General features: G+C 41.7%; 2 protein-coding genes and 1 non-coding gene across 6 annotated transcripts; all 3 read right to left on the reverse strand.

Annotated features, from left to right (window-relative positions):
* Positions 1-9,304: 9,304 nt before the first annotated feature.
* On the reverse strand, positions 9,305-9,413 carry LOC121160135. Its single transcript, XR_005884496.1, has one exon. It is a non-coding gene; the product is annotated as a U6 spliceosomal RNA (small nuclear RNA).
* A 10,410-nt stretch (positions 9,414-19,823) lies between these two features.
* Positions 19,824-52,846, reverse strand: SLC30A10 (solute carrier family 30 member 10). Of its 2 annotated transcripts, none has more exons than XM_040985318.1 (4): positions 52,396-52,846; positions 31,713-31,790; positions 24,460-24,699; positions 19,824-21,394 (listed from the first exon to the last, which is right to left on the reverse strand). In XM_040985318.1, exons 1-4 carry the CDS (start codon positions 52,844-52,846, stop codon positions 20,907-20,909), a joined length of 1,257 nt encoding a protein of 418 aa, XP_040841252.1. In that variant the 3' UTR covers positions 19,824-20,906. The 2 variants fall into 2 exon arrangements, with proteins under 2 accessions (XP_040841252.1, XP_040841251.1); XM_040985317.1 differs by lacking the exon at positions 52,396-52,846 and adding an exon at positions 32,472-33,117.
* Positions 52,847-59,271: 6,425 nt separating this feature from the next.
* EPRS1 (glutamyl-prolyl-tRNA synthetase 1) lies at positions 59,272-119,971 on the reverse strand. 3 transcript variants are annotated; one of them, XM_040985698.1, is made up of 33 exons: positions 119,827-119,964; positions 116,844-116,928; positions 111,189-111,288; positions 109,867-110,023; positions 107,834-107,973; positions 106,802-106,896; positions 102,587-102,713; positions 101,866-102,058; positions 100,408-100,579; positions 99,574-99,807; positions 98,282-98,366; positions 97,815-97,874; positions 97,519-97,539; positions 92,240-92,350; positions 88,702-88,838; positions 87,340-87,547; positions 86,593-86,705; positions 85,071-85,188; positions 82,204-82,557; positions 78,834-79,067; positions 77,893-78,155; positions 76,877-76,928; positions 75,431-75,640; positions 74,783-74,855; positions 73,516-73,595; positions 73,209-73,310; positions 72,580-72,735; positions 72,027-72,224; positions 71,447-71,620; positions 66,300-66,460; positions 63,395-63,473; positions 59,715-59,779; positions 59,272-59,626 (listed from the first exon to the last, which is right to left on the reverse strand). In XM_040985698.1, exons 1-33 carry the CDS (start codon positions 119,870-119,872, stop codon positions 59,476-59,478), a joined length of 4,554 nt encoding a protein of 1,517 aa, XP_040841632.1. In that variant the 5' UTR covers positions 119,873-119,964; the 3' UTR covers positions 59,272-59,475. The 3 variants fall into 3 exon arrangements, with proteins under 3 accessions (XP_040841632.1, XP_040841630.1, XP_040841631.1); XM_040985696.1 differs by lacking the exon at positions 97,519-97,539 and having other exon boundaries at positions 107,831-107,973; positions 119,827-119,971; XM_040985697.1 differs by lacking the exon at positions 97,519-97,539.
* Between the last annotated feature and the right edge of the window lie 1,925 nt (positions 119,972-121,896).

The following is a 121,896-nucleotide window of genomic DNA, read 5'->3' on the forward strand; positions in this document are numbered from 1 at the left end:
CCCCAGGAAACAAGCTACTGCCTTGGAATCTGACGAAAGACACACCCAACACCTGATGCTGACTACTGGATCCTGGCTTGGGCCTGGTCCAGCTGCATCCATAGCAGCCATTTGGAGAGTGGACCAAGTGATGGAAGATCGATCTCTCTCTCTCTCTCTCTCTCTCTCTCTCTAACTCTGCCTTTGAAATCAATAAAAAATAAATATTAACAAAAATATCTCACTACAATAAAAAATAGTGAGTCAAATGCTGAGTTACCATTTTAAACTACTGGGTCTTTTTTTCCTGTAATTTTTACTAGCTTTCTCCCAAATTTTAATGAGATTTCATTTTGCATCTGCAGAACAAAAACAAAAACAAGGAGCCATCAGGGCTTCTATTGGACAGCAGAATCTTCCAGACTCTGAATCTCATACCATTTTGAAATTGTTTCAGGGAGAAGGTAAGGAAATCCGCAAAAATTGTAAAAGGTGTAAGATTCCAAGATGGTCAAACCAGGGACAGAACATGCTGATTCTGTTCACATTAAGATACCAGAACAGCAGTGGTGAATCTTCATTCCTAGGAGACCCTGGAGAGAAGTGGTTAGTGAGATGTCTACAGAAAGAAGAAAGACATCATGGGTCAGGAATGTTGGTACGACAGCTCACAGGAGATCACCAGTGACTCCTGTAGCCAGTGGCTCGTAGGGAGAAGAGCTGGATTTTTCTTTTTTAAAAATACAGGCCCGGCGCTGTGGCCTAGCAGCTAAAGTCCTCACCTTGAATGCTCCAGGATCCCATATGGTCACCGGTTCTAATCCCGGCGGCCCTGCTTCCCTTCCAGCTCCCTGCTTGTGGCCTGGGAAAGCAGTCAAGGATGGCCCAAAGCCTTGGGACCTGGAGGAAGCTCCTGGCTCTCGGCTTCGGATCAGTGCAGCACTGGCCGTTGCGGTCACTTGGGGAGTGAATCATCGGATGGAAGATCTTCCTCTCTGTCTCTCCTCTCTCTGTATCCAACTTGCAATAAAAATAAATAAATCTTTAAAAAAATAAATAAACAAAATATATAAGCAATCTGTCTAACTTGCTGAGATAAAAGAGAGAAAACACAAAATAATAAAATCAAAGAGGAAAAAGCAGATGTTACAACTGATACCACTGAGATAAAAATCCTCAAGAATTATTACAGCTACCTGCAATAAGTAGACAAACCTAGAAGAAATGGATGTATTTCTAGACACATGCAATTTACCACAAAAAGGGCACGAAGACATAAAACACCTTAATAAGCCAACAATCAAAACAAATTGAATCAGTAATAAAGATCCTTTCAACAACAACAACAAAAACCCCATGATCAATTGTTTCACTGATGAATCCCCCAGATTTTTAAAGAACTAATCCCAGCTCTTGAATTATCCAAAATGACTGGAAAAAAATTCTCCGAAACTTTTATGAGGCATGCGCCACCTTAATTCCAAATCCAGAAAAAGAAACAGCAAAAAAGAGAACTTCAAGCATCTCTGGTGAACATTAAAGCAAAAATCTTCAACAAAATACCAGTTAATCAAAAACCTCATTCTCCTGGACCAAATGGGACATATCACAGGGAAGCAGAGATGATATTTCATAATAAATAGGGAATATAGAATTGACAGGGAAGCAGAGATCATATTTAATCAATAAATGTGGTATAGCATTCTGATGAACAAAAGCTCATGGCTATCTCAGTGAATGTATAGAAAGCATTTGTTAAAACATACAATCCCTAAGCAAATTTGGTATAGAGAGAACATAGCTCAACACAGTCAAGATAAATCCACAATGAGCAACATTTTCAATGGGGAAGTGCAGGTAGTATTTCTACTAAGATCTAGAACCAAGCAAACAAATTAACAAGGATATTCTTCTCAGAAAAAAAAATTATCTTAAATATGTACATAGAAACACAAGGGACCCCAGGTAGCTGAAGCAATCTTAAACAAGAACAAATCTGAAAGCTTAACAATAACTGACTTCAAGACATACTACAAGGCAGTTATAATTTTGAAAAAATAGCCTGGTTTTGACACAAAAACAAACATATAGACCATTGGAACAGAATAGAAATCACAAACATGAATCCTCACATTATAACCAATTAATATTTGATAAACGAGCTAAAATACAAACTGGAAGAAAGCACAGTCTCCTCAAGATATAATATTAGGAAAACTGGATCTATGTGTGCAGAAGTATGAAACAAAATACCTACCTTACATCTTAGAAACACACACACAAAAATCAACTCACAGTGGATCAAGGGTCTAAGTCTATGACCTAATAACATCAAATTACTAGCAGGAAAACATTGAGGAAACTCAGCAAGATGTTAGCATAGGCAGACTTCTTGGAAAGATCCCAAAACTACAGACAAATAAAGCAAAAAAAAAAAAAACAAAAAAAAAACAGTGGGATTATATCAAACTAAGAAGCTTTTGCACAGCAAAGGAAATACTCAACCAAGAGACAGGAGATTGGGAGAAAATATTTGCAAGGTATGAAGCCAATAAGAGAATAACATGCAGAATATAAAACGAGCTTAAGAAACTCAACAACAGCAAAATAAACAATCCAGTTAAGAAATGGTAAAGGACACGAGCAGGTGTTTTCCAAATGATGAAAAACAAATGGTCAACAGCCATAGAAAAATGACTCAGGCTGCCTGGCCACCAGGGAAATGCAAACACAATCATTCAAAAATTTAAAAAAAAAATGTTGGGGATAGTGTGGTGAAAAACATAACCTAATATACTCCTAACGGAGTGTGGAGTGTAAACTAGTGCAATACCATGGACCATAAGGAGATTCCCCAGAAACCTCAAAAGAAATCTACCATTTGACCCAGCCTTCCCACTCCTTGGAATTTACACACAAGAAATAAAATCAGCATATGAAAGAGTTATTCTTACCCCCTTGTCTGTACTACAAAGTCACAATAACTGATATGGAATCCCCATAGGTCCATCAACAGATGACTGGATTTTAAATTATTTATTTTTATTGGAAAGTCAGATATATAGAGAGGATGAGAGATTTTTCATCTGCTGATTCATTCCCCAAGTGGCCACATTGGCCAGAGCTGAGCTAATCTGAAGCCAAGAGCCAGGAGTTTCTTTTGGGTCTCCCATGTGTGTGCAGAGTCCCAAGGCATTGGGCCATCCTCTACTGATTCCCAGGTCACAAGCAGGGAACTGTATGGGAAGTGGAGCAGCTGGGACATGAACCAGTGCCCACATGGGATCCTGGGGCATGGGAGGTAAGGATTTTAGTTAACTGAGCCATCATGCTGGGCCCAATGCTTTCTTTGATATATGGAAGTTAATATAGAATACAACAACTACAATGTATAGGAATGAAAGTGACATCTTATGATTTGATTATTGCATATAGCGCTTTTCCATATTTCTGTAAAGCAGTAGTCTATTTTTTACTTTTGAATACTATGGTTAGTGGTGCACTAAGCCTGCCATTATTAAGTAAACTGAATGTATATTTTTTAAAAAAAATTAAAGAAGAAAAGGAAGGAAGAAGGGGGTTGAGGGAGGGAAAGAGAGAGACAAAGAAGGAGGGAGAGAAGTATACGGATGTCTTTTTGGGACAGTATCTATGAAATATGTGAAAACTGTTCCCTTTAAGTTTAAAAAAAAAATGTAAGAGAATGCCATTTATTTCGGAGACATATGACTATAAAATACCTTGCCTTTTATAGCCCCTCAACATTGAAAGCACTTTCACATACATTATTCTACGTCACAGCATGTAACACAGGCAGGGCAGCTCTCATTGCTCCATTTTATTGATAAGAAGCTCAAATCCAGCATGGTTTCACAAGTACCCAGTCATGCAGCAGTCTTAGGTGGAAAGGCACGGATTTGGATATAGAGCTTTGGATCTAAATTGTTCTCCCTATATCACAAAAGCAATGAAAGGCAATACACATTATTTTCGAAACAAATGCAAACTGGAGCACACGTTCGTGAAAGGGGAAAGGAGGTTTATTAAAAGCTCATTCAAATGCATGCGATTTCATTTTCGGTTATTGTTTCACAATATCTGTTTGAAAAAATACCTTGGTGAACTTTCCTGCTTCAAAATTCCAATTGCCCTTGCGTTAGTCACAGAGGTTTAATCATTTGTGAAGAGCAAAACAGCCTTGTCTTTGCCCAGCGCCATTGTAATAACTAGAGTAAATAGTCTGCAATAATTTGTATTATCTTTCATGGGATAATGGGTTCAAAGTTGTAAAGTCTAGAAATATTTTACCACTAGAATACTGGAGGAATTTCCCACTTTGAATCTCAGCTGGCCCCACCCGGAATCACATCTAAAAACTGAGTATCTTTATCTTATGATAGCCTGCTACCTGTAGACTCATAGAATAGACCCTGAAATCCGTCTGTGTGTGTGTGTATGTTTCTCTCTCTCTCTATCTCTATCTCTCTCTCCACCCCCCCTTCCTCCCTTGCTGATAATGAAAATAGAATCCTTTTCCATCAGCCCAGCTTGGCTCACTAAATATGCTCTCTTTTTTGGCTTTGGCTACTCTGTACTTTGGACCCAGTGTGGGGTCTGGAATCAGCAAAATTTACCAGACCCTGTGTTGGTCACTATTGTAGAGCTGGAAAGAGAAAGAAAGAGAGAAAAAAGAGGGAGGAAGCTTTTCTTGTAGCAATTGGAGATCTTAAACTCCAAAGCACTGATCATAAGAGGCCAGCAAAATGGAAGATATTAATATATATTTTATATAGACACCTGCTATGTATTCACAACTTCTGTTGTTTTCTGATCCTCTGAACTTGCTTTGAGTTTGATGGTTTACAGATGACAATTTTCAAATTCACAGAAAAGGGAGGGAATTAATTTATTAAACTGACAACAGGATGAGCTCTTTACAATTTCTCTATCATTTTAATAGAAGTTACGTGATGTGTCCAGAAACACATAATTGATCACTGATGAACTTAGCATGTGTGATTTCTCTGACTCTAAATGCTTCCTACTTCCCATTCTGTCAATCGCTCAAACACCTCTTTCATGATTTGTCCAAAAATCTTGTTTCATGTACACCACTATTATTTTTCCTACTGGGAGTACGACTGAGCAGCTAGTACCTTGTTCTGAAGTCAAACTCTCTAAATTCCAGTTCTACTCCTGCCTCTCACTAGCTTACATCCTTGGGCAGCTCATTTTCTGGGGGAACTAATATTTAAAATGGAAGCAGATAATAGTACCTCCTTTGTGATGTTGTTTTGAGGATTAAATGAGTTAATATATGTAAAGTGCAATGGTGAGTACTCAGTGCTCATTAGCATGATTTTGGCCTTTTCCTTATATCAGGCTTACTGCAATGTGAGTGAATATATTAAAAGGAGGGTGGAGATCTTATTATACAGCAATGAAACTACAAGTTTGATGTAGCAGCTAATATTTCAATAACCATTAAAATTAGTACATAAGATGCAAATAAAATGTCCTCATCCCTGGAGCATCTAAAATGACTTCCAAGTTTTCAATCTTGCTTCAAGAATATGGCCCCAGTTCAGGTTTTTTCCTACAAATAGAGAGAATACAGAATGTTGAGTATTTGAAATTTAAACATAAACATGGAGGAAGTCGTTATTACAAATAAAAAGGAGAGAATGCAAAGGGAGAAACAGATCATACTTCTGAAAACCTGGCTGTATTATAAAGGAGGGAGAGAGACCCTAAGACAACATAAGCTGCTTTTGAAATAGATGTTGTCCCTGGCTCCTGACCCTCAGGTACAGAGATGCCTTCAGTTAGAAACTGCAGCAAAGACAGCATGCAGAAAAGCAGTCGGGGAGCGACCACAGGGTAAAGGATATATAAGGCAGGAAGACCTGCAGGCAAGCAAATCAAACAGGGAAAACTAAAAGGAAAGAAAATTAGCCAACAATAGAACCGAAGTGTTTGTCATGTACCACAGCTGCACAACAGAGAAAGACACCACAGCAAAGAGCAAGAACTGCTCAAGACGAGCAGGAATCACACCAAAAAGCTCAGAACTTGAACCAGAGAATCCCACAGTAGAGTTGCTGAAGGGATACTGGAGAGAATTCACCCCAATTCCCTCACTTGACAAAGTCTAAAAAGGGTGATAGCTGGAGCAGGGCCAGGCTGAGGGCAGTAGCCAGGAACTCCACCTGGGTCTTCTATGTGGGTGGCAGGTGTCCAAGCATTTGCACCACCTGGGGATGTTTTCCCACACACACTAGCAGGGAGCTGGACTGGAAGTGAGACAGCCTGGGCTGGAATCAGCACTCAAACAGCAGCTTAACGAGCTGTATCACAAACAGCAGCTTAACGAGCTGTACCACAATGCTAGCATAAAAATCACTCCTCAATTTAAGGATAAAGGAAGCATACTTCAAACAGGAGGAGAAACTGAAGATGTGACTCTTGAAGAAATGTTATTTAAAGTTTTGCCTTTAACTTTCTTGCCTGTTCAGGACAGCTACTCCCACTGGGGAGTATGAGCTGGGATGGGAGTAGACCAGACCAAGCAGGGCTATAACACCTGTGTGCCTCATGTGGACTAGATCAGGGAAAAGCCAGGCTGGGCTGATTATTCCTACTGGTACAAACAAAATTAGAGTAGGTGAGGGTTGTTTGGGTTTAGCTGCAGCATCAGCTGGCAGAGCTGGCAAGGGGCCTAGTTCTGTCAAGTCAAACCACAGAACTACCTGGAAAATGCATAATCCGGGAGTGGGAGAGGCCTGGGAGGGAAATAGTGGGCTCATCCCTCTTGGGTGACCACTTCTACGGAAGGGCATGAAAACCAGGACAGGGGCTGGGGTGGAATGGGGTGTGGGACAGACTGGACTACTGCTACACATACTGGCAAACCAGGGTAGGGGCGGGCCTGGTGGGGGTTATTGTGGGTCACTCCAACTAGGTTGCAGCTCCCACTTGTTTATGTGAGGGCCGAGAATGTGCTGCGCAGAACCAGGCTGGACTGCAACACCCATTGGTTGCAGTGGAAGTCGGGGCTGAAAACAGAATCAACCCAGCAACCCAGAAGCAACCACCAGCTGATCAGGGCCATGAACTGAGCCGGGCCCTATACCTGCTAGTACATACAAGAATCTGGTCCGAGTACACCGCACTCAAAGTTTCTTTGGAGATTTCTCCAATCGAAATGCTGGACTCAGAACCCTAACCAAGAAAAGAGAGAAGACAGAACAGGTCAATCAACCATGTCAGCTATATGTTGGCAGCAAAATACTGGGCAAATGGAAACTCTATGATGGACAATGTCAATCAGTGGATTCTTCAAAGACCTCATAGTGCTTGCAGTGGCAAGATTGGCAATGATTTATAACTGATGAACTATCAAAACCACTTGAGCAAGAACCTCAGAGCACACCCTACATGTGGGACCTGGGGAGGGTGGGAAATTGGGTGGGGCATCTCCCTTAATACCCCCCTTTAAACATGAAGGAAACAATATGGAAATAATAGTCTTACCCACTTTCCTGTAGCCCTTTAACCTTTTTACCCCAATTAACTATGTAAAGATTGTCAAAAATATAATTTTTAAAAGTCCAGAAAAAAAAACTTTCTTGCCTGTTCAAAATGGAATTTAGAATAAATTAAACTGAAAACAGCATCGCAAGGGTCAGAATAATGAAGTTAAGAGAAGGGGAGGAAGGAAGAAAGAAAGGAACTCTGAGAATAAACCAGCAAATGGAAACTTTCTCTCTGCCAAGAAAGACAAAGACAGATGAAGAAAGGAGAGAGAGAAAGAGAGAGAGAGAGAGAGAGAGAGAGAGAGAGAGAAAGGCAAAAAGAAAGAGAGAAAAATACAAGTCCCAGAAAGGTAGGATTAAAAGACAACTTTATTTAGGGGAGAAAAAGATGAAATCATGCACAATTTATTCGTACTACACATTTCCATCATCTTTTCAAAGTCCTCCAAAATGCATAATATTCTGAAATTAGTTTGAACCAAAATAAATTTACCTTTTAATTTTGTTTTCCATGAGCTTTTTGAAATATAGTTATCTCCTTCCTTCTTGTAAGAAAAAACAAAAATCTTCTCATAACTCTCCCTCCCTGCCATTAAAGAAGGTTGCATACCAGTGATCAGCAAAGCTGCCATATGGGCATCCTAGCTCCAAGGGAGGCACAGGAAGCAAGCAGTCAGCGCTTCCAGACTCTGGCTTAGAGGTGAACGAGAGAAAAGGAAGTGAGGCATGAGAAATGGGGCAGGCTATTTGAGTGAGGGCTGCCATGTCCAAAATGGTTTTTTAAAGTGAAATTGACATGACATGTTGTATTTGTGTTCATTGTTTTGTATCCAAGCCTTCTCTTTGGTGGTTTCTAATTATTTTGATGCTGTTGCTTACCATTCACAGAACATTCTCCACAAATATTGCCATTGTGTTTCTAAAAGTACTCAGTTGGGAGAACATTCCAGTGGGGACAAAAACTTGAACCTTAGCATGTCAAAGCTGAATTGAAGGGAAAGGTAGGAAGGTGACATCTAGTAAGCACTGTGCTTCTACTAAAACAGGCCTGCAAAGAAAATACAGTGGATAGACACCAGTAAGAACTGTTACATATAGTAAACAAGTAGTAAAGATGCTTTACTACTATTATTCCCTATTATCATTTGCCTGGTAGAAAATGTTTAGGATCTCCCCAGTTTGGAAAAGCTTGTTTGTTCTGTTGGAGGTCTTCAGTCAAAATCAGCCACTCTGGTTTAGGCACAGGCACCCCAACTGGTGTTTCAACTGCTAAGTCAATGACCACTCCTATGCAAGAATGTAGCAAAGCAAGAACTTACAGTCAATAGCAGATTTACTGTTTTTGAAAATACTTGGCAAGTCTAATAAACTGGGCACCCCAGAGAAAGAGGAAAGGCCATATCCAACATGCCTCTGAATGCATGACGTGCTTTCCAGAGAGGCCCAGGTGAGGTCACATTGAGGTGTGGTTGTTTCCTTAAGGAATAGCCTGATCAAGAACATTAAGAAGTTTTCCTGCCGGCAGTTCAGAGGGTGGGTCCACATTTATGAAAAGGCAATTATGAATTCTAATGAACAACTCAGATAAGGGAGTAATGAATAGGTACCCCATGTTCCAATATCACTTCATTATAGGCATCATTCCTTCTGGCCTCCTGAGTTTCATCCTCTCTCATCAATGTAATTTTGTTCCATGAAACCACCTTACCTTTCCTCTTCCCATGCTGTAAGGGTCTCTTATAGCATATTAGGTCAATATGCCTGAAGAAATTCGATTTCTTTTTTATTTTTTAGTTATGGAATGCTTCATGAATTTGCATGTCATTCTTGAGCAGGGGCCATGCTACTCCTCTCTACATCATTTCAGTTTTTTAGTATAAGTGCTGCTGAAACGAGCACGAAAATTCAATTTGCAATACTAGGAAGACAAGAAGTGCTCATGTAAGCAGAATGCTCAGGGCGTGTCTTACAGGCTTGGTCTTTGAGGACTCTGGTGTGTAGGTTACTGACAGAAATATGAATCCAGAGGGAGAATTGTCCTCCCCCACATTTGTTTCAACAAGTTTTCACTGAATGTGTTTTATTGTATGCACATCCCTGGGCCACATACTTCTGTGGACTCTGAAGTAAGAGACATCAGAGAACAGTGAAAAGGGCACAGGCATTGGTATCTAGAAGACCTCAGTTCTAGCTTCAGCTCTATCACAACGAAGTTGAGCACATTATGTAAGCTCTGTACACTTTACTTTCATCATTAGTGAAAGAGGGAACTGATACACAGGATGTTTTGTGGGAATCAAGTGAGATTACATACCTGGAGTACTGAGGTGCTAAGTCAGTGTTATTATTGATGTGCAAATGTAGCCTATTCTCAGGGTCCTGCGCGATGGCTCAATTGGCTAATCTTTCATTTACAAACGCTGGGATCCTATATGGATAGTTGATTTAGTTCATGCCCTGGCTTCTCCACTTCCTATCCAGATCCCTGCTTGTGGCCTGGGAAAGCAATGGAGGATGGCCCAAAGCATTGGGACCCTGCACCACATGGGAGAACCAGAAGAAGCTTCTGGCTCCTGGCATCAGATTAAATTAGTTCTGGCCATTGTGGCCACTTGGGGAGTAAATCAATGGATGAAAGATCTTTCCCTCTGACTCTTCCTTCCCTCTGTAAATCTGCCTTTGCAATAAGGATCAATGCATCTTTAAGATAAATAATTGTAGCCTGTTCTCAAGAAACACTATGTATTTGAAGAGATGAAACATTATCAAATATTAAATCATTTAGTAGGAGCAATATATGTTGTTGGAATTCAGACATAAACATGTGTGAGATGAGTACTATTTTAATAACTTGGTTAATAAGCACTGTAGCACAGCAGGTTGAGCTGCTGCATGTGATGCTGGCATTCCATGTCAGAGTTCAGTTATTTGAGTCCCAGTTACTCCTCTTTCAATCCAGCTTCCTGCCAATGTACCTGAAAAGACAGCAAAGGACAGCCCAAGCACTTGGACTCCTGTCCTCCATGTTGGACACCAGGAAGGGGTTTGATATTTAAAATCCACATAGTTTTCTAAAGGTACTTACTGACAGAGGAAAACATTTAAAGTGGGATAGCCACAGAGTGGAATACTGTATAACTTTTTAAATAAAAATTGGATAGATTTTTATGTACTTCTTTGGAAAGATAGAAGATATTGCTAATTTTTGAAAAGTGAGATGAGGATCCAAGTATGTATGGTTATTTTATTAAGCATACTTTCCTCTAAGGTTTGGAATTCTCTAAGAAAACTTTGCACCTGTCTCCAATAATCTGTTTTATTTCCATTTAGTAAAAAATGTTCTGTGAAAGATAAAAAGAATTTCTAATAGCAGAAAACATGAGGAACCCAAATGTGTAACAAAGGGCTCTTTCTTATCAAATGAGCAAGCGGACTCTATACATCTGTTTCAAGTGTGATGGGTTGAAATCATGTAGGTGTGGTTGCCTAAGTCCAGGGCAGCAAAAAGAGATAAGCAGTTTGCTTCCCCATACACCTTTGACTCTGGTGAACCAGGGCTATCTCACTCTACGCATTCTTTCCATTGGAGAACTGAGCATGATTCAGCAACCTATTCGGTCCTTCCCCATGTGAACGTTGGTGTCAAAGGGCTAAGAAAAATCTGCTCAGTGCACTAAGAAGTGAGAGGAGCATTTGGCCATTTACATTCATTCTTTCCTTTGTTGAGCATTTACTGATGACTGTCTAGTTGAATGACAGTTGACACTCATGAGCTCTGTGAGCTCCCACACTGTAATGCTAGAAGTAGTTGGACTTTGCCTATCTCTTCTTTTTCAACACCATTATGGTAGCAGTAGACATGGATGTCTACAGTGATATGAGAATATTACCTAAGGAATAAATAGCCTTAAGTTGCTGGCAGATCTTTTGATTATATTTAAAGTTCTTTTATATAGAAGAATGGAAATCATGAGCAAAATGAAAGAATACATTTGACACATAACCAATGTCCTAAAATCAGACAGCTATACAGGAAAAAAGAATACAAAGGAACTCAGCAAAAATAATTTTAAAATCATGGATGATTTTTCTGGGAACATGTGTCATTTCATTACTTTCTACAACATCCTGGAAAGTAAATATTATACCTCATATACAAAGTGTAAAGATACTGACATTCCAAAGGGTAAAACAACTAACCCAGAGCCACACAGCTGGTAAGTGGCTTTTGAACCAAGATTGAAATGATCAGAACCTGCTGCATTACAATGTAACAACAAATACATTAACCACTGGCAGTATAATAAAAGGAAAAACAGGTATTTGAAAGTGAGAAGTATGTAAGCTGTCGGTATTGGCCAGCACTGCTAAACCCACAGCAATCTCCCAGAACACCAGCACCCTACAGGGGCCCATGTAACTGTGATGAAGTGAGGTAAGAAACCAGACCGCTGTTATCTTGTCCTAGCACAGACAAAAGAAGAGCCCTATGTGAACCACAAAAACACCAGACTCTACTTGAATAAAATGAGTGACTGCTGTTTCATTAAAACTTGAGCCCCATTTCACTCCTCTCACTTGTTGGATGGAATTTAAGATACTCAGTCGCAGGCCAGTGGACTGGCATATCAGACTAATGCTCCACCTGTGGCATCAAGGATGCCAGTTCTAATCCCAGCTGCTCCATTTATGCTCTAGCTCCCAGTTAAAGGGCAGGAAAAGCCATGGAGGATGGCCCAAGGCTGTAGGCTCCTGCACCTATGTGGGAGGAAGCTCTTGGCTCCCAACTTTGGACCAGTCCTGCTCTGGCCATTGTGGCTGTTTGAGAAGTGAACCAGAAGATAGAAGACCATTCTCTCTATTTCTCCCTCTCTCTCCGTAACTCTTTCAAGTTAAATAAACAAACAAACGAATAAATAAGAAAAATAGACAGTCATAGGATTATACCCACACACTAACAGCATCCAAACCAAACTAAATCTCCACTTCCTTAATCTCCTGCAAAAATCATCTAATGTGAACCCTAAGCTTATAACCCATCAATATAAACAGCCTACTGCTGAGGTCCCTCAGTGTTCCCCATGGGGTCCACTTTGCATCAAGCATTAAGTTCTACTTGCTCAATCACAGTTGCAACCCAGCTGGCATTTAGCTTGAAGGACATAGACAGAAAGGACAATAACCCAGATTCATCAGAGACCCTGGATGCCTCATCCTTGGTCTAGGTCTCAGATCTCTGGCTTCAGTAACACTCAAGATGCAAGATTCCCATTTTATTAGCCACCTATGTGCCAGCAGGGAGGTACGGTCCCCTTGAACTGAGCACTGACATTTCCTTGAAGCATTTCAGGACTGTATTTAGTTTATCTTCTTGTAATAAGGTCCCTTGGGATTTCTCTAATACATGCTAATATCTGTTCTGTTCTTTGTGAACTTGTGTAAAATCTCTTGTACTCTGAAGGAACTGAAAGCCTAATTGGAAGTCGAGAATTCTGGTGCAACATGTTGAGCTCCTACTTGGAATACCTATATCTTGGAGAGCCTGGTTCAAGTCTTGGCAATTCCATTTCTACTGTAGCATCCTGCCTAAGTGTGCCCAAGGCGAGGACTTTTAGCCGCTAGGCTACTGTGCCAGGTCCAATCGTTGGCATTTTTTAAAGCTCTAGTGTTCAGGGTGAGTGCTTGGACTGACAGTTAAGATGCCTCCTTGGGATGCTCACATCACATGACAGAGTGTCGTCATGCATATCTGGTTTCACTGCAGATCCCAGCTTCCTACGAATGTCTAACTGGGAAGGAAACTGGTGACAGCCCAAGTGGTTGAGTGTCTCTACTCAAATACACAACTGGGGCTGAGCTCTTGGCCTTGGCTGCTGCAGGCATTTGAAGACTGAGGCAACAGATGGGAGCCTCTTTCTACCCCTCAAAGAAATGCAATATATATTTATGTTAAAAACAAAAATGAGGGCCTAGTAGTGGCTAAAGTTCTCACCTTATATGCACTGATATCCTTTATGGATGCTGGTTCTAATCCCAGCAGCTCCACCTCCCATCCAGCTCCCAGCTTGTGGCCTGGGAAAGCAGTTGAGGATGGCCCAAAGCCTTGCAATCCTGCACACATGTGGGAGACCTAAAAGAAGCTCCTGGCTCCTGCCTTCGGATTGGTTCAACTGCAGCCATTGAAGCCACTTAAGGTGTGAACCAGTGGACAGAGGATCTTCCTCTCTGTGTCTCCATTACTATGTAAATCTGCCTTTCAATAAAAATAAATAAATCTTTAAAAAAGAAAAAGAAATGGTAGAGCATTCATAGAGCATTTACAAAAGCAGGCCTTGTGCTGAGCACTCTGCAAGAGTTACCGCCTTCATTCTTCACAACAATCTCATTAGGTAGGCACTGTGATTTTCTCTATTTTAAGTGTGGCATATATGAGGCCTGAGAACATCTTTTTTATTTTCAAACAAAGCATTGCCAAAGGTCAAAGCCCTAACCTGTTGTACTGCTGAGGTTTGAAAGCAGTCGGGGTAGCTGCTGTGGTGTGGAAGGCTATGCTTTCATCTACAGTGCCAACATCCCATATGGGCACCAATTTGAGTCCTGGATGTTCCACTTCTGACCTTGATCCTACTTATGGCCTGAGAAAGCAGCAGAGAATGGCTCAAGTCCTTGGCCCCAGCACCCATGTGAGATACCTGACTCCTGGCTTTGGATCAGCTCAGCTCCAGCCCAACCAATGGATAGATCTCTTTTCTCTTTCTCTCCATCTTTCTGTAATGCTGCCTTTCAAATAAAAATAAATCTCTTAAAAAGAGATGAAAGCATACAGTCCTCACAGCCAAGATGTTTAAACTTATACTTTTCACAGTATGTGCTTCATGGGAAAGCAGCAGAGATGACCCAAGCACTTGGGCCCTGCCATGCATGTGAGAGATCCAAAAGAAACTCCTGGCTTTGACCTGACTGAGCTCTGGCTGTTGCAGCCATTTGAGGAGTGAACCAGAACAAAGATCTCTCTGTGTCTCCCTCTGTCACACTATAACCCTACCTTTCAAATATTTGAATAGTGGGTTTTTAAGTTTTTTTTAAAAGCTATAGAGCAAGCACTAAGTTACATACCCTCCAAAACAGTGTGCTAGTGCTTCAAGTTGCAAATTGCAGCTGCAAATTCTGTCTTCCAGCATGATTTTCAACCTAGTCGAATTTTCTTAGCCAGATAAGGACCTGGCTTGTTATCATCACCACTACAAGCCTGTATCAACAGTGGCCACTCGGCAGAGTGTACTCACCCCGCCTTGAACCTCTTGTCCCCCCAAAACACACAGGCAAAATGCCATCCAGTCTTGTGGTTATAAATCCTATGTATGTTTCCTGCTGCATCTTTGTGCCTCAAAGGATCAGTGTGAGGTGCCAGATATTTTGATTCTATTACAGAGTTTAAGTATGGTCCAGGCACATTTGTGACCAGGCAGTGAGAACAGATGATGAAGGAAAGTCTATCTTCTTAATTCACATGGCGTAGCAGAAGTCATGGCAGTACAAGTGAGTGCACCTGATACAGGACATTAGATGTGAAAGGATCAGTCCGTCATCCTAGACAACCACATTGGGGGAAAAGTTATGTACCCAAAGAAAGTGAAGAAATCAGCAAAAAACAGAAAACAGAAAGGACATAATGGCAAATGTAATTAAGAAATGGCAAGGGCCCCAGTGTTGTGGCACATGAGGTTAAGCTGCAGCTTGGGACACTGTTATCTCATATGGAAGAAGTAGTTCAGGTTCTGGTTACTCTGCCTTCCATCCAGCTTCCTGATAACGTACGAGAAAAGACAGCAGAAGATAACTTAAGTGCTTGGACCCTACCCCTGCCACAAATGTTCTCCAAATCCTACAACTAGTAACATCAAAAGTTAATGTATTAACTCAGTTCATTCAATTTTCTGTATGTTACTTTGGCCTTTTATTCCTTCAATGTAAATTGACTAAGCTACCTTTTTTTTTACAGGTGCTATTCCAGATACTGTGATAAGAATTGAAGAACAGCGTGGACTACGCAAAGCCTTATTCCAGTAAGAGAGAGACAGGTAATAATAAAATTAACTACTGTTGCTATGTGACAGTGCTATGAGAAAATATTCAACAGAGAGGGAGACAGAATGAAGTAGGACCCTCTTTTAGATACAGTAACCAGAGCTTCTCTTCCCTTAGTCCCAGGCTCAGTCCTCTGTGCTATAACATAGTTGCCTACTGCTGAAACAAGCTAAAGGTCATGAAAAGGAAGGTAGCCCCAGAACACCTCTAAAACCCGGCTATGTATAGTGTCCCTTTAACTCCCACAAAGTTGGACTGCCTCACTGAGCTTTGCATATAGATTACAATAAAATCCTTACAGGTCAGCTGCACAGGTTTTTTTTTAGTGAGTATATGATTACTAATTGATTGATAAAATAAGAACTAAGCCAACTGGACACCATTCTCCTAACTCAATATCCAGAGAGTTCAGTAAATTCATTGAAGATTCCCAAATCTTTGAGTCTTCAAAACAATCCTTCCACTGTTCCCTACATTAAAGGAGCTCCCCTCCTGCACTCATACAGGGCCAAACAGGTCCCACCAGAAAAGCAGACCCATCTGAAAAGTGTGTAACATGGTAGCTGTGCTGCACTGATTTGTGGCATTCTTACCAAGATGAGCCTGTGACATTGCAGGTGGATGGACATAGAGGAAGGTGTGTGAAAAGGAGACAAGCAACATAAAGACAGAGAAGTGCACCCAAATCTTAAAAAATAAATAAATAACTAGAGTTACCAAGCATTAGATTTACCAGAGTAAGTGACAAACAAAACATGAATCCAGGTCCTTTGAGTGATCTATTTAATTTCTACCAGCATATCTTGGTCATGTTTTTATTTGTTAGAAAATTTATATTTACAGCACCATTGAACATTTTTTACTTTTTTAAAGTATGCAAATGTATATGCATTATTGGGTAATTCACAAGCAATCAGTAATAAGCCAGCTTCACTTTATAAAATTTAACAATTCCCCTAAAGTGTGAGAAATACACTTTGGCAAAACCACCTTGAAAGGCAGAAGGATTTGAAGCAACATAACTCCACAATATTGTAACATAACCTCTGACCTCCAGAAGGGGGTCCCTTGCCCTTAAAAATCATCCTTTATGGATTTTTTTTTTCATTAGCATTCAGAGCAGGTTCAGGTTCTCTGGCTTGGCTTTCCACAGAGAGGTGACTAGCCAATTATCTAACAAGCATTCAACAAAGTTCCTTGTAAACATCAAATGTCTGGAACAAAGCACCAGAAATGAGAATCCCTAGTAAGAGACCCCTTTGTATCAGCTCAACTCCAAATTACATTTAGATTACATTGAGGATCACAATTTGATTCAAATTCCACTGGAGACAGTTTTGCAAGTTCAATAACATCATTGCAACACCTGACCTCGCAGATACAAACACACTTCAGAACGCAAGGTGACAACCTGTCAGGTGGAATGCAGAGTTGTAAAACAGGCATGCAGTCAAAGATCTTTAATCTAAATTCAAAATCCAAATTAGGGTCATGAATCCTCACATTTTTAAAATAGTCTCTTTTTTGCAGTCTTTAATTGCTAGACTGCAAAAATGCTTCAAAAGATACTTCAAAACAGGGAATGCATTTTTCCATCTTGGATCTAATTTGGCAAAGGATTAAGTTATCCATAGACAATTTTTTTGATGTCTGAATATGTCGTTAACACTAGCATGAGCTATTTACCAGGAATTAATAACAAGAAACTTCATTATGTTATTAATTGATCATTTAAATAGGGAACTAAACACCCTAATCCCCAAAATAATTTTTTCTGTTATTATCCAGGCTAAGAAAGTAATGGACTCACCAAATGTGGTCACTTGTGACTGGAGAGACCATCATTTTACAGGAAAGTGACAGCAAATCTTTTTCTTTCGTTTCCTTCTCTAAAATAATGACTTATCTATATAACAGAATTTGGAAGAGCTATTTTTCTAAATTATATTTTTTTCTCTAGATATCCAAAGTTCCTATGCAGAGACCAATGTAATTTTTATGCATAGCTTTGTTTGGTCTTTAAAAATAATGTTGCAAATGTGGCTTACACAGAAAGAATAGCATTACATGGACTGCTGGGTGTGGAAAGGCTGTCATCAACAATGCCCCTAAAAATAAACAAACAAAATAAATCAAGACCGAAAAAAAGCAAAAAGCAAAAGAATAAAACAATGCCCCTAAATTACCCTGAAATATATTCAGGGGTTCCAAACTGGGAATATCTGTTGCTCTAGAGAATGTGGCGCAATGCTTGGAGATATTTATGATTGTGAAGTGGATAGAGCAAGGATGCTGCTAAACTTCCTGTGATATTCAAGCAGGCCTCCTGGACCCAAACATCCAGTTCAAAGTATAGGTGGTGAGAAATCCTGAGAGGGATGCCTCAAGACTTGAGAAAGTGTGGTTTAAGCAGAACAAAAGTACTCACTACCTACACAGGGAAGCTGCCAAAATGCACCACATTGATTGCCGTGACAGTTAAAGCACATATTCCTGTTGGATTTAGGAGTTTCTGATCTACTACCACTGAAGTATGCCCAGTTCAGTGACAAAAACAAAAACAAACAAAGTAAAATAAAATTCACTGTAGATGGGAAATGCTTTCAATTCTTGCTAAAGTAATGGTTGTATTTATTGACAGCTCATCAAAAAGAGAGATGAAGACTGGTAGCCTTATGGAGATTCATAATGGCCCAATATGAAAACAAAACAAAACAAAGAACCAAAAATCTTGGCTGCAGCGTGGTAGCCTAGTGGCTTCCATGCTCCAGGATCCAACATGGGTACTAGTTCATGTTCCTGCTTCCCATCCAGCTCCCTGCTTGTGACCTGAGAAAGCAGTCAGGGATGGCCCAAAATCTTTGGGCCCTACACCCACATGGGAGACCCAGAAGAAGCTCCAGGTTCCTGGTTTCGGATCAGCTCAGCTCTTGCCATTGCAGCCACTTGGGGAATGAATCAATGGATGGAAGATCTTCCTCTCTATTTCTCTCCTCTCTGTAAAGCCGACATTCCAATAAAAATAAAGAAATAGCTTTTAAAAAAGAAACTTTCCATTTCAAAAACAAAATTGGAAGTTGGACAATCAGATACAGTACTTGTATCAGTTATTGGTTAGGTACTATTCCTACTCGGCAGGGCTGATTCCAAAGAAAAAAGAAGATTCTCACTTTTCCTTGGGAATTTAAAAGGTAAGTAGATTAGAGTAAAACCCAAGTAAAAACACCTTTTTGTGCAAATACACAAAAACATTCATTCATTCAGCTTTTGGGACACTGTTCAATGTCCTCAGACAAGCTGCCTTCAGGCATCATTCCACACGGCCTGCATGCAGCCCAACAGTCCCTATGCTCTTAAGTGTTAATCAAAATTCCTGAACCAAAGTAGGATTTAATTATATTAGGATTAAACACTTTTCCAGAGAAAAATACTTTAGAGATTAATTAAAGAACAGTGTGTCAAAAATACAAGCTAAATGCATTCCTTTAACCAATTGCATAAGAATTGTAAACTTCAGATTTCCCCTCTCAAGAAACGGTGAATGATGTGAATTCAAATTAGACCTTCAAATTTGGAAGAAGAGACAAATTTCTTACTTGGGGCAGAATAAGGCATTTCAAATAATATTTATAGAGGAAAACCTGCCCCACAGATTACTGGGGTGTTTCTTAGAGAATCCACTGGTCTATGTGAGTATATGCCAAACTTAACACTGAAAATTCGTCCTTACTTTTTACCTTTCTAAAGTGCATATAACCTAACTCAGTAAACCTGTAGGCATATGAACATTTTAGGCAACTTTTATTGCCTAATCCTTGGTCAGTCTGACCTCAGATAATGGATTTTCAAAGAATAAAAATTTTCCTATCCCAGTAATCATGACTGCTTATATATTTCATCCTTCACAGTTAGGACGTTAGGACTAAGATAAATGTTTCAGATGATGGTTATACTGAACAATGAGGATGCTCTTTCTGTAATCATTGTAGCACTCCTGATGGATCCTGGGCAGATTCTATTCAAGTCTCAAAGTTCATAGCTCAAGACGTGATTATTTTCAGTCATTTTCACAAAGTATCCAAAAAGATACCACTTCCCCAGTGGTATTTCCATGTTCTTAAACCTATATGACTGCTTTGATCTAAAAACAAATGCCTAAGTAACAGGTTAAACACATGATAAACACTTGCGCTATGAATGTAGTTCAGTTATAGGTCAGAATCAGATGAGAATAAATTTATTTGTATCAGGAACATAAAAGAAAATTCTAAGCTCCACACACCATATTTAAATGCAGCAGTTAAAACTGGCATTTTTTTCCTCAGACACCAACTTTGCCTCAAAACTAATATGTGCTGACTGTAATAATTATTTAAAAATACACCTAATTAAAGAAAAGTCCATCTAGCTCAAAGTTTTGGGAGAAATGAGCAGTCAATATCATACATTCTCCTCTCCCAAGAGCACATTTCCCCCTTGTAGATGTGATCTACCGCTATGCGATCATATAAAAGACGACTCACAGGAAATTTGGACAAATGAGTACATCATCATCAATAAAACGGTCCCAAGCAGGTGGGACTGTCAAAGATAGTACGCATTGTGTTCTACTTAAGAAAGTAAAAATATTCCAACATTTCTAAGGGCAAAAGATGTATCACATACTTAAACATCTGAACCTGAAAAACACCACAAGCCATAGTTCAGTTCACAGAATAAAGTAATCCCATAGCTTTCAGCTCACAAAACAAAGAGATGGTACAATATCATTTTTCTCCCCTCCTCCACTAAGTGCTGCCTCCTCTAATGTTCTAAGGATATTCTCTCCTAAACAGGTATTCATGTTACATTTATTCTTTAATAAAGAGGAATGGGAAAAAAATACAGCTATCATGGCACTTCAATTTGTTTGTTTGTTTGTTTTCCAGTGTACTTCACCTCTTCTGACAAGTAAAAAAAAAAAAAAAACAACTTATTGTGAATCCTGTGTCCACAGTCATTGAGTTCTAGCCTTTGCTGTCCGTGACAGACACACTCATGCAGTTTGGTTTAGCAAAGCCATATTCAACTTAAAACTGGTGAAGAGCAGCATGAGACACTCAGAGTAAATAGAAAATAGTTATCAGTCACATAAAAATTAACAGATACTTGTAACTCCTACCCCAAACAGCCAACCCCTACTGGACATGGAGAGCACACATTGCGAGTTCGGTCAGAGCCCACACCCACAAAGCTCTTTCCACAGCCAAGCTGGTAAGATCCCAGAGTGCTTTGTCTATAGAGTCTGATTATGTGGCTATCCCATTAAAAATGTGTACTGTTTTCATAAATGTGGTTCTCCCGCATCATGTTGGGAGTGTGCCCATAGTTGCTCTGATAGCCATCCAAAGCCATATCTACCGCCACTTCTGCGCCATCTCTTCTGCTTCTGTATATCTCTGGAAAGTGTCCACCGTTCTGCTCAGCACAGCCATTGACGTGGGCCAGAGGCAATGCCCCGGGCGGACAGCACAGCTTCTTAGCACAGCTCTTGGAGATGCATGGTGAGTTGCAGAGCAGCAACAAGTCCTTCTGCTCCAAGGATTCTTTCAAATCCATAGCTTCAAACTGGATGGTCACACTGTGGATGCCGGCACCGTGAAAGATTTCTCGAATTTTCCTGCTGGCGTCCTGATAGTCACGGTCTTTCTGATATTTGATGTGCAGCGTGGCAATGATCTTTCCACTTGCAAGTTCCCAGATGTGCAATTCATGCACGCTACCGATTCCCGGCACAGCAGAGAGTTTAGTCACTGCAACAGAGAAGACCAAATAACAGCCTAGGTGAGCGCTATGATCAAACACAGAACTGCAGGAAAGTGGTTCCTTCCTGCACTCTCACCAAAATGACCACATGCTCACTAACAGAAAGCAAAACCAGCCATATTCATAAGAGCAGATTCCCCTGGCCGGTGGCCCAGTGACTAATGTTCTTGCCTTGAACACGCTGGGATCCCATATGGGCACCAATTCTAATCCTGGCGGCCCTGCTTCCCATCCAGCTCCCTGCTTGGGGCATGGGGGAAGCAGGTGAGGATGGCCCAAAGCCTTGGGACCTTGCACCCGTGGGGGAGACCTGGAAGAGCTCCTGGCTCCCGGCTTTGGATCAGCAAAGCTTCAGCTGTTGCAATCATTTGGGGAGTGAATCATCAGATGGAAGATCTTCTTCTCTGTCTCTCCTCCTCTCTTTATATCTGCCTTTCAATAAAAATAAATAAATCTTTAAAAAAAAAAAAAAGAGTAGATTCCCCATCATCTCCTTTCACCTGTCTGAAATTTCTCGCTATACACTGTTGCTCATTAAATGTACTTCAAGAAAATAAGTTTAACAACAGGGGAAAATGTTCAGGATTGTTGCATATATAAAGAATAGATATTCTGATGGGATTCTGACAGGAGTATGAACTGGAATGTCTTCTTTTTAAGATTTATTTATTTTTATCTAAAAGGCAGATTTGCAGAGAGAAGGAGAGACACAGATCTTCTACTCGCTGGTTCAGTCCCCAAATGGCTATAATAGTCTCTCTGAAGCCAGGAGCCAGAAGCTTCCTCCAGGTCTCCCACATAAGTTCAGGGGCCCAAGGACTTGAACACTCTTCCATTGCTTTCTCAGTCCATAGTCAAGGAGCTGTACTGAAAGTCAAGTTGCCAGGATTCAAAACAGTGCCCACACAGGATGCTGGTGCTACAGGCAGAAGATTAGACTGCTACAACACTATGCTGGAATTTCTTACATAAATGGTGTAGCATTTGCATATCACCTACACATGGCTTTAAATCTCTTATGGACTATTTCCAATATCCAATACAATATAACTACTATGTAAACATGTTATACTGTATTGTTTTGGAAATAATTTCAAGACATTGGCATTCATGCTTTACAAATACAATGTTCTAAAATATTTTTGACCCACAGTTGCTTGATTCCACAAATGTGCATTGTTCAGTTCTAGAGGGTCATTGGTGTGTCTATAATTTTTATTTATATCATAATTGTAACTATTAAAAAAGATATAAATCACAATTACTTTGGTGTATGCTTAACTTGTTTTTTCACCTGGAAAACAACCAAGCTCTTGGGAAGACAAAGGCAATGCTAACTACCTATGCCTACGTCTCCCTCTCTTTCCCTTCTTTCTTTGCAGTACTGAACAAACAGACACTCCGTTGAGAAGTTTAAGTTGGTTTCTTTAAAGAAGCCAGAAAGTGGCCACATTCCACTGACTTTGAGAGAGTAAAATGGCCCAGGTTGTCAAAGGAGGAACCCCAAAAGACCATCAGAGCATCTAGGAACAGCAGCTGTGATCAGTGACTCTACATTGGCAGCAATGTGGTTACTGAGCACACTTTTGGCAGAGCTAGATCCTGCATAAAAATGTATAACTCAGGTATAGGGAATGAGATAAGGCCTTCTGATTATCATTTCCCCATTTCTTGGCTGTTTCTTATTGACTGACCCTAAGGCGAAGCAATGATAGCCAGCACAATAGTAAGTAAGTATGAATTTGTTTTTTCTCCATTTAGAAACACTAGAAATAAAGCTACACATTCAATTTTTCACAAATATAAATAGTTCCCATCTATGAATTTTAGAAAATCTCAAATATGTGTACCCTCAGACGTGCCTAGCCCAAGTGAAGGCGTGATCTTCCGTTTGAGCAAAGCACACAAACAGACTTCATTACTAAATGTGGTAGTGAAGGATCTGAATTTAAAATCCTGCTCTTTTGTCAGGGCTGTGAGACATAGGAATTAGCACATCCCTAAACACTGGTTAATGAGAAAGCAAGGTATAGAATATGAAGGATTCTGGACCTGGTGCAGTGGCTTAATTGGTTAATCCTCCCCCTTCAGATGCTGGATGCCATATGGGCACCAACTCATGTCCCGGTGGCTCCACTTCCCATCCAGCTCCCTGCTTGTGGCTTGGGAAAGAAGTAAAGTATAAGTATAAGTATAAGAAGTAAAGTAAAGCTTCCCTGGTGAAGACCTGGAAGAAGCTCCTGCCTTCAGATTGGCTCAGCTCCAGTCATTTTGGCCACTTGGGGAGTGAATCAGCAGATGGAATACCTTTCTATGTCTCTCCTTCTCTCTGTAAAATCTGCCTTTCCAATATAAACATATAAATATTAGAAAGGAAAAGAATATAGAGTACCCATGTCTTCAGGAAATAAGAATAAAATTCAAGTTCCCAACAGAAGTGGTCTCCTTTGAGTTAAAATCAGTCTTTGACATGAAAAGAAACAGCCCAGGAGCAGCACTATCCAGCACTAAATTCTTTAACATTTGCAGATAGATCAGGCGGGCATTTAGTCAAGCAGTTAAGACACTGCATCCCATACTGGAATATCTGGATTTAATTCCATGCTTCAGTGCCTAGCGCCAGCTTCCTGCTAATGAAGGCCTCAAAAGGATGAACACTCAAATAGCTGAATGCCTGCCACCCACATGGAGCACCTGGATAGAGTAGCTGACTCCCAGGTTAAATTCAGCCCCTTGTGCTTGACTGCTGCAGGCATTTAGAAAGTGAATCAGCACACAGGAGATCACTTGCTCTCTTTCTTCCAAACAAACGTAAGTATTTTTTAAATTGCAATGAATCAGAGAAACATGAGCAGCAAAAAGCCTTTGGTTCTTGGAGCTATGAGTCATTTTACTAGGTGACAAAACGTATGGTGAGTATCTTGAAAAATCAGTAGTTTTTAAAGTATTTTAGAACACCTATATCAAAAAGTACTCAGAAATAATGTTGGCCTTTTGGCCTGGATAACATCAACTGGACAGTGATTCTGCTCAATAGTGCCAATTTACTTACTCAGTTCCTCCATGTTGATTCCTTTGGGAACCATCTGCAGCAGAATAACAGAGGTCTCCTTGATGAGTGGGAAGGCAGATGACAAAATGATGATGACCATGATGACAGTTAGGCTGGGGTCAATGTAGCACTGCCAGTTACATGGGGCATCGGAGGCTAGAGGACGGACATAGAAAATGATGGCCGTGATGACCACAATCACGGACCCTAGGGCATCTCCCATCACATGCAAAAGAACACCTGTCAAGAAGAAAGGAAAATCACTAAGGCACACATCCAGATTTGAGAGTCCCTAAATTCAGGGACTCAGCTGTCCAAATAGATGAATACTTGTTGTTATTTCTTTTCTTTTTAGAGAACACAATGGATCCAAATGCAAAAAATATCAGCGACTTAGAAAACAAAGCCCCAGGCACTCTCCTAGGACTCAGGGAATCAAATGATTCCTTTACTTTCATAGAAGTGTCTATGCTTTAAACTAGTTTTTTAAAAGTTCACTTTATGACCCAGCATGATAACCTGGTGGCTAAAATCCTTGCCCTGCATGCACCAGGATCCCATACAGATGCCAGTTTGTGTCCAGGCTGCTCCACTTTCCGTCCAGCTTCCTGCTTGTCTCCTGGGAGAGCAAAAGACAGGCCAAAACCTTAGGACACTGCACCTGTGTGGGAGACCTGGAAGAAACTCTGGGCTCTTGGCTTCAGATCTGCTCAGCTCCAACTGTTGTAGTCACCAACAGGTAGGAACCAACAGATGGAAATTTCTTCTGTCTCTCTTTCTGTAAATCTGATTTTCCAATAAAAATAAATAAATCTTTATTTTAAAAACACTTTATTTTATTTTATTTTTATTTTTAAAGCAGAGTTACAGGGACAACGGGTGGAAAGATCCTCCACCCTCCACTATACTATCCAAATGGCTGCAAAGGCTACAGCTGTGCTGGTCTCTCACATGAGTGCAAGGGCCCAAGGGCCTTGGTCTTCCTCCACTGCCCTTCCAGGCAATTAGTAGGGAACTGGATAGGAAATGGAGCTGCCAGAACCAAACTGGCACCCACATGGGATGCTGATACTGCAGCCAGGGGCTTTGCTCACAACACCACAGCACCGACCCCCAAAGAAGAAAAAGAACTAGGAAAAATCAAGAGCAGCTTCCTTTAGTTTTAGTCCACTCTCTACCCTGATCTATTTATCTATTTTTTGCTTCCCTATAGGCATTTGCCTACTTTTCACTAAGTCTGTGGTTGTTTCAATGGTACTTGGTTTATAATAGCCTGAAGAATAGGATCTCTGCACATTGTTTACTGTGTGAGAGGATCTGTCACAACAAAATAAGATGAAAATCTGTAGATAACCGGAATTATGGATGCCTTCAATTAAGGGAACGGCTTCTGATTGTATCAATTAAGAGACAGCAAGCATCAGTAAGGAAGACCTGGCTCTCTACATAATTGATAGATAAGAACTAAACAGGAATTTGATAAATTAGGTGGTCAAAAGGACTTTAAAATATAAGTACGAAGTGTCTCTTTTTTTTCCACACCCCAAAGTATCTGTCTTACAGAAGGCAATTTAGAATCTTGATGCTGAGACTAGCGCATCAGCAACAAGGCAGTGCTGGCTTTCAGGCCCCACCTGGGATCTACTGAATTTGACTCTGCACTTCTAAGATCCCCAGGTGATTGGCACATGTGGAGCAACAACAAAATATACATATTAAGCAAACTTTCCTTTGTCTCTGTATGCATTCCACATGTTCACCCCATAGAATACAAGTCACTCACAGCCAGTCCTAAATAGTATTCCTTTCTAGGTGTTTTGGGTTAATTCCTGCTCTTAGCACATCCTGGATTCTGAGTACCTAGGCAAAATGGCATTCTATACATATATTAAATATACTCATGGCACTTTTTCCCAAAATACACAAGAATCAAAAGAATTAACTGAGTCTAACACCGTCCTAATTCTATGCCCCATTCTTCCCACCCAACTCCCAAGGTTTTCTTATTCCCCACATCCCATCCTGAGTCACAAGGAGGAAACAAAACTTTCCCCAAGGTGGTCCTACACATCTTCTTCCTCTAGCAGCAACTGAGGATCAAAGCTCTCAACTTCTTCAGAACATCACAAAATACTACCATAAAGACAGAAAAATCTCATATTGACTACAACCCTTTGATATCATCTTCACAAACTGACAGTCTGTTATTCCATTTCATGCATGTTAGCCTCATTTCCTCCAACTGTACATAAATAACATGAGGCCAGAATCAGACTCTGTACTTCTTTATTTCATCACACTGGAGCCATACAGTGTAAGCTTTCAATAAGATAGCATTTTCTGGTTAAGTCATAACTTACATGATAAAGAGTAACTCCTGCTTTTGAAATAATAATAATGTTATAATACCAGGGACTGTCTTGAGTTACTATGCATTCATTCTTCTTAAGGACTTTCTGAAGTAATTCATCCATTTCACAAATGAGAAAACAGAGGCACCGAATGCCTAGCGTGTCCAAGATCACACAGTTGTAATGTGTTAAGAGTGGCACTGAAAGTCTGCAAAGTCTTCCTGGAGAAGCACTAAGTATCCTGCCCACATAGAAACCCTAAATTCCAATTTCAGGTTTTCTTTATGAAAAATACTCCTATTTACCTAAAAGCAGTACCTTTCAAGCTTGCTTTCCCCACAGTTCATACTAAGAATTTAGCTTTGCATCCCAGAATACAGTTGAAAAAAAAAAGCGTCACAAGAAAGCAAAATCTACCCTTCTATATGAATTATTACTATTTACTATTCTATCTCATTCAACTAAATTTTATAACTACTGATCAAACTATATTAAATTGATTTTAATGAAACTGTCATGACATTGAGTTTGAAACATCACTGAAAGCATCAGTCCACCAAGTTCCTTTAAAATAGAGAGAAACAGAAAGGGAGAGAAAGAGGAAAAGGAGAGGAAGAGAGTATAGACAGCCGGCCAGAGACAGAGTTCTTAGGTACTGGGTCTAACACCCAAAGGTTCGCAATGATCGGGGCTGAATCCAGAAGCTAAAAGCTCAACCCAGGTCTCTCATTTGGGTGTCAGAAATGTTTCATGAGCTATCACAGTTGCTTCCCAAGGTCTGGATGAGCAGGAAACTGGAATCAGGAACTGGAATTGGGTATCAAAGCAAGGCTCTCTACTAAGGGATGGACATATATTATCCTGCATCCTAATCACACAAACTAGCCCTTAAATTCTTGAGATGTAGTAATGCAATGTGTTTTCTTGTCTCCTTTGCAAAGATGAAGAAGGCAAGATCATTACCCCTATGGAGCTTGGGTCATGGGCAGGATTCCAAAATGAATGTATCAAGAACCTTCTGGAGGAGAAAGGAGGTCATCTGAGATGAGTAATCTCAGGGAAGGCTTTCTGAGAGATGGGCAATTTGGGAAGGGCTCTGGAGAGGAGACTGATTTCAACCAGCAGTGACTGGTGGAAGAGCTCCAACAGAGAGGATGCCAGATGGAGGTCCCACTTGTCAAGCACAGGGGACTGGTACACTGCAGTTAGAATCTCAGAACTTGGCACTGTCTCGATAAGCCATGAACCTTTGGAAATGAACTTCTCTGAGCAGTGAGATGGACATCTGTGAAATCAGATTTATAGCACGATCTGCCTCATCTTCCTCAGCAGCTAATTCCTAAGAATATGTAGAACAAAGTCTGGAAAATCCTCTAAAGACTGACCGACTGACCCAGGGGTGATGTGACACTAATGGGTACCTACAGGTAGTGTGGGTCTTCCATGCCGCTCCAAGCACCTTTTTAATCCTCACTACAACACAGTGATGTTGACATTAATATCTCCATGACATGTAAGTGAGGAAACTGCAACTCAAGGGGGTGAAGTTATTTGCCCAAGATCAACATCTAGTTAGTAAAAGGCAGAGGTATAATTCTCACCAGATCTGCCTGATTGTGGAATCTTTATCACCACAGGTGTTTGGCATAGCAGTTTAGATACCACTTGATATGCCCACATCTCATATCAGAGTGTTTGGCTTTCAGTCCTGGTGCTGCTCCTGATTCTAGCTTCCCACTCATGCACACACTGGGAAGCAACAGGGGATAGCTCTAGTTGGATTCCTGTTGCCCACATGGGAAACCTGGATTGAGTTTCCACCTCCTGGCTTCCACTTGGCCTAATCCCATCCCTTGTAGACATCTGGAGAGTAAACCAGCAGACTGGAGCTCTCCGTGTGTTTCTGCCAGTCTTTCTGTTTCTCTGCCTCTCAACTAACTAGATAAACATTTAAATAAGTGCTTCCAAACCCAACCCCACTCTTCCTGTGCACTAATAGGGTGGGTTAGGAAATGGTAAGCAGCTGGTGGGGAAGGTAAAGCGGGTGAGGAGAAGGGCAGAAATGTCTAGAAAGAAATGTTGGTAGCAGAGTATCAGGCCCTTGAATGCCAGCAGTGTTGAAACCTGATTCCAGATGTCGTCAAGGTTTCTGAAGACTCTTAGGTGACCACATCTGTGACTCAGAAAGATAAATCAGCACATAATTTGCGAAACAAAGATCACCACTCAGTAGATAACCTAGTCGCCTGATTAGTCACTGCTCACAAGGCGGCTATGCAAAGACACGAAGCCTCTGCACTTGGCTCTCACTGAGTCTAGACAAAAATGAGGCCATAAAGCCAAACAAAGAAAATTGAACTATAAGATGATTTGGTCATTTGACATGAGTTGAAATTTGATATAAATATCTCAGAACTTAAAAAAGTCATCAACGCTACTGAATTTTTTGAATAGATAACGTGGCATACATATGTGGTTATTTAAAATAACAAGATATTTCTAAATTTAAAAAAATTATTAAAAAATTTCATCAAAGGGAACTTATTCTCCAGTTAGGTCAGCATTATTATTTGTCTATTTATGTCTATACTAAAATTAAAGGGACTCACTGTCTTCCTAACATTCTCTAAACTTTTTAATATGTTCATGGTTGAGTCCATTAAATCAAAGTGACCACAACAAAACACACTGATGGGCATTTTTAAAGCATTGTGTTTTCACTGTACTTTACATTAGACTGCAGAGTGTGTTTCTTACAACTTTTTTATTCCCATTAAAATAAAAGAAACAGTAATGAAAATCAAGAAGTGATTTTTGTTCACAAGAATTCCCATGAACTCTTTCCCCTGAAGACTAAGGCTACTGCTTCCTACAGCAGTTGCTTACACTGTGTTAGAAATGTAACCATTCAGGGTTCAGCGTATACACAGGAGGCAAGCCATGCCGGTTCCCAGCCTGGGGTGACTGACAGCAGCCACTGAGTTCACTGGAGCCTGTTTTATCTTCTGCAAAAGCAAAGCATTGGAGCTCAGGCGTCTTTGGGTGTGTCCAGCTCTACCTTTCTGTGGCCTTTCCCAGAGCCTTGGCTCCATGATGGGAACGCAGCACCTAAAGTGAAACCGGACTTAGAGGACTGAACCTGAAACCCAGAGGGTCCTCCTAGTCACAGGCACAGCACCAACCAACTGAGCTAACTCTTACTGAAGCAGCATGGGTTACGCTCAACAACTCCAGCACTACCTGAATGGCAACAGTGTCCACCTGGTATCACAGTTTTACAGCTACTAGCTGACACTCATTCATAAATTGTGTCTGGCACAAACAAGGCACTCAATAAAAAAACATCATCTACATTTCCTACGAGAAGCCTGGGTAAGCACTTTATAAGTTTTACCTCGCAGCAATGTCATGAAGCATGTACTTTTACTGTCCTAATTTTTAAAAATAAAGAAATTGGAGGTTGAGAGGGTGTCAACAATTTGCCCAAAGCCACATAGTTCTTATGTGGTAGAGCCAGGACCCAAACCCAGACAGCTCCAAACCAAATTCTGGAGAGCTCAAGCTTCCAGCCACTGCACTTGTAGGGAAAAAGATGGAATTAAAAGTTTACTTTAGCTCAAAAAAAAAAAAAAACACCTTGAAATGATATGTACTCATAGTATGTATTTTTTATGAACTTTCCAAAAACTCTTAGTATGTGTGGATTTCAAAATTTTGGTACAAAGATAATTTATCTTTTAATTCCAGTTTCTACAAACTTTTCAAGTATTCATGTAAACGTTTTAAACTGAACCTTAAAAAAGGAAAAATGGAAGATGATGGTTTTCCATTCTAGAGTCCCTTTACAAGAAGATACAGCCAGTAAGTCTTCTAGAAGAATACATTCTACTAGCTTCACCACCCCTCCCACCACTGAATCATTTTAAAATCTGTGCTGTTGCTACTGTTATTTTCTCAGCTGTCCAGAGAGGTCTGTTCTAGAAATCACTCCATAAGACAGATGTGAGACTCTGAAAAATACAAGTGTTTTCTAGATTATTATGTCTTTTTTTATTATTTTCATCTATGCCCTATTATCAGCTTCCCCCAGAACATATGAAGATAAAGGCTATTTAGGGACAAGTGCTGTGTGTATCAAGCTAATTTTCCTCCTGCAGTCCAGGCATCCCATATAGATTCTAGTATGAGCTACTCTACTTCCTATCCAGTTCCCTGCTAGTGTGGGAAAGCAGCAGAGAATGGCTCAAAATGTTGAGTCCCTGTGCCCACATGGGAAACCAGCAAGAAGTCCCAGGTTCCTGACTTTCTTTAAATCTGCCTTTCAAATAAAAAATAAGTACATCTTGGGGAGCGGAGGAAAGAGTTATTTAATCATTATTGCAACACCTCTGAAGCACAGTCTATATATACCCAAGAAATGGGAAAAGAGATGGTAGATTCTGGGCTGATGTTAGCCCAGCAGTGCTAACCCTGAGTACATGAGAAAAAGCGCAGGAGGTACCTTCCCCATGTTTCAGCTGTGGCCTGGAAGGAGGGGTCCCAGCTCAACAGCCCTGCACCCAGGCAGTCCACCTACTCTTTATGAACTATAACAGGCTGCACTGAACACTTACAAAACTGCGTGGACCAAATCAAGTAAAGTAGTAATCTGGCACTGCTGCGTGATGCTGTGGCACTAGCCAGCAGCTTCAGTCTATGTGGAGCAAAGATAAATCATTACCAATTAGTTTCTCCTGAATCGATGTGGCGATTGGGCAAGAGACTAAGGTCATAGTCTGTGCGGGTAACTGGCCTGCCTTCAACCCCACCACCGCCTTCTGTGGTGTCAAACAGAAAGAAGGACAACAGCAGGGCACAGGTGCCACCAGACAGCAATTCTAGCTGGCCGGAAGCGAATCCTACCTCTGATATTCAGGGCTTCGGACTTCTTTTCCTTTTCCTCAACCTCTTCAGGTTCATTCTGGGTGTTCAGGGAATCACCTGCATTCAAAGAAGAAACCTTGTGTTGTGTATAAGTTCTACAAACAAAAAAGAATCAATGGACTCATTATGAATTTCGGTTATTTTAAGTTCCTCCCAGTTCATGGATGACCTTACCCCTGTGAGTGTGACACTCCCCAAACAGCACAACCTGGCCTTGGAACAGCCTTGGGACCCACCTTTGAACTTCATTCACACTTACTTTTGAATGAGAACAGCAAAAGGGCACACAGGATCCACCCCCGCCCTCAGAATCCACAACACCCCAGGGCACGGGATGGGAAAGCGGCAAGGGAGAGAAACAAAGTCCAGACAGCAACTAATAAGTGGGGGGCGGGGAGGCTGGGGGAGTTCTCTGTTGCCCAATAGTGAGGCTTCGCTCCAAGAAAATCAATGCCACAGAGAAAGGGAGAAAGGGTCAAGAGGCCAGGAAAGCTGCAGCCCCAAAAGAACAAATAAGTAAATAAAAGGGAAATCGTAAAGAATATATGTTCAGTTGGCCAGAGAAAATGGGAGCAGATTGCAAAAGGAATAGATTTTAAAAAAAAGTCAGCATGGAGGGGGGGGGGGGGAGAGGGAGGGGAGGAGGGGAAGGGTGTGCAATGAGGAAGAAAGGACCAGACTGTGAGAAGAGGGAAGCGGGAAGGGGACAGAGGCCCAAAGGATGCAACCGAAAGGCACCTGCTACGTTTGAGAACACGGTCGCGCCCTTCTCCTGCTTCCTGTCGACCGAGGCCCCCCGGAGAGTCAGGGTCGAGTCCAAGCTGGGAGCTGTCGGGGTCGCCGGGTGTGGCAGGCGCTCAGCGCCCCCGGGACCCTCTAAAGCATCACGAGCGACCCCCTCGGGCAGCGGCGGCCGCGGCTCAGAGCGGCGGCGGCGGCGGCGGCCCCGGACGCAGCAGGCGAACCAGGAGGCGCAGTCCTGGAAGATGAGCAGCCCCACCACGTTGACCGCTAGTCCCAGGGCGCCGACAATGAGGACCAGCTCCGGGTCATCGATGCGCTCGGGCCGGGCCAGACGCAACACGGCCTCCACGAAGATGGTGAAGCAGAGCGCCGTGAGAAAGACGGCGTTGCTCAGCGCGCCCACCACCTCGGCGCGCGCGTATCCGTACGTGGCGCCGAGGCCGCGGCGCGGGCGCCGGGCGATGTAGCCGGAGCCCAGGCCCACGCACAGCGAGATGAGGTCAGAGAGCATGTTGAAGGAGTCTGACAGCAGCGCGATGGAGTTACCCAGGTAGCCCGACACCAGCTCAGCCACGAAGAAGCCCGCGGTGAACACGAGCATGAAGATGAGCCGACACGTCTTGCCGGAGTAGCGGCCCATGGTGACGGCGACCCGCGGCTAGCGGGACCCGCGGGTGCCGGGGCCGCGGTGCAGCCGGGGCCGCAGCAACAGGTGGGGGCGCGGTGTGGCACGGACTGCGAGAAAAGCCTGGCACCGCCTTCCCGGCTGCCGCGCCCGCGCTGCCCTGCGCTCTTTATGAGGCGAAGGCATAGCGCCCCCAGGCTCGCCGAGCCCAGAGTCTAAGGGAGTGGCCGACGGCGCGGCAGTATCTGAGGCGCCCTCGCACCACCTCCACGGCCCGGGCCCGACTTGGCAGGTGGCCAAGGGCCAATGTCCTTAGGTCGGGGACCGAACCTGCGAGGCCACAGAGCAAATCAGGATGTCAGTGCTCGCGGGCCCGCCTGCGCCCAGCCCTGAGCACGGGAACATTTCCTTGGTGACTCTCGCTCAGTGACCAGCATTTTGTGGGTGTGTTCACCGTGGCGGACGTGGACAGCTTCACGCTGGTTGTAGTTCACACCTCGTGTTAACCTGGTGCACCACGTCAAAGGATCAACCTACCCTGCCCCCGTGGGTGCGCCCTACTTCACATCTTGTTAAACATGAGCTCATCCCACACTATGTGCTCACCTTCCACTGCCACTCGTGGCAATGGCGTTTTCATAGTTCCCGCTTCCTCCCAGGCCTCAGGATGGGCTGCTTCCGTTGCCCGCTCTAGGCCACGTGTCATTCCTGCTCCCCTTCCAGTCTGTACCTCCCTGAGCTGGTAAACCTGGCAGGCCAACTTCAGGAATCCGGGGGCCATACTCTGGGGAGTGTGGGCCGCTGCTCCACACTCAAAGGCTGAGCTGTTCTGCAGTAGACACAAGTTCTTTGGCTACCATAGCAGCCAGGCTGGCCCCTTGTGTGTACGTGTCTGGCGTCAGCATTTTCTGCTGTTAACCGCTGTGCCCCTGACAGCATGCCCTTCCACTCATGGTCCAATCGCCTGACCTCTCTGTAAAGATCTATTCTGAGTAAAGACTCGTCTGTTGACTCAGGCTTTGTTCCAAGGAAAAGTTATCCAGAAGGGAACTGGCTCCAGGATAATGGGAGACGCTAATGAGCAGACCCGGAGGATTGTTGGCTGGAGATCAGTTCAGGATGCTGTTGGGGCAGCCTTGTGGGTTTTGTCTACCTCTGTACTCATTTTACAAAGGGTTTAAATTGATAAATCTGGTCATCTCTAGTGTCCCTCCTCCATCCCTAATACCTGAAGTTTCAAAGCCATTGCTAACACACACACACACACACACACACACACACACACACACACACACATACATCTGTTCTTGGCTTGAAAATGAATAAAACATCTTACTCAAAGTAAGCCACAGAACCCATTAGCAGAATATTCTGGTTTCTAGCCCTAACCACTGTCTGATACCTATCAAACATAACCCACCTTTTAACAGCCCTTGGGGACCCATAGCAGTTGTGCTAAAGCCCTTGTGACCTAAGGGTCCTGCCTTCCACCAGATGAGCCTCCACACTAGGGAAGCCTATGAAAAGTCCCTTTTTCATCCCCGAGGAAAATACCCCTACCCTGAGGACTTGCAGAAGTTGATCATTCCGAGTAGTCTCTCAAAGTTAACATAAAAATGGCCACTCTTGTAGAAGAAGGAAGAAGAGATAGACTGTGGAGTTGGACAACCTGGTTAATCACCTGAATCTGAAATGGGAATAGCAATAACAATAATGGCAATATAGTGAGGAGTAAATGAGTTTAGATGTGAAAGCACTTACAACAGTGCCTGGCACAATCAAGTTCCCAATAAGCATTGGCTGCTGTTGCCACCATCAGTATCACTGTTAGCACTACAACACTTGTGAGTAGGATCACTGTTGAAGGGTGCAGAACACACGCTAAGGAGAGGCACATAGACACTGTGGCCTTCCCACTGTCTGGCTTGTGCAGTCTTCAAATGTGGGACCCCTGAAACGTTCCACATGTGACAAGCAAAGCAATCAACGTAAGAGAGGGAGGCCTCTTATAATTCACCCAGTAGGGTTATTCAGTTTCTTCCTAATTGTGTGTTTTTCATTCACAACTGAAAAAATAAGCGTGAAATTGGCAGACGTGTATCACAGGTGTCTAACGTCCTTGTCCTAACCAACGGCAGGTAGTAAGAACTGTGCCAAAGTCTCAGGAGTATGCTCCACAAAACTAGAAAGCCAGAGGCTGAGGAAGCACAGCATGAAGCTACAAGTTTGAGGTCCCTTGAGTTTAAGAAAAGATAAATGTTGCCTGATGGTGGCAGCAAAATGCTGCCAATAATCAACTAACATAGATACAGGTATACTCCAAGTTGGTTGACAGACTTACAAAAATGACGTTTCCCTAGCTTTGGTTGATTGAGGTCTTGCTTATCCCAACCTTATGTTGAGTGCTTTACAGGCATTACCTCATTTCAGCCTTTCAATAAACCCATAAAAAGAAGTATAATTTTATGGGTGGAGAACCTGAAATTCAGATGTTTAGTCACTTGCCCAAGGTTGCGCAGTGAGTGACAGATATGCCATCTGATCTAGGCATCCAACCCTTCACCTTATATTCTTTGTCCCCACATTAGAGTAGGTTGATCTTTTTTTAAATGAATGTGCTTTTTGTTGTTGTTGTTTTTAAGATTTAATCTTTGAAAAGCAGAGCAATAGTGTGAGACAATGATGTTTCGTGTGTTGATTCTTTCCCCAAATGACTACACCAGCTAGGTCTAAACCAGGTGGGAGCCAGGACCCAGGAACTCTGTCCAGGCTCCCATATTAGTGGCAGGACCCCAAGCACTTGGGCCATCCTCTGCTGCTTCCTCAGGCACATCAGCAGGGAGCTAATTGATCAGATTAAACTCTTTTATTCTAACCAAGGGATTTTTAAAATTCATATTTATTGGTGTCAGACTTGATATACTACAATTCATAGATTCTGAGATATGATACTAAAAGAAAGTTTTTGTGCATCCAGAAATTAACAGAAGATTGTGTTTTCTAGTCATTGAGAGAGCACTGGCTTGTTTCCACTTTAGGTTCTAATGACATCTTGCCCACAGCATCAGTTTCATAGGCAGGAGAAGGAGACTTTTATTCCCAACAGCAAGTTTTCAGATGTTACATTCATCATCAGAAACTGGAGGATTCTCCCTAGTTACCAGCTCTGAGCATGCAGCCCCAAAGCAATGAGATGACTCCAAGACAGGAAGTCCCTTCGTCAGGTAGCTGAGGAAACTTGTGAATAAAGTTAGTTCTTCCCTGGTGAATTTATGCAGTGCTGTGTGTATATTTCTCACAGTTTGGGTGTTCAGAGGTACTTTTTCTACCCTAAATGTATTTGTCCTTAACATTTTTCAGAATGTGAGGAAATTTCAAAAAGTTAATTGAAGAATGGGATTAAATGGTGCAAAAAAAAAAAAAACTATAAATCCCTGCATAGTTTGTTCACAATACATATTTTTCATGAACTTTTCTCCTTGCACATGTCACATTGAATGTAAGACATTCTTGACTTTACATTCTTTTTTTGTAATGCTAGAATTATGAGATAAAAAAGAAGCTATAAGGTAGCTTTTGGAACCAACGTAATGGTGTAATCCTCCCACCTGCAGAGTTGACATTCCATATGAGCACCAGTTCTAGTCCCAGCTGCTCCACTTCTAATCCAGCTCTGTGCTAATAGGAAAGCAGTTGACAATGGCCCAAGGCCTTGGGCCGCAGCACCCACTTAGGAGACTCCTGACTCCCAGCTTCAGACAGGTCCAGCTATGGCCATTGCCATTGGGGGAGTGAACCAGTGGATAGAATATTTTCTCTCTCTCACTCTCTCTTTCTCCTTCCCTCCCTCCTCCACCCCTCTTCTTCTATCTGTAACTCTGACTTTCAAGAGAAGTCAAATCTTTAATAAAATAAAGTGATCAGCACCATCTGAAACAGGTTGTGGACAACAGAAATTGTAGCACTGATATTGAAAAAAAAGTAGCACTAACATGAATATAGGGCTGTACCCATCAGTTTCCAAGTGTCCCTCCCTAAAGTCTGTTCTTGTGACCAAAATATGTCTGCTGCTAGTGCTCCTAGTGATGAGAACACAAGCCCTCCAGTAACATCATATGGCCACAACCTGCTTGTTGAGAAAATCCCAGCCTCTAGGGGATTTTAAATTGTACATTCATTTTGGGAAACTGTGGAAGGCAGACAAGCAGAGCAGTTAATAATTTGAGCTCTGGAGTCAGCTAGCAGAGCTAAACTCAAGCCCTGCTCTTCACTTGCAGGTACCCTATGACCTCGGACAAGTTCTTACAACAGTCTACATAAGACCTAGAAAGCAAGCGCTGTGTTTGTAACCAACAGTGGCTGAAATATATCAGCTAGGGTTTGAGATGGCCTGGAACCCACTCTAGGCTTGCTCCCGGGAAGACATTTTGTCTATAGGGATAGGCATGTGGCCTGTGTGAACCTGTCATAGTTACTCATCTTCTAGACACAATGAGGATTTCAGTTTTAGTTCAAGAAACAGGCACTTGGTCCAACTTGAGCCAAAATTCTTCCCCTGAAATTGTCAAGATCTGGTACAGAAAGAGGTTCGGTTTCTTGTCTGGTCACTAAGCTATGAATATGTGACTGTCTGACCTTCTGACCAATTTTCTGTAATCTGTTTCTAAGACGGGAACAGACAGAAACAAGCACCAATGAAAGGAAATCTCTAGTAGAATTCAAGTCTCTGGTTCATCTCAATAGTGTGGGCTGATAAAATTTCCCCTTTTGCCTAAGCAAGTACAAGTTGGGTTTGTGTCACAACTAGACATTTCCAATCAAAAGAAGGTTAAAAAACAAATCTTACGGAAATGCAAAGAATGGCTTTCCCCTCTATATTCAAGACTCAGAAAAAATATAAATTTAATCTTTAAAATATTGCAAATTAAGACTGACCATTATTTACTTTCATTCCTTATCAGTGATAGAAGAATTATTTTTGTTATATTTCTTTATTCTCCATGTGGAGAAAAAATAAACTCTTTATAAAGCCATTTCATTATTTCCCCACTGTCCGCACTCCCTTCTGCTTCATTACACCATTGAAAAAATTCTGTCAATAATGACCATGGCTTTCCCACATCCAAAGACGTTGGTTTTCTGTGCTTATCTCACTGGAATTCTCAACAAGATATTTTACTGAAGACCTTGTGTTCCTTCTTGAAACACTGTCTGTCAAACACTGTGTCCTCCTGCTCTTCCTTGTGTCTCACTGGTAGTTCCTTTTCCTCTTCTAGATCTTTAAATGTCACTCTCTGTCTGCGTCTTGCTTTTGGTGATCTTGCCTAGTCTTGTTGCTCTAAAACTATATCTCAGATGGACTTCCAAGCATACTAGCGAACTTCAAAACTTCAGGGTCAAGTAGAATTAAATGATGAGTTTATGTTAGTGCAAAACTAAATGTAAAATCCATGTATATTTTTCTGTGATGTGCATTCCTATGTGCTTTTGGAAGTGCAGCCATGTATATCTGCAGTGGACTTTGTTAAACAGCACCGTCAGGCCTACTCTCCTTCTCCCCCTGGAGAGTTAACAAGCATTACAAACACTTCCCCTCATCTTTCAGAGTTACGGACACCAGCATCAACCCAGTTGATCAGGCCCAAAGCCAAAGATCACCCTTAATTCCTGCCTGTCCCTCATTCCTCAACTCAAATTACCGACAAATACAGTTCACTCTACTTCTGAAATGTATCCCTGTTCAGCATTTGCCTTCATTTATCTCCCTGCCTCAACAGTATCTACCCTCTCCCTTGTTGGAGTTATAGACTCTCCCCCCAGACTTTCACCCACTGCATTCTTCCCCAAGCAACCAAAACAATCAATTAGCCTTTTTAATTTTTTTTAGAGTGATCACATAAAAAGAAAAAGCTTTAAAAACAATTGATTTGTTGAGCTCAGCACAATGACTCATTAGTTAATTCTCCCCTTGCAAGCACCAGCATCTCATATGGTTGCTGGTTTGTGTCCCAGCCACTCCACTTACTGTCCAGCACCCTGCTTGAGGCCTGGGAAAGCAGAAGAGGACAGACCAAAGCCTCGAGTTCCTGAACTCATGTGGAAAGCCCAGAGGAAGCTCCTGGCTCTTGGCTTTGGATCAGCTCAGCTCTGGCTGTTGCAGTCATTTGGGGAGTGAACCAGTAAATGGAAGATTTTTTTGTCTCTCCTTCTCTCTGTAAATCTGCCTTTGCAATAAAAATAAAACAAATCTTAAAAAACAAAGATTGACTTACTGATTTGAAAGAGTTACAGAGAGAGAACAGGTAAAAAGATCTTCTATTGGATGATTCACTCCCAAAGTGGCCACAATGATTAGGGCCGGTTCAGGCCAAAACCAGGAGTGAGGAGTTGGGAGCTGTTTCCAGCTCTTCCATGTTGATGCCAGGCATATAAGGACTTGGGCCACCTTCCGCTGCTTTTCCAGACTCATTAGCAGGGAGCTAGATCAGAAGTGGGGTACTTGGGGGCCTGGTGCAGTAGTCTAGTGGTTAAAGTCCTTGCTTTGAACACACCAGGATTTCATATTGGGCGCTGGTTCTCATCCCAGCAGCCCAGCTTCCCATCCAGCTGCCTGCTTGTGTCTTGGGGGAGGCAGGTGAGGATGGCCCAAATCTTGGGACCCTGCACCTACATGGGAGACCTGTAAGAGGCTCCTGGCTCCTTGCTGTGGATTGGCTCAGCTCCAGCCATTGCAGCCACTTAGGGATTGATTCATTGGATGGAAGATCTTCCTCTCTGTCTCCCCTCCTCTCTGTATATCCAGCTTTCCAGTAAAAAAAATAAATAAATAAATAAATAAATAATAATAAAATAAATCCTTTTAAAAAGTGGGGTACCTGGGACTCAAACTAACATATCCATATGGGATGCCAGTGCTGCAGCCAGCAGCTTAACTTACTACATCACAGAGCTGGCCCCAGAGTGATCACTTTTTAGAGGCATATCTGGGGCCGGCACCATGGTTGAGTGAATGAAACCTCTGCAGTGTCAACATCTCATGTGAACACTGGTTCAAGTCTCATCTACACCAGTTCTGATCAAGTTCCTTGCTGATATGCCTGGAAAAGCAGTGAAACGTGGTTCAGGTCCTTGGACACCTGCACCCATGTGAAGCCTGAGAGGAAGCTCCAGGCTTCGGGCTTCAGACCCACCCAGACCCCTGGGGAGTGAACCAGTGAATGGATGGAGGATCTCTCTCCTATGTCTCTCCTCGCTCTGCTTCAGTGTGTCTTTCAATAAATAAATATTTAAACATGCATATCTGAGCTCAGATGGCTGTACAAAGGGTTAAGCCATCATTTGGGATGGCCTCATTCCATCTGTGAAAGCTGATTAGAGTCCTGACTTCTCTGCTTCCAATCCAGCTTCCTGCCAATATACCTGGGAGGGTAGAGGATGACAGCCATGTACTTGTGAAAGATCTACATGGATATCCTGACCTGTGACCTCAACCCGACCTGACCCCAGCTGTTAGGGCCATGTGGGGAGTGAGACAGTGGATGAGAGAACACACTCTCTCTTTCTCTCTCTTCCAAACCTCTACCATCTGCTTCAAAGAAATACATCTTAAAAGATTAAAGTAAAATGTGTGTCTGATTATGAAACTCCCCTGTTTAAAACCCTTCACTATTGCTTCCACGAAATCCAAAACTCAACTCTGTACCCTATTGTGACCTGTCCCATATCTATTTTCCCTTTTCTTTTAGCCACTGAACATTGGCTTTTAGTTTAGTATATTACTGAGCACTCCCTTCATTATTTTGTTGCTCAACTAAATACTACAATTTGCTTCTTCTCTTGCACTTGTTGCAGCCATGTGACTTAGAGTGGACCATGAAGCTGTAAATAGCAAAACCATGGGATTTTTTTTTTTTCTATTTACTTTTAGGATTCTTTCCTTATGCTTCAGACAGAAACTTCTACAGAATACCTATATTAATTATTTGATGTCAGTTTTCCCTTCTGCTGTGTGGACTTTTACATTTATTTTGTTCATAAAAGTTCTTCTATGAAATCTTTAATTATTTTTGCTGGCACACTGCCTTGCCTGCCTTCTACCCTAGTAAACAGCTAGAATGGATTTGTTCCAAGTCCACTGTTTGCTGTTCTTTCTTCCTTTTTGCTTTAAGTGTCTTGGATGATTTCACTAGCCTCCCTTCCATATCATTGATTGTTTTCTTTTTCTTTTTTTTTTTTGGTAAGATTTATTTATTTATTATTGGAAGGGCGGATATACAGAGAGGACTCCCCAAGCAGCCACAATGGCTGGAGCTGCACCAATCCGAAGCCAGGGGCCAGGAGCTCTTTCAGGTCTCCCACACTGGTGCAGGGTCCCAGGGTTTTGGGCCATCCTCGACTGCCTCCCCCATGCCCCAAGCAGGGAGCTGGATGGGAAGCTGGCTGCCGGGATTAGAACCAGCGCCCAATATGAGATCCTGGTTGCGTTCAAGGTAAGGACTTTAACCACTATGCTATCGTGCCAGGTCCCACTGATTGTTTTCAGTACTACATATTCTGTCTCTCACTACTACCCAATGTGAGTTTCATTTCTGTTATGTTTTATTATCTTTGGTCTCTTTCCCCATCTGAACTGTTTGTGTTAATTGTTTAATCTGAAAATGTATTGCGTCTCCTGGGATAATTTTGATTCTCCCATGTAATTTTTTCAGCTGCCTTTTTGCTGATTCCATTTTTAAAACACTTTCTTTACAGTAGCTCTGTGTGGTTCCCTGCTGGACCTTTGTTGTTTATTATGCCTCTTTGGGTGGGACACATGTATTCAAGTACGCTATGCCCATGGGAAGGGATGGGGCGTGACCTAAGACACAGTATCTGGGGACTGCAGATTAGCTCTTGCTGCCTTTGAACTTCTTCACCAAATATACTCCTCCCCGCTGAGATAAATAGGTCACCCTGACAGGTAACTTACATGGCTCTCATCAGAACTGATCAGTTCACAGTTTTATTCATCATGAGCACCCTGTCCTACCCAAGGTTTATCTTGCATGAGGCCACCTCCTTACGTACATCACCTTGACATTCTCCCGACTTCCCTGCAACAAGATCACTTTGGAGTAAACTTGGAAGTAAAAGAGGAACATGCTTTGCTAACCTTTCCTGGGATTTCTTTGTCAGATCTGCCATCCCACAGAGATGTGTGGGCTCTGTCCTATCTGGGACTGGGTGGGTGACTCATTTGGAAGCTGTTTGCCACCACACATCTAAGCCATATCCTTTGATATCTGTAATTAAGTTGAAATTTCACACTCAACTCTCATCTATAGTTTGTCTTTCCACTGCTTCCAAACATAGGAGCAGGATGAAGAATGCTGAGTTATCAGGAACTTTCAGAAGGATAAGGATGAATATCTAGGGGTCAGAGTTAACACTTGGATATTGAGCTTCCATGGCTAGAGCTGTCATGTGTAAATGCTCTTGCAGGGGTGAGCCAGGCGCTGTTTGGACCTCAGCAAGTTATGTAGCAGCCGACTACCTAGACACACACACACACACACACACACACACACACACACACACACAACAAGATAAAGAGAATACCTTTTCATTGGTTCCCTCTCCAAATACCTACAATTGCTATAACTGGACCTGGCTAGAGCCTGGAGTTGGAAATTCAATCCAATTCTGTCCTACATGGATGGCAGGGAACTAATTATTCGACCAGTACCTGCTGTTTCCCACAATCTGTGAGCAGGAAGCTGGAATCAGAAAATAGAGCCAACAATTGAATGCAGGTACTTCCATGTGAGATGGGAGAATTTTAACTAGCAGCTCAGCCACTAGGCCAAATGTACAGCTGTGTAATTTAATTGTTAGTGCTGGGTTTGGTTATATGCTTCAATCCTACGGTGCAAAGAAAATTAGAGGGAAACTAATTTGTTTTCAGAAAATATTGGCAGATTGAGCTATAGGAACAGCAAGTTTTCCTAAAGCTACAAAGATGCAAAAAAGAAAAGGAAACGTACACAAATCAAAATATTCTTAAAAGGGGGAATTAAATTAGATCAAATTAGGGACTGGGAATCAAAGAAAGCTCTTTGAGGTGAGGTTTCAAATGGCCAAAGGGATTTGAACACACTTCCTTTCCCCTCCTTCCCCTCAGAGAAAACCAAAGGCAGACAGTGGGTAAAGTCACATCTTCAAGCACCCCTGGGACATGCCTGTTCTGTCACTGTATATCGGGTGGGTGGAGGGAAGTTCATTTGTTTCTTTAGTTCAGAGACCTTCACATCAATGGGAAGGGACTCAAGAAACTGTCCTGTAGTAACTGTCCCAGAGGACCTGGTTAAAATGAACTTGGAGCTGATGCCATATGGATAGGGTGTTAGGGGCGTGGGAAGAGGTTGAGTGTATTTTGCATATGGAAGGGAAGTAGTGTATGACCAGAGGACAAACTGTGCAGGTGCAAACTATACGCCCTTGATGTTCCCTCCATCCAAAGGGAAAGGTCTCTGGCCTTGAAATTTCTTCCATCTTGTCACTTACTTGTAATCCACAGACTGAGTCAGGAAAGGTGACGAAGCTTATATTTTGCTTACTTTTAGACTCATCATGTGTGAAACCCTGAGCCATCACATTCGATGGCCAGAAGCTACACTAGTGTGAGGGAGCCAAAGACACACAGAGAGGTCATGTATGTGATGGGGTCAGCAGTCCTAGATGGGGAGACCTTCCAGCCCAGGTGCCAGATACGTGAGTAAATGAGCCCTCAAGTGGCTGCAGCCTCTGTCCACCTAATCAGAACCAGCACCAAGCCACCTGATCCATCAAGTCACCACATCTGCCAAGTCACCCCCAGTCATCAAACAACCCCAATCTCTGAGTCTTCCTGGAAGAGACCTCAGAAATCGTGCAAGGAAACCAGCTCTTCCCACTGTGTTCTTTTTAAATTCTAACCCACACGATCCCTGAGAATAAATGATCATTGCTTTATGCAATACATTTCAGGTGGCTGATACACAGTATCAGGAAAACAGAATAACCACATGAAGCATCTGTACTATTTGAGAATACTTGCAAGGACAAGCTGAGGAAGTCTAGCATGGAATAGGTAAGGTATCATCAGATAAGATGCAAAACAAAACAGTTGCTACTGCACAGGGGTTTTCTATTTCCTGAATAAGCAGGTTAAGAAACAGAATCAGGAATTTAAAGACAGGCACAAGGAGGCGATAGCACCCTGAGGGAGGTTGAGAAAAGGCAGTGAGTCCAGGCCTGGGGTTTGGTTTGGTTGGAAAATGCCTGTTGAGTGAGATTATCCAGCTGAGAGAGGTGAGAGTTGACAAGCTTTGTCTGGACCACAGTTGCTTTTTTGGCAGAGCCATAAAGCACTGACATCATCTCTCTCTGTGTGAGGGGAAAAAAAAAAAAAAGCCTGTTTGAAAACAATGACAAAATCAAAAGAAGAAAGTCCAAATAAAATGTCAGCCATACATGTAAAGAAAAAGAATAAATTTAAGAGGACTTGATGAAACTATTAATGAGCCAACAGCCTTCCTGAGAAGAGTTGGAGAGACACAGATGGGAATTGAACTCCAGAACTGGCACCCATATGGGATTCCAGTGCGTTCAAGGTGAGGACTTAAGCGAGTAGGCTATCACGCCGGGCCCAAATATATTTATTATTAATTTCTTCCTCATTAAATAGTATTAGGAGAAGATTTATATGTGGAAAATTTTTATCTTGCTGATATTAAATTGTTAGGAAATCTTGAGGGGCAGCATTGTCGCGCAGGAGGTTAAACAATGATTGCAACACTCACATCCCATATCATAGTGCCAATTAAAACCCCACTGCTCTACTTCCAATCCAGCTCCCTAATAACGAGCTTGGAAGGCAGTGGGAAACGGTCTGAGAGCTTGTGATCCTCCACTCACATGGGAGAGCCACAAGTTTTTGGATTCGTCTTCAGCCTGACTCAGCTTTGACTGTCAAGGCCATTTGGGGAGTAAATCAACAGATGGAAGAGCCCTCCATTTGTTTCTCCCCCTCGTTTTGTTTCTCTATCAAAGAAGTATTTCTTAAGGTTATAGGTCATGATAAAATATTTTTAAACTATGTTGGTGCTGGCATTTATGCCACTGTAGAATCTGTAGTGAACAATCCTGAAAGTCTGTGAGGCTCCAAGTTCATTTAACTAATAAAGTTACTGTTCTAGTCCACGTGTGTCAGTGGTCAGTGTCTGCATTGCCAAACACGGATCCGAAGAGTGAGCACCCAGAGGTGCCAAGTCTATGGGAATGTAGCACGACTGTCCAAATGCATTGTTCACCTAGTCCTTCTAGGGGAGCTGCAGGCAAAGAACAGAAAGCTGCAGCGATCAGGAGAGGCCCCGGTCCTCTGGTCTCGGGTTTCCATGAGGCTTCCACTAGCAGAGTAGCCCCTATGAAATATCTTTCATTTCCTCCCGAAAACTCAGCATGCAAGGTCTCTGTTGGGGCAGTAGAGTCAGCTTCTGGAGGGAAGTTCTATCCCAGGCCAGCTCCATCGAACTGCCTGCCCGTAGGGAACTCACCTCTCTCCTGTTTCCAGGCCTTTCTCTGCTTCTCCAGTTATTGATTCTGCCTATAAAAGGATGGATATGCTTACTCCTCAGACAAGCGATAGGAAGCCTACTGTGAGGGCCGAAACACATTCTCCAATTCAGCTTTTATTGAAAACTGAGCTACTATTTTTATCCCTTATTTCTCAACTTGCTCTAGACTCATGAGTGAAAATTATTCACTCGCACCCGGGAGTCTCAGCTGTGCTGTCAGGGAGGTCCTGGCTATCCACATGGTCTCCATGAAGAGCTGCCTGCTCACAGGCTTGCAAGATTCATGCCTCTCGCCGTGGACTGGAGTTCTCTGCTGAAAACCTACTCCTCTACCCAAGCCTCACTGCCCCCAACCCCTGCTTCTTTGTATTTATTGGGGCAGGAGATGTTGGAACAGAACTGTATGTTATGCATAAATTTTAAATATCTATCTATTCATTTAAAAGGCAGTTATAGAGCGGGAGAGAGAAGAGAGATTGTCTATGTACTGGTTCACTCTCCAAATGGCTATAACAGCCAGAGTTGTGCCAGGCTGATGCCAGGAGCTTCCTCAGGGTCTCCCATGTGGGTAGAGGGGCCAAAGCATTTCAACTATTTCCCATCACTTTTCCAGACCATTAGAAGGGACCTTTTCGGGCCTGATGCAATAGCATAGTGGTTCAAGTCCTTGCCTTGCACACACTGGGATCCCATATGGTCACTGGTTCTAATCCCAGAAGCCCAGCTTCCCATCCAGCTTCCTGCTTGTGGCCTGAGAAAGCAGTTGAGGATGGCCGAAAGCCTTGGGACCCTGCACCTGCATGGGAGACCAGGAAGAGCTCCTGGCTCCTGGCTTCGGATTGGCTCAGCTCCAGCTGTTGCGGCCGCTTGGGGAGTGAACCATCGGACGGAAAATCTTCCTCGCTGTCTCTCCTCCTCTCTGTATATCTGCCTTTCCAATAAAAATAAACAAATATTTTTTTTTAAAAAAAGGGATCTTTTCATAAGTGAAGGAGTTGGGACATAAACCTAGCACAAATATGGGATGCCAGAATCACAGATAGTGGCTTAACCCACAGTCTCACAGCAGGGGGCCCTGTCATGCATCTTTGCATTGTTCAACCTAGATATCAGTTGAGTCAGAAAAAATAACCTAGAGCGTGGGGAAAAAAACTGGGTCCTAATGATCACTACAAGTTCTCATCAGTAAATGCTGATTCCTGCAGACTGGAGAAAGTCCAGACTTCTGCGTGAGATGGCTCACTATAAAAGCTGCTTAGAGTGGAGATCCACCAGCTCCCTGCTTGTGGCCTGGGAAAGCAGTTGAGGATGGCTCAAGGCTTTGGGACCCTGCACCCGCATGGGAGACCCAGAGGAGGATTCTGGCTTCTGGCTTCGGGTTGGCTCAGTTCCAGCCGTTGCAGCTGCTTGGGGAGTGAACCATTGGACAGAGGATCTTCCTCTCTCTCTCTCCTCCTCTCTGTATATCTGCCTTTCTAATACAAATAAATAAATGTTTAAGAAGAAAAAAAAAAAAAGAACCAGTTGTGGGGCCAATGTGGGAATAGTAGAATAAACTGCCTGTAATGCCAGCATCCCATGTAGGTGCCGGTTCAGGTCCCAGCTGCTCCACTTCTGGTCCAGCTCCCTGTTAGTGGCATGGGAAAGCAGCAGAGAAAGGCCCCAGGCCTTGGACCCAGAGGAAGCTCCTGGCTCCTGGCTTCAGATCAGCTCAGCTCTGTCTGCTGTGGCCATTTAGGGAGTGGACCAACAGATGGAAGATCTCTACCTCCCTCCCTCCTTCTCTCTGTAATTCTTGCTTTCAAACTGAAAAACAAATAAAGAGCTGCTGCTTCTCATCAACCGGATCACGAATAATCACTTTTCTCTTTGTCACACTTTTAAAGCTATCATGACAAACAATGAGATCACAGTTTTACTTCATTAGAAAATTACTTCTTTGGACTTCTCTTAAGATATCTTTCCAATGCAGACAATAAATACCAAGGCATGGACTTTGGAAGAAATTGTCAGGAAAATGAGGCTCCTGATACTATTGCCTCATAAAAAAAAGATGGCAAAAGTGGCATATGTCACAGTCATCAGGCAGCTATATACAATGTTTTTCAAACTGCACCATGACTACCATTTCTACCAAAAGAGCAAGCAAAAAATAACAAATAAAAATGTATGTATTTTATAAACATATGCCAAATTACAAATACAGAATAATAAGCTTACTTTCATTCACCTCCCTACACAAAGTTAAATTTATCAGTAAGAAACATAGGGATATCATTATTCACTAGGCAGCACAATAGAGAAATGTTTAAAAGACCAAGTGTTGGGATTGATGTTGTGGCACAGCAGCTTAAGCTACTGCTTACGATGTCAACATACCATGTCGGAACACCAGTGCAAGTTCTGGATGCTCAACTTCCTAGCCAACTCCCTGCTGATGTGCCTGGGAAAGCAACAGAGGACCACTGAAGTGCTTGGGCCCTTGTCAGCCATGACCTAGCCCAGCCCCAGCTACTGGGCCACTTGAAGAGTGGATGAAAAATTCTCTCTTTGTGTGTGTGTCTGTGTCTTTATACCCCTCTGCCTTTCAAACGAGTAAAATAAATCTTTAAAAAGAAAAAAGTGTCATGGAGAAGAGAAGTATGGAACTGCAAAGTTCTGGTTCTCGTGTCAACTTGGTGGGTTTAACCATAAAAGACTGGATGTTTTAGTTTATTTGTCCCTTGGAAATAGGAGCAAACATATTGGCTATGTTTGCTTTATTTTAATGAGTGGCACATTGACATTGTATTGTCATGCAAGAAGTTTAAATATGTCATTTTAGCGGTTTTAAGATATAATTAATGCCCTTCTAAAATGGTACCTTGAGTACTGAATACAAAAGAAGGTAGAATTCATGAGAGTCCTTTGAAAAACACAGCCTCGTGGAGAAATTGTCAGTGAAAGGAAAGTACAATGTGTCTTTGAAGCAGCTGTGATGATAGCTGAGCTGAGGTTAAAATGGTTAAATATCTTTTCCAGGATCAGACACAGTGAATGAGGGAAGGTCCAAAACATGTATTTTCCAATTAGAAGTCTCCTTTGGGTTCACTCTCTTAGGAATGCTGCTAACCGATGACCAATGCAACTCAAGTTCTGTGTGGCTTTTAGGAATAGTGATGCAGGAGCGTTGGGCTAACAGCAAACAATTACAGGGATGCTGGCAAAGGATATGGCTGTTGCCAATCTGTGGTTGTGAATGGGACAAGGGACTTGTCCATACAAGGATCTACTAATGTCTATTGCTTGTCTCTTCAGTACCTAGGCAGTCAGTACTAACCCCTACCAGTGTTGCTCCCTTGAGTGTATGCCAAGCTCGGTGCTGAGCACTCTACACAGAACATATAGATTCTTCCTAATAATATCCCGCTGAGACAGAGCTTCCTCTCTGTACAGCTGAAGAAGCTGAAATGTGCAAGGTCACTCTAAGAAATCAGCATTCAATTTATGGCAGAGCATACAGATTCACACTTTTTTATGTTCTTCCACAATTTTTACTATACAGTTTCTACTATGATATTACTTTCTGTCGGTCAGACAGAGCAGAGTATTTAATTAAAAGGCGGACTCAGTGCTGTCATGTTTTTTATTTCCTAACATTGATTACCTGTATGATTGTGAATTTAACTCCAAAACTATCTTCTAGAAAACAGAAATACAGAGCATTCTTTCTGGCTAATTATCTACCACAGAGTTTGTCAGATGTAGGTGGGCTGCGGTGGAAATTTTCCTCTCTCTGCTTACAGTGCCTAACAACTCACCAATGTCCACCAACACTTGTTTTTCCACAAAATCTCACTGAGATATCAATCTACACAGCCTTAGCATGTGAGAAGAAAACTGCGGAGAACCAGGTTCTGATCCATATCTTTATCCTTTAGCAGAGTCTGATTTCACAAGTGTGAACTTGCATGTACTCTTTCTGTTGACTCTGTAACGGATTCACAACTCCTTGCAGGGCAACCAGAGGAATGCATGGAAAGAGGTAGAAGACAATGAGGTGGCTATCATGGGATAGGGACCGTGAGCTGTGTGTACCTTCTTAGCATGCAATCGATATGTGAAGACTAATCTTTGAAATCTGTGCCGGTGCTTGGGAAACAATGGTAGTCTCAAATGTATATGAAGTGAAAAGTAATAACTGGTGAGAATTAAGCATTATGCTTTTAAAATGATAAGTATTGCAAATTGCCCATCATTTCAATCCCGTCTCTCCATGAGGAAGAGGACTCAAGTAATCTACGGCTGGAAAACCTTTCCATTCCAGAGTGAAAAGTTGATTCGGTCTTGCATTTCTAGCATTGTATCCATGCCAGAGTAATTGCTAACTCCGGGAGAAGCAGCAAATTTCCCCTTGTATCTCCTACAACTCTCAGAGCCTCCCCTACTTTGCGGAATTCTAGATAACATTTCCTTTAAAGAGAACTTTAACTTGCTTTTGGCAGGCAAGTTCCCTATCCTTCTGTAGCACTGAATTTCACTAGAAGCTTGTGGAAGCTATTAATCAGAAGTCTGTTTCCATCTCCCATAGCAAGGAGCAGACCCTGATGGCTGCGCTTTTACAACCTCTTACTAGGTGGTTGGAGAAATATGTCAAAAGGAGAATTGAGAGGGCAGAGATGGAGAGCAAGCGAGTAAGCACACAATTTGGAACCAAAGTAATCTGAACTTAAATCCTCAGGAATAGGCACACTGTCAAAAAATTTAAAGTTACAAGAAAATATTTCATATACAAATTTATCATGCATAAATTATATAAATGCAACCTTGATTTACCCTAGGTAGAAGATGCAAAATAGAGCAAAAGTCAAGTGGCCTGCACAGCATTAATTTTTTTAAAAAGATTTATTTAATTTTTTTGGAAAATCAAATCTGCAGAGAGGAGAGACAGAAAGGTCTTCCATCTGCTGGTTCACTTCCCAAGTGGCTGTTATGGCTCTAAAGCCAGGAGCCAGGAGCCACCTCTAGGTCTCCCATGTGGACACAGGCCTCCAAGGCCTTGGACCATTGTCTACTGCCTTCCCAAACCACATGCAGGGAGCTGGAAGGGAAGTGGAACAGCCGGGACATACACTGGTGCCTACATGGAATCCTGGTGGTTGCAAGGTGAGGATTTGGCCACTAAGCTACCACGCCAGGTAGCATTACTTTTAGCATAAAATAAGATCAACGTGCAGCCAGGTATCTGTCCTTGTACAACATAACCAACAGTTCTAATACTTCAGTTTTGCAGAAAATTTAGGCTCAAAATAATTTTAATGAACCTGTGTACTTATAAAACAATATCATGGAAAGTAATAATAATTTTTTTAAAAACAGAAGTCAAGTGAGAGGTAACCTAGCATTTAAGCCCCCTGCTAGAAACATCCATGTCTCATAGCAGAATGCCAGAGGTTCACGTCCCAGCTCTGCTTTTAATCCAGCTTCCTGCCAGGCTTCTGGATGGCAGTAAAGACTCCAGGACTTGGATCCCCACCACCACGTCGTGTCCCTATTATCCTCTTGTGGTAATAAATTAGAAGAACACAGTTCCGTGAATAAAGAAGCATATTTTACAGGTTTTGTTGCTTTCCAAGACTGAATCTGATCTGGTGATAGATGATTCAGTAAATTTGACACCAATCTTCACTGTCTTCTACAGATTCACAGATAAATCACTTTCAATCTTTTCCAATGAAACAGATACGAACAAAAAGTTTAAGTGCAAATACTTTGACTCTACAAAGAGCTCTGTTGATGAGGTGATCTTCCTTAACTTTTCTCTCTGCATTTTGTATCCCATTCTTTGCATATAAGCCTGAAAATATTCAATCTGACCATTATCTGATACTTTGCCCTTTATAAGTTGATTACGTACTCCAATACTATTTGAATATTTGTTATGGAGACACTAAAATATTATTTTTAAACTGGTTTCATTGTTAGAGTAACTGGTCAATAGAGACTGGGGATGGGGTGAAAAGAGGTTAGAAAAGAAGCACCAACAAATAGAAGACTCCATTGTGCTGTTTTTCAGCTAGTAAGGTCATTCTAGCCTGTAACAATCTGTGATCTACTTCCAAATAACTAGAAAGGAAGAACCCAAAGCTTCACAGCTCACAGAAATCATCAATGGGTGTGAAGATGGAAATGCTTGTTACTCTGATTTGATCATTACCCTGTGTACCCGCGCCAAATAATCACACTGTATACCACAAATCCGAAGCATCTTCACAAAGCTTGTGGAGTATGAATTAGGAAAACACTATGCATGGATCTCAAACTTTTTTTTGCACCAAAATAATCTTTGAATTCCATTTTCCACAAACTATTTGTACCAATATTATAAGCAGAGGAGACTTTTCAATGCTACATTCACTTCTCCTCAAATTGCTTCCGCTGGGCCCAGCCACAGCCTTTATGTCCTGTTTGTCTGAAAACACTTTTTCATTCTCTGTGAGCCTGAAACAATAAGCCCTGCGCCCCAACACGCCTCTCCTCTCAGAAGGAACTTGAGACTGACAGCCACGCTTCTGACAAAGCAATTGTAAAGTCCCAGAGACAAGGGCAAGGGGCTCACCCACAAACAGGGCTCTCCAAAGTGGGCCAACAGGGGCCCCCTAAGATAGCACCTGCCAGGCCTCTCATCAGATTTACTGCCACCGTTTGAGGAGCTATTTACCTGTTTCAATCTCTTCCTGGGACCCGCGCTTTTTGCAGTAACAGCAGTCCAAGAAGAGGATATAATTTAAAATATTGAATGCCAGGCCGATAACTCCAGCATAAAGAACCAGCAGTGCATTCTCTGTCTTCTGGGGCGTGATGTACCTTTTGATGGCTTCTATCAGGATGCTGAACATCAGAGCCATAGCAAAAACGGTGTTGCCAAATGCCCCCACCACATCCGCCCGAAGGAGGCCATAGGTGCTCTTCTTGTGGTGTTTTACGCTGGTGGCCCTCACCCCCAACAGACCTATGCTTGTCGATAAAAGTTGGGAGAAGACGGCAAAAGCATCAGAAGACAAGGAGAGAGAGTTGCCGATGGTGCCGATCGCCAGCTCCATCACGAAAAGGAAGACGCTGAGGACACACAGGATGATCAAACGGAAGGTTCGCCCCGTGTATCGCCCCATGCTGGCTCCTCGCTCTGCCACTCTGCTGCCTGTCTTGAGGAGGCTGAGCTCTCAGAGGAGCAAGTACCGATTTAGAGATTACCACTCCTGGGCAACTCTCCTCTTCAGCCTTCCAGTGCCTGTCATATTTGGAAATCATCTTTTATAGGCTGCTATCAAGCCATAAAACAGTTTAAAGGGCAATTAAACAAGAAAGGTCACGTGAGCCGGGCTTTACCGACATGCAAGACACTGGCTTCACCCGTGCCTTTGGAGGTTTTTGTTTGCCTGTGCTTAATGACACAAGTTCACAGCTTCTGTGTCTTTGAACCCTGGAGAAGCGCAGTAGTAGCTGCAGCCTTTCTGCCTTCCCAGATCCACGTGCGCCACAATGGCTGCGGTGAAATGAGTCAGTCAACATTTAAACAAACAAACAAACAAAAAAAAATTCAGGTCTTCCTAATGGCCCAGTAGTTGCAATGAGATCATTTTAAAATTGATTTAAGAGGCAGAGGCAGGGGAAGAAAAGGTGCACTCTGGCTCCCGGTTGCCAGTTTCATTCCTCAAACGCTGACAACAGCTGAGGCGAAAGCACGGCGAAGCTGGGAGCTGGATGTGCAGGTCTGTGTCTCCTGCGTGTGAGGCAGGGATCCAATCAACTCCTCCCCCGCCTGCGTCCCAGCTGTGCTTCAGGAGGAAGCTGGAGTCAGGGCTCACAATCAGGACTGGATCCCTGTTGCTACGATATGGGACGTGGGTGCCTTAAATTCCAGATCACACACTCACCCCTGTAAATAATTTTGAATGCCATTCACTGCAAGAAACAGATAATATCAAACTCCAGGGGTCACTAACCCAAAGATTAGAGCCAGAGATGAAGTTACAGGGATTTTTCTGCTGCTCTAACCACTGTCCTGTAACAAACAAGTGACCTAATTCCAGACATTCCATAAAAAGGATGAACATCCCTCTGGTTCACCTTTAAGTTGGAGGAATTTAGGAGTTTCAGGAAGAAAGTCAAATGAAGATTTAACTTACATAGGAAGTTTTTTTAGTTTGCTTTAGAGAAAAAGATTTATTTATTTTTATTGGAAGGGCAGGTAAACAGAGAAGAGGAGAGACAGAGGAACACTTTCCATGAGATGGTTCACTCCCCAAGCGGCCGCACTGGCTGGAGCTGAGCCAATCCAAAGACAGGAGCCAGGATCCTCCTCTGGATCTCCCACGCGGGTGCAGGGTCCCAAAGCTTTGGGCGGTCCTCAACTGCTTTCCCAGGCCACAAGCAGGGAGCTGGATGGGAAATGGGACATGCTGGGATTAGAACCGGCACCCATATGGGTGCGTTCAAGGCAAGAACTTTAACCGCTACGCTATGGTGCTGGGCCCTTTTAGTTTGCTTTTAAATAAATCCTACCGTCTGTTAAACATGGATAGCCCTTGAAGGCTAACCAGTTTCCGAATATGTAAAAGAGCACCAACCTCAACTCTTTTGAGTAGCCTGCCTACTGCCAGTCTTTTAAAGAAACAGACTGAGATCACTGTAAAAAAACATCTTTTCTGTTCTTAAAGTGTGATGGTTGCTTTACCCATCAACTTTATTGACCATTTCGTCAATGACATCTAAGATATTTTGGGTGTTGCTGCAAGTGTTTCTGGCTGCGAGTAAATTTGTGCATCTGAATCCTGAGTAGACGGACTCCTCGTACATGAGTGGGCCTTGTCCAATCTGAACAGAAAAGCTGACTAAGAGGAAATTTCTCCTGCTTCTTCCTAGAATGTGGCTTTAGGGGGAATGGTGAAGGCAAATAGCCAGTGGATTCTAGACAGTTCAGAAAAAAAAAATGGAAATGGCTAGTGTAGGCAATGCTGCCAATATATTCTACTCCACAGAAAAAGGGGTGTGGAGTACACAAAGGGAATTGGGGGTTGGGACAGGGAACGGGGATGACAGCATGCTGGTAGCCTGATGAAAAGAACCAGGAGAGAAAGAAGCCAAATGATGCACATGGGAGAAGCACCGCAGTGCCACTGCTGAGAAGGCATTGAGACTTGGTGCACAAGCGGAGCAGGTGGCTTTTGTCCTGGGAACAGTCAGCTGAGCTGAAACAGTAGGGAAGCTAAGTACCACAACACTTCAGAGTTCATGGGAAATGAAATAAAAACATGATTGCTGTGGCGCAAAAAAATTTTTTTAATCCATGCATTTTTTTTTCATAATATACATTTTGTGAAAACTTGAGGATTCCTTATATATGGACATATGAATAATACATAAATGATGAGGTGGTGGGAGGTTCCACAGGTCCTAATCTAATTGCCTCTATGTCTGTAATTAAATATAAATAAGAAGATAAATTGAAAGTCAAAAGGAGGATCTGGGGTGGCTGTTGGTATAGCAGTTAAGTCATTGCTTGGGATGTCAGCATTCCATATTGGAGTACCTGAATCTAGTTTATAACTGTCATCTGCAACTAAAATGCTATACATTTCTTAAAGCTCTTGGGAGCCTGGGACAATGACTCAGTGGCTAAATCTTTACCTTGCACGTGCAGGGATCTCATATGGATGCCAGTTCATGAACCAGCTGCCCTGTTTCCCATCCAGCTCCCTGCTTGTGACCTGGGAAAGCAGTGGCGGACGGCCCAAAGCTTTGGGATCCTGCACCCACATGGGAGACATGGAAGAAGCTTCTGGCTTCGGATCAGCTCAGCTCCAGCCACTGCAGCCTCTTGAATCAGGGAGTCAGCTGATGGAAAATCTATCTCCTTCTCTGTAAATCCGCCTTTCCAACAAAAATAAATAAATCTTTTAAAAAAAATAAAAGGATATTATTGGCATTCAAGTTCAGGAAGCCTCCTGAAAAGCACCATCACTTTAAAATATGGAATTTGCAAAAGTTTTGACACATTCGCTGAGTCACAACTTAACAAAGAAAGCAAGCTGGTCAGAGGTACATTTACATAATTTGTTATTGTTGGGGTTCCTTAAATGAATCCCTGAAAACAGCAAACTTCAAGGCTTTCTGGGGTTAATTCTATTGGTCTGAAGCTTCAAAGAAGTAGCCAAGAGGTGTTGGCTTGCAGAAAAACAACTGCAAGCTAAAATAACGACTGATTAGAGATCTATTTATTAGAACCAACTTCCAGTTGCCTCTGTGTAACTGTTAGCAGACAACAGGTAATAAACACATATATATCCTTATATGCATATATATATACACACACATACATAATATGTATTATATGTCTTTTATTCTCAGTATTGTTTACAGAGTTGAAAAGGATGTACGCCCATGTGAGCCTCTGACTAAGGTGGGGAGGGTCGGGCTGTTTCAGTTCTATTTTTCTTCCTACATGTGCTGTAGATGGGGGGGTTTGAAGGGGGTCACTCCTTTCTGTCAAACTACATCAGCATGCAGGGATGGGGGACAGCCATCTGAGAATGCCTAAGGCGCAATGTGAGGAACAAGGGTATTATTAAGTGGTTCTGATAGTTTTGAGATGTTGTTAGACTCACTGTACCAGGGTTGAGAAAATCCTTCTGAGGTCTGTTGGCTGACCAAGTACACCTGAATGCATCCACAGACCCAGACACTTGCTGCAAGGCTTAGCCAGGAGTGTGATCCAACCTGTTCTGTTTTCCATCCTCTGACAAGCACTCACCATCCTCTGCTGGCTGTCATGTCCTTCAGGTGCATCTGGGCATGCTGTCCACTGCACAGGTATCAGTAACTTAGGAGGTTCAGTCTTGATACATGCACTCCACCCATATATTGTGATTGTCCCTGTGACCGGGGTTTGTGTCCAGTGATCTTGTTGGAAAGTCTTCCAAGAAACCTCAAACTTGACTCTTGTACGCACCAGCTAGTGCAGGCTCAGGTTTAGTCCATCATCTGCCCCAGCCAATACACAAATGGGTGGATGCAGCAACCTGGTCAGTTGTCCCCCCAGCCCAATCTCTCACATGAGCTGGTGGGGACAGTAGCCTAGGCCAGCCTAGCCTGCCACAGACCTGGTCCTCACACAAACCAGGGGGTGCTATGACCTAGTCAGGGTATCTCCTAATAGCCCTCACCAGGCCTGTCCCCAGCCCGTTTTATGCAAGTTGGTATGTGCTGTACCCTTTCGCATCCCAAATTCCACTTCCATCTTGCTCTTGTGCAAACCCATGTCTGCTACGGATTAGCTCAGCACGACCTAGCCCTAGACCTGACCCAAACATATCCTTTGTCCAGCCTGGCCTTCCCCCAACCCTGGATCTTGTACAAGCCAGGGGCACTGCAGTCCAGTCTGACACGATTGACATCCAGTTCTGGCACTTGCCAGTGGCTGCTGCAGCCTAACCCAGCCAACCTGCACCTAATTTTGGTTCTTATGCTGCCAGCAGGTACAGTAGCCTGGCATGGCCTCAGACCCAGCCCTCATGTTACCCCATGGGTGCTACAGCCCTGCCTGGACCAGCCTGCTCCTAGGCTTAGCTATTACATTTGGTGCTACAACCTGGTTCATCCTGGCCTGCCCTCAGTCCCACCTCTTATTGGCAGGTGCAGCATAGTATATTTTCGTCTTTTATTAGACACAATTCTGCCTTATTACTTAAGATTATATAACTATGAATGCTAGACTTTTCCCCATCTTACAACTAAAGAAAGTTTATATAGCTACTAAGGGAAGAAGATAAACCATTCTTAACTGTCATGAGTCAGTAAGAAGCTAACAGAAAAACATTGCTATTTCACATTTTTCTTGTAAGTAATCTTACTGAGTAGGTGGAATGGAGATGAGGGGCAAAGTCATTCCAAGGAGGCAAAGGCAAGAAATAGACGTTGACAGGAAACCCCCTATGTGGCAAAGGATTACTGGATTAGTTAGAGATAAGGGCACATGAGCAGTTGAGTAGTGTGAGGCAGAATAGACCATAGGGTTCACATTTTATCTAATTAAATGATGGTGAGCCATAAAAGAGCTCTGATAAAGGAAAGCACCTTAATAAATTCTTATGGGGGAAAAAAACACTGAGCCACTTAGCCTACAGGTGTAGCCATGATAGAAATCCACACCAGTACCCAGGCCTGAAAACAATCTAGAGAATTATGATAGCAGAAGGATGTATTTGTGACTGTTGCTGAAGAATTATACTATTATAATAATAAGGGGAAGACAGAAGTGGGAGATGGAAGGGGAAATCCCTGTCCTTTGGAACTATATTATGAAAAATTTTAAAAATTAAGTAGTCCAGGACCCGGCACAGTGGCCTAACAACTAAAGTTCTTGCTTTGCACGTACCAGGATCCCATAAGGGCGCTGGTTTTAATCTCGGCAGCTCCACTTCCCATCCAACTCCCTGCTTGTGGCCTGGGAATGCAGTCGAGGATGGCCCAAAGCCTTGGGACCCTGCACCTGTGTGGGAGACCTGGAGGAAGTTCCTGGCTCCTGGCTTCAGATCGGCACAGCACCAGCTGTTGTGGCCACTTGGGGAGTGAATCATAGGACGGAAGATCTTCCTCTCTTTCCTCCTCTCTCCATATCTGAATTTGTAATAAAAATAAAAATAAATCTTTAAATAAATAAATAAAGTAGTCCAGAAAAACAAAAGATTCATGAGCAGGAAGGCCCAAAGGACATGAGAAAAGGATGATGATGGTGTGCTAAAGGGGCTGCACAAATAACTCTCATAATTTCTGTTTTTTGGATACAGAGTACATTTTGGCAATGCTGTATCTTCCAGGAAGGAAAGGCCATAGGAAGAAGAGGCCCAGGGTGGAGAGTGAGATGAGGTGTTTGGCCATGTGTTCCTGAATTGCTGATAGAACCCTCAAGGAAATTCAGTTTGCTGTTCAAGCAAATCTAGTGCTCAGACCTAAAGACAAAAATATGGGAGCTATTAGCCTATTTATGTTACTTCAAATCATGGGATGAAGCTGACTAGTCGAGTATGACAGTATAGTGCACAGCTCATCTAAGAAGCAAGCCATGGAAGGAAAGCCAGTGCAAGAAATACAACTAAGACAGACTGAGGGTGAAGGTAGGAGGGCAAGTCATAGGATTAATTTAATAAAAGAATCTCAAATAGAGTAGTCACATAGCAAAGCAAGAAGCTAGGAAGGAACATACTTTGTCAGGTGTCTGTCCAGTGAGCTCGGTGAAAACAGCGGTGTGGGGGGCAGAAGGGCGAGGAGAAACGCAGAGCAAGGAGGAGAGTGGACTGATGATCACGCTCAGAAACGGAGATTGCAAAGGGACAGAGAAGCTCCAAGAGAACTTTCCTTTTTTATTTTTTTCAACTTGCTTTTTAACTTTTTATAAAAGGGGCAATTCTGGCTTCCATATTCCAAGAACTATGGAGATAAAGGTGCTTCAAGATGGCACGTAGGAGGTAACTGGCAGTTCTGAGACATGCAGGAATTTCCAAATTCGGTTTCCAAAGCAAATGAACACATTAAGCAGTAATAGTTTATGATGTTTATTACTGGGGTTGTTGACAGAAAATCCTTTATTCCACTGTGAATTTAGGCATACGAATGGTTGTTTGTCACATGTGACCTTTTAGAACTTTTATTTAAAAAAATCATAAAACTGAGTCTGAGAAGATATCAGTACCAATTTTTTTTAAAAAATGAGGAAGGCTGAAGAGGGAATTTTGTCATATCCTTAGTAACTGCGACCAAACAAGGTGTAGAACTTGGCAGGATTCCTGCCACAGACGCATCTAGCCCCAGGCTGCAGCTCGCGAAGTGGTTTGAAGGGGATGCAAAGGCTTTTAGCTCCCATGGACGGAGCACCAGGTTCAAGATCTTGATCCCTGAAATGAAAAACAAATTATGAATTCCACTCACGCCATTACTTTCCACTACAGGAATTCACATGTTTTATTGGCTAACTGTGTTTACCTGGCAGTGGTCTTTTTGATCCAGTCTTCACACTCAATTTCCCCACAGAATGGAATCTGAGCAATCTAAAAAAACAACAACAACAAAAAAAAACACCCTCAGTACTCATTAAACCCTTCTTTCTATTCTATAAAGGAACATTTTAGCTTTCAATCTTCCAAGTAAGAGGGGATTCCTAACATTTTTCAAGCATATAGGAACTTTGCTAAGACACAGCAAAGAAGGGTTTCATCCTATGACTCACACCCACAGGGAAGAGGTGACAGCCATCTCCGCAGGCCGCTAAGCTGTCCCGATGCACTGGGAAGGGGTGACAGCCACCTCCGCAGGCCGCTAAGCTGTCCCGATGCACTGGCCACAGCCCAGCGGCTGAACAGAGACAAACTCCAGCTGCACCTGCTTCCCATGTCTGGAGCACTAACCATGCTACTATCTAAATGACCATGTAGGAGGACAAAGTATAGATGACAAATAGTAAACTGAGTTTAAAGTGCTATTAACAATAACAGTTAACAATCAGGCAAGGCCCAATTTATGCCAGAATGTTTTTCTTCTTCTTTTTTTAAGATGTATGTGAATATGTATGTATATATTTAAAAAGCAACATGACTGACACAGGGATAAAAAGATCTTCCACTGTCTGGTTCACTTCCGAAATGGCCCCAAGAGCCCAGGAACTCCATCAGGCCTCCCACATGGCCCACGGGGATTGGCAGGGGCCCCAAATGCCCAAGCAGACCAGAAGCAGTGTGGCTAGGAATTCAGCAGCACTCCAACATGGCATGCCAGCACTGCAAGAGGCATCTTAACTTGCATTGCCACAATGCTAGCACAAACGCCACAATGTTTCTAACATGCTATAAGTAAGGGAATCATTGTAAAGTTCAAGGTTTTTGGAGGGCAAAAATAATTTTCCATCAGGAAATAGATGCTCAATTTTCCTTCTTAGACCATAGAGAATAATAGAATCAAGATATGGAATTTTATATTAATTTAAAAGTTTACTATCTGCTTAAATATCTGGTTCTTAGTGTTTAGTAAAATGTTGGACTAAACAAGCGCTAAGATTTCTCCCAGTTGTGAGATCCATTAAATGGCGGAAGAGTATCATTAATACATTAAAAGAAAAATACTAGTTTTAAAAGCAACAGAAGACATTCCTGAGGTCTATGAAGGGAGAGACCTAAGGACTATTAGAGCCAATTGCAATATATTTTAAGTGTCCTCATCAAGTTTACAATAATTCCCAGCTACGCATTCCTGGCTTAAATTAAAAATGTCTTTTGCGATCCCTTTCCCTGCACTTGAGATTCAGTTGAGCACATTTCAGAAGCTTTCTGTAGGAAGTATACAGGATTAGGAAATCACAGAACACCGGATGTTCTGTCACTATTACACAGTGACAAAAGGTCAGTCAATTCTCTATGTTCATTCCATAAAAAAGGTGCTAGCCTAATTCCTCAAGTTCATAAACTGTTATTCTGATCATCTGCCTTAATACGGCAAGAAAGGGCAACAAACTTCTAGGCGAGACTTGAGGAAGCAGTTGGAGGGAAGGGGGCAGAGACGGAAATACAGTAAGTGTTTACATGAGTTTTAATAAACAATTTATGTAATATGCAACGAAAAGTGAAACAAACTTAAAATACAAGTTGGTAAATCATCAACATTTACATTTACTTATGTACTACTTTAGAATACATGTTGCTAATAGCTGTAGCAATTTATCTAATTTTAGAATAACAGTTCTGATTCCACTAATATCTGCAGATTTCTTTGACAGCAATGTATGCCTTGATAGTTACTTTATTGACTTATTAATTCTTATAAAATATCTCTAATACAGTTTGAGACAAAAATGACTCCCATATTTCTAGAATAAAAAAAAAAGCTTAGGGGTCAGTATGGTGGCATAACAGATTAATTCTCTACCTGCTGACACCAGCATTCAATATGGGTACCCGTTCTGGTCTTGGCTGTTCACTTCTTGAACTAGCTCCCTGCTTATGGCCTAGGAAATTACCTGAGGAGAGCCCAAAGCCTTAGGAGCCTGCACCTGCGTGAGAGCCCTAGAATTTCCTGGCTCCCAGCTTCGGACCAGATCAGATCCAGCCAATGTAGCCATTTGGGAAGTGAACTAGTGGGTGGAAGATCTCTGTTCCCCCTATAACTCTGATATCTCAAGTAAAATAAATAAATCTTATAAGAACAAACAAACAAACAATCAATTTTTTTAAAAAAGCCCTAAAATTATAGTTGTGGCTAGTGGGTTAGCCACTGCTTCCGATACCAGCATTCCATACGGAGTAACAGTTTGAGTCTGGCTACTGAGCTTCCAACCCAGCTCCCTGCTAATGCACCGAGGAAGTTACCGCCCAAATGGATGGCCTCTGTCACTCATGTGGGAAATCAGTACAGAGTTCCTGATTCCTGGCTTCACCCTGGCCCAACCCTGGCTATTGGGGCCATTTGAGCTATGAATGAGCAGATGGAAAATTTCTTAATCTCTTTCCCCTCCCTCCCTTCTTCCCTCCTTCCCTTCTACCCACTGTGTTGCCTTGCCTTTCAAGTAAATATAAACATGTCTTCAAAAATTTTTTCAGTGACTGAACAAGATACTGATAAATTACAGTGAAAGGAAAAACGCCCAGAATAGATGGCTATCCATCCTCTAGTCTGGCATTAAGGAAGATAACTGGAGTGAAATAAAATACTATGGCAATAAAGAAAAACACAAGACTAAATGCTTAAGAATTATGGACCTAAAGGGGATTTTAAAGTTAAGTATTATTTTGCACTCATTTTACAAATCAGTAATGAAGAGATACAAAGGGTTAATTTTTCCAGTTTAGGACCCTAAAACACAGCTTCGCCTTCTATTTTTATCATAATTCTTTTTTAAAAAGAAGATACACAGGAAACTTCATTAAACTGAGTCAGAAAAAAGAAATACATCTAGCATCATGTTTGTTTCTGCATAGTTTGGGTAACTCATTTAGATCTGGCCCATGACCTTCTCATCTGTAACCTGGGGACACAGGACTGGTTGTATATTCAAACGTGTGTACCAGAACACTAAAGTCCAGACATAACAACCCTGCAAATCACGATTTCCTTTTTCTGAATATTAAAAACATTTCCAGTCACATACACACAATACATAAAACCAGTGGAACCTTAAAGAGCCATGAGCTAAGTAACTAGAAAAGTCTATAGTTTTTAAGGATTGAAAAGAAGCCACTCCTCCTGAAATCCGGGCTCAAACTTGAGCATTACCTTTCCCTCAGGATACTCAGAAAGTCCAATCAATTAAGAACTGGGGAGGCATGTTCCGGGAATTGAAAGAAACTTAACTTTCCATCCTATTTTAAGACTCTGCACATTACATTTCTAAAGTTAGAAATATTCAATAACAAATACAACAAAGTCACACAGAATTAATATTTTTAAGCACTGTACTCAGCATGAAAGAAAAAAACATAATCAGTTTGTAAGTGTTATTGACAAATGCTGTAATAGTACAAGACTTTGGGAAGGTCATTTAGAAAGCTGAGTAATATACAATTTTTTTATATGTCTTGCTTGAAAATGAGATTAGGATCATACATAAGTTCAAAGAGTCATTAAATATGGTTTAATGAAGCATTTTCATATTTAAAAAGTTTCTAGAAGTTTCTTACCTTTCCAGAATCTAGAATCTTCTGAAACTCTTCCATTGTATCAGCTACAACCATATGAGTCCTAAGGTCTTCAGACGCCCTACCAAAAAATTGGGTAATACTTAATACTTACTTCCTTACAAATGTGACAGTTTTAGAATCTTAAGTGTTTGGGAAGTCTGCCAATCATACCATGGGTGACCATTAGTTTTGTTATTAATGTCAAATCTGTACTAACATTTTATTCCTATGCTACCTCCTACCCATAGGAGTCAGAGTTGTCTTTCAAAAGTGTGGTCTTAGTTTTCGCTTCTGTAATATTGGAAAAATATTCTAGTAAACCTAACTTTCACATAGAATTTTTGTAATAATGAAACATAAATGCATGAAAGCATTTTAACAACAATAAATAAATATGAGTGTTGAGATATTTTCCCACACTGTATAATTCTGTTTTATAACAGCCCTGGGGAAAAAAAAAACCAGAATTGAGTTTTAGTAATATTCATTATTCTTTTCCACATTCAAAGAATGACATTACACATGGTCCACCAGTGGGTAAAGGCTGAGGAAGAGAAGGCCTATTTGTTCTGCTTCTCTCTGAATGCTAAGACCATGTGAACTCCGTGACAGTGACTGCTAAGCATCCAGCACATGTGCTTCTTCTCTCCATCCATGTGACTGACAGACAATTAGAGGAGGCAGTGGAGGTGGTGCAGTAACATGCAACTGGCTAGGCTGAAGCTTTAAGGAAGCAGGCATGATTCCTATGCAATTTCCCACTTGACAGCAAGAAAACAGCCTGAAGATGACCATGAACTGCTTTGAACTTGTAGATGACAGTAAGTCCTAGGGCATGACCAAAGTCAAAGCAAATAGCAACAACAAAGCTTCCTGTGTTACCAGGGGAAGCAGAGTTGCCCCAGACCTGCACCATTGACCTCACTATTCCATAAAAGATTAGGGAAGACATTTCTTTAAGCTCCTCAACTTTGGTCTTTGTTGTTTACACCAGCTTTGCCTACTTACTTACACACCACTTCTTGAGCTTACCGTAAGCTAAAGCTCAGGCTGAGTGAAAAATTATAGTCTGATTCACATATGCGGAATGACCTGGACTACACACACCAATACTCACACATGCTTACAAAGAAAAAGAGGCAGAAACATTTACATTGACTCTATGTGGATAGTTGCATTTTAGCAGTTTTGTTTTTCTTTAATATTTCATATTATTTCATAATTTTCCTAAAGTGACCATGTGTACCTAAAGTGTAAAAACATTTAGAAACAAGAACTACTGTTAAATCAACTAAATATAAACCATTTCCCAAATACCTAACATGTAAAGCAAGATGCAAAACTTAGATGTAAGCCAAGGGGGGAAAAAAAAAAGGAATTTAATGAATTTAACAAAAATGTCACTTCTTCATTAATAATCTGGCAAATATTTATTGAATTCCTGCCTACCCATAACATATTTCTGGTACCACAGAAAACAAAACAAGCAAAACAAAACAAAAACAAGAACTCTTTTCAAAAAGAGTTTATAGAATCGCCCTCTTACTAAAAATGAGAGAACACTTTATTTTTTAAGAAAAAAATAAATGCATAATTATTCTAACAGGAAAGAAAACGTATCTTACATTAACAAACTAACTTACCAAACAAAATAGTCAATACTAACACTGCTTTTTACTGGGTGGGCATCCGGCTTAGCAATTAAGATGCCCACATCTCAACCAGAGTGTCGGAATTGAAGGTCCAGCTCTGCTCCTGCCATCAGCTTCCTGCTAACACAGATCCTAGCAGGCAGTGGTGACGGTTCAAGTAGTTCAGTTCTTGCTGCCCACATGAGAGGTCTGAACTGAGTCCCAGTGTCAGGCTTTGGCATGGGCCAGCTCCACAGCAGGCATTTGGGGAATAAAGCAGCAGGTGAGAGAGCTATCTGTCTGTCTTTCAAACAAACCCAAGTAATAAGAATCTCCACATGTGCAACTCCAATGTTTCTATTCTGTTGTGAAAAATACTCTTGAAACAGAACCACTGCACTATAATACACTTTTGAAATGTGCAGTAAGGGCAGGTAGCTTTATAATCTTTGATCTGTTTGAGCTCAGGTAAACCTCAAAAGGATTTTGTCAATTGTAGGCCCAACAAATACTTGAAATAACCCTCTTATTTATTATCTGCTCCATTTTAGAGCAAGCAAGCTGAAATACACAGAATAATTTACCTAAAACACACAAACAAGCACTGAAGCCAAGGCTAAAACTAGTTCAACTCCTTGCAACAACAGATTGGTTGAGGCCTAATGTGAGTTAGGCATTATCCTAACCTAACCGAGCCTTTATCCCAGTGGCATTGGGCATTTCTGATTTGCTTCAGATGGGCAGGAAATAATATCAGGTACTACATCTTTGTTACCAACGTTTTGGTGCCTTGCACCTTAGATCTGAGATTCTAGAAAACTCTCCAGAGGTCGGGGCGGCCCTGAACCACTCCCTCCAGTCTGCACCTTCAAACTCAATCTGGAGAGCCTTGTAATCACCTGGGAGCTCTTAACACCATGTTGCCAACCCCTCTCCCGAGCCTTCAAAAGGAAGGCCCTGGTGTTTATCAAAGCTCCCCTGGTGCAGCCACAGGCAATCAGCTGGTAGCCAATGCCTCAGTCCCGCACATTTACATACTGTAAAGGCCTAGAAAACTACAAGTAACCCAAATTAATCCAGGCAACCAGTCCACTGTTGTAATCGAGGTAGGGAGTAGAATACACTTAGGAAAAGATAAACTTGCGAGAGCAGCAAATTAAAGCAGTACAAGAGTTCACAGCGAACAATGACTTCCAGTTGAGGCAACCCAGTATTTCCTTGCTGCTGGAAGACTGGATAGGCACTGAACATGAGAGACAACTTCAAGGAATTACCTTGCGAAAAGGTTAGCCTGGATATCTTCCAAAATGGTCTGAAGTTTAGTCTCAGCTTCATTTTCAGCAATTGTCAGCTTTTCTCCAGTATCTCGTCTGACAGCTACAAACTGACAATTCTTCATATCACGTGGCCCAACTTCAAGTCTAATTGGAACTCCCTATAAAATATAGTTAACACGATAAAATAAACATATGTTCAGCTGAATATACAGACTTACTTTGTAGCTTATATTTGAAACTGTAGATCACAAAAATAAATGCAAAGGTATAATAACAAACAAAAAAAGACAGTATTACTCAGATAAACAGAAACCTGTTTCATCAAGGAAATAAACCTGGGGCAAGCATTTGGTGCAGTGGTTAAGATGCTCTTCAAGCCTCCTATTTGCACTGCAACGCCTAGGTTCAATTCCCAGGGGTACTTCAGATTGCAGGTTCCTGGTGCACGGCACTGGGAGAAGGCAGGCGACAGTTCAAGTACTTGGTCCCTGACATCCCTGGGAGACTTGGACTGAGTTTTGGGCTCCTGGTTTTGACCAGCCCAGCCCCAGTTGCAACAGCATTTAAGCAGTGAAACCAGTGGATGAAAGGCTAGCTTTTTTTTTATTAAAATTAAATTTTATTAAAATTAAAAATTTTTTAATTTTAATAGAAAAAACAAATACCTGCCTCAGTGGTTTGAAGGAAGCTCGTAATGGAGAAATACACAGGGACGGTCTAGATCCGTACTCCGAACTTTGCTCAAACAGCACACGTGGGACAATTACATTGCATGGTACATATGAACAGAGACACTTAAGACACCCCAAGCCACTGCAGGATCAGTGTATTGGCGCATCCTTGACCCCGACAGTGCAATGCTCTGGAGACACCATCTTTCTTTCACATGCATTAGAGCCACCTGGAGAGTTTGTTAAAGAACGAATTGCTGAGCCCTACATCCAGAGTTGCTTATTGGGCCTGCAAACTTACATTTCTAACAAGTTCCAAAGTGATGCTGAAGCAGATGGCTGGTCCCGGAACAGACTTTGAGAATGACTGTCTTTGATTTTAACAAGGAGAGCTAAGGCTGAAGTGTATGTAGGTTTAAGACTTAGGAATTCATATCAGCAACGGAGAATCAAAATCCTTAAGGCATACGGAGACTGCATTTTTAGGGTCCAGAATCTAACTAGATAAACAATACATGTTAACTTTTTTTTTTTTTAAGATTTATTTTTATTGCAAAGTCAGATATACAGAGAGGAAGATCTTCCATCTGATGATTCACTCCCCAAGTGGCCGCAATGGCCAGAGCCAAGCCAATCTGAAGCCAGGAGCCCAGAGCCTCTTCTGGGTCTCCCACGGGGGGAAGGTCCCAAGGTTTTGGGCCATCCTTGACTGCTTTCCCAGGCCACAAGCAGAGAGGTGGATGGGAAGCAGGGCTGCCGAGATTAGAACTGGCGCACATATGCGAACCCGGCACATGCAAGGTGAGGGCTTTAGCTGCTAGGCTACTGCACCAGGCCCAACCTTTTTTTTTTTCAATGAACCTAAAGATAATCTGAACTGTCTAATTTTAAATTAGTTTTTTCTATTCCCCAGCTGTAGGCAACTAACTAGGTTAAACTGTACTTAAGCAAGTGCTACACTGCTGGGAGAAAAGCAGCTAATAGCTGATGGGCATCCTAGGCCTGGTTAATGCCAAGTTTGGGTGAACTACACCAGTATTTCAGCATAATGCTTATTCTAGTATCCATGTGCAAGTGTGCGTGGACCCTGAGTTATGCAGACAGGGCCCCAGGTTGGCATGGGACACCACCAAAGCACGAGGCTTGGGAGCTGGGGCAGAACTCATGGCAGTGGGTCTGGAGCTGTGTGGGAGGGAAGAGCGCTGAGGGAAAACATGACAGCTGAGGGCTGACTTCGGGGGACTTCCACCAATCAGGCTGTTGTAAGCCAAAACTGAGGTTTTAAATGTTATTCTAGAAATCCTCACTTACTACCTCTTGAGAAAACTCATTTTACAAAAACAGTCAACATTTTAAAGGGAAATGATGGCTCAAAAGCAGTGAGCACGGCCAGCAGGAAATACGCTTTCCAGAAAATACCTGGACTTCTTAGAGCTATGGGCCAACAAAGCGAGGGCAAGATAAGCCTACAATAACATCTTGTGCCAAAAAGCAAGAGTGCTCCAAGTCGGAAAAGCAAAGCAATGCCAAAGGAACACAAAAGCCACCCTCATCAGGGCCTGCTGAGAAGTTAGACACTTTAAACATCAAACAACTGATAACCCACTGAACACAGAGAAGAGGCGGAGAAGGCGGGCTAAGAAAGGGGAAAGTATTAGCATTTAGCATTAAGATTTAAACCCTGGGACACTTCAACAGATGTTAATCTTTGATATTTTACCATTAACTCTAACAAAGTAAACTACAGGGAGCTCATACATGGATTCTGGATACATTCCTACAGATTCCTGGCACAAACATTTCAGTTTACCAACCACCTGAGATTTACTGATCAAAAACATGGGCTTCTGGGCCCAGCATGATAGCATAGTGGCTAATGTCCTCGCTTTCCATGTGCCAGGATCCCATAAGGGCACCAGTTCTAATCCTGGCGGCCCTGCTTCCCATCCAGCTCCCTGCTTGTGACCTGGGAAAGCAGAAGAGGATGGCCCAAAGCCTTGGGACACTGCAGCAACATGGAAGATCCACAAGAAGCTCCTGGCTCCTGCCTTTCGCTCAGCTCAGCTCTGGCCATTACGGCCACCTAGTGAGTGAGCAGAGGAAGGAAGATCTTTCTGTCTCTCCCTCTCACTGTAGATTTCACTTTCCAGTAAAAATTAATAAATCTTTTTAAAGAAAATTTTGCATATAAGCTATGACTAATACAAAGGTTATGAACAGAGGCAATACTCAACACTCAAATAAAGTCAGTCACCCTATCAAAACAGGAGAGTTTCAGGGCTGTGGTCGCCGTGGCTGGACGGACGCTGGTATGGGTTTGCTGGTCTGCTGGGAGTGCACAGACACTGGCACAGACCTGCTGGTCTCTTGGAAGAGGGCAGGAGCCCAAATCAGAGCCAACAACACTTGCAGCTCCAGGCCAGGCTCCTCCGGTCACGTGTGCAGAGGCGGAACAGAAGTGATGGCAGTGAATGTGCCCCGCCAGGGTACCACTGGGGAGAGGAGTCTGTTCTTTATCCCCCTTACAAAGCAGATCTACCCCAACACTTCTCCACTGTTACTCTTTCTTTCCATAGCAGCACTCAGAACTCTCATGATATTAGCCAGTGGGGACTTGTCGTTGTGTCCACCGTGTACAGAAATCCAGGCAGGGCCCAGCCAAGGGACAGACAAGACTTTTTCCTCCATCTTCTACATGGTCAACTTAAAATAAAAAGTCCACTCTGGAGTCAAACATGGAATTTAATTCCACTGGTGAAGATGGAAAAGAGGGGCTCTCAGAGCTATTTCCCTACCCCGACAGATCCCCACTGGGGCACCTGAGCGTGTGGGCAAAACTGATGTTCTTCAAATTGGTGCAGGTTTCCTGTGCACTGTTGCGTTCCGGGTCAGGTGTTAGTCACTGGCCCACTTGCAGAGGTGAATGAGGCTGGATGTCCATCGCTCTAACATTCTGCCTGTTTTCCCAGACTGTTTCAAGAAACCTTTGACCAGCATGTAACAGGAAATTCTGTGGGGCCCCAGGGCTCCATACTTTTTGAAATGTCCTTTGTGGCACCGGAAGTGGCTGTGTTGAGTAAGCGTCTCCTGTGCGGAATGTGCGTGCTGCGTGGACCTGCACACTCAGGTTGCGGTCTGCCAGTAGACAGAAGTGTGCCATGTCAAGTCCAGGTGGTGCTGCCTCCCTTGCCTCTGTGTGGGCTGCGTGGTGTCTGAAGCTGTGTCCCGGGAGGAGCAGCTGGTCAGGGGGAGCTGGGCTCTAGGGGAATACAGCTGTCCCAGCATCGGAAGAAGGCGGCTGACAAGTTTACATCTATTTTCTTCCAACTTTCCTCTTTTGACATGAACCCACCCCATCCCCCCAGCACTTGGGTGCTTTCAGATTTCAGAGTCTCGGGCAGTGGACATAGGGAAGCTCTGCAAGCACTGAGCTAGACATGCCAGCTTCGGGAGGAGTGCCAGATCATGATGGAAAATTACTTCTGGATCCTTCGCCCACCTGACTGAACAGAGGGGCTCTCCCCTCCCTGAGAACTGCTGTGCTCTCCTGTGAGAGCACCTGTCTGCCGCCGTAGCTCAGAGGCGAGCCTGGAGATAAGTGAGGCATGGTGTTGGCGCAGTGTCCTGTCTGAGAGGACTCCTCGTAATTGCTGAGTAGCTGTTACTGCTGCCCTGAGCTGGGGCCCAAGGGCTGGGAAATTTGTCAGTCCACCTTGCCCCACCATTTCCCAGCTCACCAACTGTCGGGGCAGGAAGTGCTGTGTGGCTTGTCCCCTAGCCCGCCCCCTGCACGCTGATCCTGGTCCCCAGACCAATGAGTTTACCTTTTTGTTTTGCCAATTTAGCCAATGGGCCACCCTCTGGCCCGACATCTCCTGGCCATACCATCTCATGTATGACTTTCACATCCTCCCCAGGATTCTGTGTTTTAGCCCAATTTCCTTCTCCTAAGTTCCTATCGAGGTTTCTCCCATCACTTCCAAGGAGGGAACAATAGTTACAGAAGCATTTGCGCTGTACAGAATCTGCTTTTATTTCCCACCGTTTGTCTCTAGGGTTGAGACACCTGAACACAGGCAGAGGGCCGAGGCTGGGCAGGGCTGTCCCAAGTTGAGGGGCCTCTCTGCATTTCCCTGAGACCTCAGAACCTTCTCTGTGAACTCCACCTGCCTAGTTCTCCCTTTTAATCCTAACTCTTCCCACATCACCAGAGAGGAAAAGCTCTTTGTTCAAAATGAAGAGAAAACATAAAGCATATTATTTTCTTTAAAAAAATTTTTTTTAAACCATGAAAAAGATATTTTTAAAGAAATTTACCCAGAACATTAAAGTTCACTATATTAAGTATAAAAAAAATAGGAAAGTTTCTGGAAAAGCCTCAAGTTTTATAAAAACTTGTGTAGGAGAGAAAAATCTAACTCCAAACTGCTGGTGTGGGTGTGTGGGCGTAAAAGGCACAGGTGACGACTTTACCTTGAGCTCCCAGTGATTGAATTTCCAACCTGGTGAGTAATTGTCTCGCAAGTCAGCTCGGACGCGAATGCTAACACTCAGCAACCGCCTTCGATAATCGTTGCACTTTGCAACCAGAGCTTCTCTGTCTTCTTCAGAGAGTGCATTTGTAATGCCACAAGGAATCACCACCACCTAGGACCCAACAGAGTGATCCAGGAAAATATGCAAGCTTTATAACCAAATACATGTGAGTTCAAACCTACCAGTGACTGTAAACCAGCACAAATCAACTGTTGTTGTTTCTCAACTACAATGATGTTTAATTAGCCACATAACGCTTATCCATAAATGCATTTTCTGTGACTTACTATTTTTCATCTAACCAGAATAATTTCAAAAAGTTAGTTCCTCAAAGTTTTTTACATAAAGTAGCTTAAATTAAACAGAAACTAATACACAGTCACACGACACTGAAGTCTAAGCTGTATTTCATATTGTTTGCTAGCAACAGGATGTTGGCATTTCTGAATAGTATTCAGAAAATTACTCTTTCAAATTTTATGTGAAAAATATGGAAATGATAAACAAGCGATCTTACCTGGACAGAGGCTACCCGTGGTGGTAACACTAAACCCATGTTGTCGCCATGAACCATGACCATGACACCAATAGTCCGGGTTGTCAGACCCCAGGAGCACTGATAGGCAAACTGCTTCTCCCCCGGCGTCTTTGGATCTTCAAAAACTATTTCACACATTTTGGAAAAATTCTGTCCTAAATGATGCGAAGTTGCTCCCTAAAACAAATACAGCATTTTGATGGCTTTAAATAACAACTGATCTATTTTATCTTCCTTTATACACTAAACAAAAAGCATACCCAATATAAACCAATATAACAAGTAACTAGAATAAGTCAAATAAAGAAATAAAAAGGACGGTATGAAGTCACTCTGGTCAGTTCCTTTCACAGGAGTAAGTTACAAGCATGCAAAAAAAAGCTCTGGTTTCAGGATATAAGCTGCAACTTAAATGACGGAAGAAATCTGCTGAAAAGCACAAAAAACTGCTGCTCCAATCAAGACAGAAGAAATTGCTGAATCTAGTGTGAATTCACACGGTCCCCTTGAGCCACAGGCAGCAGCTCTGTACCTGGATCGCTCTTCCACTGGAAGATATAAATGCTTCTAGTGTAGTGGTATAGTCTCCTCCTGCAAACTTCTCCTTCTCAGTCTTTCTTCCTTTTACGACAGGAATTGCCAGGAGTTCTTCATAGACCCGAACGTATAAATCAAGTATCTGCAAGACCTGCAACAACGTTTACATGTCCATGTGCTCAAACTCAGGGCATATTCAGTGATTGTAGATATGTAAAATCACACTATTTAAGACTAACTGTGTGAGAAAAATAGCGGAAATAACTAAAACTTTTTTAATGGGGAGACCACAGCAGCCAATGTGAACTTATTCAGCAACGCGGTGTGAAGAAAAGCTGAATGTTTTTAAATACATGAATTCAGAAGAGAACGTGTTTATGACCAGTACAGTCACTGCAGTGAAAAAAATCTCAAGATCGATTAACTTCAATCATGAAATTATCACTTTTTCATGCAGTGCAAAAACATGACACATTTATTAATGTCAGCGACCGCCTTATCAAATCCATGTGGATATGAATTTGTCTGATATTTCTCTTAACAGATGTTACACAGATTTTAAGTCATCCAAACAGAAAGTAGAGTCTGAACAATGAAACGGAATGTAACTGACATTTTTCATACCTCTTCTGCTGCTTCTTCAAAGGTAGCGAACGCGCTGTGTCCTTCCTGCCAAAGGAACTCACGGGTACGCAGAAAAGGCTGAGGGTGCTTGAACTCCCAACGCTACGGGGCAAGAAGACAATGTGGTTATTAGCGAAAGCTCTTTAACATTTACTTCACAGGCTAAGTAATCAGAAATCCTAACCCAAGGTACTTAAAAGAAAAAAATTTTCCTACACTCAATCCTTCAGATTTGAAAATGAGGAGGAAAAGTGTAGCTTTTAGACAATAAGGTAATGGGAGACTGCGGGAGAGGATGTGTACGTACCACCACATTGCACCACTGGTTAAGCCTGATGGGCAGGTCTCTGTGTGACTGCACCCACTTGGCATAGGCAGGATACATCACTGGAAAACAGGAAAACAGACCGTTCTTTCTCCTTGATGGCTGGTAAGAATTAGACCAGCAACAAAATTAATAGGAATTACAATGTGCCTTGGTGTGATTCTGTGTCTAGTATCTGTTAAAGCTAACTAAAGGGTGTTACCATCTACTTCATTAATGCCTTACAAAAAAGACAAAAACCTATTTAACTTAGGCATGTTTGTCACGTGAGTTACATTTAACATTTGATTTCTTTGCTTTTCATGTTTTACTTTTAAAATCACCACTCTATTCCAAGCCCTTTGTCAGATTCTTTGCATTCATCAACCTATTCAAAGCTCACATTTAACACAAAGGGAATATCACATACTCAATTTTAAAGTTGTGGACGTTAAATAACTTGGCCAATTCAGCAGGGTTATGATTAGACCCACTGATGCCACAACTCTTAGCAGTATAAAGACTTGCCAAAGTCTTTATCTTTGCCTACCTTTGATCCATAGTAAGTAAAACAGAATGAAATTTGACCAATCTAATAAGAGAAAAAGAACACTGGATACATTAACTTCAGTGATGCATTATACAAAAATAGAGGTAGATGTATCCAATAAAAAGCAAACAATTCTTAACTATAAGGATAGATAATTACTTCTAATACATTATCAAACTCCAAGGGCTCAAATGACACTCCCTTTCACCATATTCCTTTCACTATATTCACTTTCAGGAAAATGAGTGAATTTTTCGGAGGCTTTATGGACAAATGGAGATAATAATTTCCCCTCCCCACCTTCTGACAACCTGTTGCGAAGACAACATAAGATGATATAAGTGAAATTACTCAGTTATCTACAAAACTTGCATGGATGTACATCTATTTATAAAAATCAGTAAGAAAATTGGTAAGTAATATAGCATAAAGCCTTAGTATTTGCAATTTTATAGTACAGTCTAAATAAAATTTCTTTATAAGTTCGAAAAACTTCGAGCAAAAATAAAATGAAAGTGTTAAAAAAAACTATCCAGATGATAAAGAGCTCTGTAGTGAATATTATATAAAGAATTCTGTACAACTTACATTTGCAATCAATTTTTATCAACATTCATTAAACTTTAGCTCCTCATCAAGGATTATAAATGTCATAAAAGACTGAGATTCAACTCTACCGTTGCAATGAGGTCTTTTCTGTACTCCAAGACTCACTCTCACCTGTTTCACTGGTAGGGCGAATGGCAATCGGCTCTGCCAGCTCTGTTTTGCCAGATCGTGTGACCCAAGCAACCTAGTAAGACAAAGTCATTTTTTATATTTGCTTTCAACATCACTCTAGAGGAATAGTATAAACTCATGAAACTTCTCTGTGTCAAGTTTCCTCAACATTAATTATGCTGAGAAGAAAGGTATAAATTAGTAAGTTGGTATGAGAAACAGAATCATAACTTCTGATAAAAATAAAAATACATTTTAAAACAAAAATGAGTTTACAGTTCTCCAAAATGCTTTATTACTCATTATTGAAAATACGCCCTTTACGGGGCTGGCATTGTAGCCTAGTAAATTAAGCTGTTATCTATGATGCCGGTATCCCACATGGGTGTCTATCCATGCCCCGAGTGTTCCACGTTCAATCCAGTGCCCTGCTAATGGCCTGCAAAAAACACTGCAGAAGATGGCCCAGGCCAAGCCGTTGCAGCCATACAGGAAGTGAATCAGTGGAAGGAAGATCTCTTTCACCATATATACAACTCTGACTTTCAAAAATAAATGTTGGGAGGCGGGGCAAAAAGAAAATAAAATATACTCATTAGTATGAAGAAAATTTAAAAAAAAATTTTTTTTTAAAGCAAGTCAACTTACCTCAGGGGCAAAGTCAGCAACATGCGTCTTCTCTTTCTCTAATGCACTTTGAGACACAAATATGGGGAAATAGCAGTTTTCAACACCAAGTTTCTTGATCTCAGCATCAAAAAAGTCCTTGATGGATTCCCAAATGGAATATGCCCAGGGGCGAAGAATATAGCAGCCACTGACATCATAGTATTCAATCATTTCTGATTTTGTGATAACCTTTAAAAGAAAAATGGTCTGTAAATCCTAAAGAGGACAAAATTTTCTAATAAAAATGGCAAGGACATGATAAAATTAAAATTAGGGGGCTTACACTATTCATACATTCACTTAATGGAGAAGATCATGGAAAAACAGACCTTCCTATACTGAGAAACATCTAACAGGGTTCAAAATGCTTAAGAAAACCTGAACTCAAATCTTATCTTTATTACTCATCATCTTTAGGACTTCGAATTAAAAATTAAAATAATGAGTATCTCATAAAAGTGCTATTTTTATTCAATGCATTCCTCCCTGGTATGGACTAGCTATGCTAGTTACAGGACACCATACCTCTCTATCCTACATACAGATACCAAAACCCAAGGACGCTTCCGTCTGTCATACAGATGATCACCTGGGGCCGGCATTGTGAGGTAGCAGGGTTGAGATGCAGCTTGTAATAGCAGGACATATTGTAGGAGTGACAATTTGAGTCCTTGCTGTCCTGTTTCAAAAGGCAGCAGAATATGGTCCAAGGGTCTGGGTCCTAACCACCCTTGTTAGAGATCAAGACGCAGTTCATGCCTCTTGGTATTAACCTGGATCAGACCTGGACACTGTGGCCATTTGGGGAGTGAACCAGCGAATGCAAGAGTCTCCCCCTCTGTCACTCTGACAATAAATCTTTAAAATACAAAATAAAACAAATGGTCTCCTATTTGCATAAAACCATAATTCTCCCATATACTTTAAATCATCTCAACATTACTTGTAAAAATGTAAAGAATATGTCAGCTGTTAGTGTATATTGTTAGGAAAATAGTGACATGAAAAATATCAGCAGCTTTTTCCTAAGTATTTTCTATCTGCACCTGGCTGAACCCACAGACGCACAACCCCCAGAGAGCCAACTGCACTTTATATAATTTTCCTCTCTATTTTCTCCCCATCTTTTTAACTTTCTAGGTAATATTTTAGGTTTACACTACAATAAGACTTAATACTTAACCAAAACAAGAAATCTAACAAGTAAGAAGCAAAAGGACCATAGATTAATGGCTATGAATAATAACGGAATAGAAAAAAAGACCATTTTATGTGATATTTTTAAGACTATGGTATGTTAATAGATTATACTGCATCATTAAAGACTTTATACATTGCTACTGTTAACCTTGTGTCTGAGTTTTATAATCTAAATCTGATTTTGAGAAATTTAAAATATTAAGTGTCAAGTGAATGCACACTCACCTGGGAATACCAATCAGCAAGATTTTCTTCCTTTTTTGCCTCAAGACCCAATCTGTTAAAAAAAAAAAATTCCTTCACTCAGCAATTGTTTCTAGGTTGTGTTTTAGTCCATTTTCCAATGCTCTAACAAAATAAGCAGGTCAAGGAAATCTATAAGAACAAAAGCTTAGCAGGTTCACGGTTCTAAAGGCTGCAAGCCCAAGAGCACGCTGCTGACATCTGCCTGGCATCTGGTGAGGCCTTCCTGCTCAGCCTAACATGGTGGCATGGGGCATCACATGGTGTGGCAGCAAGCATGTGAGCGGGGCACTCTGTCCTCTTCTTACAAAGCCACTAATTATCTCTTAAAGACCTAACTCTAAATGCCATTAAAATATGAATTTGGAGATTAGGTTTCTAATAGACACACACATTCAAATAAACCTCTAAATTCTAAAAGGACGCATTTTTGTTTACTGTGTGCTAGTTCTGTAGTTACAGGCTCTTTGTTTATTCCTAAACATTTCCATCATTTCATAAGAGATAATGAGATGTTCTCTGCCAAGAACTAGGAAAGCCAAATCCATCCAAAAACTACACTTGTAATGCAAGTATCTCTTTCATAAAACTCTTTTTAAGGTAACCTTTTGGGGCCTCCACTTGAAACATAGGCATCCCAACTTGGGGTGCCAGTTGAATTCCCAAGTGTTCCACTTCTGATTGAGCTTCCTGATAATGTGTCATGGGAGGCAACAGGAAACGATTCAAGTGTAACAAGTCCCATTATCCATCTGGGAGATCCGGACGGAGATCTGGTCAGAGTTCCAGACTCCTGGTGTTGGTCAGTCCAGCCCTGGCTGTTACGGGCAATTGGAACCATGAACCGATGGGTAAAAGATATATCTGTTTCTATATACACAGCTCTTTCCAGAAGATGAAAACCGATCAATAAACTAATAAACAGTTTTCTAAACCTGAAGAGTTGAATCCATTTAAACCTGTCTCTCATCAAGTGAGGCCTCCACGTTTTATTTTACCTGGTCTGCTTCTTAGGCCCCTGCCCTTCTCCTGCTCCACTGGATGACAGCCCACTTCCTTGGCTTTTGGAAGCATCTTTCTTTTGGCCATCATTTTGTTTCTGAGGCTTATTTTGCTTTTCAGACTTATTTTCTTTTTCTTTCTTCTTCTTGTCTTTGTCCTCAGCTCCAGTGGCAGACACAGGCTTATATTCCACACCCGTGAGGGACTTATACTGTGCCTTCAGCTGCAAGAGTTCCTGTACGGCTGCATCTATTTGGTCCTTTAGTAGAAGACAAGACAGTATTTAATTCAAATCATGGCCTAAACACCCAAAAATAATGTCTGAAGCTTAAAAAGCATGTGATCAACCAGGACAGAACTATGCATGAGTAACTGGTAAAAACAAAACAAAACAAAAAAAACAGATTATAACTGCACTGTCCAAACAGTAGTCACTAGTCACATGTGGCTATTCAAATAAAAATGAACTCAGTTCTTCAATCCCAGCTGTCACATTTCAAGTCTTTAAGACTCCTATGCGGCTAATGACTGTTATGCAATATTCCGTGATCATACAAAGTTAAGTATTCCAAAGGCATCTAAACTAAGAGCCACTGAATTACACTAGGTTGAGTACTTCACAATTATAAAGATGATAGTAATTGAGTTTCCATATTGCTTGTTAAACTTTAAAACTTATGATGACTTAACTGTCTGCTCACATGAACTTGTATCAGAAAAAGTCCTACTCACGGGACTGGCATTCTGACACCACATACTAAACCACTGCTTGCAACACCCACACCCAATATTGGCGTGGCCAGTTTGAGTCCCATCTACTCTGCTTCCCACCCAGCTTCCTGCTAATGCAGTCTTGGTGGCAGCAGGTAACAGTTCAAGTGCTTTGGTCAATCAAAATGCAAGAAACAAAGGTACACAAACAGAATAGCATACTAACTTTGGAGGCTTTTTCCGCTTTGAGTTTTCGAACTACTTCCCCTTGGCAAGCTACTCTGTCAAACAGTGCCTTGGCGTCTGAAGTTTCTGGGCCCACAGGCTCAGAGTTCCCAGCAGGTTTTGAATCTGTGCTTTGAGACAAAGGGGGCTGACCAGGTACATACTCCTTCCCAGTTTTTTCTTTATACTCAGCTTTCAGGGACAGCAAGCGTTCTACAGCTTCGTTAACTTTAGCCTGAAGTGAAAGAGGAAAAGAAACAAATATTTAATATTTCCTGAGATATTTGAAAACTTCAATGTCACTTTAAAAATAGCATTATCAACAAAATACAGTCAGCCACCCGTATTTACGGGAAATTACGGATTCACTCAACTACGGAGCAAAAAAGTTGGAAACAAAATCTGAGGGGCCAGCATGGGTGCTGCGGTATTTGAGACCACTGCTTTCAGCACCAGCATTCCACATCCCAGCACTGATTCAAATCCTAGCTGCTCACACACCTGGGGAGGGGTAGAAGATGGCCCAAGTGCTTGGGTTGTTGCCACTTACTTGAGAGATGCAGGTGGAATACCGGTTCCTGAGCTAGCCCCAGCCATTCTGGCCAGCTGGGGAGCGAAAAAGTGGATAGAAAAAAAAAAAAAAAAAAGAAGACAGAAGACTCTTGCTTTCTCTCTCGCTCTTATTCTGACTTCCAAAATAAATAAATCTTTTAAAAATGCATCTGTATTGGAATGTATATAGACTTTTTTTCTTGTCCTTATATCCTAAACAATATAGTATAATTATATATATCTCACATTCACAGTATTAATGATGATTTAAAATACACAGGAAAATATGCATTACACATAAATCTGATGCCATTTTAAGTAAAAGACTCAAGCAGACCCAGACTTTTGGTATGGTTGGGGTTGGCAACCATACCAAATTGGCAGCCAATCCTTCATGGCTATCAAGGGAAGACTGTCTTCCAGTAAGTCAGTTAATTATGGAAAAAAATTTGTTATCAGTCTAATGTCACAAAGCTAAGGTTAACACTCTTCCATGTACTCATGATCTAAACACATATAGTACAGTAACTCTGCAATCTACAGAATTAAGCAAATAAATTATCTAAATCATGCAAACTGTCATATCGTCTGTAGTGAAGTCAAAATGTACAAACAAACAAATAGTTCAACAGCTTTAACTACACAACTCTTACTTCTCTTTTAAAATTATTTATTAATCCATGCATTTATTTATTTATTTGAAAGGCACAGAGATAAAAACCCATCCACTGGTTCACTCCCCACATGCCTGCGACAGAACTCAAGAACTCCATTCAGCTCCTGCAGGGACTGGAGCACTGGGCCATCTTCCGCTACCTTCCCAGGTGCCTCAGCAGGCACGCTGATCAGAAGTAGAACACGCTGGCACTCCAGTAGGGGATGGTGGCAGCACACACACTGAGGAGCCCACTCTGCCACAATACCAAGCCCCATTACTTTCTTCAGACTCTTCAGCAGATTTTAACTAGAGCCTGGCCAGTGGGGAGGGAGGGCAGTGAAGTTTGAACCCAACTACAGAATAGTTATGTCACTCTTAAACATTTTACAATAAAAGAAAGCGTGTTGAAACTTCAAATGCTCATCCATGTATTTCAACCTCTAAGCAGTCAATAAAATCATACTGAGAAAAAACAAGCCACTCAGCTCAACTAAGACACTTAGGATTCTGGCAGAGGACAGAAAGGAAGGTAAATAGTCCAAGCTGGAAACACTGCCTGAAACACCACCTAACCACAGACCAGCAGACCAAGGATAGAACGAAGTCATTAAGTCAAATAAAGAAAGTATCTGCAATTACTCTGCCAATTTTCACTGCTCCATTATAGGTGACACCCAAAGAATGCCCGGAATGAGGGTGAGTATCTGGCACAGCAGGTAAGTTGTGCTTAGGATGTCGACATTCCACACTGACATTCCCAGTCTGTGATTTCCTGCTCTGGATGTGCCTCCAGCTTCCTGCTAATGCAGATGCTGGGGCAGCACCGACGGCTCACGCAATCAGGTCCCTGCCACGAACAGTAGACACGGACTAAGTTTCTGCCTTCAAATTTAGACCTGAATCAGTCCTAGTCATTACAAGCGTTTGAAGAGCTAACCAGTGGATGGATGACAGCTCTGTCTTTCTCTGCCTCTCAAGTGGGTAAATGAGTAACCTAAAACTTTTAGGGAACAGTGCAATGGTTCAATTGGCTAATCCTCTATCTGCAAGCACCGGCATCCCATGGGACTGCTGGTTCATGTACTGGCTGCTCCACTTCCCATCCAGTTCCCAGCTTGTGGTCTGGGAAAGCAGCAGAGGATGACCCAAAGCTTGGGGCCTTGCACCCGTGTGGGAGACCTGGAGGAGGGTCCTGGCTTTGGACCAGCTCAGCTCTAGCCAGTATGGCCATTTGGGAAGTGGGGAAGTGGAAGGAAGATCTTTCTGTCTCTCCTTCTCTCTGTGGATCTGCTTTTCCAACAGAAATAAATATATATTTTTAAGATTTATTTTTATTGCAAAGTTAGATATACAGAGGATGAGAGACAGAGAGGATAATCTGTCCGATGATTCACTCCCCAAGTGACCGCAATGGCCGGAGCTGTGCTGATCCGAATCTAGGAGCCAGGAATTTCCTCCAGGTCTCCCACATGGGTGCAGGGTCCCAGGGCTTTGGGCCATCCTCTGCTGCTTTCCCAGACCACAGGCAGGGAGCTGGAAGGGAAGCAGAGCCACCAAGATTGGAACCGGTGCATTCCAGGCGAGGACTTGAGCTGCGAGGCCACCACGCCGGGTCCCCAAAATAAATATATCTTTAAAAAAATGTTTTAAGAGACAAAAAAAAAAAAAAAAATGAGGGCAACACACAGAGTCACATTTAGAATGGCAAATACTCAAACAGCTATTTCTGCAGCAGCCAGTAGGGAGAAGCATTTCTCCATGGGGAACAAACTAAGTCAAGGCTGGTGGCACATCACACCCTGTAACCTACACTTTCCACCTCATAGGCAACTTTGTCCCATGCAATTCACCTATCATGACTATTCTAACGATTTATACATACCACACAGGATTACAGGCACAGCACAGAAAATCATATGAGTTTATACATTTCTTCCCCAGCAACCTCTCCTTCTTCACTATTCCTTATTTATATTTTCAGAGGCTGGCATAGAGCAGGTATCAGTAAATGGTGACAATTGTGTCAAAACATGTAAGGAATGAGAAAATGAGTCGTGGGAGATACACTAGAGCAGATAATGTATGGAGTGTGAAAGCCCTAGCCATTGGGAATGCATACGCCAACTCGCCCGATGTTCCTGACCTGCTCCAGCACACTGACCTTCGGGGCCTTTTCAGCTTTCAGCTGACGCACGACCTCTCCTTGGGCAGCAACCTCATCATACAGAGATTTACTTTCCAGAACACTTGCTGACGACTTAGAACTGTTCTGTGCGACAGCAGCGGGAGGATTTCCAGGTTTGTATTCCTGGCCAGTCTTCTCCTTGTACTCAGCTTTCAAAGCCAATAGCTTTTTTACGGCAGTATCTACATCTTCCTTTGCTGCTTTTTTGGTTTTCAGTTCACGAACCACGTCCCCCTGTGCAGCCACTCTGCTGTAAAGGAGCACGGGATCCTCAGAGGCAGCGCAAGCATTCGGTACAGAAGGTGCTGGCTTTTCTTTAACAGGAGTTTTCTACCAAAGTTTGAAAAAAAAGAAGAAAGATTTATTTCGTGTTAAATGTCCTCCCACAAAAATATGAAACCATTTTACATTTCAAGTGAGAAATATAATTTTTAAACTTCAATATCTTAAAACTTTTAAGCAAATAACCTCATAAAAAATTGTTCTAGTAAAACAAGAGGTACACTGATATTCGCCACAGCATTTTTTCATCATATTAGAAAAAAGATTAAAAACACACTAAATTCCTTTCTTTAAATATTTATTTTTATTAGAAAGGCAGATTTACAGAGAAAAGGAGAAACACAGAGAAAGATTTTTCCAACAGCTGGTTCACTCCCCATGTGAATGGTCAGAGCTGATTCTATCTGGAGCCAGGAGCCAGGAGCCTCTTCCAGGGCCTACCATATGGGTGCAGGGTCCCAAGGCTTTGGGCTGTCCTCGACTGCTTTCCCAGGCCACAAGCTGGGAGCTGGATGAGAAGTAGGGCCGCCAGGATTAGAACCAGCGCCTGGCACATGCAAGGCAAGGATTCAGCTACTGGGCCCAAAAAACACTAAATTCTTATCATTAGAGGACTAGGATACAATGAACAGGTCTGAAAATAAAGCACTGCCTGTTACTAGCTACGCAACTTAGATTTACTATTTATTTCTTTTACTGTAAACAGAGTTAATTTTAGTTAACAGTTTGATAGGAAAAGCAATAAAAAATAGTAAACCCATGTAGAGTCCTTAATCACAAAGGCTGTGAAAAAATGAGCATTTGGGCCTGGTGGTGTGGCCTAGTGGCTAAGGTCCTCACCTTGAACACACCAGGATCCCATGTGGGCGCCGGTTCTAATCCTGGCAGCTCCATTTCTCATCTAGCTCCCTGCCTATAGCCTGGGAAAGCAGTCGAGGATGGCCCAAAGCTTTGGGACCCTGCACCCGCGTGGGATATCTGGAAGAAGTTCCTGGTACCCGGCTTTGGATCGGCATAGCATCGGCCGTTGCGCTCACTTGGGAAGTGAATCATCGGACGGAAGATCTTCCTCTCTGTCTCTCCTCCTCTCTGTACATCTGATATTCCAATAAATAAATAAATCTTTAGGAAAAAGTGAGCATTTAATAACAATTTCTTAGAATGAACTACATTTAGACAGTTGATAAGGCAACAGCTCCATGAATATACCGTGAAATAATCAACTCCCCATTGAAGAACAGATGAATCTGTGCAGAAGTATATGTTTATAGATACATATCTGTCCATAAATATATGTAACATATGGAGTCAAGGGTAGTGAATAAGCACAGTTTTTATTCTCAATGTCATGCTTCCTCTGCCTAGGATGTGATCCTCCCTATTAAAATACCAACCTTAAGATTCAGCATAAAATATTCCGCATTTCCTTTTACTTGAATGATCTTCCACTAAAATTCTGAGAGTAACCTCAGCCATCTCATGGAGTCATGTATATTAAACTCCAGTATTCCTTACTTCTATTCCGGAACACTGTCCTGATCCCAGAGTCAGCATTTTCAGGTCTTTAGTCAGCCATGAAGTACCTTACGTTGTACAGGAGATGCCTTTTTCATGGGGATTCTAAAGTCATCACAAAACCTAAATTGTAACCCCCTGTCAATTCTTTAAATTATTCATAATTTATAGCTTTTAGAAACCCACAGAGATTAATATACATATGTAAATACATACTGAATAGTAAGAGAAGAATATAGCTAAGGGAGTCACTCAAAATCACAAATTTTGTTCCAATTCACTTATATTTAACAATAAACTCACTGATGGTGAAACCAGGGGAACCTATCAGTTGAATACCGTAAGAAAAGGCTAAACCCGCATGAGGTCCTTTTGCCCTGAACCCAATCCATTAAAACCAGATTTCCAAACATTATTCATCTGAAAAAGTACATGTGTAGGGTGTCACAATGGTGGTATAGTGGGTAAAGCCATTGCCTGCAACGCTGACATCCCGTACAGGAGCTGGTTCATGTCCTGGCTGCTCCACTTCTGACCCTCCTTCCTAACTCAAGATATTTATCATTTATTTACCTCATCAACCGAGTCCAAATAAAACAGTAAGTTATTGTCCTAGCGATTCTCCTTCCTGATCCAACCCCTGCTTTATATTCTCCATGATCTGATCTTGAAGACAACTTATAATTCCACTCTACCCTCCAGTCTTCCACACCGCCATTGGATGATGCACCCCAAACCTCACATCAAGGTGCTCCAGGATGCCACGGAAGTTCCTGGCAATATGAATAAGGAAATCTGCGATACACCTAACATCTGCTACCTCCTGTGACCATTAGCTCAAGGTGGCTCTGTTGAACAGAGTGCTACATCCCATTCAATGATGTTCTATCTTTGCAAAGCTGGAATCACAGGCAAGTCAATGAGGAGAACAGAGAACAAAGCATGAAGGAAAAAGAGACTTTTTTGTTCAATTTATGTGTTCCAAACTCTAACACAGAAAGGCAGACCATTGATTAAAGACATATCTGTTAAAGTTAGCATTTTACCTCAGTTTTTATGGCTTCTCCTTTGGTCTTTTCCTTTGAGCCAAATGTTGGCATTTCCTTTGTATGGCCATCAGGAATATAAATCAAAATGCATGGGGCTTCTTTGCAACTGTATGGGCTAAAGAAAATGCAGGAACAAAAAGTTAACTTGAACAAAATTACCTGAATTGCAATTGAAACTGGGTTCTGAGAAAAACTCAAGAACACTTAGTATCATTTCAAAGTACAAATAAGTAGTCCACAATGAATATTCAAAACAGAGGTTCTTTAGCTCGGTCTCATAATAAACTTTCAGTTTATGAATATTCAAAGACATGGCCAATTAAATCTCAAAGCAAAATCAATTGTTGTTGCCTGCCACCAGAAACAGCGGCTGTTAATAGTATCACTCTTGATTAAAGTAAAAACACCCGCATGGCACATTAAATCTACTTAAAAGTAGAATAATTTCTCCAAATTATTTCTAAGAATTTCTCAACTTAGGGCTGGCGTCGTAGTGCAGCAACTTAGGCCAATGCCTGCAACACTGGCACCAGTTAAAGCCCCAGAAGCTCCAATTCCAATTCAGCTCCCTGTTAATGTGCTTGGGAAGGTAGCAGAGGATACACCGTGTCCTCGGGCCCGTGTATCCATATGAAAAACCCATGTGGGTAATTCTGGCTTCTATCTTCAGCCTGGTCCAGTCCCAGCCATTGTGGTCATTTGGGAAGTAACCAGCGAATAGAAGATTTCTCTTTCTCTAACTCTGCCTTTTAAATAAATAAATCACACACACATTTCTCAATTCTGCAGGGTACAACAATTAGCAGTAATTATGCTTGTGAGATCAAATGTAAAAGACTTCTGTGACTATTATAGTTCAAGTCATGAAGTAAAAACATGTCAGAAAAAATTTAGTGACAGTAAGATCCTATCTATCCGGTTTTTGTTGTTTTTTTTTTTTTAGATTTACCTGTTTTTCATAAAGTCAAAATAACACAGTGGGGAAAGCAGATAGGTCTTCCATCTGCTGATTCATTCTGCAAATGACTGTGCCAATTCAAAGCGAGGAATTCCACCTGGGTCTCCCTGTTGGTGGCACAGACTGAACCAGCCTTCATCCACTACCTCTCAGGAATACTACTACTAAGCTGAAATGGAAGACTGAAGCTGGGGCTCAAGCCAGATGCTCGGATTTGAGATGAAGACATCCCAAATGGTGGCTTAGTGTGCTGCACAACACCTACCTTCTCTTTTAATATTTCTTAAAATAGCTTTTTTGAGGCAATTTATACCCCACACAAATCAATGGCTAGATACAGACTTGCAACCATCACCACTACACAACACTTGCAAGGGAGTCAATGCACACTACCGCTACTTCAAGGATAGTTCTCATTAAATTACTTAGGCCTGAAATATTAAATACAGAACAAATCAAACTGAGCAACAGAATTTTAGTCAAAGTGCTGACATTCCAACATGTTACTCAATGTGAGAACTTGAAGTACTTTCAAGAAGATGCTCATTTGTGTTTACCTACCTTACAGGTTCGTAAGGCTGGTCACAGATGAAGAACCCTCTTCTCTGGAGCTGTATAATGTCTCCTTTTTTCAGATCCTTAAGGCAGGGGTCACCTAGCATTAGTTCTTCACGCTGTAAAGATGACATCTGGTCAAAATACACTTTGGCAAAAACTAAAATCACTCTAAAATCCAGTTTTCCAGAAGCTGGAATATCTTCGTTTGAAACAAGTTTGTGAAAAAGTTTACTACTTGTTGAGCACACTGTAAAACAGAGCAGCACTAAAGTAAATGACAACTCAATCTGTCACATTTTTGGAAGTCAACTTTTATAAACTGACAGGCTTTTGGAAGTCTTAAATAATGTAAATAAGGTCTCTGTAAAAAACAAAACCAAAAAAAAAAAAACCAAAAACAAAAAAACACAAAAAAAACCTTTTCCCAACATATACATGAATTGCATCCAAGAAGCACGTCATGGACGTGGCTGATGGCATGCTAACTTAGAGCTTGAGTGCAAAGCACTGCAGGGTCAGGATGTCTGGGTTTGAAACTCAGCTCTATTAGTCACCATTGGTGCTCAGCCAAGTTAATCAACCCCTCTTGGCTGTCATCTGAAGTGAGCCATTATTTTTAAACATCTTTTTATTTATAGAAAACTCTACACATTTCTATTTTATTATTAAAAAATGCAAATTAGTTATGAAAGTTCTAAATCCGTTTCTGTAACAGGACAGAGCGAAGCGGGGTTTCTTGCGGAAGCCTACCTTACTGTCCTTGTTGACATACTGCTTGAAGTCTTCATCTTTTCCGAGCACCGGCTTTGTGATCAAGTGCTCGTAGGTGACACAGATTGCCGGGACGGGAAGCGCATGTGCAGTCTCTGCAAGCCAAGTGATCTTAGTGGTTTTCTTGTAGTCCTTGTTCTCCAAATTCAATTTTGCATCAAGAGATAGAATTTTTCCATCTGCATTTCTAGAAAAGTTGAAAAGTATTTAAGAAAAATATAACACACTTGCCATCAATGTAAAACAACTTATTATAATATATGAAGAAGAGGTTTTTTTTTCTTTGAAGATTTTCATTTAGTGGAGCTTACAATATGTGCTAGAAGTGTATATAAAGCAATCTGTGTTATCAAGTTACTAATGATATACTGAAAAAAATCTACACACATCTGATGAAAAACATGAATGCATTATGATTTAGTCACCTCCACTAAGCACTAGAAAATGTGAAATGTGGTATTTAAAAATATCTAGGGCCCAGCACGGTAGTAGTCTGGCTAAGGTCCTCCTCTTGCACGCGTCAAGATCCTATTTGGGTGCCGGTTCTAACCTCAGCGGCCCCATTCCCATCCGGCTCCCTGCTTGTGGCCTGGGAAAGCAGCAAAGGACGGCCCAAAGCCTTGGGACCCTGCATCCAATGAGGGAGACCCAGAAGAGGCTCTGGGCTCCTGGCTTCGGATTGGCTGAGCTCTAGTCATTTCAATCATAAAAGATCTTCCTGTCTGTCTGTCCCCTTTTCTGTATGTCTGACTTTCCAATAAAAATAAATAAATCTTTTTAAAAAAAATCTAACAATTACTTGCAATCATATAAAGCCTGAATAAGTAAAATTTCAACTTACAAAGATTAATCTCAAGTATGTTATATGTCACATATATTTAGGAAATTAAAGTGTAGCACACTCTATTAACTAGAAAGCCAAATTCATCATTTATTTGTTTGTTTTGTAACCAGTCAATTTTAATTAACCAATCAGCTTTAGGGTAAAGATTAAGTTGGATTTATATTTACACAAATCCTATCCAAAGGATTCTTCCACCAGGACAACTGTCTAATAAAAAAATCAAGTGATAAACAGGGGTGCCAAAGCATCAGAACCATCTTTGACACCTGCATGTGGTAGTTTTCTAAGCCAGACACAGCTTGAGAGCCTATTAGTAAACGGGAACAGACACAGAAAAAAGTTAATTTGTGTCCAGAATTTGTAGTATGTATGTCTAAGCAAATTTACTGGACAGCAGCAATAACAGTTCTGAATTAAATAATGTTTAGTAAGGAAAAAACTAAATAGATACAAAAGACTTTTCTTTCAAGTTGATTGGAAAACCAAAGAATTCTCACTTGTGTATCTTGGTGATGTTGATGTTGCCCCAGTTGATAAACGTAACCATCTCCCCCTCAGACAGGGTCTCTGCATCAGCACCTTCGATGAGAATTTGGGGGCTGTACCACACAGGCTTCAAGCCCACATCTGGATTCTGGTGAGAGAAAAGAAGACAGGAGTGTTGGCTGGACCCTGTACGCAAATCTACTCCTTCATCCTTTCAGCAAATAAAAGCTGGCTATGTTATCACACCATTAACGATTCCGTGGTGCATTACGAAGAAAACGTTGTGCTTTCCTCCATTATTTTATTGCAAATATTTTCTGAATTCTTAGCATTTAAACAGTGCACACGTGTTATAAAACCAGGGGCACTGGTCTCAGAGTAGAAATCACTAGCTTGAACCCCAGCTCTGTGACAACCTTAGCAGTGTTAATAAGGTAGCCTGCTCAAGAAGACACCTAGATTAGAACTGATTTTGAGGTTAAAATCACATGACTTATGATTTATTATCCTTTAAGCCGGATAATCTGCTTTGCTATCAGAATCTCGGTTTCAGAAAAGAGAAAGAAACACCATTTTACAAGGAACAACAGATACCACCTTGGCAGGAAGCCAGAGCCCTTTCTTAAGGACCCCACAAGTGTGTAAATAAGATAATGTTTCTGTCTTCAGAGGGTATAGCATATGACAAAAAAATTTAAAAAGAAGAAAGAGGGAATAAAAAGAATGCAATTTTTGTTAAATTTCAGTTTTCTTTGAAAAAGTACAATTAGATCCTAGAAAATAATTGCTAAATGGTAGGTGTTAACAGCTTCTCAATGAATGTGAAAAGACATTTAAGAAAAATCACTGTCTCATAAATAGTCACAGAAAATAACACTGGTGTAAAACTTCATGAGGGAAAAAAATTAACAACACATCAAAATCAGTAATCTAGCAGCTGGTACACAGGATAGCAGGTTCATGTTTTGCTTGTTCCATTTCAGAGCCAGCTCCTTGTTAATGACCCAGCACAGTAGTGCAACACGTCCCAGGTGTTTGGGGGCCTAACACTCACATGGAGACCGAGATGAAGCTCCTGGGTCCTAGCTTCAGCGTGGCCCTGCACTGGCTGTTACACCCATCTGGGAATGAACAAGTGGATGAAAGACCTTTTTCTCTGTCTCTCCCCCTATCTCTCCAACTCCAGCACATCAATATGTAAATCTTAACACAAAAGATAAAAACTCAGTAATCCAGTCACAATCTGAAAGTGTGCTTCCCGGAGCAGACATTCAGTGCTGTGCCTAAGACATCTGCACCCCACGCTGGAGAGGGCACAGCCCAGTCCTGGCTCTGCTCCCAACTCCGGCTTCCTGCTAACGCACATTCTGAGAGGCAGCCGGTCCTTGCTCGAGTATCTGTGTCCCTGCCACCAGTGGGAGATGTGGGCTGGTTCCTGGTCTTCCCTTCCCAAGCTCTGGGCCTCTGCAGGCTTCTAGGGGAGTGAATCGGCTCCAACTTCTGCCTATCTCACAAATAAATACATTTCAGATTCCTCCTAACCAATTATACCTTGCTTTATAACAGGCAGCATTGAGTAATTAAATTTAAGCTGTCTGGCCACAACTGTCATTTTTACAAATACATATTCCTGAAAGTTTCATTGTCCACATTTAAATCTCAAAATATTCAAGAAGTTTTTGTTTGTTTTAATTGCAAAGTCAGATATACAGAGAGGAGGAAAGACAGAGAGGAAGATCTTCCATCCGATGATTCACTCCCCAAGTGACCACAGAGGCTGATCCGAAGTCAGGAGACAGGAGCCAGGAACCTCTTCTGGGTCTCCCATGCGGGTGCAGGGTCCCAAGGATTTGGGCTGTCCTTGACTGCTTTCCCAGGCCACAGGCAGGGAGCTGGATGAGAAGTGGAGCTGCTGGGATGAGAACTGGTGCCCATTTGGGATCCCGGCGTGTGCAAAGAGAGGACTTTAACCACTATGCTATCGCGCCAGGCCCAGGAAGTTTTAAATTTATTACATCTATCTGTAGCACATGTCAGATTCCCTTACCTACATGATAAATCAAGCAATCAATTTAAGTTATTGGAAAACCCAAAGCAATGGATTATTCAGACGCCTACACAAATATATATTTATATTCCATATCCTACTTGGGCTAAAGTCTTTATGTAAAAGTAAAACATCAGATCATGTCACACATAAATATAATCATATAAGGCTAAAATGCTGATAGTTCCTCATAAAAAATACTACCTTATATGTGAATTACTATGAACAAAATTTTTAGTATTTAACAAGTGATACACAGCTCAGAAAACAGGAATAAGAGAAACCTGTTTTTTCCTTCAAGATTCTCAACCAACAGCTGGCATTGTGGCTTAGCAGATAAAGCCACTGCCGAGGACAATGGCATCCATACGGGTGCCAGTCCATGGCCTGGTTATTCTACTTCACCTCCAGCTTCTTGTTAATGGCCTGAAAACAACAGCTAGACAGTGCAAGAGCTTGGCCCCTGCCATCCATGTGGGAAACCCAGAGCAAACTCTCAGCTCCTGGTTCTGGACTGGCCCAGCTCTGGCAACTGTCATCATCTCAGGAATCAGTTGATCGCTCACTCGCTCTCTCCTGATGTAACTGTGACTCTCAAGTAAATAAATCATTTAGAAAAAAGATTATTGGGCCCAGCGCAGTAGCCTAGTGGCTAAAGTCCTCACCTTGAATGAGCCAGGATCCCATTTGGGTGTCAGTTCGTATCCTAGCTGCTCCATTTCCCATCCAGCTCCCTGCTCGTGGCCGGGCAGAGGATGGACAAAAGCTTTGGGACCCTGCACCCATGGGGGAAACCCAGAGGCAGCTCCTGGCTCCTGACTGGTTCAGCTCAGCTCCGGCTATTGTGGTCACTTGGGGAGTAATCCAGCGGAGGGAAGATCTCTCTCTATCTCCTTCTCTCTTTAAATCTGACTTTCCAATAAAAAAAAAAATCTTTTTTTTTTAAAAGAAAATGATTCTCAACCTGTCCTGAGTACCCAGGTGATGACCACAGCTTAACCAAAAGAAACTCTCTCTGCTACCACATTTAATGTTTATACTCAGAATTTAGATGGCCAGACACCATTTTCACTTAACTGATAACTTTTCAAAACATCAGAAATGGCAGTATAACAGCCTCTTAAGTTAGCTTCTGATTCAGTATTAGAATCTAGCTTTGATTTAAAGCTAAAGCTAAACAATCTGGTTAACAGAGAATGCATCTCATCTTCCATACAAACTGAGTCTAGTGCCCTAGCCGCTCAGAGGGACTGCAGGAGGCAGACAGGCTCACTCCACGCTCCGTCTCCATCGCCCGAGCGTTCCCACTGTCTAACAGTGTGCGGTGGATTATTACTAGAACAAATTTCTTCAGCTGCAAATACTGCAACTGACATCAAACCCTGACAGATAACGTTGCCTAGGAAATGATCCCCATGTCACATTATTTCCAAAAACGCACAGTTTCCCCTTATTATCTTGCTTTTTCTTTGGACAGAATACTGGTGAAACTCTAGGGTAACCTTTGGGTGCTTGGCAACTTCTTTCATCTCCTCCCGAGCCTCAGGGACATTCACTGGGACCACCTCTTTTTTCAATAATGCAACATATCGTGGAGCCACAGGGTCGATAACCTGCAACAGAGAAATTTTTGTGTTAAACACTACACTTTTCTTTAAAAAAAAATCATAAATAAGTAACACAGGAATACTAACTGGTTTTTGTTGTTACTGCATTTACTAATTGTTTTGGCTTATCTGTTAGCTCGGATATTTTGCTCTTAGAGAATTAGAGAAAAAGGTGATCTAAGCACAGACTACAAAAAGGATCAGACTTCGTTTTCAAGATGAACTACTGGGAGCTAAAAGAAATCAATTAAAGTATAATAGAGATATTTTGGAAAATACTTTTTAATCAGGTATTAGAAGGTGAGGAAAAGTTACACTTTGGGATTATAATTAATCTTACAAGTAATGATATATTCAGTTTTGTACTGTTGAAGAAATGTGTTCAGGGACTAGAGATATTTATATTTCAATATAACCCATGTTAGGCAGCTTACCTCTATGAAAAGCAGAATGGCATTAGGTCACTATAATAAGGCAAGTCTAAAGATTAAAAGTATAAACAAGGTATTTCTATTGGGTTATATGGACCAAATATAGAAAGCATGATATTCTTGGAATTTAGAAAGAGACTGGCACATATAGGTAATCAGAAAATATATGCAGACTGAATTAATCCATTATTTTTTTTTTCAAAAAAATTTTTCTTTTGAAAAGCAGATTTACAGACACCAAGAGAGACAAAGAAAGATCTTCCATCCACTGGTTCATTCCCTAAATAGTCACAATGGCCAGAGCTGAGCCGATTTGAAGCCAGGACCCAGGAGCTTCTTCTGGGTCTCCTAAGCAGGTTCAGGGTCCCAAGGCCTTGGGCCATCCTCTACTGCTTTCCCAGGCCACAATCAGGGAACTGAATGGAAAGTAGAGCAGCCAGGACACAAACTGGTTCCCAAATGTGATCCTGGAGTGTACAAGGCGAGGATTTAGCAGCAGGGCCATTGCACTGCGCCCTCGTTATCTATTAACCTAGTTTACCTACAAATCATAGCAACATTCCCTTCTGGGCTGATATATTATTTCCTACTCCAGTGTTTAAAACTATCCATGGCAATCAGTGAAAAGTGTGGTTTTCATCCTGCTTAAAGCATGCAGAAGAAAAACCACAGGTAGTAACACATGTGTGTTAGTGGTAGAAGATATTTTTTCCCACGGCATTGGCCAGGTAGAGGTGGCTGTCTTTGTCTTACTCTGTGTGTTTTGTTATTACCATTGTTGAGCTGGGTTCTTTACTTACTTTGAAGAAATGACTCTCAGAGGGTCACTGTGCAAAGTTTGGAAAACTACCTTCCCTTATCTGCTACTCCTGTTCTGCTTCTATTTCAGGTCAGTACAAAGAGAAGGCAAGCCTCTCTCTAAACTGAATGCTCCACTTTTTCCTTTGCTTAAAGATCATTCTTACCAGTAAAGGTTCCTTCTTTCAGAATCTATTAGGCTGCAATAATCAGATTTAATTTCCCATTACTCAGTTCAATATTTAAACCAGTGATAAAATTTATTTAAAGATGCTAAAAGAGGGGCTGGCGCGGTAGCCTGCTGGCTAAAACCCTCGCCTTGCAAGTGCTGGGATCCCATATGGGCACCAACCAGTACTAATCCCAGCAGCCCCGCTTCCCAACCAGTTCCTGCTTGTGGCATGGGACAGCAGTTAAGAATGGCCCAAAGCCTCGGGAACTGCACCCACATGGGAGACCCAGAAGAGGCTCTGGGCCTTTTCCTCTCTGTCTCTTCCTCTCTGTATATCTGACTTTCCAATTTAAAAAATTAATTTAAAAAAATGTTTAAAAAGATACTGAAAGAAGGCAGTCTTCCCGGAGATACTTACTTCAGTTCACTGCAGCTCTACAGACTGTTTGCCAATGGTAACTAAGTAGAACAAAGATTTTGGGAAAACTGGGGCTGGCATTGTACATAATGGGGAAACTGCCACCTGTTGCACCAGTATGCTACATGGCCACCAGGGAGAGTCCTAGCTGCCCTACCTGCAGTCCAGTTCCCTGCTAAGCACAGGGAAAGCAGCAGCAGATGGCCCAAGGACTTGGGTACCTGCATTCACATGGAAGACTGAAGAAACTGGGCTCCTGGCTTTGGGCCAGACCAAGGCCAGCCACTGCAGAGTGCTCCTCTTGCTATCTGAGGAGTGAACCAGCAGATGAAGATTTTTCATTCTTACCCTCTCTGCCCTCTACTTTGCCTTTCAAATAAGTAAACAATTAAAAAGCAAAACAAAAACAAAAAGCAAACCAACCTTGGGCAAACCAAAACACAGATTCTAAGTGTACTTAACCTAGTGAATTATGATTCTAATGATCTAAAGCCCAGTCTAGAAATCTATTCTTTGCAAACACTTCATAGTACGTGGAGGATCAGACCACTTTAACAAACCTTGTAGAAAAAAAATCTTAAACTCCTTTCAGTTCTAAATTTATACAAATCTTAAAATCTCTAGGGCCCAGTATGGTAGCCTAGCAGCTAAAGTCCTTCCCTTGCACATGCCAGGATCCCATTTGGGCACCTGTTCATACCCCAGCTGCTCTCCTTCCCTTCCAGCTCCCTGCTTGTGGTCTGGGAGTGCAGTCAAGGATGGTCCAAGGTCTTGGAACCCTGTACCTGCATGGGAGACCTGGAAGAAGCTCCTGTCTCCTGGCTAGGGATCAGCTCAGTCCCAACCTTTGTGGCCACTTGAGGAGAGAATCAGTGGATGGAAGATCTTTTTCTCTATCTTTACTTCTCTCTGTAAATCTGCCTTTCCAATAAACATAAGTAAATCTTTTTTAAAAAATAAAAGTCTCTGGATAGATGGCTAATTACTCCAAAAGCTTCCAAGGGATTTCCAAGAGGTGAAGTAGTGGACATGGTATGAAGAAAAAAGGAATAAGATTAAACAATAGCAGACTTCTAGACCCTCGTAACATACTGAAACTGAACAAATATATGACAGTCTTGTTTAATGGAACTTACTATAAAGTTTTCAGTGGAAGACTCGCTATTTGAGGTGAGGAAAAAGTCTCTCTCTCTCTTTTTTTAAACTAGCTGGGGGAAGATACAAGGGAGCTAGAGTGATAACAAGGGAGTACTATATCCTGACTATTGAAATACCAGCATAAATTTTAAAGTTAAAGCAGCAAAATAAAAATTGATGGAGACAAATAACAGTTCAGAAATTAACACCTTAATGCTTTGACACTTCTGTCTTGCCTGAAAAGTTTAAATCTTTACACGAAAGTAAAATCAAGAAGAAAATTAGCGAGGTTAATGCAATTAAGTCCTAGAAATGTCTAATACGATCAAAGGAAATTATTGTCGCTAATGTAACTAGATATAACTGATACAGAAAAGGTTTCTAGCCAGGTTAAAGAATCAGGCTAAGAAAAATGTCATGATATTTTTAGAGAAACCCGGAGATTACTGACCAAGTGAGAGCCCTGGAAGGAGTTCTTGGCTCCTGGCTTCTGCCTGGCCATTACAGACAGCTGGGAAGTGAACCCAAGGATGGAAAATTCATGCCTCCTTCTCTCTATAATTCGACTATATAAATGATTAAATAAATTTTAAAACACACACACACATGAAATAGGACTAGAAAATGTTTTGAAAATTCAGAAAACAAGAAAAGCTGTGGAAAGATAACAGCATAAATAAAAACTCAACAGAAGGAAAGGAAGTTGGGCAGCTCTACTAGAAAGCAGAGACAAAGGACAAGATGGAATACAGAAGGGAAAATAAAGTTAGAGCACCATCCCAGGAAGCCCAGCATCTACACAGAAAGCAGTCCTGAAGAAAAGCGAAGTACAAAAACATGAAGAAATAGAATGAAATCAAGCAACTTTCCAGAGCCCAAGAGACCCTATCTTTCCAATGGAGATCTAACTCCAATGCACATCATCTTCAAGTTTCAATGTAAAATAGAAATTATATACAAAAGGTCTCAAAACATTTTCAGGCCTGCTCCCCTGCTCAAGAAGCTTAAAGAAGAAACAGTACAGCAAAGCAACAAGGTAATAAAAAAGGAAGCAGATGATCAACGTTCTAGAATAAGCTCTAGGTCCACAGTGGGCCTCAGGAGCTAATCCGGCACAATCTGGGTCAAATGGGGGAAAAGGCTCCAGCAGAGGAGGTGAAGGAACACTTGAGGCATCTAACATTTTGGCAGACAACTGAGACAACTGGTTGAGAATCTAACAGAACAGCAAGCAAGCGAGGGCAAGAAAACAAAACAAAACCAATCAACTATGAGGAAACCAGCTTTGGGAAAAAATGAAATCCTACTTTTCACATTCCACATGGAAAGTCAACTGATAACACCAAAAACTAAAAAGCAAAGTATCAACACAAACATTTCCTTGAAAAATAAGAGCGAAAAACCATCAGAATTACCTAAAGCAGTGGTAAGAAGGGGAATATGCTGATCATCTTAACAGATCCTACAGAATTATTTGAATATAGTGAAATATATTTCATGTACTTGAGGAAGTGTAAATATAACTTTACTAAAACTTTCTTGAAAACCACATTGTTAATAGTATACCACAGTTAACTTCGCCTGCACATTCTACTCATATTTATTATTAGTAACTGCAGCAACACAAAGAACCAATTAATAATTCCTTATGTATCAAAAAACTAACCCAAACAACTAGATGAAATAAATGTAAGGTGCATGCAAGACAAACAACTCTTTCTTGAAGCAAGACATCAGCACAATCAAGCAGCAATCACAAAAGAGGAGTGTGCAGAGCACAGTCACAGAAACCACAGCTTGACACATGGCATGGTATTGATTTGCCTTATTATAGTGCCCAAGCATCTGCCCCCATCAGTGATTAGCAATGTTGACATGCAATCTTCCTCAGATGTTCACTTAGTAGTTTTAAAACAAAAGAAGCTGGATTCAGTAAGACTAAGGAATTACATCTAATGAACCTTCAATGCAACTCAATGAAACACGTTATTTTAAAACCCTGTCTTGCCAGCACACGGTAGAATGGATTCAGCCAAGACTTTCCTTTGCCTCTAACACAACCAGAGGACAATGGCTTTTAAAACTGGCAATAATCTGTATGACCAAGTCTTTGATAGGAATGTGATTGTGCTTCAAAGCTGGTTAACATCTTAAGTCATAACATGGAATACGCTAACAGCTATGTTTAAATAAGGCGAAGAAAAGAGGTGAGTAATACCTTCTTACAGAGAGCTCGCAGCTTGAAAGCAGAAAAATGAAATGCAGAGTGTTCATAAAAGATTTGAGGAAAAAACCATAATGCCAAGTTTGTTTCAATCATTGCTATTTGTGGGGACAGTTAACAGGCTTAATGTTCTTTATATGCTTATCAAGGGAAAACATTCCATTTTCCTGAAAATATGTGAAATGGTTAAATACATAAATTCTACTTCACAATGAGTACACTAATGAATTCCGTCAATGTGTTTGTCTGCAGTGAAGCACTAGGAAAGGGGTTGAAGGTAAAAAATGTACCTTTTTGTTAAATGCCCAGATTTTGTCCCACTCCATGTTCACAACCGACCGCGAGGAGCCCTAGAGAAACAATAAAAATGATTTTTAAAGCTACAGAAGCTGGCCATGGTTTGGAAAAAAAAACTAGCACCTAAAAAATGCTTACAGATTTACTTCCACTGATATATAAAACTGAATGTATTCAAACTAATTTGTTTACTCCCTCAACAACACATTGTAAAAGTTCAGTTCATATATTGGTATTGATGGGGTGAAAATACTTCAGCTACTTTTGTACAACTCTGGTTTAGGAGTTTAGGTCATTTTCTGTTTTATATTACTAGAAAACAGTGATAAACTTATGTTTTTGTAATATGAAAAAAAAATCTGTCCTACATCATAAGGCACAGATATGGAATAAAAGAAATAAAGACTATAAGGATATTTATGGAAATACATGAAAATTCAGCCAGAGCAGCCTTTCTCACCTGAGCAGCAATAAACTGTTTGAGTCCTTCAACTGTCATCCCCCTTCTCAGTACACCACGAACAGTAGGAAATCGTGGGTCATCCCTGGGAAATATGTAAAATTTTAAATACCACGGAGGTTTAAAAAATTTACAGATGTAGAAAGCAGAAGATACCTTCACAAATAATAAATTATACTCGGTGTGTTGAATGTCAAACTATCAGTCAGTTACACAAACTGGATATACAGCAGTAACAGTGAGAACATCATCATGGAAGAAATTGCTTTCTAGTTAATATTGCAGTAAACTAAATGAATCACCAGAAATGGTTAAAGGATGTCTGAAGAAAGATAAAACTGGGACATTTTCAAGCATGGAAAAACAACCCTTTAATACATCTTTATTTAATTCTATTTAACAATATTCAAGGTCCCTACAGAGAATCAAGCAAGACAGTATCATGCCATCTAGTTATGAATAAACACATTAAGAATATTTACAGAGTTTTTGTTTATATTCTACAGATATCTGTAAGAATCAGTAACTAATAACATCTTTTTATGAAGCCAAAGATAAACTCGTCTTTGATCAAATTTAATTCTATGGTAGAACAGTACAAAACACAAATTTTTCAACATATACATAATATATATTTTGATTAGCATCACATATTGATTAGCATCACATTCATATTAATATAAACATAATTCTTGTTAATTCAGGAAAGAATTTTTACTTATTAAAACATGCAAACTGATGTGAATGTTTTATTTACAGAGACAGATGGCCGTATAAGATCACCCCAAATTTTATATTCATCTATCATATCAAAATCCGATATAGGTTGTTAAATACTACAGAGATTTTCCAACTTTTTCTTGGGTTCTTAATCCTCTGCCCACTATTTCACAGGTGGGTCCTCTGAGACAGACCATTTTCATCATCATTTCAGCTAACGCGTAAACTGGTCTTCCCAGACCCAGCTGAAAAGAAAAACCTCAAAAACTCAGCAGGTGTTACCAGACTCGCGGAGGCCCACTTGTCTACTAAATGCTGAGATCTGCAGAGTGTGTGTTTCCTTTCTTTCATGCCCACGTGCCACGGTCCACAATGGACACCCCATGTTTTGCAGGATCAAAACAAGAAGGGACTCTATAGGCTGAAATGATGGTATTAAGAACCAGGAATCCTGTAGGCCTACTCAATCCGCCTCCTCCCAAACACCTTCCCGCCTATCAAGCACTTTAAAATCACTGCCAACACCACACCACGTTCTTACTTCTGCTCAATTCTAGTAACATTAAACATACCATCCATCTACCAGTCCTTCGTTGACAAACCATGTGAGCTTTCTTTTGGATAGCACTGTGTTGTTGAGATTGAGCCGGCTATATTCCCATATATACGGCTTCCTTATGCCTAAGGCTTCAATAATCCAGTAAAACTGCTCATCTCTGTCATGGTATTCTGTTGTTCTCAATGCATGTGTAACACCTTCAATGCTGTCAACTATGGGGCAGGCGAAATCATATGTTGGATAAACACTAGAAAAAGAGAAGTTTTTGATTTTTTTTTTTTTTTGCAAATCAACATGAAACATTTAGCTCTATCTTGAACATTATAAGCAACAATACCTTTATAGGGACAGAGAGAGACAGACAAAATCCATGTGTTGGTTTACTTCTCATATGTCTCAGTAGTGAGAGAATCAGGAGTAGAGGACATATTTATTAACCTGAAAACTCAAAATTACATGCCCCTTTCTTTATTATTTATTTATCTTCATAAATTTTCATTCCATCAGTTTTATGCATTAACTTATGCCCAGGAGAATAAAAATTTACCACAGGAAGAGAGGTATCATCTAAAGGAACACACCATAAGGCACTTAAATAAACATATAAAAAGTACTCTTAGGCAGACTTAGGGGCTTTTTTCAGATGGAAGTGTTCTTAGAAATAGCTTACTATCACCTTCACAGGTGAATAAACAGGTTAAAAAACAAAAAACCTGAGAAGGCCAGTGCATCTATGTGAATAAAGTTTGGGGTTTCTTGACTATTCTGCACCTACTCTGTTTACAGAAAGAGTCGTAGCGTGGGCATGGGCATGAGCTACCCAGCACAGTGAAAGAGCTGCACTTACTTGTATTTACTGCCAGTTCTTGGGTGTGGCTGAATTTTGCAGCGATAAAGGGTTGGATCCCTCATGCATCCATTGTTACTATTCATGTCGATTTTTGCTCGCAAACAGCACGTCTGACCAAACTGGCTCCCTTTTTTCATTTCTTCCCACATTTGTAGATTCTTCTCAATTGCTAGAAAATGATAGGTATAATATACCTTATATAATATGTTACTAAGCTGGATGAAATCAAATCATCTTAGTAAAAACTTGGTAAAAATTCTCATGCTACTTATTGTCAGCACATTACATTAATTTAAAAAAAAACACACACACACAACTGATCCAATTTCTGACATCAGCAGCAATTGCATCATTACCAATGAAAAGAGTCTCACAATCCATTTAGCAAACACACTCTAGACCTCTATGTTAGGAAAGGCACAGACAACACATTCCAATGATGTCAAGGAGATCCCAAGGTTCTTCTCAACCCCTAAATCCATTTCTTCAATCGTGGCACAAATGGTCAGTCCTCTTCTCTCCCACATCCACACAGAACACTGTGCCTTTAAAGCACAAGCCTTCTTTTCATTTGCCTCCTCCCCCCCCGCCGCGCCCACTGTGGCCTGAGGACTAAGTGGTACGACCTAGTCCTTGGCCACAGGCGCTAGTGGGCAGCCTGTGACTCTGCAGAGGCTCCATGAAAGCCCCATCAGTCCTCCCAGTGAGAAGCAGGATTCTCCTGAATCCAGGAAAATCGGAGATGACAGAAAACAGTGAAAGCAGACAGACAACAGTTTGATCTCGGAAGAAAGGTCTCTATATCCCAAGTGACTGTGGCCCTACCAATACCGGAAGACAGAAAAATTGGTCATTGTGGTCCAAGTTTCACAGGGAAAATCGAGAAGGTAGATATTTTATTAACTATTTTTGAAACAGTACAGAAACCTATTTGTAACAATTTGAGTTTATTGTACTCAACAAATGTAATACTCAAGATTCAAGCACAGTGCAGATGTACTGGCAATACTATCACAACATGGATACAGCGCAGCCTAGAAACTCTGAAGACAAGTCACGAATCAGAAAGACACGATCATCAGTCAAGTGATGTTCCGAGATGAGAGTAGTACTGGGCTTGCATTTTCCTTTATACAACGCTAATACGAAGAATAGGTGCTAATATTATTAAACATCTTGGAAAGGTTAGGCACTCAAATATTCCAGAAAGGGATTTTTCAAACTGAATGATACATACAACAGACTACACACATGGACATGGACATTTCATATGCAGTTATAAAGGCAACAAAGTACTGAAACGGTAAGGTCCATAGAAGGGGGAAAAAGATTTCTAACCAATGAATTAATATGAGCCAGTCTCAAATGTCTCTCAAACCACTCTCTTTTGTAGAAAAGAAATCGTGTCCCACGGAAAAAAAAGAATATAAGACAGAAACACCAAAATATTCTTACAGTTTTGTCTATGTTTGGATTCTAGCCTCTGCTCACGTTCCGCTTTCATCTGCTCAGCAGGTGTATCGTCCACGTAAGCCTTGCCTTCTTGGATGAGCTTCTCGGCATATTTCATTATAGTTTCAAAATGATCTGAGGTGTAAGTAAACTGATCTGGTTTGATGTGCAACATCGCAACATCTTCCAAGATAACCTGCAGTAAGTCCAGAGTAAACACCAGAATAGTTTATGTAGTTGCAATCCTTGATACTGTATTTGAGTAAAGGTAGTAAAACACCATCAGTTTTATACAGCCTGAAAACGGTTGTGGAAGTTGTATGACCACAAATCAGAAAAGAACGCAACAGTCACTCCTTATGGCAGCCTTCTGTGTGTCCAGCCGAGAATATTCTGATCTCAGGAGTGAGCTTCCCATTTACTCTAGATGACTTGATTACTGATCATACCAATGAAAGGAAAACCTAACTCCAGGGATCAATTCATTCACAGAAATTGGTACAGGAAAATACAACAAATTTAGGTACATTGTGCTACAATTGGAGAAGACAAAATACATTTAAGCATTTGGTATGGGAGCTCAGTATTTCTTGGCTTAGGCCCCAGACACAGAATATTTAGATGAGGGAGAAAGAACAGCTATGAAAACAAAATTTACCTTCATACCATAAAGGTATCAGAATTAACTTTTCTGTAAAAGGGTCATCACTACACTTTTCATTACCTTCTCAAAATCTTCCTTCTCTTTTTCAGGATTTGTGTCATCAAATCTCATGATCAGTTTCCCTTTAAAGTTAACCTGGTAGTGCTGGTTCAGAAGAGCAGCTTTTGCATGCCCAATGTGTAAGTAACTAAAACAAAAACATTTCACAAAGAGACTTATTAACAGGTTTTAACTAAAGGCTTAACTTAACCCTCTTGTGGACAGGAGAACTAAAAAATCCTAATTGGTACTGCAATTGTACTTTATTTTCTAACAAGAAGGATTGTGACTTTAAAAAATCTAATCCTGAAACTAAGACAAAATGCTATGACATTTTTAATAAAAGTATCATAAGAAACAAATCCATACATAAAATCATCCAGGAGTGTGGGACTTATGAACATTATAAAGGTAGGCAGAATGATCTTTTTCTTTTTACCACAGCAATTGTCACTTAGCTAAAGAGCCTTGAAAACTGTTTCCAAGGCTGTACAGCAGGGTCTTTAACCAGAGCTGATGCTACCCAGAACTAACGTACAGAGAAGTGCTTCTGAGGCTGTCACTGTGCTGGCTAAAGGAGGGAACCGATGAGAGCTAGGGAGACACCAAACACTTTACTTTTTCAGTTTTACTTTGCAGGCTTTTAAAGACACCAAAATAAAAGAATTTAACTACATTATCTTGTAGGTCTCATCAAGCACTGACGTTCCAGACATGAGACCTTTCTCTACCACAATTCCCCCTTGCCTGCTCATGTCTGTCCTTTAACAATGTCAATTCTGTGACAATTTCAGTGAAAAATCATTACCCATCCTCATTATACTCTTTGTTTTGTTCCTTAGCACTTCTTAAAAAGTTTCTAAATGGTGGGGCCAGCACATTGACTCAACTGGCTAAACCTCTACCTCCAAGCTCCAGCATCCTATAATGGTGTCCTGGCTGTTCCACTTTCGAATCAGCTACCTGCTTGTGGTCTGGGAAAGCAGTAGAGAATGATCCAAAACCTTGGGACCCAGAAGAATCTTCTGGTCCTTGGGTTTGGATCAGTTTAGCTCCAGCAGTTATGGTCACTTGGGGAGTGAACCAATGGTTGAACAATATCTCTAACTCTTCTCTCTGTAAATCTGCCTTTCCGATAAAAATAAATAAATCTTTTAAAAAAAAAATCTTAAAGCATACCCAGATATTGCCAGTTACTATTGTAAAGCTGGTTTAATAAGGTTAAATTCCCAGGACCAAGAATTCTTCAGAGATAGGTAAAACAGCTAGCACCACTGCTTACATAACTGAACTTAATAGAACTCATTTTGACAAAGTTCATTTTCTTGTATGAAAGAGAGAGAGAGAGAGAGAGAGAGAGAGAGAGAGAGAGAGAGAGGCAGACAGCAGACATGTGCCTCTCAAGTCCTGGCTATTCTACTTATAATCCAGTTTCCTACTAATATGCCTAGGAGAACACAGATGATGGCTCAAGTACTCAGGCGCTTGCCATGCAGGTGGGAGGCCACGACAGCATTGCTACCTCCTGCCTGGGCCAACCCTGCCTGGTGCTGTTGCTCACTCCATTAGTGGGCTGAATCAGCCAGCGGAAGGAAGATCTCACTCTGTCATATTAATTAAATCTTGGGGCAGGGGGGAAAGGCTGAGGGTGGCATTGTGGCCCTTCAGATTGGGCAACTACTTGAGGTACTAACATAACAGTGCCAGCTCCAGTCCCAACTGCACTGCTTCCAATTCAGCTCCCTGCCAGTGCACCTGGGAAAGCAGCAAAAGACAGCCCAAGTGCTCAGGCCCCTGCTGGCCACATGGGAGATGAAGATGAAGTTCTGGGCTCCCGGCTTCAGCCTGGCCTAGTCCCAGACACCATCTCCATTTGAGAAATGAATTACTGGATAGAAAATCAGTCTTTCTCTTTCTCTCTAGTGCTGTAACTTTGCTTTCTCAGTAAATAATTAGAAAAAAAAAATGTCACCTATCATTTATAAATTAGCCTGATTGGTGTATATATAAGAAGGGCGATAAAATAAAAATACTGTCTTATCCTTATAGATTTTATTTCTGAAATAGTACTTGCAATCCTGATAATTGCAAATCCCAAGAAAGCTATCAGAAATATAAAATACTGATAGGATAAAATAAACAACTTAAATGACAACTTCTATCAGAACAGCTAAACAGAGACCAAAATCACAAACATTAAGAAAAATTAAATGTCTATGTTCCAAATCCCAAAACTGAATTAAGCCTGGAATATTGATTCTGAAATTGATACAAGTGAGAACAGATAAGCATACTTTACATATACTATGCAAACACACACTATTACTACATAATAATATAAAAGCAAGTTCAAGAAGTAGCAGCAACTAAAAATGTAAAAAGATGCAGAAAGAACAAATGTCCAAATGTTGTAACCATAAACAGCCATAGCTAAAAATTAATAAACTAGTTTTTTCTCAAACAATTAAGGTTACTGATCAGCCGTATATCCATGACATCTGACACCAAGGAAAGAATACTGGGCAGTAGGGATCCAAGCTGTAGAAAATTAAGCTGTGTAAAATATTACTTAGAACTGACTGCACTAGAAACTACTCATCAGTTAATGATCTGTGAATGTTCCAGTCATTTCTCGCTCATCTGCCTATCCTTCACTTCGCCACCTCAATCAGCAAATTTCTGGAAAAACACGAAATCCTGACTGTTTCTAAAACAGTTGTGAAGAACTATAAAAATACATAGCTAAAAGAAAATTATTTTATTGATCTACTGTTATTATCTACAGAAGGATAAGAACCGGCCTGTGATATATGAAATAAAAATTTAAACGGTAATAGAGAAAAATAATGTCATCTATAAAATACAACACAATACTTTCTTCTCCCTAGTAAAGAAAGAACTAAATAGGAATGAAGATTCTAGACTCCCCTTTATGTGAAAAAATGTTATTGCTACTTTAACTTCTGCTAACTGAAAGGAATGCTTATGCTACAAGTACACATCACATTCAAGGAAAGTCCAAAAATCAATGAGGAAACTTAACCCTTTGTACTCACGGATATTTGTCCATCCTTAAAATTTTTGTAGTGAGCATTAGCTTAGCCATTTACATGTCTGTATCTCCTACCAAGTGCAGCAGCTTAGGGGTTAAAGTCCTCACTTTGATGTGTCAGGACCCCATATGGGCGCCAGTTCTAATACCAGCAGCTCCACTTTCCATCCAGCTCCCTGCTTGTGGCCTGGGAAAGCAGTCAAGGACGGCCCAAGGCCTTGGGACCCTGCACCTGCGTGGCAGACTGGGAAGAGGCTCCTGGCTCCTGGCTTCAGATTAGCACAGCTCTGGCCATTTTGGCCACTTGGGGAGTGAACCAACTGACAGATCTTCCTCTCTGTCTCTCCTTCTCTCTGTATATCTGCCTTTCCAATAGAAATAATAAATCTTAAAAAAAGCAAAAAAAAAAAAAAATGATGTCTGTATCCCATGTCAGAGCAGCTCCGTCTTCCTGCCAAAGTAGACCCGGAAGGCAACAATGATGGTTCAAGTAATGGGTTCTTGATAGTCTGGCAGGAGAGCACAACTGATCCTGCCACTGCCATTGTGACCATTTAGGAAAGTGAGCCATAGAATGTGAGCTCTAAGACTCTCAAGGAGGACCCGGCAGCGTGGCCTACCAGCTAAAGTCCTCATCTTGCACTCACCCAGGATCCCATATGGGCGCCGGTTCTAATCCCGGCAACTCCACTTCCCATCCAGCTCCCTGCCTGTGGCCTGGGAAAGCAATCGAGGATGGCCCAAAACCTTTGGACCCTGCACCCGTGTGGGAGACCTGGAGGAAGTTCCTGGCTCCTGGCTTCGGATCACTGTACCGGCTGCTGCGCTCACTTGGGGAGTGAATCATCGGATGGAAGATCTTCCTCTCTGTCTCTCCTCCTCTGTATATCTGACTTTGTAATATAAATAAATAAGTCTTAAAAAAAAAGACTCTCAAGGAAAGAATTTTCTCAAAATCAGAATGTTGTCTCCTCTATTACATGAATCAATAAAAATATAAATAAGTTAACATGATCTATTAATAGCTAAGAAAATATTGATACTTAGTTTGTATTTTAACTTCCATGACTGAACTATTCCATATGTTCTGAATAATCAACCATTAATATTAAAATTACTTAACAGCTGGTTTAAAGTTTCCCATGAAATATATTTAATTATAAATGGGAGCTGTATCTTCTTACCCACTAGCCTCTGGAGGAAATCTGACAGTAACCTTTCCCATCTCTGCACCTGGAAGCTCAACAAATTTCCCAATGTCTTGCTTTTTCTCAGGTGCCTGGGAAACAGAACAACCACAATATCATCAAGTTATATGGTTAGATACTTAAGAATACAACCATTCAACAAATACTCAGTACCTACTATATGCTAAATATATTGGTTATGAGAAAAATCACAACTAGAGTATCATCCCTGTACTAGTAGACTTAAAACCCACTCTAGGATACAAATAAAGCCAAGTACCAGCAGTAGAGATGCTGCTACAGCACTCAGTTGAAGTTAATCAACAATATTTGAGATCACTAGGAAAAAAACAGGAGATAAGAACGAAACTGGTCCTTAAAAAAAATTAAGCTGAAATGTATCAGATAATTGAAAAGTGAGCATACAGGTTAAGGAGTAATAGGATAAGACAAAAAAGCAGGGAATATCAGTGCAATGTCCACAAAAAGCTACATAAGACGTGTGGACAAGAAAGTAGAAATATATTAGAGCCAAAAACTTGTTAAAAACTTTACTAACCCTGCCAAATGTGCAAAAGCCATTAGAGAAAGTCTGATAAGAGAAAGGGGAACTTTTCTACTGTATTCTGCTACCTCCCCGCCCTCACACTCAACAAGGAGACTCAGCTAATATCATTGAGTGGCCAAGAAGTCAAAAACCAGAGAAGTGATTCAGGGCGGAGTAGGCAGTGACATAGACTGAATAGGTATAAAGCAATGGCAGCCCATTGCATGGTACGTGGATTGTCTCAGGGATATGAATTGGAAGATGATCACCTTTTTGATATATAAAGACTACAACTTTCTGTTGGTTGAACAGCTAAAATCAAACCAGGACTTAAGAATTGCATATTTTTTCCAAGATGCTTTTAAGCTTCCTCAAGAAAATAAACTATCAATAGAAGTAATTTTCTCTTCAGATCTACAACCTCTACACAAACCCTCAAAAAATGTTTTTAAAGGAAGGTAAAAGAAAACAAGGCTTACCACTTTATTAGCCTTGTTTACGGAAACTCCCCACTTAGAGCCAACGGACTGGAAGGCTTCCTGGGCATCAAGAAAGCTGAACCAGCGTTTCACATGAACTGGAGTTTTGTTCTCTTTGAACTGTTCCTGCCATGCAGCACTGCCTGTTAATAAACATAATTTTTAAATTATTCAATAAATGTTGAAAAGTAGAGTCATAGATGATGTATGCAAACAGGATGGCTTAAAGTTGTGCTTCTCTCACAAATTTCAACAATCTGAGTACAAACTGAAATGTGTCTGAATATTTTATATACTTCACAGAACTCACCAAGGTTAACTATTAAAAATTTGTCTTTGTTCAATATATGGAAGTTCTGTAATACTCCATTGTGCTCATTCTCCCCTCCATTCCATTTCCGTTTTAACAATGCTACATTTCATAATTAAGGAAAAGCCGTAAGTAGGTCAACTGGAAAACTCAAGATGAAAGCAGCTCACGCCGTAAGAGGGAATGCTCAAAAATAGATTCTAAAGAAAAGTGTATTTAACTCCTTACCACGACAAACTATAATCTTAGGATAATTATGAGCATGTTGTTTCTTTTCTGAACATTAAGTGAAAAATCAAAATAGAGGGGCTGGCGAACAGCTCATCTGGTTAATCCTCCACACGCAAGCGCCAGCATCCCATATGGGCACCAGTACATTGGCTGTCCTACTACTCATCCAGTTCACTACACGTGACCTGGAAAAGCAGTAGAAGACAGACCAAAGCCTTGGGACCTTGCACCCATGTGGGGGACCCTGCACCCATGTGGGAACGCAGAAGAAGCTCCTAGCTCCTGGCTTTGGATGAGCTCAGTTCTGGCTGTTACAGCCAATTTGGGGAGTGAACCAACTGGTAGAGATCTTTCTGTCTCTCCATCTCTCCATACATTTGATCCACCTTTCCGATAAAAAATAAATAAATCTTTAAAAGCATAATAAAACTCAAGTTTCCCTTGTACCTCTCATCAATCTCATTTTCCTTCCTCTGTGTTATGTAATTTTTAAAAAATATAAGGGCATTATTTAGCTGCATTTCAACTATTTTCATAACTGGCCTATGATTATATAAGGAGTGTTTCAGTAAGTTTGTAGAAAATTTGACTTAAAGGATCCAGTGCAGTGGCCCAGTTGTTAAATCCTTGCCTTGTAAGTGTCAGGATCCCATAGAGGTACTGGTTTGTATTCCAGCTGTTCCTTTTCCCATCCAGCTCCCTGCTTGTGGCCTGGGAAAGCAGTAGAGGATAGCACAAAGCCTTGGGACCCTATGCTTGCATGGGAGACCCAGAAGAGGCTCTCAGTTCCAATCGGCTCAGCTCTAGCCATTGCGGCCACTTAGGGAGTGCATCAGCAGACAGATTTTCTGTCTCTCCTTCTCTCTCTAAATATGCCTTTCCAATTAATAAGTAAATCTAAAAAACAATTTTTGAATTAAAGGATATTGTGAACTCTCCACGAACTTACTGAAGCCCCTTAAAGATTAATAATACTATTCTAACTATATTAACACATCTTGAGCTTTTAATGAATCAGATGTTGACTTGATCAGAAATGCCTACCTGTGTGACTGCAAATATGTCAACTATCTAGTGTAACTGCTGATAATCCCCAATGTCTCCCATGCACACACTGTGGAAAATGAGGCAATCGCTGGTTTGTCTGGGATCACTTAAAACTACACAATAATAACCATATTTTTTCAGATTCCAATTTCCTTATGACCTTACTTTTTATACAATCTCATGTAACACAACTCTGTTATTCATCTACATATACTCTGGAGCATGTCAGTAACTAAGCTGTCTTTCTTTTACTAGCTCCAAAAGCAAGAATATAGATAAGGAAAAAAATCCCCGTGACCAGATAGGAACACAACAGCAAGGCCATTAGTCCTCTGTAAGAAAATTTCAGGTGCCTAAATAGACACACATGTAGATTCACACACAGAAACATAAAAATGCACATTTCATCCCATAAGATGTAAGAACAGAACAGCTGAGAATTACTGACCTTTCAGGGTGGCCCACACACATAAATCTGCTAAGCTCAATGAGTTTCCAACTAAGTATGTTCTCAGAGACAGGCAATGATTGAGCTCATTGACAGCGGAAGTAAACTTATCACAAGAAGACAACTTTGTGGCACTGAATTCCAACCAATGATCAACCTGCAAATAAAATACAAACAAGAAATGCACCTCGGGGTATTGACTTACAAAGACCATGACAAAAAAAAAAACCAGGCAACTAGAGCAACAATATACTCTGATTTCTCAGCTAAAATCCTGCTTTTCTTATCTCAGATTACAGAATTTTTCATTATGCAGGGTCAACTCTATTTTCCCAGGATCTAGAACCCAGCATTTAAATAAATGCCACAATGTGTTATTTTTCTGTGCTTTTTCTTTTATATGCAGGGGAATAGAGAGACACTCCAGGAAAGTGCAAGAAAAACATTAAGAGAAACTAGTCTTACAGAAGCAAAATGTAAAGCAGTAGTTATAAAGGCCAGAGAAGGGTCTGGGGGAGGAAGGATGGAGAGAGGTTAATTGAAACAAGTGGACAGGAGCAGTAACTGCCACACAGCAGGGTAGTTATAGCCAACAATTAATTAATTTAAAATGGCTAGAGAAGATTTTAAATGTTACCCAAAAACAGTATGGTAAATGTCTGAGGTAACTAATATGCCAATTAACCCAAGCCTGATCATTACACAATGATTACCTGATTCTTTTTTTCACTGTAATATATGCACTGAAATGTCACAATATAACCAAAAAATGTACAGTTATTATGTATTAGATACAAATTAAAATTAAAATTTTTAATTAAAAAATTTAAAAGTATATTTTAAAAAAATAATATCAACTTGAGAACTGGTAGCAGGAATGAGTAACCAAGGGAGAGTGCCTGAGCAAACAGATCATCTACCTTAGCAATTGAGTGCTGCAATGAGCAAGGCATTTTCTTAGAAAAGGAATCAACCTATGATATCACCCTCGGTCTATCACCTAATCAGGAGAGCACACAGGATAAGACGATCTATACGGTACTGTCTGGTTATGAGATTCTAGGATCTGGGAAGACAAAGACAGCACTAACTGCCTCAACAATACTGTGGGATTAACATTCAATTAGGAGCAACAGAGAAAAAATGTTTTCTGAAAATAAAAGCAAGATGAACATTCCCTAACTGGAGCTATAATCAATACTCCGTTAACAATCTTAAACAGAATAACACCATATAAACTAACAACACAAGGTGGTCTCTCACAAAAACAGAAGCATAAATTAAAACAAAGGAAAGCACCCAAGGACAAGTCCTTGGCTTACCTCAGTATGCTCCAGCAGGTTAGAGCCATAAAGCCCAACTCTATTTGCAACTCTAGCCATGTAGCGAAGTATGGAATTTACATCTGTGAATACAACATTTCTAGAACATAAAAATGAAACATTACTAGTGCACTAGCAAATCAGGAAGAGTCACAAAGCTGACAAAGAGATTTCAAGATGGAAATATTACATTCACTGTGTTCTTTCCAATACAATACAAATAACTTATCTGCTATCTTATTCTTTACTCGCTCAAATTCCAATCTGTTCTGAAACATTTAGCTAAATCCACCAATTCCTTTCACTTGATCTTAGCAAAAAGCTGAGAAGCAATCACCAAATTCATTTCAACGCAGACTTTTTACATCAAACTTTCTTATCCTTCCATGTATTAGTTTTGCTCTGTCGGTTCAGACAGAAAAAACATGACTGGGATACTGAATAAAAGTGATTTGAAGTACACACATGCACAGAAACCAAGACTAAACTATTGGAAATAGGAGACTTTCATAAACTTCCAGTAAAAAAAGCAGGAGCAGGGCCCGGCACGGTGACCTAGTGGCTAAAGCCCTCACCCTGCACATGCCAGGAACCCATATGGGCACTGGTTCTAATCCCGGTGGCCCAGCTTCCCATCTAGCTCCCTGCTTGTGGCCTGGGAAAGCAGTTGAGGATGGCTCAAAGCCTTGGGACCCTGCACCCAAGTAGGAAGACTGAAGAGACTCCTGGCACTTGGTTTCAGATCAGCACAGTTCCGGCCACTGCAGCAGCTTGGGGAGTGAATCATCAGATGGAAGATCTTCCTCTCTGTCTGTTCCTCTCTGTATATCTGACTTATCAATAAAAATAAAATAAATCTTAAAAAAAAAAAAGAAAGAAAGAAAAGAAAAAGCAGGAGCAAATCTTGTGGTACAGTGATTAGGTGGCCACCTTGGATGCCTGCATCTGTATCAGAGTGCCTGCTTAAGTCCTGGCTGTGCCCCACTTCCAACCCAGTTCATTGTGAATGTGCTTGGGAAGAAGCAGATGAACGCTTGAGTACATCACTACCTGCCTCCCACATGGGAGACCTTGATTCAGTTTCTGGCTCCTAGCTTTGGCCTGACACAGCCCTGGCTTTTATGACCATTTAGGGAGTGGACCAACGGATGGGTGTGATATGCTCATTCTGATTCTATTCGTTGTGTCACTCTTTTAATAAATAAATCTAAAAACAACAACAAAAGAACCTGGAAGCAGATCCAACTCCTCCATCAAAGCCCTGTCAACAGTGGACATGGTAGTTAAGGTTCGGTCTAGTATCTAAGATGCCAGGTAGGATACCTGCTGTCACAAATCACAATACTTGGGTTCCATATCAGGTTGTGGCTCTAACTCCAGTCTTGCTAATGTAAACCCTGGGAGGTAACATGACAGCCCAGGCACCTGGGTTCTTGCTACCAACTTGGGAGACAGAGATGGAGTTTCTGGCTCCTGCCCCAGCCACAGATATTGTGGCAACTTGGGGAGTGAAAGGACAGATGGAACAGCTCTCTATATATCGAGAGGAAACACCATTACACCATTACACTATTACTCTGCTTAACAGAGCTAATCCTACAGATTTCTTCTCTAAAACAGAAGAGCTCTGATTGGGGAAATCCAGTAGAGTCGAGGTGCCACCAGACTGAAAACAGAGATGATAAACAAACTGTTCAGTCAGCTCGTGTTAGAGTGAAGCTCAGGGCTGACGAGATTAACCCGAGTTCAGAATGCCTAGCAGCTTTAAGCTCCCACTCTAAAGCCAAGCAAACTATCATGCATTACCAGATATGTGAAGAAAGTCAGCGATTAAAATAAATACACATTGGATAAATCTAGGAAAATAGTTAAGAATATAAATTTCTTCCTAACAATGAAATAAAATAAAGCAACAACAAAACAATAGGATATTTAGAATAAGTATTTAGAAAGGGCTATTCAGAAAGTAAAATGCAGAGTTTGTATATATAAAAACATAACAGGCCCCAGTGGCGTGGCTTAGCAGCTAAAGTCCTCTCCTTGAACACACCAAAATTCCATGTGGACGCTGGTTCTAATCCCGGCAGCTCCTCTTCCCATCCAGCACCCTGCTTGCGGCCTGGGAAAGCAGTTGAGGACGGCCCAAGGCTTTGGGTTCCTGCGCCCGTGTGGGATACACAGAAGAAGTTCCTGGATCCTGGCTTCGGATCGGCATAGCATCGTTGTTGTGCTCCCTTGGGGAGTGAATCATCGCACGGAAGATCTTCCTCTCTGTCTCTCTTCCTCTCTGTATATCTGACTTTCCAATAAATAAATAAATCTTAAAAAAAAAAAACACACAACAGCAAGGGTGAGCTTCTGACACAGCCGCGGAGACGCTGCCTGCGACCTCACAGCCCATATCAGCGTCCTTGGGTCAGGTTCCACATTCCCTCCCAATTCCAGCTTTCTGACAATGCACAGCCTGGAAGCAGTGACCTGGGGTCCTGACATACCTACTCAAAACCCACATGGGGTTCCCTGCTTTCAGGTTCAGCCTGGACTGGTCCTGGCTGTCGCAGGAATTTGGGAATGAACCAGTGGATAAAAGCTATCTCTTTCATTTTTCTGTCTCTGTGCCTCTCCTATCCAAACAAATATGTAACTAAAAATCTAGAAAAAAGTACTGTGAAATAATGATAAAGTTGAGAAACTCTCCAAAAATTGAAGACAAAAATAGATGGGAAATAGAGGTAACAATTTAAGAAAAACAAAAAGATTAATTTCAACATCTACAAAAAAGAACCAAAAGATGGGTGAAAATATTTCCATTTAAGGAAAAAAATTGAATTTCCACCATAAGAATGTACAAGTTTCTACAGTGAAAGGAATAATAAAAATACCTAAAACAGAAAATAGACCCAAGGCAAATCATATTATTGAGAAAATTTCAAAATATTAAATCCTAATCTTCCTAGCCATACTGAGATGATCAGGAAATAAGAGAATGTGGGGACCCGGAGCGACAGCGTAATGGTTAAGGTCCTCGCCTTGAACGCACCGGGATCCCACATGGGCACCAGTTCTAATCCCGGCAGCTCCTCTTGCCATCCGGCTCCGTGCTTGTGGCCTGGGAAAGCAGCTGAGGACTGCCCAAAGCCTTGGGACCCTGCACCCATGTGGGAGACACAGAAAGAAGTTCCTGGCTCCTGGCTTCAGATCTACGCAGCACCAGCCGTTGCAGCGATCTGAGGGAAGCTCTTCCTCTCTGTCTCTCCTCCTCTCTGTACAACTGCCTTTCCAATAAATAAATAAATAAATAAATCTTTTTAAAAATTAGTACTGTAAATCATTTTTCTACAGGAGGACAAAAAGTTCTACATGAAAAGCAATTAGCAGTACGTGGCTCACAGTGAATAAAACTTACATGATTAGTATATCAAAAATCAGTGGTGATCACACCAAAATTATAAAAAGGATGGTGATGGCTGACTGGTAGGTTATGAAGGGACAGAGGGTTTTTATTGTGGTTGTTTTTCAATTTGAGAGAGAAAGAATGAGAGGCAAGAAAGAAAACTCATCTACCAGGCAATCCACAATGCCTGGAAGAAAGCTGAGAAACAGGGGCCTCCCCACCTTCGCTGCACTGCTGCTTGACAGGCTCCATGTTAGCAGACAGCTGCAGCCACGAGTCAGAGCTAGAAATAAACCCTCGTCCCTGACAGGAGACTCTGGCACCATCAGCAGATTTCAGCCACCAGGCCTAAACACCTGCCTTGACTTCTGCTCAGGTCTGGGTTTTTGTTTTTATCATCTACTTGACAGGTAGAACAACAGAGAGAGGAAGTCTTCCACTTATGGCACATTGCCCAAACGTCCACAACAACTGGGACCGGGCTGGGCCAAAGCCAGGAGCTGGAACACTGTAAGTCTCCCCATGGGTGACAGACTCCAGTGCCTGAGCCAGCACATACCCCCTCCCACTATGCACCAATCGGGAGCTCGAGCGTAAGCAGAGAAGCTAGGACCTGAGCTGGCTCTCCGATTTGGAATGCAGGCTTCCCAACTGCTCTACCTACTGTGACATAACACCTACCCCAAACTGTGTTTTATAAAAGAAACCTATAAAAATAAGTCCCTAAAAAGGGTATATGCATACATATCCTTAATTCTAAAACAACATTTCTCAGTGAAAAACATAACTTGGCTGGGCATCGTGGCGCAGCACATAACCATTGCTTAGGAAGCCTGCGTCCCAGTCCAAGCCCTGGATACTCTGCTGTGGATCCAGCTTCCTGTTAACTCACCCGAGAGGGCACAGACAACGGCTCAACGGCTCAGGACATCAAGACAAGGCTCCTGGCTCCTGGGTTCAGCCTGGAGCAGCCCTAGCTCTTGTGAGCACTTGGGCAGATGAACCAGTACACAGAAGATCTCAGTCCCTCCCTGCTGTTCTATCTTTCAGCTAGAAGACAATAAGCATTTTTTCAAAAATTGTACATTTCTAACATATATTTCCATGAGGTTATTAATTATGCATGTTTATCTCCTTTTTTTTAAAAAAAAAAAAGATTTATTTATTTTTATTGGAAAGTCAGATATACAGAGAAGAGGAGAGAAATAGAAGATCTCCCAACAGTTGATTCACTGCCCATGTGGTCGCGGCAGCCAGCGCTGTGCTGAACAGAAGTCAGCAGCCAGGAGCCTCCTCAAGGTCTCCCACACAGGTACAGGGTTCCAAGGCTTTGGGCTGTCCTCAACTGCTTCCCCAGGCCACAGACAGGGAACTAGATGGGAAGTGGAGCTGCCGGGATTAGAACCAGTGCCCACCTGAGATCCTGGTGCATGCAAGGTGAGGACTTTAGCTGCTAAATTCCCGCGCTTGGGCCCATGTCCTTTTTTTTTCTTACTGTGCATGTATTTCTGAGGTAGAACACAGTGATTTCTCATCTTTTCATTCACTTCTGCAAGGTCTGCAATAGCCAAGGCTGGGTAGGAGCCAAAACGGGGAGGCAAGAACTCGATTCAGGCACACCGCGAGGGTGCCGGCAACCCCAGACGTCCTCACCACTGCTTCCAGGGTCTGCATGAGCAGCAAGGGGAGGCGGGAACCACAGTGAGGCAGCCAGCCCAGGCACTCCACCGAGGGAAGCCAAGTGTCTTAACCGCTGTACCAAATGCCCACCACCAAAATCCTGCTTTTTATATAAAAAAAAAAAAATCTACCATTAAAATTTCCTCAGAAGTGTTTTTCCCATATATAAGATTCTATGCTGTGGACTTAGCATATGTATTTCCTACTTTTGTTGATTCTAACAAGGTGGAGGAACCCACCATGGGGGGAAGGCACGGGGAAGGGTTGGGGGAATCCCAGAGCCTATGAAACTGTGTCACAAAACGAAATGTAATCAATAAAAAACAATAACTATGACAGTGACACTTTGAAGCCTTGTTTATTAATCTGTACATGTGCAGCTCCTTTTAAACGCATTAGGATGGGAATATTTGATGGGAAATATGGATCTCTGGGCTCCCATTCTTTCAGAATGATGAAGAAAATCATACTTCCTTCTAAGGACAATCTATCTAATTAGCGTGTAATACAGGCACACAACATTTAATGCGAGTATTTTTTAAATGAGGTCTGATACAACACAAAGCCGTAAAAGCACTTACTCAGAAACACGAAGAATATTCTCTTTCCCTTCTTCAACAGAAATACTGACGTCACCTTTCAAGTGTTCCACTGCCAGCAAAGCTCCTATAAATGACAGGATGAAAAGAATTATTTCTCTTTAGAAGCAATTTACTATTTACAACCTGAATCATAAAGCAATGAGGATGAATCAACAAAACTGTTATAAGTTCTACAAGGAGTAAACTTTTCCCCCAGGACCCTGCAAACATAAAATCTGTTCTGTTTTAGACAAGTAACAAATTAAAACCCATTCATTAGAATAGTTCAAATGTTTTTGAATATGTTCAATTTCAGTTAATAAAACTAAAGCTTATCTTTTCCTCCCCTCCAGTTTATAAACTAGTATAGAGATTTTCATTAACATGCACAGTATTTAAGTGATATGACAGATACTATGATCGGTGTTTCACAGATTTCATTTTCTCATTTGTTTTCTGACTTGAAAGGCAGAGGGACAGAGACCTGCCATCTGCTGATTCACTTCCAGAACGCCTATTAACAGCTGAGGCAGGGCAAGGCCGAAGTCAGCAGCCAGTAACCCCATTTGAGTCTCTCGTGTGGGAAGCAGGAACCTAAGTACCTGGTTACAACTCAATAAAAACAACCTTAAGTAAAATTAGAGCTTTAACAACAAAGTTGAAACAATACAGACTAGAAACTATGGAGTATATTTTGGCATGAATTTTTTAATAAGAAAAAGAGAAAGCTCCTCTCACACTCACACCAAAAAAAGTCAATTAATGGATGTAGAAGGAACATCAGAATTAGAAGGCTACCATCTGGCAACTTTCCTAACATTCCTTTAAGCAGAAAACATTAACAGATGCTCAAACCAGTGGGTAAAGAGACAAGAAAGGACAGGAAAAGAAGTTTTACATGGTCCTGAAGTATCTCTTCATTAAAATGCCTAGGAACCGACAGGAAAATCTACAGGAGGAAAGCTGGCAAACTCCTGGAACCAAGATTAGAATCATCGCTAATGAGAAAGTTAAAGTCATGTACTGACTGACAGGCTACAAAGAATAACGAATCACTTTTGTGAAAAGTAAGAAACCACTGAATTATCCCTGCCAAAGACACACAGCCTGAGTCTAGCCACGAGGAATCATCGGGACATTCTTCAAGTACGCAGCTTGCAGCTGGCAGGGGGCAGGAGGACTCAGAACTTCGGCCAAAAGATGAATTAACTATTCCAGAACTGCAGCAAAGCATGCTTCTGAATTCCGGCTTTTGCATTTGGTGTGTACTGCTGGAACAATTGGCATTCGTTATGAACGGGGATGCGGACTACACTGAAGGAGTCGTTGTGAGTGTGGATGTTGATTCTGATGGCTGTCTGTGTGAGGTCATGTGAGCTTGCTGTCTGAGACACACACTGGAGCACCCCAAAGTGAGGAAGCATGCCGCCTGCACCGTGCTCCGGGACCATACAGCCGAGAAAAGATCTCAATTATAGTCTTGCTCTGATTTTTAAGTTCAAAATTATTAAAAAAAAAAAAAGTGACTATGAAATGGGGAAATTCCCGCAATGCAATTCATTTTCCTAAATATATAATCAAATTGTATTAAACATAAAATGCATCTGAATTAAACTACTAAGAAAAATTAAATCAAAAAAACGAAAGAGGAAGAAAAGCAACCAGAAAAGTAGCACATGTTTGTATGCTCTATGTGATCTGTGGTTCCAAATCACAAGACATTTCCTTAAGACTCTTCCAGAAGGCTGGCAGAATGAGGCTGCGCGCTGTAGTTCACTAAGGAAACGGGTCTATCACTTTCTGTGACATTAGAAAAACTGTAACTATGATGGAGTGAGGTAGCATGTGTCAGGAACTTTACCTATGGTCTTCTTTCCTGATAACCAAGCCTCAAGGAAAAGCATTCGATCCCCTGTCCTGCCCAGGGCAGCTGGAGAAGGAGCTACATGAGGAAGCAGCCAAGGTTCCACAACCAATTCCTGGCACCCAGGACAGAACCCCAGTTTCCAGGAACCAAACGCCTAAGGGAAGGCACCTTGCAGGTGCCTTTCCAGCTCCAAAATCAAACCCATTGCCTTCAAGGTCCATGGATGTGTTGTGTGTTCAGCACACAATTACTGGACCCAAATGCTAAAGCATCATGTTAAATATTTAAAACAGCCAATAAACTTGTCTGGGTTCCAACACACAGAACACCATCCGTTGAGAAGATAAAGAGTATCATTTCATCAGCCCTGCACTTTTTTGTATCTACAAAGCTGGGGCTTCTAGAACATTATTGCATTCTACATTTAACATGAGATCAGCAAACTACTTAAACGCTTCTGTGTAAATTTGCACAAATCATGGGGGAAAAAAAAGGAATTGTAAGCCATCACCCCGCTACAACTTCAGACACGATGAAAAAGCAATTTCAAAGAGAAGCTAAGCCCAATCAGGGAGATCAGCCTGACATTTACTACTTGCTGGGTGTGTAGTAAGACAACTCCATCTGCAGTGTGCCGCAATTACCACGCCGCCTCTATAATTAAGAACACAACCTCAGCTGAATTCCGGAGTGCGACCCTCCGCTCTGCGCCGATGCCTCTGGGGCCGGTAAAATAAATGTTAAGACTGAGTCAAGTGGACGGATGCTCTTTTCCGAGAGGACAGGAGAGAGTCTAACAAAGCGGTGATCTTTCGGTTTTAGCACGTTATTTTGACGAGCAACTCTTGAGTCTCCGCAGTCAACCATCTTTCAAACAGTAGAGGGCTCGCACGGAGCCCCGGGTCCTCCCCGCGCCGGCAGAAAACGCCTGCAGAGCGGGCACAGAAGAGGCTCCCGGGCGCGAGGCCCACCCCGCAAGCCGGCCGAGAGAGGGGACAGGCCCAACCGTCCCACACCACGGCGGCAACTGCGCCCGGCCGGGGAGCGGCCACCTTCCCTGCTCCGCGCCCCGCCGGCTGATGCAATCAACACAGACAGGCGGCCGCGGCCCCTTACCCAAGGGAGGGTCCCCGGAATTCACGGTTAGACAGAGCGCTGCCATCTCCGCCGGTGAGCTGGTCTCCCTGGTCAGTGCGCCCGCCCGTTCGAGTCCACCCCAACCTGGCCGAAAGCCGGGATGCAACGTGTGCGTGCGCCCCAGGCCGCCGAGGCTGCGCCCCGCCCCGCCGCGCCGGCCCCGCGCACGCTGCGTACGTCACCACGGCGCGCCGGTTGCGCTCGCCTGGCGCGGCTAGGTTCGCCTGGGTTTACGTGGCGGTCCGACCCGCCCTAAAAAACTACGCTCGGGGAGGCGGCTTCGCTACACTCCACAGAACCAAGTCAGGAGGTTTTTCAGATGCGCAGAGTCACGGACGTTGTCCTTACTCGCCCGATTCCCCCAGAATCGCAGCGATGGGTTCCGCAACCTCACTTCCTCCAGTTAGTTATTTTGTGCACAACAAACAATCGCTCTCTTCCGCACCCTCTGCCAGCTCTTAAGATTCATGCTTGTTGAAGTCCTTCCCTTACACTTAAGATTCCTCACAATGCGGAACACATGCTGGAATTAATTCTTGCTCTGTCAGAATCCTGTCACTCAACGTGGGAGACCCAAATGTAGCTTCTTTCTTTGGCGTGGCGCATCCCTAGCTATTATGGATATGTTTGGAGTCAACCCGCAAAGGGCAAAACTTTGCTGTCTCTGAAAACCATGCAGCATTTTTTCTCCCTCGTGGTGTGTTGCCCCTCTCCTTAACAAAGAGATCAAGAGGTTCCTACCCTCTCCGACCCACAAGTCCTACTCTTTCCTGAACTGGTTAGTATGAAAATTAGGAATAAAATCATTGGCAGCTCCGAGACAAGACATGAAAGGTGGCACATGTGTGTGTGGGAGACCCAGATAGAATTTCAGTCTCCTGGCTTTGGCCTGGCCCAGTCCTGACGATTGTGGCCAACTGGGGAGTGAGCCCAAATGTAAGATCTCTCTCTAACTATGCCTTTCAAATAAATAAACTTTTTAAAGATAAAAGATTCTACCCTTTTCAACTGAGAAAAAAAAAGTGCATGATCAGGAGGACATAATAACTTACGAATGAATGATGTGTTAAGGTAAGAAACCCAAAATTATGCTGAGAGTAGTACTGATGTCCTAATAGGTGAGTCTTGGTTGGTAAACGGTGAAATAAAAGTTACAGGCGGCTTCTGTTTTCCACTTTGCCCCTGCATTCATTCCCTAGAGACTGGCTCAAAATCAAAAGAGAACTGCCTACCCTAAAGTTTCACATGATCAAGCTGAAACTGACCTGTGATCTTACCACGCAGGAAACCAAGATGGCTTAGCAAAGCTTGACGACAGCCAACTTCCCATCTGGGCCAATACCAGTTGGTAAGATTGTAAAGTTCCTTTTACTTTAATCCTTACACAAATAAGGAAACTGAAATAACCTGTTGTGAACAATCAAGTATTTTCTTCTTTCTCTCTGTTCCCACCACAAGGAAAGTAAGTTTGGAATGAACCATCTGCTTTTATTTGACCTTTTTCTCTATTCTTCCAACCTCTCTGCTCTCCCCATTAGAACACTTACTTAAAAATGAATAAATCAGGGCCTATCGCGATAGCGTAATGGTTAAGGTCCTCGCCTTGAACGCACCGGGATCGCATATGGGAGCCGGTTCTAATCCCGGCAGTTCCACTTCCCATCCAGCTCCCTACATGTGGCCTGGGTTTTATATATAATTATATATACATATACTTAATTTGAAGAAAGCAGAATGTCAGCAAGGGATAAACAAGAGAGAGAGAGATTTCATGTATTGCTTCACTCACAGAATGCCCACAATATCTAGGACTGGATCAGTCCAAAACCAAATGCTGACAGCTTCTTCTTGGTCTCCCACATGGTGGCAAGGAGTCAACTACTTAGGCCACCATCTACTGCTAGACCGGAAGCAGATAAGCTGACTCAAACAGGTACCTCAGTATGGGATACTGGTGTCCAAAGAAGCAGCTTAAACTTCACTGAACAATGCCAGTCCCAGTATGCATACTCTAGTCTATGAAATGAACTGCTGCCTGATTCAGGAATA

The sequence above is a fragment of the Ochotona curzoniae genome, unplaced genomic scaffold (assembly GCF_017591425.1).
Source record: "Ochotona curzoniae isolate NIBS_2020 unplaced genomic scaffold, NIBS_Ocur_1.0 contig_430, whole genome shotgun sequence".
Classification (NCBI taxonomy): Eukaryota; Metazoa; Chordata; class Mammalia; order Lagomorpha; family Ochotonidae; genus Ochotona; species Ochotona curzoniae.

Coding starts and splice junctions, on each gene's coding strand:
- SLC30A10 (XM_040985317.1), bottom strand. CDS start 33,117: ATGGGCCGCTACTCCGGCAAGACGTGTCGGCTCATCTTCATGCTCGTG. Junction 24,700..31,712: donor CGAAGCCCTGAATATCAGAG/GTAGGATTCGCT, acceptor TCTTCTTGACAG/GTGTTCTTTTGCATGTGATG. Junction 21,395..24,459: donor AATCAACATGGAGGAACTGA/GTAAGTAAATTG, acceptor TCTCTGTTGCAG/TGACTAAACTCTCTGCTGTG.
- EPRS1 (XM_040985698.1), bottom strand. CDS start 119,872: ATGGCAGCGCTCTGTCTAACCGTGAATTCCGGGGACCCTCCCTTGG. Junction 107,974..109,866: donor TGTGTGGGCCACCCTGAAAG/GTCAGTAATTCT, acceptor GTTTATTAACAG/GCAGTGCTGCATGGCAGGAA. Junction 59,627..59,714: donor ATCAAAAAGACCACTGCCAG/GTAAACACAGTT, acceptor TTTTCATTTCAG/GGATCAAGATCTTGAACCTG.